Raw genomic sequence first — 144,179 nt, 5'->3', positions numbered from 1 at the left:
TGAGATGGGCCTTTTTTTGAACAGTGTAACTGGTTTCAATACCCCCACGACTTTCTAGTCACGGTGACAACTCTGCCAGACCATCTGCACAACAAGACCCTCAGGGAGAAGTTCTGCTGCTAATTCCACTGCGTCTAGTTTCTGGTAAGTAAGGAGAAGTGAGCTGCAGACACAGGGCTATTTCCCCCTCTTTGTGGTAAGCTGTAGTGACTGAAATTGTTGGATCCCTGAAGAGGCAGGAAACAGGGTCTGTTGGTCCCCAGAGGGCAATTTTATCTCTGTTCCTACCACAGAACATCCTCTCAAGGCATAATCAGGCAGTGTGCCTGTGACTTGCTATGGCTGTCACACACACATACACAAGAGGTTTGACTGGCAACAAGGTTCAGAACAGTGATATGGCCACTAGAATGATTATAACTTCCAAATATTGTGGCACGAGAAGCCCCAACCTAAAAAAAGAGAAAGAAAAGCCAGACATAAGGCTACTTGACTGCTTCTGAATAGTAAATATCTCACCCCCAAAGACAGCACTTATAAAATTACAAAGAGGGAACTTTAAAAACACAAGTGATAGCTTTACATGAGGTGGGGAAATTTTTTCAAGTTGGATAGAAAAAGAAATCTTCATTTTTTTTTTTTTAATGACCCATACTTTTTATCAGTTCAGTTCAGTTGCTCAGTCATGTCCGACTCTTTGTGACCCCATGAGCCGCGCATACTTTTTATAATTTTTATTTAGTTAGGTAGTGACTTATTTTGAGCTGGGCTGGGTCTTCATTGCTATGTGGGCTTTTCTCTCGTGGCAGCGATCAGGGGCCAGGGGGTGGCAGGGAGGCTCCTCCCTAGTTGCGGTGCACAGGCTTCTCTTTGCGGTGGGCTTCTCTTGTGGTCAAGTATGGGCTCTCGAGTGTCCTGGCTTCAGAAGTTGCAGCTCCCAGGCTCTAGAGCACAGCCTCAGTAGCTGTGGTGTATGGGCTTAGTTGCTCCACTGCATGTAGGATCTTCCCCGATCAGGGATCAAACCCACATCTCCTGCATTGGGAGGTGAATGCCTTACCACTGAGCCACCAGGGAAGCCCAGAAATCTTCATTTGAACATTCAACTTGGAAGTTTGCAAAGAAAAGCAGAGAATCCCTCGTTCAGAAAGGGGGATGCTGGGAGGTTAATCAGGAAAGGGATTGCTGGCCCAGATGGCCGTGTTGCACAGGGACAAGGAGGAGGATCAAAACAGTGCTAGCCCCAAGACAGCAGACTTGGCTCCCTCTTCTCGTTCACCCTCTAGCCCAGCTTTCAACCGCTGCTGTTTCACTCTGTATAGGCCTGTCTGTGCCTGCTTTTTCTTTCTTCCTCTTTTTTGGTGAGTGAGGGGCTGCTATTTTTCTCTAGTTCATCTCACTCGCCCTCTAACTGGACATAAGGTAACATGAAAATACATTCACTTTTGTTAAATTTATTTAAAATATACAGGTTTCAGGACTTCCCTGGTGGTCCAGCATTTAGGACTCCAGGCTTGCACTGCAGGAGGAGCAGTTTCGATCCCTGGTCAGGGCTATAAGATCTCTCATGCCCCACAGTGTGGCCAAAAATAAAATATACAGGTTTCCCAATTTTTATTTTAAAAGTCATTGGTTTGATAGACTTCCCTGGTGGTGCAGTTGATGGGAATCCTCCTGTCAATGCAGGAGACACAGGTTCGATCCCTGGTCCAGGAAGATTCCAGATGCCAGGGAGTAACTAAGCCTGTGCACCACAACTTCAGAGCCCAAGAGCTGCAGCTACTGAGCCCATGTGCTGAAACTACCGAAGCCCGCGTGCCTAGAGCCCGTGCTCTGCAACAGGAGGAGCCACTGCAGTGAGAAGCCTGTGCACCACAACGAAAAGTAGCCCAAGATTGCCACAACTAGAGAAAGCCCTCATGCAGCAATAAAGACCCAGTGCAACCAAAAATAAATACATAAAAATCATTGATTTGAATCCAGTAGGTTCTCTTGGAAAAAATTGTGTTTGTTTTGAATTTGCATGATTTGATTTACAGTTTTATTCTCTAGGAGGTCAGTGGTCACTCTCAAGATAAAACAATTCTCTGTGCCCTTGATTTAGGTTAAGAAATTGAGAAAATTCAGTATAAAGCAGACTTAGGGATTGCCTTAGGAGAAAGCAATGGCAACCCACTCCACTGTTCTTGCCTGGAGAATCCCAGGGATGGCGGAGCCTTGTAGGCTGCCGTCTATGGGGTCGCACAGAGTCGGACACACTGAAGCGACTTAGCAGCAGCAGGGATTGCCTTAATTAGTTTTGTGTGGTCTCCACCTGGTGGTTGGAAAGTAGAACACAAGCCCTTCATGGAACTGAAAGAAAAAAAAAATGACTCCTTTTAATTACTCCCTGCAAACATGGAGAAGGCAATGGCACTCCACTCCAGTACTCTTGCCTGGAAAATCCCATGGATGGAGGAGCCTGGTAGGCTGCAGTCCATGGGGTCGCTAAGAGTTGGACACGACTGAGCGACTTCACTTTCACTTTTCACTTTCATGCATTGGAGAAGGAAATGGCAACCCACTCCAGTGTTCTTGCCTGGAGAATCCCAGGGACGGGGGAGCCTGGTGGGCTGCTGTCTATGGGGTCGCACAAAGTCGGACACAACTGAAGTGACTTAGCAGCAAACACAGAATCCACAAACAATGGCCTCTGCCTGTGTTTCTTTGACGTCAGTCTCCCTGCTGAGTTGTAAGCTTCATGAAGGCAGAAACTGTGGTTCTGCTGGTTCACTGCTGTTTCCTCCGGGTACAGTACTGTAGCTATAGTAAATAAAAGAATAGATCAGGACCAAACCAGTAAGTGAAAAGCACTTTATATAGTTTAATTTCCAAAGTCTTTACTTGCCTACCTATTGCTCTTGGTTTTCTATCGTTTTTTAGTCACTCAGTCATGTCTGACTCTTTTGCGACCTCATGGACTGTAGCCCACCAGGCTCCTCTGTCCATGGGATTTTCAGGCAAGAATACTGGAGTGGGTGGCCATTTCCTCCTTTAGGGGATCTTCCTGACCCAGGGATTGAACCCACATCTCCTGCATTGGAAGGCGGATTCTTTACCATTGAGCCACCAAGGAAGCCCTGTTTTGTTTTTAATATACCATAATTATACTTTCCATATATTCTTTCTTCATATTTTAATATTGCAGAGAAATCCAAATAAGGCATGCACCCTAATGGTGTCCCATGTGCACTGTCACCCAGGAGGCCGCTGTGACGTGGTTCTCATCGCCTGTGTGTTCGTGTACTTGGTCATGGCTATGCATGTGATCCTCTCCTCTGTTGAGTTGTGTGCAGTGTCCTATTGGATATGTCCAGCTCTATCGCCCTTTACAATGTCTTCAAAATGTTTACTCTATGATTCAATATTGAAACAGAAAGTCATTGCACACGAAGAAAGCCCTCAGAGCACAGGTGTGGTACTTAGGTTTGATATTTGTAAAGTAAATATATGTTGTTGAAGGAACTCTATGGGTTTTTGTTTCTTTCTGCAAAGCAGCAAACAAGTGTTTTATGAGGCCTAAGAAGCAAGATAGCCAAGAGTAGATGAAGAGGAATTACATTTTGTTAAGGAGATATATGTAAAAAATTGCCTACCACATTGCTACTCAAGAAGTGGTGTGCAACCAGTAGCGTCAGCAGTATCTGGAATTTTATTAGAAATGTAGACCGTTAACACAGAGAACAGACTTGTGGACACAGTTGGGGAAGGAGAGGGTAGGAGGAATTGAGAGAGTAGCATTGAAAAAATATGTATTACCATATGTAAAACAGATAGCAAATGAGAAGTTGCCGTATAACACAGGAAGCCCAGCCTGGTGCTCTGCGACAACATAGAGGGGCAGGAAGGGGTGGGGAGTAGGAGGAAGGTTCAAAAGGGAGGGGGCATATGTATACTTATGGCTGATTCACTTTCTTGTATGGCAGAAACCATCATAACATTTTAAACAATTAATCCTCCAATTAAAAATAAATTTGATATATATATACTGTTTAAAAAAGAAAGAAATGCAGATTGTTAGCCCATCCCAGACCCACTGAATCAGAATCTACATTTTAACAAGGCTCCCAGGTGATTCATATGACAGATCAAGTTTGAAAAGCTCTGCCTGATATATCTCGGAAAAGGCAATGGCAAGCCACTCCAGTGTTCTTGCCTGGAGAATCCCAGGGACGGGGGAGCCTGGTGGGCTGCGTCTATGGGGTCGCACAGAGTCAGACACGACTGAAAGCGACTTAGCAGCAGCAGCAGCAGCAGCCTGATATATCGAAAGCCAAGAAATGCACCTGAATAAATCTGGAGCCCTTGCCGAATCCTTCAGAAGAGATAAAAGACATGAGAGATTAGTGTGACCAACTACCGCCTAAGAACTTCAGCTGAGACACTGTGTCATAGTCAACTGGCAGAATTCTTTTTTTTTTTTTAATGATACATAACATAATAGTTCTTTCCACAATTAGGTGCAGTTGGACTTGAAATAACAGTCATATTCGTTCAAGACCTTTCTTTTGCTCTAAATTACTATGGTCATGGATGTGGAGACCCAAGAGGAGAGAATTTGTCACAATTTATAGTCATTCAAGCAGTAAGCTCTCAATCAATAATGTTTTTCAGTTTCAGCTCTTGGGAAAGCCCAGATTAAAGCATCAGTGGAGCAGAGACAAAGTGCCCTTCTCTGGGAAGAAGAAAAGTAATAACCCACATCTCCACAGGTGATTGAAGTGCATGAAAAAAAAAAATACTACAATGGCTGAAAATTGGTTCAAAAGGAGGCGAGCTAAAAGAGAAATAATATGCAAGAGAACTCTTCATTTTGAGAGGTAAATCTTTTCTACATTTTTCAGTTAAACATTTTTTATATCCCTCATTCTTCATCATTCTGGTCCACAGTGGGGACAGTAAGTAAAAATGAATAGAACTGGGGAGAAATGCAACAACTGGCTCAATATTAACAACACCAATTGTTTTTCTTAAGCATCTCTGAGTTTTTAGAGGTTCACCCATAAGTAAATGCAAAATGTATGCCAATATACTCATTGCAAACTGTTAAATATGTTACTTGATATTATAGAAGTTAATTTAAACCCTTGGGCTCTGAAACTATCAAGGTTCATAGCCCAGCACCAGCACTCACAGTGTGACTTGGGGAAAAGTAGTTAATTTCTCAGTGACTCCTCATTTGAAAACAAGAAAAACAAAAGTTGCTTTAAATACAAAATACGTAAAGCGCTGATAACTGTGAGATGTAGTTCTCATATTAATATTATCATCATTGAGCTTTAATTCTAAAGTGCAGTCCCTAGACCAGAAGCACTGGCATGAGCTGAGAAAATGTTAGAAATGCAAATTCTGAGCCCCACTCAGACCTACTCAATCAGGGGCATGACTGGGAGTCATGCCCGCAATAGTTTGTTTCAATATGCCCTCCAGGTGATCTGACATGGTCTACAATTTGCAGACACCTGCCCTTTGGAAATGGTGATCTAAAGTTTGAGTTCCTGACTCTTTAGCTCTTATGAAAAGAACCAGTGGGAGCACCAAGTTAATGCATAATCTTGTGCAGACCCACTCTGAAGGCTTGTAACACTGTACTTAAATTGGAGCAAGCTATTGATTGATGAGCAGATCATGGTAGGGATCAGACTACACAAAGAAGAGAAACCAAATGAACAGGAAAGCAAAGTCCCAGACAAGATACTCAAAGCACAGCTAGAGGAACAGCTTGGATACAGGACATCTGCTGCAGTGAACAATCAGGAATGAGAAGGCAAAATAAGGCAAAGATGAAAAGGCCAGAGATGGCAGGGTGGCCAAGGTACAAAATACCACACTTCATTTGGGTAGAGTGAGACCCTGGGAGCCACTGTGAATTCTGTTTAGTTGTTCCTTGGGGACAGGTGCCTTTAAAAACCTGGATTACTGAGACTTCCCTGGTAGTCCAGTGGTTGAGCATCTGCCTGCCAATGCAGGGAACACAGGTTCCATCCCTGGTCCGGGAAGATTCCACGTGCCAAGGGGCGTCTAAGCCTGTGAGCCACAACTACTGAGCCTGTGCTCTAGAGCCCCGTGCTCCTGGACAAGAGAGACTGCCACAATGCGAAGCCCATGCACCACAACAAAAAGTGGACACACCTCTCTGCAACTGGAGAAAGCCTATGCACAGCAACAGAGACCCAGCACAGCCAGAAAGAAAGTATATCAATTAAGGAATTTTAAAACTCTAGGTTACTAACCGTCAAGATATTGACAAGGTCTGTGGCTAACTCCTAAGTCTGTTATGTTTGTTACCTGAAAAGTTCCCCTCCTGGATATTTGGAGCTACTTTTCTTGGCCATTTGAGCAGGGATCCCTTAGGCCTTGGCTGCTGCTATTCTTTTGATGCATCTGATTTTTATTTGCTTCTCTTACTGAACTTTAGACATAATTGAGGAGTAGACTTGCCAGTGCAGGAGATGCAGTTTCAATTCCTGGGTGGGGAAGATCCCCTGGAGAAGAAAATATATTCTTGCCTGGGAAATCTCACAGACAGAGGAGCGTGGAGGGCTGCAGTCCATGGGGTCATAGAAGTGTCACATATGATTTAGCAACTGAAAACAATAAGGAGTACATTAGAAACTCAAAGTCACATGTCCAAATACTGCTTTTTCATTTTTTGTAGTCTTAGAGGAAATTTTGCTTTGTAGCATGTCAGTTTCACTAAAAGGAATTGAAAAGTTTCTCTTACCCTTTGCTGTCTTTCCTTCTCACTTCCCCAAGCCACGAGTAACCCTCTTTCCTTATCTCCTGTTAGATCTGAAGATTTCACAGATTAAAACATAAATCACAGAGGACTATTAAAATGCCTATCTGATTAAACTGATCACACAGTATTTTGCAAACATGTAGTCTTTCATAAAGTTTCAACTAGAAAGAAATTTTATCTCTGATTAGTGGCTTTATTTGATGCTACCCTGTAACCCTTTACCCTGTTCTCAGCTGAATTATCCCACACTAGCCAAGTGATTCATGTTGTGTTAGACATTAGGCACCGAAGAACTGGGGACCATACAAGTAGGGTAATGCAGGTGATTAGAGGGTCACAAAATCTAACACAATGTACTAAAGACTTCCTTCTAAAACTGTATAGTCACTTAGAATAAATACACAAATACCAAAAATGGCCCATTATCCCCTTTCTATTTACTTTTCCTCCAAAATATACATTGTCTCCAAGTCACAAATATATTTACTATTCCCTGGTGGCTCAGGTGGTAAAGAATTCGCCTGCAAGACAGGAGACCCAGGTATGATCCCTGGGTCAGGAAGAGACCACTCCAGGACTACCACTCCAGGCTACCCACTCCAGGACTCTTGCCTGGGAAATCCAATAGACAGAAGAACCTGGTGGGCTACAGTTCATGGAATCACAAAGAATCAGACACGACAAAGTGACTAACACACACATATAACAAAAATACTACAAAAGGTTAAAAGGTAGAAGTAGATGAATGGGTAAACAAAATGTAGTATATATATGCAATATAATATTCAGTTTAGTTCAGTTCAATCTCTCAGTCGTGTCTATTTGCGACCCCATGGACCGCAGCACGCCAGGCCTCCCTGTCCATCTAATCCCAGAGTTTACCCAAACTCATGTCCATTGAGTCGGTGATGTCATCCAACCATCTCATCCTCTGCCATCCCCTTCTCCTCCTGCCCTCAATCTTTCCCAGCATCAGGGTCTTTTCCACTGAGTCAGCTCTTCACATCAGGTGGCCAAAGTACACGAGGTTCAGCTTCAACTTCAGTCCTTCCAATGAATATTCAGGACTGATCTCCTTTAGGGTGGACTGGTTGGCTCTCCTTGCAGACCAAGGGACTCTCAAGAGTCTTCTCCAACACCACAGTTCAAAAGTGCTCAGCTTTTCTTTCAATTCTTCAGTGCTCAGCTTTCTTTATAGTACAACTCTCACATCCATACATGACTACTGGAAAAACCATAGCTTGACTAGACAGATCTTTGTTGGCAAAGTAATGTCTCTGCTTTTTATATGCTGTCTAGGTTAGTCATAACTTTCTTGCCAAGGAGTAAGCATCTTTTAATTTCATGGCTGCACTCACCATCTGCAGTGATTTTGGAGCCCAGAAAAATAAAGTCTGCCACTGTTTCCACGTGTTTCTCCATCTATTTGCCGTGAAGGGATGGGACCAGATGCCATGATCTTCGTTTTCTGAATGTTGAGCTTTAAGCAAACTTTTTCACTCTCCTCATTCACTTTCATCAAGAGGCTCTTTAGTTCTTCTTCACTTTCTGCCATAAGGGTGGTGTCATCTGCATATCTGAGGTTATTGATATTTCTCCCAGCAATCTTGATTCCAGCTTGTGCTTCATTCAGCCCAGCATTTCTCTTGATTCGCTCTGCATATAAGTTAAATAAGCAGGGTGACAATATACACCCTAGAAATACTCCTTTCCCGATTTGGAAGCAGTCTGTTGTCCTATGTCCACTTCTAACTGTTGCTTCCTGACCTGCATATAGGTTTCTCAAGAGGCAGGTCAGGTGGTCTGGTATTCCCATCTCTTAAAAAATTTCCAGTTTATTGTGACCCACACAGTCAAAGGCTTTGGCATACTCAGTAAAGCAGAAATAGATGCTTTTCTGGAACTCTCTTGCTTTTCCGATGATCCAGTGGATGTTGGCAATTTGATCTCTGGTTCCTCTGCCTTTTCTAAATCCAGCTTGAACACCTGGAAATTACAGTTCATGTATTGCTGAAGCCTGGCTTGCAGAATTTTGAGAATTACTTTTCTAGCATATGAGATGAGTGCAATTGTGTGGTAGTTTGAGCATTCTTTGTCATTGTCTTTCTTTTGGATTGGAATGAAAACCGACCTTTTGTAGACCTGTGGCCATTGCTGAGTTTTCCAAATTTGCTGGCATATTGAGTGCAGCACTTTCACAGCATCATCTTTTAGGATTTTAAATAGCTCAAGTGGAATTTCATCACCTCCACTAGCTTTGTTCGTAGTGATGCTTCCCAAGGCCCACTTGACTTCACATTCCAGGATGTCTGGCTCTAGGTGAGTGATCACACCATCATGGTTATCTGGGCCATGAAGATCTTTTTTGTATAGTTCTGTGTATTCTTGCCACCTCTTCTTAATATCTTCTGCTTCTGTTAGGTCCATACCATTTCTGTCCTTTATTGAGCCCATCTTTGCATGAAATATTCCCTTGGTATCTCTAATTTTCTTGAAGAGATCTCGAGTCTTTCCCATTTATTGTTTTCCTCTATTTCTTCGCATTGATCGCTGAGGAAGGCTTTCTTATCTCTCCTTGCTATTCTGGAGAACAGCATTCAAACTCTGCATTCAAATGGGTATATCTTTCCTTTTCTCCTTTACTTTTTGCTTCTCTTCTTTTCACAGCTATTTGTAAGGGCCTCCTCAGACAGCCATTTTGCTTTTTTGCATTTCTTTTTCATGGGGATGGTCTTGATCTCTGCCTCCTGTACAAAGTCACAAATTTCTGTCCATAGTTCACCAGGCACTCTGTCTATCAGATCTAGTCCCTTAAATATATTTGTCACTTCCACTGTATAATCATAAGAGATTTGATTTTAGGTCATACCTGAATGGCCTAGTGGTTTTCCCTACTTTCTTCAATTTAAGTCTGAATTTGGCACTAAGGAATTCATGATCTGAGCCACAGTCAGCTCCCGGTCTTGTTTTTGCTGACTGTATAGAGCTTTTCCAAATTTGGCTGCAAAGAGTATAATCAATCTGATTTTGGTATTGACCATCTGGTGATGTCCATGTGTAGAGTCTTCTCTTGTGTTGTTGGAAGAGGGTGTTTGCTATGACCAGGGCATTCTCTTGGCAAAATTCTATTAGCCTTTGCCCTGCTTCATTCTGTACTCCAAGGCCAAATTTGCCTGTTACTCCAGGTGTTTCTTGACTTCCTACTTTTGCATTCCAGTCCCCTATAATGAAATGGACATCTTCTTTGGGTATTAGTTCTAGAAGGTCTTGTAGGTCTTCATAGAACCGTTCAACTTCAGCTTCTTCGGTGTTATTGGTCAGGGCATAGACTTGGATTACCATGATATTGAATGGTTTGCCTTGGAAACAGAGATCATTCTGTCATTTTTGAGACTGCAATCCAAGTACTGCATTTTGGACTCTTTTGTTGACCATGATGGCTACTCCATTTCTTCTAAGGGATTCCTGCCCATGGTAGTAGATATAATGGTCATCTGAGTTAAATTCACCCATTCCAGTCCATTTTAGTTTTCTGATTCCTAAAATGTCGACATTCACTCTTGCCATCTCCTGTTTGACTGTTTCCAATTTGCCTTGATTCATGGACCTAACACTCCAGGTTCCTATGCAATATTGCTCTTTACAGCATCGAACCTTGCTTATATCACCAGTCACATCCACAACTGGTGTTGTTTTTGCTTTGGCTCCATCCCTTCATTCTTTCTGGAGTTGTTTCTCCAGTGATCTCCAGTAGCATATTGGGCACCTACTGACCTGGGGAGTTCATCTTTCAGTATCCTATCATTTTGCCTTTTCATGCTGTTCATGGGGTTCTCAAGGCAAGAATTTGAAGTGGTTTGCCATTCCCTTCTCCAGTGGACCACATTCTGTCAGACCTCTCCACCATGACCCACCTGTATTGGGTGACCCTACGTGGCATGGCTTAGTTTCATTGAGTTTGACAAGGCTGTGGTCCATGTAATCAGATTGACTAGTTTTCTGTGATATCCAAGTACTTCATAGGTGATTAACATTTCAAACACCTGGCTTTAGCTCCCAAGCACTGGGCAGCAGGCTCCGGTTCTTAACTCTCCTTTCTCATTCTTTGCTGGGGTTATCTGCTTTGCAGTATGAATCTCAAGCTATAGACTGGGGTTTATATTAATTTCTATCACCTTAATTTGAACACCCCATCCTCAAGTAGTACAGGGAGACTCTTCTCCATCCTGATGGGCTCTTTTCCCCTCGTAAGCTATGCAGCCTTGGAAGTAGGTATAGATCAGGAAAAGGGGTCTCACTTCTAGTCCCCCAAGACCCCATTGACTCTCTTGGAGTCCTCACTGGCAGTGAGCCTGGTGGGCTTCCAGCCTCCACACCCTACAAGGGATTAGGCAGTCTCCTCCAAAGTTCCCCTCCAGTGCCCACGGGAGTCACTTCCAGCCCCAAGGGACCCACTGTGCTTCTCTGCTTGCTCACCCTCCATGACCCCAGCTTTATCACTTCTCTGGGCTTTTACAAAAGGCTGGGGGAACGTTTGACTTCTGGTTGCTTCTGTGTTTAATCCTGCAAGAATCCCTGAAGGCTCAAAGGCCTAAGGACCTAAAATACAGGGAGAGCAAACACACATTTTAAATTCCGTAAGTTATCTCACCATTGGTATTTTCCAATATCACTTTAGTAATCTGATGTGTATTACTTGTTCCTCTTTAAGGTTATGTATGAGGGTAAAATGAAACATTTGCAATTAACTGGTAATAACAATAAGACAGAGACAGACAGTGCACTAAGCCATGTCCGACTCTTGCGGCCCCATGGACTGTAGCCTGCCAGGCTCCCCTGTCTGTGGGATTCTCCAGGCAAGAATACTGGAGTAAGCAAATGCTTATTCCTTCTTTTGCATTACTGTGCCTTTTAAAATTGCCCAAACCTTAGGGACACAATGATAAAAATAAATTTTTTAAAAATCACACATGACCCTTTAATGGTAAAAATAAAAAATCCACCAAGTTAATATTACCCATATTCCTTTCCCATTTTGGCATCATTATATCAGTATGCCTGTTATTTTATATGCTGCACTTCTTGCTCAGGGCTTCCCAGGTGTTCAGTTCAGTTGCTCAGTCATGTCCGATTCTTTGCGACCCCATGAATTGCAGCACACCAGGCCTCCCTGTCCATCACCAACTCCCGGAGTTCACTCAAACTCATGTCCATTGAGTCGGTGATGCCATCCATTCATCTCATCCTCTGTCGTCCCCTCTTCCTCCTGCCCCCAATCCCTCCCAGCATCAGAGTCTTTTCCAATGAGTCAACTCTTCGCATGAGGTAGCCAAAGTACTGGAGTTTCAGCTTTAGCATCATTCCTTCCAAAGAACACCCAGGGCTGATCTCCTTTAGAATGGATTGGTTGGATCTCCTTGCAGTCCAAGGGACTCTCAAGAGTCTTCTCCAATACCACAGTTCAAAAGCATCAATTCTTTGGCGCTCAGCTTTCTTCACAGTCCAACTCTTACATCCATACATGACCACTGGAAAAACCATAGCCTTGACTAGACGGACCTTTGTTGGCAAAGTAATGTCTCTGCTTTTCAATATGCTATCTAGATTGGTCATAACTTTTCTTCCAAGGTGTTACTAGTGTTAAAAAAAAAAAAAAAATCTGCTTGCCAGTTCAGGAGACACGAGAGACAAGAATTTTGATCACTGGGAAGATCCCTTGGAGTAGGGCATGGCAACCTGTTCCACTATTCTTGCCTGAAAAATTCCATGGACAGAAGAGCCTGGGGGACTATGGTCCATGGGGATGCAAAGAGTTGGACACAACTAAGCAACTTCTTAGTGCGCTTCTTGCTTATTATTAAGGATTTCCATGTTACCACACAACCTTTACTAAATTAATATTTAGGGACCACATAAAGCTGATTAAAATATCTAAATTCTTCAACCTAATAATTCCACTCCTCAAAATTTTACTTAACACAAATGACCAGAGCAAACTTAACAGGTTTTTTCCTTGTCAATTTTTTTCACTCCTCACCACATTTAAAATCATAGAATGCTTACACATTTTACTCCATCCCTTTAATCTCTCCTACATGAAACAGCAACTGCCTCAGTCAAGTGCCTGAAAGACACTGTTGTTGCCTCACAAAGACTTAAAATCAGTGACAACAGAGCCAGCTGTTCCCCCATTGCTGGAGGAAGAGATTATCTTACCTGCCTTTTATCTCAACATAAGCAGGCTTTTGTCTCTATAACTCCCTTAGAGTTCCCAGGGATGGGCATGCAGGGCTGTCCCCAAAGGGCCTTCAGTTCTCTGATAATACCTGGGCAAAATCTGCTAATCTTCCTTCCCAGAAACAAAAGTAATAAGGTACAACCCTGAAAGGTAAAGGCAAATCCTGAATGATCTTCACCTTTCAAACTCCTGCAGTGGTTTTAAAAATATGCTTCAAAGGGAGTGGTTTGGAGTAGTAGATGGATGGAGAATGGATTTTCTGTACCAGGAAATGAAAGCATTTATGCCCTGTGCATCTTTCAGAAATCAATGCCCTCTCCCTCACTAACCAATCACCTACTCTTCCATCAGATCAAAGAAAGAATCTGATAGACTAAGATCCTGTGCAGGACTCGGACCAAATATGCATTTATGGTCCCTTATATTTTCTTTGTGGAAAATTCTGAAAGAGATGGGAATGAATACCAGACCACCTGACCTGCCTCTTGAGAAATCTGTATGCACGTCAGGAAGCAACAGTTAGAACTGGACATGGAACAACAGACTGGTTCCAAATAGGAAAAGGAGTACATCAAGGCTGTATATTGTCAGCCTGCTTATTTAACTTCTATGCAGAGTACATCATGAGAAACGCTGGGCTGGAAGAAGCACAAGCTGGAATCAAGATTGCAGGGAGAAATATCAATAACCTCAGATATGCAGATGACACCACCCTTATGGCAAAAAGTGAAGAGGAACTCAAAAGCCTCTTGATGAAAGTGAAAGCGGAGAGTGAAAAAGTTGGCTTAAAGCTCAACATTCAGAAAACGAAGATCATGGCATCTGGTCCCATCACTTCATGGGAAATAGATAGGGAAATAATGGAAACAGTGAGAGACTTTATTTTGGGGGGCTCCAAAATCACTGCAGATGGTGAGTGCAGCCATGAAATTAAAAGACGCTTACTCCTTGGAAGAAAAGCTATGACCAACCTAGATAGCATATTGAAAAGCAGAGACATTACTTTGCCAACAAAGGTCCGTCTAGTCAAGGCTATGGTTTTTCCAGTGGTCATGTGTGGATGTGAGAGTTGGACTGTGAAGAAAGCTGAGCGCCAAAGAATTGATGCTTTTGAACTGTGGTAATGGAGAAGACTCTTGAGAGTCCCTTGGACTGCAAGGAGATCCAACCAGTCCATTCTGAACCCCTGGGATTTCTTTGGAAGGAATGATGCTAAAGCTGAAAGTACTGACCATCCAGTACTTTGGCCACCTCATGCGAAGAGTTGACTCATTGGAAAAGACTCTGATGCTGGGAGGGATTGAGGGCAGGAGGAGAAGGGGATGACAGAGGATGAGATGGCTGGATGGCATCACTGACTCGATGGACGTGAGTCTGAGTGAACTCCAGGTGTTGGTGATGGGCAGGGAGGCCTGGCATGCTGCGATTCATGGGGTTGCAAAGAGTTGGACACGACTGAGCGACTGAACTGAACTGAACTGATATTTTCTCAAAATTTAAGGAGGAAATGGGAGAAATGATACTAAAGATTCCTTTTCTCTTTATCCCCTGCTCACACCCTCAAATTAGGCTCCATCAACTGAGCAAAAGATAGAAGAGAAAACGATAGGTTTTTTCCATTATGAAGATAAAGACATTAGTAGATCAAATTGCCAACATCCGTTGAATCATCAAAAAGCAAGAGAGTTCCAGAAAAACATTTACTTCTGCTTTATTGACTATGCCAAAGCCTTTGACTATGTGAATCACAACAAACTGTGGAAAATTCTTCAAAAGAAGGGAATACCAGACCACCTGACCTGCCTCTTGAGAAATCTCTATGCAGGTCAAGAAGCAACAGTTAGAACTGGACATGGAAAAACAGACTGGCTCCAAATCAGGAAAGGAGTACATCAAGGCTATATATTGTCACCCTGCTTATTTAACTTATATGCAGAATACATCATGTGAAATGCCAAGCTGGATGAAGCACAAGCTGGAATCAAGATTGCCAGGAGAAACATCAATGACCTCAGATATGCAGATGATACCACCCTTATGGCAGAAAGTGAAGAAGAACTAAAGAGCCTCTTGATGAAAGTGAATGACAGTGAAAAAGTTGGCTTAAAACTCAACATTCAGAAAACTAAGATCATGGCATCTGGTCCCATCACTTCATGGGAAATAGATGGGGAAACAATGGAAACAGTGACAGACTATTTTTTGGTCTCCAAAATCACTGCAGATGGTGACTGCAGCCATGAAATTAAAAGATGCTTGCTCCTTGGAAGAAAAGTCATCACCAACCTAGACAGCATATAAAAAGCAGAGACATTACTTTGCCAATAAAGGTCCATCTAGTCAAAGCTATGGTTTTTCCAGTGGTCATGTATGGATGTGAGAGTTGGACTATAAAGAAAGCTGAGCATAGAAGAATTGATGCTTTTGAACTGTGGTGTTGGAGAAGACTCTTGAGAGTCCCTTGGACTGCAAGGAGGTCCAATCAGTCCATCCTGAAGGAAATCAGTCCTGAACATTCATTGGAAGGACTGATGCTGAAGCTGAAGCTCCAGTACTTTGGCCACCTGACACGAAGAGCTGACTCATTGGAAAAGACCCTGATGCTGGGAAAGATTGAAGATGGAAGAAGGGGAGGATGAGATGGTTGGATGGCATCACCGACTTGATGGCCATGAGTTTGAGTAAGCTCCAGGAGTTGGTGATGGACAGGGAAGGCTGGCATGCTGCAGTTGATGGGGTCGCAAAGCGTCGGACATGACTGAGTGACGAACTGAAACGACTGATCAGAGTAGTCTTCTCTGAAAAAATACTAAAAAATCCAAGGTTGTGTTTTAAAAACATTTTATTTATGATGCTAGTGAAAGAATGGTAAGGCAGACTTCAAAGCTATGTGTACATGTGTACAGAACTCTGCAATGGGGTTTTGCAGCAGGAGAGAGAGATAGGGTTCAACTTCAAATGCAATAAGGAAAAGTGGGGATTTGAAGCCAAGGAACAGGGTGGGAATCAGTGAATAGAAAATACCTAAGAGGGAACATCAGCAGTAAGGGGGACTCTGGCTAAACTGCATTGGCAGGATTCTTGCTGAAGGCAAGTCAGGGTGATCAGATATCATCTGGATGGTGGAGGAAAAGGAACCTGATCAGCTACTGAGGATGGAGTATGGCTAAAGTAACTTGGCAGGATTCTTGCTGAAATCCAACAATGAAAAGGCAAACACCGAAGCCCAAAAGTCAAGGCAGTTGATAAGTTTGAGCTGCTACAATATATAGACTAGGTACCTTAAACAAGACCTTTATTTCCCAAGGTTCTAAAACCTAACAATCCAAGATCAAGGTGCTAACAGATTTGACATCTGGTGAGGGCCCACTCACCACATCTGGTGAGGGCCACTTGTGAGAAGCTCCAGCAAGATGGCAGGTGCTGGAGCGGCAGCTGCGCGGCGCTGGAGCAGCAGCTGTGTGGCGATGGAGCGACTTTGAGAAGATAACCCATGTCCAAGGGCAAAGAAGAAGCCCCAGCAAGATGGTAGGAGGGGTGAAATCACATTTAGAATCAAACCCCATAGCCGCCAGAGACCTTCAGAGGGCTCAAACAAACCCTGTGTGCACCAGGATCCAGAGACCCCACAGAGACTGAGACAAAACTGTGCTCGAGTGTCTCCTGTGGAGGTCCGGGTCAGCAGTGGACTGCTGCAGGGCAGGGGCTCTGGGTGCAGCAGACCTGGGTATGGCAAAAGCCCTCTTGGAGGAGGTCACCATTAACCTCACCACAGAACTTGCACAAGACTGAGGAAACAGACTACTGGGGGCACAAACAAAACCTTGTGTGCACCAGGACCCGGCAGAAAGGAGCAGTGACCCCACAAAAGACTGATCCCGACTCGCTTGTGAATGTCCAGGAGTCTCTGGCAGAGGCATGGGTTGGCAGTGGCCGGCTGCAGGGTTGGGGGCAGCGTGCAGCAGTGCATGCATGGGACCTTTGAAGGAGGTCACCATTATTCATTACTTTCACCATAGTTTGGCCTCAGGTCAAATAACTGGGAGGGAACACAGTCCCACCCATCAACAGAATATTGGATTAAAGATTTATTGAGCATAGCCCCACAAAGCAGAACAAGACCCAGTTTCCCCTCAGTCAGTCTCTCTCATCAGGAAGCTTCCATAAGCCTCTCATCCTTCTTCATCAGAGAGCAGACAGACTGAAAACCACAATCACAGAAAACTAACCAATCTGATCACATGGACCACAGCCTTGTCTAACTCAATGAAACTATGAGCCATACTGTGTAGGGTCACCCAAGAAGGATGGGTCATGGTTGAGAGTTATGACAAAATGTGGTCCACTGGAGAAGGGAATGGCAAACCACTTCAGTATTCTTACCTTGAGAACCCCATGAACAGCATGAAAAGGCAAAATGATAGGATACTGAAAGATGAACTCCCCAGGTCGGTAGGTGCCCAATATGCTACTGGAGATCACTGGAGAAATAATTCCAGAAAGAATGAAGGGATGGAGCCAAAGCAAAAACAACACCAGTTGTGGATGTGACTGGTGAAAGAAGCAAGGTCTGATGCTGTAAAGAGCAATATTGCATAGGAACCTGGAATGTTAGGTCCATGAATCAAGGCAAATTGGAAACAGTCAAACAGGAGATGGGAAGAGTGAACGTCAACATTTTAGGAATCAGAGAACTAAAATGGACTGGAATGGGTGAATTTAACTCAGATGACCATTATATCTACTACTGTGGGCAGGAATCCCTTAGAAGAAATGGAGTAGCCATCGTAGTCAACAAAAGAGTCCAAAATGCAGTACTTGGATGCAGTCTCAAAATGATCTCTGTTTCCAAGGCAAACCATTCAATATCGTGGTAATCCAAGTCTATGCCCCGACCAGTAATGCTGAAGAAGCTGATGTTAAATGGTTCTATGAAGACCTACAAGACCTTCTAGAACTAATACCCAAAGAAGATGTCCATTTCATTATAGGGGACTGGAATGCAAAAGTAGGAAGTCAAGAAACACCTGGAGTAATTTTGGCCTTGGAGTACAGAATGAAGCAGGGCAAAGGCTAATAGAATTTTGCCAAGAGAATGCGCTGGTCATAGCAAACACCCTCTTCCAACAACACAAGAGAAGACTCTACACATGGACATCACCAGATGGTCAATACCGAAATCAGATTGATTATACTCTTTGCAGCCAAATTTGGAAAAGCTCTATACAGTCAGCAAAAACAAGACTGGGAGCTGACTGTGGCTCAGATCATGAACTCCTTATTGCCAAATTCAGACTTAAATTGAAGAAAGTAGGGAAAACCACTAGGCCATTCAGGTATGACCTAAATCAAATCTCTTATAATTATACAGTGGAAGTGACAAATAGATTCAAGGGATTAGATCTGATAGACAGATTGCCTGAAGAACTATGGATGGAGGTGTGACATTGTACAGGAGACAGGGATCAAGACCATCCCCAAGAAAATGAAATGCAAAAAGGCAGAATGATTGTCTGAGGAGGCCTTACACATAGCTGTGAAAAGAAGGGAAGTGAAGGGCAAAGGAGAAAAGGAAGATATACCCACTTGAAAGCAGAGTTCCAAAGAACAGCAAGGAGTAATAAGAAAGCTTTTCTCAGTAATCAGTGCAAAGAAATAGAGGAAAACAATAGAATGGGAAAGACTCGAGATCTCTTCAAGAAAATTAGAGATACCAAGGGAACATTTCATACAAAGATGGGCACAATAAAGGACAGAAATAACATGGACCTAACAGAAGCAGAAGATATTAAGAATAGGTAGCAAGAATACACAGAACTACACAAAAAAGATCTTCATGGCCCAGATAACCATGATGGTGTGATCATTCACCTAAAGCCAGACATCCTGGAATGTGAAGTCAAGTGGGCCTTAGAAAGCATCACTATGAACAAAGCTAGTGGAGGTGATGAAATTCCAGTTGAGCTATTTAAAATCCTAAAAGATGATGCTGTGAAAGTGCTGCACTCAATATGCCAGCAAATTTGGAAAACTCAGCAGTGGCCACAGGACTGCAAAAGGTCAGTTTTCATTCCAATCCCAAAGAAAGGCAATGCCAAAGAATGCTCAAACTACCACACAATTGCACTCATCTCACATGCTAGCAAAGTAATGTTCAAAATTCTCCAAGCCAGGCTTCAGCAGTATGTGAACCGTGAACTTCCAGATATTTAAGCTGGATTTAGAAAAGGCAGAGGAACCAGAGATCAAATTGCCAGCATCTGTTGGATCATCGAAAAAGCAAGAGAGTTCCAGAAAAACATCTACTCCTGCTTTATTGACTATGCCAAAGCCTTTGACTGTGTGGATCACAACAAACTGTGGAAAATTCTTCAAGATATGGGAAGCCCAGACCACCTTACCTGCCTCCTGATAAGTCTGTATGCAGGTCAAGAAGCAACAATTATAAGTGGACATGGAACAACAGACTGGTTCCAAACTGGAAGAGGAGTATGTCAAGGGTGTATATTGTCACCCTGCTTATTTAACTTATATGCAAAATACATCATGAGACACACTGGACTGTTTGAAGCACAAGCTGGAATCAAGATTGCCAGGAGAAATATCAATAACCTCAGATATGCATATAACACCACACTTAAGGCAGAAAGCAAAGAGGAGCAAAAGAGCCTCTTGATGAAAGTGCATGAGGAGAGTGAAAAAGTTGGCTTAAAAGTCAACATTCAGAACATGAAGATCATGGCATCTGGTCCCATCATTTCATGGCAAATAGATGGGGAAACAATGGAAACAGTGGCAGACTTTATTTTTTACCACTCCAACAACACTGCAGATGGTGACTGCAACCATGAAATTAAAAGATGCTTGCTGCTTGGAAGAAAAGTTACGACCAACCTAGACAGCATATTAAAAAGCAGAGACATTACTTTGCCAACAAAGGTCCATCTAGTCAAATCTGTGGTTTTTCCAGCAGTCATGTATGGATGTGAGAGTTGGACTATAAAGAAAGCTGAGTGCTGAAGAATGATGCTTTTGAACTGTGGTGTTGGAGAAGACTCCTAAGAGTCCCTTGGACTGCAAGGAGATCCAACCAGTCCATCCTAAAGGAGATCAGTCCTGAATGTTCGTTGGAAGGACTGATGCTGAAGGTAAAACTCCAGTACTTTGGCCACCTGACGCGAAGAGCCGACTCCTTTGAAAAGACCCTGATGCTGGAAACGATTGAAGGTGGAAGGAGGAGGGAAGGACAGAGGATGAGATGGTTGGATGTCATCACCGACCTGATGGCCAAGCGTTTGATTAAGCTCTGGGAGTTAGTGATGGACAGGGAAGCCTGGCATGCTGCAGTCCATGGGGTCGCAAAGCATCGGACGTGACTGAGTGACTGAACTGAACCAAACTGAGGGCCCTCTTCTTCATTCATAGAAGACTATCTTCTCGCTGTGTCCTCATGGTGGTGAAAGGTGAGGGAGCTCCATGGGGCCTCTTTTAACGGGCACTAATCCCATTTCCAAGAGTTCCACTCTCATGTCCTAATGACCTTCCAAAGACCCACACCTCCGAATACTGTCATGTTGGGGATAAGAATCTCAACACAGGAATTGGAGGAGACACAAACATCTAGTCCATAAGAGAGTTCAGAGGGGCCTCATTAAAGTTTGGTTAAAGAAAGACTCTTAATCAGTTGAAGTATTTGGAAATAGCAAGAAAGATTATTGGGGGAGTTCCATTATGGTCCAGTGGTTAAGAATCCACCTGCCAATGCAAAGGACATGAGTTCAGTCTGTGGTCTAGGAAGATTCCACATGCTATGGGGCAACTAAACCCACTCACTGTAGCTAATGAGCCCACACATCCTAGAGCCTGTGCCTGCAACAAGAGAATCTCCTGCAATGAAAAGCTGGCACACCGCAACTCGAGAGTAGCCCCCGCTAGCTGCAACTAGAGAAAGCCCCTGTACACCAGTGAAGACCCAGTGCAGCCAAAAATAAAATAAAGAAGATTACTAGGAGTCTCCAGTGAAAAACTGGCATATTTAGAGCTTACCTTTTCTGGTTACCTGATTCTAGCCATTCATCGCTTTTTTACCTATTTTACAAGTCTGTAAATTATGGGTGAATGATAGAAATGCAAGGAAGGTCTTGTCTAGAGACATAAATATATTCTGTCTGATGGATGTTTAACTGACTTTTCTCCTCCCCATGGAAAAAGTCAGTTCCCCTATTCATTTGTAAATTCATTTCAACATTTCTTTATTCCATTTAAGTTTGTGTTTCTTGACTTCCTACTTGAAATGGTTAGCGTCTTACATGCCTCTTCATTAATAACAGATTAAATAAATCTTAAACACATATTTATATTCTATCTAAATAAGAGTTATGATTTTAGACTTTTTTGAAAATCATAGTTTGACAATGTCAAACTTCCCAATTCCAATAAGAGTACTAGAAAAATCTAGCCTTCCATCAAAGACCTGCTAAATAAAATATAACAATACTCTCCCTAAGCAAGTGGCTAAACTCGCAGATTATAATGGAGAATTCCTAAGTGCCAATACAAGGAAGGAATGGAAAACCGAGGTAGTAAACACAGGAGATAATTCTCTGGCTCTTCTAGAAGTGACAAAGGGACTAAAGACAAACCCTTGTTTCTTGAGGATTGAGGGAGGAATGCAGTAAATAAATGGAGCCCTTTTAGGGTCTATGCCCTCAGTGACAGAGTGGATCAGAAGGAAATGTGTCCACCAAGCCAGCAAGATGTCAAGGAGGCTTGTCTGTCCCTGCTCTAGACTCTGGTTAAAAGCACATGTGGGAAATTCCCTGGTGGTCCAGTGGTTAAGACTCAGAGCTTCCACTGCAAGGGGCGTGGGTTTGACCCCTGGTCAGGGAACTAAGATCCTGCATACCATGCAGCATAATCAAAAAAAGAGAAAAGGGTTTTTTTTTTTTTTTTTAAGTTTGGATTTTTACTTATTTTTGTTTGTTTGTATAGAATTCTAAAACCCTGGCATTAATACCTCGTTCAGTTTTGATGTAAGAATTTCATGACGCAAGAACTCAATGCCCACTGCCACCCCAGCTGAAAAATTAATATAAAATACTGAGAGATTAATGATATCTCCCAGCTCTGTGAAACATCCAGTGCTCTTCTCTGGAATAATGTTTTTACACCACAGGCCACTCTTTTCACAGAAAACACAACCCCCACTAAAGATGTGAAAGTGAAAGTCACTCAGTCGTATATGACTCTTTGTGACCCCATGGACTCCATGGAATTCTCTAGGCCAGAACACCGGAGTGCGTAGCTGTTTCCTTCTCCAGGGGATCTTCCCAAACTGGGATCAAACCCAGGTCTCCCAAATTGCAGGCGGATTCTTTACCAGCTAAGCCACAAGCGAAGCCCAAGAATACTGCAGTGGGTAGCCCCTTCTCCAGGGGATCTTCCTGACCCAGGAACTGAACTGGGGTCTCCTGCATTACAGGCAGATTCTTCACCAGCTAAGCTATCTGACTCAGCTGGTAAAGAATCCACCTGCAATTTAGGAGACCTGGGTTCTATCCCTGGGTTGGGAAGATCCCCTGGAGAAGGAAATAGCTACCCACTCTAGTATTCTGGCCTAGAGAATTCTGTGGAGTCCATGGGGTCACAAAGAGTCAGACATGACTGAGTGACTTTCGAAGCCCCCACTAAAGATGAGTTAAATCTAAAAACTTTGTTAAAGCATAAGGAAATATTCCACCATAAGTGAGTCTGTGAATACAAGTACCAGAACTGGCTGTAATTAAAAAGATAAGCTAGTGACTTCCCTGGTGGTCCAGTGGTTAAGAATCTGTCTTCTAATGCAGGGGACATGGATTTGATCCCTAGTCAGGGAACTAAGATCCCACAGGCTGTGGGGCAACTGAGCCTGTGCACCACAACGACTAAGCCTGTCTGAAAATCCGAAACTACTGAGCCTTCGAGCTGCCACTACTGAAGCCCTCGCACCCTAGAGCCCTGTGCCCCCCAAGAAGAGAAGTCACTGCAAGGAGAAGCCCTCACACTGCAACTAGAGAAAGCCCATGCACAGCAACAAAGACCCAGCACAGCCATAAATAAATAAACATTAAAAAATAAAATTATTTTAAAATAAATTTTATGACCTGTGATCATCACAGATTATATGTAAATCTCTAGTTTTGATTAGTCTGGGCACTGATCATTAGCTTTTTGTATGCTCCAGCTACTTTGACTCCCTCTCAAGATTTTGATAAAATTCCGGAGAGGCAGAAACCTGCATTTTATCTCACAAAGCATGGCAATTTTTTTCATATTTAATAGATTTGTTTTACTAATTTTGATTAGGTACATTATTTTTATAGTCTTATGGTACCAGCATAAAGAAATCAACAAAAAGCCATTTCCAAATACAGTTAGGAACAGTTGGGTTTAAATTTGTAAGATTAGCAGTTGCAGAAATTGAACACTGGATGGCACCCAATCATCATCAAAAATATAACTATAGTCACTTTTTTTTAATGTGTGGAAATTTTCACACACAAAGAAATTTTCTGTTCAATATTTTGCTGAACATAAAGTTTCATCATTTTTTCCTTTGGAAATAATTTCAAAGTTATAAAATTTTGCAAATATAAAAATAGTACCAAAACAGTCATATAGTCTTTACACTAATTTCCCTAGTGTGAACATTTTACATCATTCACTTGTATCGTTCTCTCTCTCTCGTTCTAATAATTTTTTCTTGTTGTTGTTCCTATTGTTTAGTCACTAAGTCTTGAGATACCATGGCTGTAGCCCACCAGGCTCCTCTGTCCATGGAATTCTCCAGGCACAAATACTGGAGTGAGTTGTTATTTCCTTCTCCAGGGGATCTTCCCAACCCAGGGACTGAACCCATGTCTGTGCATTGCAGGAGGATTCTTTACCGCTAAGCCTCCAGGGAAGCCCTAATAATTTTTTCTACCTAACTATAATTATATTCCTAAACTATTTGCAGAAAAGTTACATACATAAGGAGTCTTTACCCTTGAATATTTTAGTGTGTATTTCCTGATAATAGGGATATTCAAAAGAGTCTCTGTTTTGATGGTATTTAGAAAAATTTTTATAGTACAAAAGATTAAGATAAAAAAATTTCCCAAAAGCTTCACACATTGTAGGTTTTGTGTGCTTTATGTGTACTTAAATTATGGTTTAGAAATTTAAAAAATTTTATACTAACTTCTACAAAAAGCCCTTCTCAAGTATATCCCTAAGCTGGGAGGAAACGAAGAAACTAAACTTAATGGGAAAATGGTCTTCAATTCTGAAGAAAAAAATGACATAGGTAAAAATTATAGCAAAGAAAATGTCATGCTGCTGAGATTAATTTTATTCATAAAAAAGCCCAGAAATTCCAAATCCCAAAAACCCATTAGAAGGCAGAAATAGAAGTTAAATATAAGCAAAATAAAGTAATTTTTAAGTGATTAAAGTTAAAATATATGGTAAAGAGAAAACAATAAATATGACAGTAGAAATAAATCTTAAAATGTCACTAATAATAACAAGTGTAAATGAAACAGGTCTTTTAAAGAACTGCTGCTGCTGCTGCTGCTAAGTCGCTTCAGTTGTGTCTGACACTGTGAGACTCCATAGACGGCAGCCCACCAGGCTCCCCCGTCCCTGGGATTCTCCAGGCAAGAACACGGGAGTGGGTTGCCATTTCCTTCTCCAATGCATGACAGTGAAAAGTGAAAGTGAAGTCACTCAGTCGTGTCTGACTCTTAGCGACTCCATGGACTGCAGCCTACCAGGCTCCTCCGCCCATGGGATTTTCCAGGCAAGAGTACTGGAGTGGGTTGCCATTTTCTTCTCCATTTAAAGAATTACATAAAAACATATTCAAATTTCTGGTATATGCTATTTAAAATAGATACTTTAAACAGAATAACATAGAAAGATTGAAAAAGAGAAATAGACATAGCATAAACAGCACCCAAAAGGAAATGAATATATATATGAATATATGTATTAAAGATATATGTGTGTGCATGCATACCAAGTCATTACACTTGTGTCTGACTCTGTGTGACACTTTGGGCTGCAGCCTGCCAGGCTCCTCTGTCCATGGGATTCCCCAGGCAAGAATACTGGAGTGGGTTGCTGTGCCCTTCCTTCAGGACATCTTCCCCACCCAGCAATCCAACCAGTGTCTCTTACGCCTACCTCTATTAGCAGATGTGTTCTTTAGCATGAGCGCCATCTGGGAAGTACCATTAAATACATATATATATGTACAGTCCAGTCGCTCAGTCACGTCCGACTCTTTGCGACCCCATGAATCGCAGCATGCCAGGCCTCCCTGTCCATCACCAACTCCCAGAGTTTACTCAAACTCATGTCCATCGTGTCAGTGATGCCATCGAGCCATTTCATCCTCCATCGTCCCCTTCTCTTCCTGCCCCCAATCCCTCCCAGTATCAGAGTCTTTTCCAATGAGCCAACTCTTCGCATGAGATGGGCAAAGTATTGGAGTTTCAGCTTTAGCATCAGTCCTTCCAATAAACACTCAGGACTGATCTCCTTTAGAATGGACTGGTTGGATCTCCTTGCAGTCCAAGGGACTCTCAAGAGTCTTCTCCAGCACCACAGTTCAAAACTCTTTGGCACTCAGCTTTCTTCACAGTCCAACTCTCACATCCATACATGTTGGAGAAGACTCTTGAGAGTCCCTTGGACTGCAAGGAGATCAAACCAGTCAATCCTAAAGGAAATAGGTCCTGAATATTCATTGGAAGGGCTGATGATAAAGTTGAAGCTCCATTACTTTGCCCACCTGATGCGAAGAACTGACTCATTGGAAAAGACCCTGATGCTGGGAAAGATTGAAGGCAGAAGGAGAAAGGGACAACAGAGGACGAGATGGTTGGATGGCATCACAAATTGGATGGACATGAGTTTGAGCAAGCTCTGGGAGTTGGTGATGGACAGGATAGCCTGGCATGCTGCAGTCCATGGGGTTGCAAAGAGTCTAATACAACTGAATAACTGAACTGAACTGAATAAACATGGCACATCCTGATTATGCAACTATAAAAAAAAGCGAGGAATATCTGCATACTGATATGGACTGATGCCCAGCATACGAAATTTGTATTTTGTTTTGGAGGGTACATTTTAAGGGAAGAAAGCAAAGAGAAGAAAAAATATATGTGGAGTGTTACCATTTGGCTAAGAAAATGATGATATCTGCATAATATTAATATTCATATCTCTATTCTGTCTTGCAAGAACAAAAACTTTTTTAAAAAGGTTATCTATTATGTAACCCAGCAATTCCTCTTTGACACCCCTCAAAAAGAAGGAAACACATATGTTCATACAGAAACTTCAACATGAATATTCACAGCAGCGCTGTTCCTAACAGTCAAAAAATGGAAACAACCCCAAGGTCCATCAACTGATGAATGAGTAAGCAAATTGTTATATCCAAACAACAGAATGTTATTCAGTCATAAGAAAAGAATAACATATTGATTCATACAACAAAATAAATGAATCTTGACTACATTGTGCTAAGTGAAAGAAGACTGTCACAAAAGGCCATAGATTAAATTATGCCATTGATAACAAAAGTCCCGAGTAGGCAAACACGGAGAGAAAGAAAGTAAATTAGCATTTGCCAGGGTTAGGGGGAAGGTGAATGGGGAATAGGGAGTTACTTTTTCTTTTTGAGAAGATAAAATATTCTTCTCAAAATTAGATAGTGATGATAGTTATCAACTTTGTAAATATACTAAAAACTATGAATTATACATTTTAAAGGGTGAGTGTTATGGTATATTAACTATATCTAAATATTTTAAATGCTTTAACCAAAGCAATAGGAAGAAGTAACAGAATAGAAAAAATACAAAAAGAAACTGGATTTCTCTGAATATATTCATGTTGTTTAATAGATTTTACTTTAGAAACATGTAAATAAGCCACATATAAATAAAATCAAATTGAAAAGCAGGAATTCCCAGCAGTCCAGTGGCTAAGACTCCACCTTCCAATGCAGGGGGCACAGTTTCAATCCCTGGTCAGGAAACCAAGACCACACAAGCCTGTGGTACAGCCAAATAAATAAATAAAATCCTGAAATTCCTCTGTGATTATGCCATTAATTTGTTACACTGTTAGATTCATTTGTTCCATTTGATCTTTATTTTCAGACTTTTCTTTTTTCCTAACAGCTTTACTAATATATAGTTCACATACCAAATAAATCACCGATTTTATTAAAGTGAAAAATTAAGTGGATTTTATGATATTCACAGAGTCCTACAACCATCATCACAGTCACATTTCTAGCACCTCAAAAAGAAACCTAGTACCCTTTAGCAATTACTACTCAATTATTCACTTCATGCTATGCTATGCTAAGTTGCTTCAGTCGTGTTGGACTCTGTGTGACCCCATAGATGGCAGCCCACCAGGCTCCCCCGTCCCTGGGATTCTCCAGGCAAGAACACTGGAGTGGGTTGCCATTTCCTTCTCCAATGCATGAAAGTGAAAAGTGAAAGTGAAGTCGCTCAGTCGTGCCGGACTCTTAGCAACCCCATGGACTGCAGCCTACCAGGCTCCTCCATCCATGGGATTTTTCCAGGCAAGAGTACTGGAGTGGGGTGCCATGGCCTTCTCTGATTCACTTCATAGCCTAAAGCAATCACTAATTTACTTTCTCTTTCTATATATTTGCCAATTATGGACATTTCACATAAATGGAATCATTTGATACATGGTATTTTGTGACTGGCTGCATCCATGCTGTAACCTGTACAAACACTTCATTCCTTTTTATGGCTGAATAACATTCTATTAAATAGATATACCATATTTTGTGAATCCACTCATGAACTGATGGAGATTTGGGTTGTTTTTTACCTTTGACTATTGTGAATGATGCAGCTATAAACATTTGTGTACAAGTTTTTGTGTGAACATGTTTCCATTTCTCTAGCAGTAGAACTGCTCAAGTCCTTAACTTTTTTGAAGAGTGCCAGATTGTTCTCTGAAGCGGCTGCACCACTTCACATCCCCACCAGTATATGAGGGTTCCTGTTTCTCTACATTCTTGTCAGTGTTTATTATTGTCTTTTTGATTCCAACCATCCTAGTAGGAGTGAAGTGGTATCTCATTGTGGTTTAAATTTGCACTTCCCTGATGGCAAATGATTTTCATGTGCTTATTGCCTGGGTGTGTATCTTCTTTGGTGAGATACTTATGCAGACCCTGTGCTGATTTATATTTGACTTTAGTAAGAACATTTTAAAATTGAGGTATAATTGACATAAAACATTAGTTTCAGGTGTGCAACATAATGATTCAATATTTGTATACATCGATATGTTGCAAGATGACCACCACAATAATCGAGACTTCCCTAACAGTCCAGTGGTTAAGACTTCACCTTCTACTGCAGGGGGGGTGCAGGTTTGATCCCTGCTCTGGGAGTTAAGATCCCACATTTTGACATGGACCATTGTGGCCAAAAAAACAAAATATGAAACACAAGCAATATTGTAACAAACTCAATAAAGACTTTAAAAATGGTCCACACCAAAAAAATCATTAAAAAAAAGCAAAACGATGTACTCTTAGCAACTTTCAAATACTCAATACAGTATTATTAACTATAGTCATCATGCTGTGCATTACAGACCATGACTAATTTATTTTATAAGTGGAAGTTTATACCTTTTGACTCCTTTTGACTTACCCACCCCCACCCCCTGACTCTGGTAACCATCAAAGAAAGAATGCTTATATGAGATCTCTTTTGCCCAATAAAAAAGTTATTTGTTTCTTATTATTGATTTGTAAGAGATCTTGATTGGAGAAGGCAATGGCGACCCACTCCAGTACTCTTGCCTGGAAAATCCCATGGAGGGAGGAGGAGCCTGGTAGGCCGCAGTCCATGGGGTCGCTAAGAGTCGGACAGGACTGAGCGACTTCACTTTCACTTTTCACTTTCATGCATTGGAGAAGGAAATGGCAACCCACTCCAGTGTTCTTGCCAGGAGAATCCCAGGGATGGGGGAGCCTGGTGGGCTGCCATCTATGGGGTTGCACAGAGTCAGACACGACTGAAGTGACTTAGCAGGAGCAGCAGCAGCAAGAGATCTTGATATAATTCTAAACAGAAGTTCTTTATTGGATATATGATTTGCAAGTTTTTTCTTCCAGTTTTGGGTTGTCTTTTCAACTTTCTTGAAAGTGTCTTTTGAAGCACAAAAGTTTTAAATTTTGATGGAAGCCCAATTAATCTACTTTTTGTTGTTTGTGCTTTTAGTGTCATACTAAGAATTCATTGCCAAATGCAAGGTAGTAAAGATTTATGCTCATGTTTTCTTCTTTACTTTTCTTTGGCTCTTACATTTAGGTCTTCATCAATTTTGAGTTTATTTTTGTATATGATATAAAGCAAGGGTCCACTTTTATTCCTTTGTCACTATTGTCCCAGCATCATTTGTTGAAAAGACTCTTGTTTTCCTACTGAATTGTCTTGGCATCCTTGTTGAAAACTCCATTGACTAAATATATAAGTATATAAAACATATTGACTCTATCTCCCTCATGAAATATTGCCAAGGACAAAAAGAACAGCAAAGCAATTTGTTTTTCTTTTAAACGTTTTTTTTAAATTTTTTTTTGCAAAGAAAAATTTTAAAATACTGTTTTCAGTAGTCATAAATGTTAATAAAATTGTTACTGTATTTTGAAGCTACTGTATATTTAGTAGGATAAAGTAACTATATAATTACATTAATGTTCTTGGGAGCCAAGGTTTTCAATTTAAGAAAAAAGGATATAAACACAAAATTCAAGAAATATGTGAAAGCCTATAATCTTACATCTGAACTGGAATTATCAATATAAAATCATGTAAATGCATTTATCTTTAAAGTACATATTTTCTATCTTTGTTCACCACAAGTCTTAGCAGCAACAAGAACATAGGGGGTAATGAACACCCATAAACTTCAGGTTGTGATTTCTAAATACCATACATTCATACAAAGAACCAGGGGCTCTTTGAGAAAATTGCCGAATCCATATTTGGGCAGCAAATAGCTCAGGTGACTCTGGGGTAACCTGTTATGCCAGTCTCTTTTCTGTGTGCTTTACATGTGTTGGGCTGCACCCAACACAAGGCCTGTGCTTGCCCAGCTTCAAGACTGAAGAAAAAGTCCGCATCAGCAACAGAGACATCACTGGTTTAATGGATGGGGGGAGCTAATGCGTCTGAAACAAGGTACTGGAGTGACACCCCACCATGTGCAGTGGGCAGGTCTGCGAGCAGGATGTGGTGGCAGTCTCCCCTCCTGGGGCATAGCAGTGGGGCAATACCAGTTATAGGGGAACTGACCTCAGGTGGGCTTACCAGGGAAACCAGTAGAGGGACATGCCTCTCTTTGATAAGCTATCACTTATCACATCTTTGATAAGCTATTACTCAGAATTCCCTGGTGGCTCAGTGGTTAAAATTCTGATAAGCTATCACTAAGATATCATTATATCTACTACTGTGGGCAGGAATCCCTCAGAAGAAATGGAGTGGCCATCATGGTCAACAGAAGAGTCCGAAATGCAGTACTTGGATGCAATCTCAAAAACGACAGAATGATCTCTGTTCATTTCCAAGGCAAACCATTCAATATCACAGTAATCCAAGTCTATGCCCCAACCAGTAACGCTGAAGAAGCTGAACAGTTCTATGAAGACCTACAAGACCTTTTAGAACTAACACCCAAAGAAGATGTCCATTTCATTATAGGGGACTGGAATGCAAAAGTAGGAAGTCAAGAAACACCTGGAGTAACAGGCAAATTTGGCCTTGGAATACAGAATGAAGCAGGGCAAAGACTAATAGAGTTTTGCCAAGAAAATGCACTGGTCATAACAAACACCCTCTTCCAACAACACAAGAGAACACTCTATACATGGACATCACCAGATGGTCAACACCGAAATCAGATTGATTATACTCTTTGCAGCCAAAGATGGAGAAGCTCTATACAGTCAGCAAAAACACCGAAATCAGATTGATTATATTCTTTGCAGCCAAAGATGGAGAAGCTCTATACAGTCAGCAAAAACAAGACCAGGAGCTGACTGTGGCTCAGATCATGAACTCCTTATTGCCAAATTCAGACTTAAATTGAAGAAAGTAGGGAAAACCACCAGATCATTCAGGTATGACCTAAATCAAATCCCTTATGATTATACAGGGGAAGTGAGAAATAGATTTAAGGGCCTAGATCTGATAGATAGAGTGCCTGATGAACTATGGAATGAGGTTCGTGACATTGTACAGGAGACAGGGATCAAGACCATCCCCATGGAAAAGAAATGCAAAAAAGCAAAATGGCTGTCTGGGGAGCCCTTACAAATAGCTGTGAAAAGAAGAGAAGTGAAAAGAAAAGGAGAAAAGGAAAGATATAAACATCTGAATGCAGAGTTCCAAAGAATAGCAAGAAGAGATAAGAAAGCCTTCTTCAGCGATGAATGCAAAGAAATAGAGGAAAACAACAGAATGGGAAAGACTAGGGATCTCTTCAAGAAAATCAGAGATACCAAAGGAACATTTCATGCAAAGATGCACTCGATAAAGGACAGAAATGGTATGGACCTAACAGAAGCAGAAGATATTAAGAAGAGGTGGCAAGAATACACAGAAGAACTGTACAAAAAAGATCTTCACGACCCAGATAATCACGAGATAATCACGATGGTGTGATCACTGACCTAGAGCCAGACATCCTGGAATGTGAAGTCAAGTGGGCCTTAGAAAGCATCACTATAAACAAAGCTAGTGGAGGTGATGGAATTCCAGTTGAGCTATTCCAAATCCTGAAAGATGATGCTGTGAAAGTGCTGCACTCAATATGCCAGCAAATTTGGAAAACTCAGCAGTGGCCACAGGACTGCAAAAGGTCAGTTTTCATTCCAATCCCAAAGAAAGGCAATGTCAAAGAATGCTCAAACTACCGCACAACTGCAGTCATCTCACACGCTAGTAAAGTAATGTTCAAAATTCTCCAAGCCAGGCTTCAGCAATATGTGAACGGTGAACTTCCTGATGTTCAAGCTGCTTTTAGAAAAGGCAGAGGAACCAGAGATCAAATTGCCAACATCTGCTGGATCATGGAAAAAGCAAGAGAGTTCCAGAAAAACATCTATTTCTGCTTTATTGACTATGCCAAAGCCTTTGACTGTGTGAATCACAAGAAACTGTGGAAAATTGTGAAAGAGATGGGAATACCAGACCACCTGATCTGCCTCTTGAGAAATTTGTATGCAGGTCAGGAAGCAACAGTTAGAACTGGACATGGAACAACAGACTGGTTCCAAATAGGAAAAGGAGTTCGTCAAGGCTGTATATTGTCTCCCTGTTTATTTAACTTCTATGCAGAGTACATCATGAGAAACGCTGGACTGGAAGAAACACAAGCTGGAATCAAGATTGCCGGGAGAAATATCAATAACCTCAGATATGCAGATGACACCACCCTTATGGCAGAAAGTGAAGAGGAACTCAAAAGCCTCTTGATGAAAGTGAAAGTGGAGAGTGAAAAAGTTGTCTTAAAACTCAACATTCAGAAAACGAAGATCATGGCATCCAGTCCCATCACTTCATGGGAAATAGATGGGGAAACAGTGGAAACAGTGTCAGACTTTATTTTTCTGGGCTCCAAAATCACAGATGGTGACTGCAGCCATGAAATTAAAAGATGCTTACTCCTTGTAAGGAAAGTTATGACCAACCTAGATAGCATATTGAAAAGCAGAGACATTACTTTGCCAACAAAGGTTCGTCTAGTCAAGGCTATGGTTTTTCCTGTGGTCATGTATGGATGTGAGAGTTGGACTGTGAAGAAGGCTGAGCGCCAAAGAATTGATGCTTTTGAACTGTGGTGTTGGAGAAGACTCATGAGAGTCCCTTGGACTGCAAAGAGATCCAACCAGTCCATTCTGAAGGAGATCAGCCCTGGGATTTCTTTGGGAGGAATGATGCTAAAGCTGAAACTCCAGTACTGTGGCCACCTCATGCGAAGAGTTGACTCCTTGGACAAAACTCTGATGCTGGGAGGGATTGGGGGCAAGAGGAGAAGGGGACGACAGAGGATGAGATGGCTGGATGGCATCACTGACTCGATGGATGTGAGTCTGAGTGAACTCCGGGAGTTGGTGATGGACAGGGAGGCCTGGCGTGCTGCGATTCATGGGGTTGCAAAGAGTCGGACACGACTGAGCGACTGATCTGATCTGATCTGAAGCTATCACTAGCTGGGGCCTGGGGCAAGCACTCAGGAAGATCAGGCTTGTGAGCAGGGTGTACACGAAGCAGGCACTAGTTGGGCAGGGGATGTAGACAGGGCAAGAGACAGCCATCTTGAGCAGCTGGAATATACAACATGCATCAGTTCATTTAATTTTATAATTGACAAAACTGAGACTTAAATAGACTGCCCAAGGTTACACAGAAACAAAGTGACCAAAAAGAGATACAAACCCAGGCTTCAGGGGCAGCATCTGAAAACTTGGTCAACCTTGTTAAGAATCAGAGAAATGCATATTATTGATAAAATCACATTGAGATACTTTATTTTCTTATTAGAACTGCAAAAGTTAAGGTTGAATAAAATGACATTTTAGTGAGCTCTTGAGGATATAAGAACTCTTACACATTGTTTAATTTTTAGAGCCTTTTTTGGATAATGATTTCACCACTCAATACATTTGAAGAGGCACATACCTCACACTCAGAAATTCCACTTCTAGACTAGGGAAATTCTACAATATTTTATCTGAACAAGAAAGCAATGTATAAATATCTACATTTTTTTATAGCCCCACAAGCTTTGAGAAAAAGAAAGCTGGTGACTTCCTGCCAAGTTAAATATGGAGCCTGCTTTCCTTTTTTGTTTTCAATGAGGAAGGCCCCTCACCCTATCAGAGATCTTTTCGTTTTTGCGGTTCACGAAGTAGGGGAATGTTATTTGCATAGAGTATTTTTAACTTTTCGAAGTGCTTTTACCATCGTTAGGTTTCATAACAGTTGCCTGTGACAGGAGTTTCCTTTTCCTTAGGCTAAGAAGCTTAAGGGATTTAAGGTCAAAGATCTAGAATTCAGTTCAGTTCAGTTGCTTAGTCATGTCCTACTCTTTGCGACCCCATGGACTGCAGCACACCAGGTTCCCCGTCCATCACCAACTCACGGAGCTTGCTCAAACTCATTTCTATCGAGTCGGTGATACTATCCAAATATCTCACCCTCTGTCGTCCCCTTCTCCTCCTGCCCTCAATCTCAGCATCAGCGTCTTCTCCAATGAGTGAGTTCTTTGCATCAGGTAGCCAAAGTATTGGAGTTTCAGCTTCAGAATCAGTCCTTCCAATGAATTCAGAACTGCTTTCTTTTAGAACATCTACTTCTAGAACTCAGAGCCCTCTTCAGAAAGTCTCAAAATTTAATTTGCGTACAAATCACTTGGGGATCCAGTAAGAATGCAAATTGTGATTCAGTGGGCCTTGGTGAGGCCTGAGCTGCTGCACTGCTAACAGGTTTCCTTACTGTTGATCTCCAGGCCACACTCTTGAGTAGTGGGAGGTTAACCCTTTGACTCGGTCTAGGTACTAAACTTCACTGGTCTGCTTTCCCTGTGTGTACTTGGCGGTGCAAACGATAACAGGGGAAGAAAGGGCTATCACCTTGAGAAAATCCTGACGTTGTTGTTAAGCAAGCAGATATGACTTAAGCAAGCTGACACGATTTTGTGTACTCATTCTCTGTGGCCACCTTTCTTCTTTGTATATGTAATTAACAGATGGGCCGTGCATGGATAACCAAGACTGGAGTCAGGAGGAAATATGCTTGGGTACTTCAGTGTTTATGATCTAGGCTTTGTCAAAAGTTAAGAGTCTGTAGCAATCCTGGTTGCATTTGCACCTTACAATCTAGTTGTTTATCAGCAGTGCATCAAATAAAACAAACTTGCAGCACCTTTGTGCTTCACCTGGCTCCCCAGCACCCCTGGGTGACAGGAGCTAGGTGCTCTTCAGGAGCCCTGCAGCACAACTGGCATTTACACAGTGGGGCTCTGGCAGCCTCCTCTGCCTCAGCTGTGAGATCTGGTTTGGTAACCACACCACATCCTATTAATAAATGCTAAGCAATGTGGTGTGGCCTTGCTGTAGGAATTCCTCTGTGAGGAGAAGCAGCTATTCTCCCAGGGACTGGACCCAGTTTGGGGGGGTGGGGGTGGGCAGAAACAGCCATTCTGGGTTCCCAGTCTAGGGTGCTGAAGAACGCCCCAGTGTGGCATCCTTGCCCCTTCCTGTGCCCTAGGTTGGGGCTGAGAGGGCAGCAGACAGCCCATAGGCACCTGTTCTAAACAGCAAATGTGCTGGTTTGACTCTTCCCTTATAACTGGACAGACTGGTATAGTGAGGTGTCAGCTTTCTTTGTGAAGCAGGCTTTGGTCTTCTCAATTACAGTTATTATGAACAGTTCTCAAATGTGACTGAAGGGCAAATACAGCTGTTGATATATTTTCAAATATCAAGCCTATCTTGGGAGAAGCTATGTCTAACTAAGGTAGTCTGAATTCTGAGTCCAGCCATTAAGTAGAGGTGGCCAGGATTGGAAGTAGTTGGGACATGTTATTCGGGGGTAGATGATCTTATAAGACATAGTCTTACTTTAAATGTGATTCTGATACAATAGAGCTCTCATTGCTCTTTCACTTTATCATGCAACTGAAATGTCAAGCTCCCCCTGTGAGTGCAAAGTTTCACACCAGCCTTTGTGGTGGTGAAAGTAAATGAAAAAAGATTGAAAACGAAAGATATGAGAAATAAATAATAAAAAGGAAAGATATGGCATCTGTTCTTAAATATTTTCATATACTAGCTGAGAAATTAAGAAACAAAAACTATCAATCAAGGTAACATAATAAATGCTGACTGGTCCAGGGTCATCAGTTCCAAAGAGAGTATTTCTGATTCCAATAGGAAGGGGAAACTTCTCAGAGGAGGTGAAATTTAAGCTAGATTTTGAAGGCTATGTAGTATGATAATATAGGAAAATGAAGAAAAATAGTACAGGTTATCTAGAGAACAAACAGGTGGTTGCCAGAGGGGAGGAGTGGCAGGGGGAGAGGAGAGAAATAGGTGAGGGAGATTAGGAGGTACAAAATTTCAGTTGCAAAATAAATGAGATATAGAGACAGATGTACACTGTAGGGAATACAGTCTATAGTTAGGTAATGTCTTTGTATGATGACAGATCATAACTAGACTTACCAGGATGATCATTTTGAAATGTATTGAATCACCATTTTGGGTGCCAGGAACTAACACAGTGATGGAGGTTAAACATGTTTCAAAAACAAATCAACTAACTCATAGGAAAAACGAGATCAGATTTGAGGCAGTGGTGGGATTAGGGGAAGGGGGAATTGGATGAAGGCAATCAAAAGGTACAATTTCCAGTTATAAGATAAATACGAGGGATGACATGTGCAACATGATAAATATAATCAACACTGCTGCATGTTATATATGAAAGTTGTTAGAGTAAATCCTGAGTCCTCATCCCAAGGAAAAAAAAATTTTTTGTTTAATTTTGTACTGTATGAGATGATAGGTGTTCAATAAACTTATTGTGGTAATCATTTCATGATGTATTTAGGTAAAATCATTATGCTCTACATCTTTTTTGGCCATGCCATGCAGCTTATAAGATCTTAGTTCTCCAACCAGGGATCGAATCTGGGCCCTCAGCAGTGAAAGCACAGAGCCCAGTCACTACATAGGTTCTAGATCTGAAACTTGTTCAGTTCTCAGTGGTGTCCGCCTCTTTGCAATCTCATGGACTGCACCCACTGGACTTCTCTGTCCTTCACTGTCTTACAGAGTTTGCTCAAACCCATTTCCATTGAGTCTGTGATGCTATCCAACCATTGCATCCACTGTCGCCCCCTTTTCCTCCGTCCTCAATCTCTCCCAGCATCAGGGTCTTTTCCAATGAGTCAGCTCTTCGCATCAGTTGGCCAAAGTATTGGAGCTTCAGCATCCTCCCTTCCAATGAATATTCAGGATTGATTTCCTTAAGGATTGGCTGGTTTGATTTCCTTCCTGTTTGAGAGTCTTCTTCAAGCACCAAAGTTCAAATGCATCAATTCTTTGGTGCTCAGCCTTCTTTATGGTCCAATTCTCACATCCATATTGACTATTGAAAAACCATAGCTTTGACTATATGGACCTTTGCTTGCAAGTGATGTCTCTGCTTTTTAATACACTATCTAGGTTTGTCATAGCTTTCCTTCCAAGGAGCAAGCATCTTTTAACTTCATGGCTGCAGTCACCATCAGCAGTGATTTTGGAGCCCAAGAAAATAAAATCTGTCACTGTTTCCACTTCCCTTCTCTTTGCCATGAAGTGATGGGACTAGACACCATGTTCTTACTTTTTTGAATGTTGAGTTTTAAGTCAGCTCTTTCTCTTTCCTCTTTCACCCTCATCAAGAAAGCTCTTTAGTTCCTCTTCCCTTTCTGCAATTACAGTGGTATCATCTGCATATCTAAGGTTGTTGATATTTCTCCTAGCAGTCTTGATTCTAGCTTATGATTCATCCAGCCCAGCATTTCACATGATATACTCTGCATATAAGTTAAATAAAGCAAGGTGACAATATACAGCCTTGACATACTCCTTTCCTAATTTGGAAACAGTTCGTTGTTCCACGTCGGTTCTAACTGTTGCTTCTTGACCTGCATACAGGTATCTCAGGATACAGGTAAGGTGGTCTGGTATTCCCATCTCTTTAAGAATTTTCCAAGGTTTTTTGTGATACACACAGTCTAAGGCTTTAGCATAGTCAATGAAGCAGAAATAGATGTTTTGCTGGAATTCTCTTGCCTTCTCTATGATCCAATGAATGTTGGTCATTTGATCTCTGGTTCCTCTGCTTTTTCTAAATCCAGCTTGTACTTCTCGAAGTTCTGGGTTCATGTACTGCTGAAGCCTAGCCTGAAGAATTTTGAGCATTACCTTGCTAGCATGTGAAAAAGTGCAATTTTATGGTAGTTTGACCATTTGTTGGTATTGCCTTTCTTAGGGACTGGAATGAAAACTGACCTTTTCCAGTCCTGTGGTCACTGCTGAGTTTTCCAAATTTGCTGACATACTGAATGCAGCACTTTAATAGCATCATCTTTAGGATTTTAAATAGCTCACCTGGAATCCCATCACCTCCACTAGCTTTGTTTGTAGTAACGCTTAAGGCCCACTTGATATCACACTCCAAGAGGTCTGGCTCTAGGTAAGTGATCACACCATCATGGTTATCTGGGTCATTAAAAGCTTTTTTGTGTGTGGTTCTTGTATGTATTCTTGCCACCTCTTTTTGTTTCTGTTAGGTCCTTATAATTTCTGTCCTTTTTTGTGCCCATCCTTGCATGAAATGTTGATATCCCCAATTTTCTTGAGATAGCTGTATTTCCCATTCTATTGTTTTCCTCTACTTTTTTGTATTGTTCACTTAAGAAGGCTTTCTTATCTCTCCTTGCTATTGTCTGGAACTCTGCATTCAGTTGGGTATATTTCCCTTTCTCCATTGCTTTTTCTTCTCTTTTCTCATCTAATTGTAAAACATCCTCAGGCAACCATTGCTTTCTTGCACTTCTTTTTTTGGGATAGTTTTGGTTACTCCCTTCTGTACAAAGTTCCAAACCTCCGTCCATAATTCTTCAGGCACTCTGTCTACCAGATCTAATCCTTCAAATCTATTCATCACCTCCACTGTATAATCATAAAGGATTTGATTTAGGTCATATCTAAATGGCCTAGTGGTTTTCCCACTAGGAAATTAAAATTTCAATTTAAGCCTGAATTTTGCAATAAGAAGCTCACGATCTGAACCATAGTGAGCTCCCATTCTTGTTTTTGCTGACAGTACAGAGCTTCTCCATTCGGCTGCAAAGAATAAAATCAATTCGATTTCTGTATTGACCATCTGGTGATGTCCATATATAGTTGTCGTTTGTGTTGTTGGAAAAGGGTGTTTTCTATGACCAGTGTGTTCTCTTGACAAAACTGTTAGCCTTTGCCCTGTTCATTTTGTACTTCAAAGCCAAAACTGCCTGTTACTTTAGGTATCTCAACTTCCTACTTTTACATTCCAATCCCCTAAGATGAAAAGGACATATTTGGTGTTAGTTCTAGAAGGTCTTATAAGGTCTTCATAGAACCAGTCATCTTCAGCTTCTTCAGCATTAGTAGTTGAGGCATAGACTTTATTACTGTGATGCTGAATGGTTTGTCTTGGAAACGAACCAAGATCATTCCATTGTTTACACAAGCCTCTTTAACATAACAAGGCTGTGATCCATTAAGGGGATCTTAAATCAAACTTACACAATGCTTTATGCCAATTTAATATGCCTGGAAGAAAAATTATTTAGTAAAGTGAGCAAATGCTGTTGGAAAATGGTGCTTACGGTCAACACGGGTTGCTTCAACCTTTATTTAAAAATGCAGTATCTGGAGGAAGGGCAATAGAGTATAGAAAGTCTAGGCAGATAGTGCTTTTTTTAAAACTAATTGAGGGTTTGTGACAACCCTGCATTGTCAGATGATAGCATTTTTCAGCAATATTTTTTAAATTAAGGTATATTCATTGTTTTTCAGACACACTACTACTTTACACAACAGACTATAGTGTAGTATAAACATAACTTTTATATGTACTGGGAAATCAAAAAGTTCCTGTGACTTGCTTTATTGCAATATTCACTTTATTGTGGTAGCCACGAAGTGTACCACAGTATCTCTGAGGTATGCTTGTATATAGGGATTAGTTTTCTCTCAGAGTTCATCCTTCTTTCTAGAAGAAAAAAATGATTTTAATCCAATTACCCCAGTCAAAATAAAAGTCATACAATAGAACTCATGTACACTGAACCTGGATAATATAATGAGCCTTACATGTACATACAATCTTAACAGGACTCCAGGGAGAAGACGGTACTCAAAATGATAAAAATTGTGAGCCAAAAACCAGGAGTTAAAGAATACTTTTTGTTTTTGCTTTTGTAACCTCCCTCAGGTCAAAGTGTGTAAGCAAATGGCCATTTTATATCTGTATTTAAGATCAATTCTGTTTGTTCTTTTTCCACATAAAGGAAAATAATTCATTGCCATGTCTGGAATGCTGAATCTGAAAAACTATGGTACAAGAATCTTAATGAATTATATAAATAAAAGAAGGAAGCATTAAAAAAAAATAGCACAAGGTATCTGAAAAATGAAAGTACTCATGGAGCAAGAACAAGTCTCTGAAAGGAAGATTATGTGTCACAAGGCTGAAAAGGAAGGTTGGGCCATGTTATGAACTGGCCTAAAAATCATAGTTAAAGAGTTAGTTCATTCCAATGGCAGTAGGAAGCCATTGAAGTTTAGTTAATCCCCAGATCTTACCTTTATCACTCACTCAAGGGGGTTCATGAAATTAACATATAATCTTCTAAGGTAAAAGGAGAGATTCCTAAAGAATTATAATTTCTTGGCATTCAGCATAATAAAGAGCCAGTTTGGTCACCCCAAGTCCAGTTTTCTAATCCTTGCTCTGCTCCTGGTTTGTTGATGATGAGAAAGATAACTTCTCTAGGCCATAATTTCCTCAAGTGTAAATAAAGGGGGATAATAAAGATCATTTGAAGAGTTCCTTTTAGCTCCAAAATAAATTATTCTCATTCTCCTGTTTGACTTTCTCCCTAAGTAAGAAAAAAAGAAAAACCTGTTACTAACCCATTTGAGCATACTGAAATCATAGCTTTAATTATTAAAATGTGCAGATTAAGTTCTATCTTCATCCCAAAGTGGAAATTTGTATATAGGAAAGTAAGTCACACACGCATTGTTCACTGAACCTTGTATCTGTGGAGAGCATGTATCTTTTTTGACTATTGGGCTAACAAAAAAATTTTTTCAACATCACAGATTAAAAAATTTAAACAAAGTGTTAGCAAAACTACTTTAAAAAAAATGTACCCTTAAATATGTTATAGTGAATAACATTACTGATTTCATCTTTGTTAATTTCATGAGGTACAGGAAACACTAATAGTAAATTTGTCACAAATTCATTTTCAAAAGAAATTGCATCCATAAAAGGACAAATTCTCTTTTTCTTTCAATTGGCAAGAGGAAAAAAAAATTTAGGGGCTTCCCAGATGACTCAGTGGTAAAGAATCTGCCTGCCCAGTGCAGGAGACACAGGTTCAATCCCGAAGATCCTACATGCCATGGAGCAACTAAGCCCATGCACCGCAACTACTGAGCCTGTGCTCTGAAGCCAGGAGCTGCAACTACTGACGTCTGGGTGCCCTATAGCCTGTGCTCCACAAGAGAAGCCATGGCAACGACAAGCCCAAGCACAACAACTGGAGAGTAGCCCCTGCTTCCCACAACTAGAAAAAAGCATGCATAGCAATGACGACCCAGCATAGCCAAAAAAAAAAAAAAATTGAGCTTTTCTAAAAGCAGAAGCAAAAAGTTCATGAAAACAGAAGTGTCCTGTGTGGATGTATTGCAATCAGTCCTATGGTTTCTAGATGGCTTAGTGAGCCAGGAAACCTTGGCTCTAGTTTCTATTCTACCTCAACTGGCCCCATGAGGGCAAAGACTCCATTTATCTGGTTTTACTTTTCTTTTGAAATACCTATCACAATTACGGTTGTTTTCATTGCATTTTTTCCTTACTACTGGCTTCTCTGGTGGCTGAGATAGTAAATAATCTACCTGCGAAGTGAGCAGCCCAGGTTCAATCCCTGAGTCAGGAAGATCCCCGGAGAAGGAAATAGCAACCCACTCCAGTATTCTTGCCTGGAGAATCCCATGGACAGCTACAGTTTATGGGGTCACAAAGAGTTGGACATGACTGAGTGACTCACACACTTGACTGGAAGACATCTGAGTGCTGGGACTCTGTATTCACAGCTCTATTTCCAGAGCTGGCACCTAAGTTACCTCTGAATAAATGAATTTTCTTATCTGTAAATTGAGGCAGTTGTGCTAAATTTCCCATGTTATTTCTATCTTTAAGATTCTGTGATATATATGAATTTACTTTGAATTATGTAAGTTCAGACAGTGGAATTTTTCCCTTCAAGTTAATTTCTAGCCTTTTATTGCTCATTAGAACTCTGTCCAAATTCAGACATTTCTGTTCTAACTCAACTTGAAGATATAGTAATACAAGCAGAGTGGGACTGTTCAGACAGGAAAGGATTCTCTGAGGGAGTGTCGTAATATTTGCTACTGAACTGAACTCCTATCTCTTAAAAGTTGTGGTTTGCATCTAAAATGACAAGAAACTAAAAAGGTAGGTAAAGTTAAACCAAACTTCAAGACAATTTCCACGTGGAAAATTTGATGATATCCTAAGTTTTAGAGATGTTAAAGCATAATAAAATTTTGTTGTGGAATCTCCCATGTGCCAAAACTCCAGGAACCTCAGTGAGAAGAGCCATGGCCTTGCGGTTGAATATATACACTTCTTTAATGTAAATAAAAGTCTATTACAATGCATCCTGTTACAATGAAAATCTTCACTTATTTTGGAAACCCACTTAATTACTTTGAGCAACATTATATACAATCCAACAGATAAAATGAAGTCATTGACAACTCCTTGATATGTTATAGCTAAATTACAAAAGAGTAATTGGATAATGCAGACCACCCCAATAAAGTATTTATTCTCTACATTGTACTCAACATTAGGTGACATATAAAATTCAACTGGGAAAGGGAGATCAAAAAAACTGTGCTTTTTCCTTGTACCAGACTCAAATAATGAGGTGAAGGTAAATTCCACGTGGGAAAGTATTTAACTCATTGTGCTTTTATATATTTTTCTTAGTACCTATTACCAGTTATTAACCTTAAAATTTGTGCCTCTGGGTACTATTTCTTCTAACTCAAGTACAACATACCAGGCGTTCCTTAAAATCATCTTCTATTAACTATAAAAAGTATACTCAGATTAAGAACTCTACAAAATCATTTCCTTTTAGAAAACATCAACTATTCAGGGATCTTTATTTTTAAAGGGTAAATCAAATAAGACATAGCTTTCATTGACCCAAACATGCATAATCCATCCTTAATATAAAATGCACCCAATTGGTAATTACATATGAAATACAAAGGGAATGCAACTTTACATATGTAAAATGATTGCTCACTATGGCAATTTAACAATCAAATTAATAGACATTGTTAAAAAAAAAAACTCAAATGTTTTAAAGCCAACTATCTATAGTAAACCAAAGGGAAATTCTGATATGGAGATATGGAATAGTTTGACTCAAAAGCAAAGACTAAGGCACCTGCTATGAATTTAGAACAATAAATTTCATTTTTAAAGGTACAATAAAATAGAATTAGTTAACCAAGAGGGAAACAAACACAGGGGTTGATTTCCTGGGTGAGAAAGGCAGGTTAACAATGCAGATAAAAACGTGCTGGACCAAGGTCAGCGGATTCCTTTCCTATTCCAGAGCAGTCAAGGACCATCCTAACCACTCCTCTCGCTCACTCTCCCCCATACTTAGGGCTATCAGAAGCTTTGAGGTTCTTACTGTATAGACTAGGTAGTAGATTTCCCTTCTGCTCCTCTTAAAACAGCTTATTTTAAAGAGATATCCTGAGGCAATCAACAAAGCAAACAAGCAGCTTTCTCTCCAATTCATTAACACACAGACACCTCTCAGGCTTTTTTCATCAACCTTAGGGCTAAGTATTTAAATAGCCAATACTTGAAATTTTCAACAGTACCAGTAAACCTCAAACCTGCCTTATCACTCACCCTTACCATTAGTAAAAACAAAGTCTGATCAATCATAACCTGTAAAACCATATAACAAAGGGAAGACTAAGGACTGATTCTTATCAGTAAATCCATTTAATTCCCAATGACACTTGAGTCTGATATATCTAGTATCCTAACAGAATTTTAACCATAAATCAAGAAAAGCATTTCCAAACTAAGTGTAACTTTTCAGTTGATGTGCCTTTTTGGTATTAAAAGTGCTATCAACATGCTAAGATGTCTTATGGCACACTGGACTCAATAGTATGTCCTGGTGAGGCATCCATTTTTAGTAGTATTTTCCCCTAAAATGTTGTTCACCATAATAGACCCCTTTGATATATTAAAGTAATTCTGGTGAAATCAACAGTGATATTAAAAAACCTTCCCTGACTTTACTCCACCATGGCTACTTTTAGTGAAACTGAAGTGATTAAGTTATAAAATGCTCAACCAAGTTGTTTTCTTAGGGCATCCTCGGTTAGTATATTCACTCATGCACAATCCAAGGTAGTGTAATAGAAATAATAATGTTAAAATAGACATTGTGGGTGTAAGCATCTCCCTTTATATCGGGCATTTAGAAGCTTTTAAAAAATTTTAGGTGCTAAAAGATTGTGGGAAAACTAGGCTAGCCGTGTAGTTGTTCCATTTGTAAGTACCTTATTACAGGACAGTTACACGACCCTCTGTGGGAGTGTGCTTTCAATTCAAGAAATAGTAATAAAGTGCCTAGCTATATAAAAACTGTAGGATTCCAAATTTTAAATTAAGCTAACTGCATTTACACATTTGGGCTAACAAAATCTAGACCCTGTCTACATAGATTTGATCTAATTTTCTATTCTATATCTTGTTCTAATAACCACATTTAAAAAAAACCAAAAACTTACTCTTTACTGACTGAATAAGTAGGGTCCACTACTGTAGCTTAACAATCAAATTTTATTGCTTTATTCATGTGGTGCTTTTGCAAGGCACTGTGGTATGGACTAGAAAACTCGGAATGACTTGTGAAGAAACCTTGGAATGACACATGAAGGATGATATGAACAGTCATTCTGAGGCAGGATGCTTTACTGAATTGTTTTTAACCAGGATACCAAACATCAGGAATGAGTTCAAGTTAAAATTCACAGGAGAATGGAAACATCTTAAGGTCAGTCACTTCACATGCCCATCCTGATACTTTGAATAATCTGGAAAATTGCTGTAAAAAGAAAGAGCAAAAATTAAAACATGCTTTGAATAAAACAGGCCTGGCAACTGACAAGTGTTAAAGTAGTTCAAGAATCCAAGAACACCCTGACAATTACTTGCAAATACTATGTAACTTGAAGTATTATGAAGACAAGCCTACTGTGATAATACAATTACTTTTCTATGCCTTAGCTTTCCTGAATTTTATGTCTAAATGTCTAAGAGTTATCATATAAGGAGTGATTTTTAAGAAAGAAATTAAAGTACCAAAGTGAACAGGTTTTTCTAGCATACAAGTATTTTGGTTTAACCCTAAATATCAGGTGTACTTGACCTGTAATATATGCATATTTCCTCATTCTTAGGAAGCTGAAATTCAATTATCTTTACGTTACATAAACTGCTTGGCTCTTGGCCATTTATCAGGAAAGCTTCGCCAACGTCCAGGAGACAGACAAAGGGAAATGGTTAAAAGAAACCTCCAGTGACTTTAAAATGTCAGGACAAGGAAAGCAGAAACACGTTATTTCCATATTAAGAGCCTGCATACTAAGATAATAAATGAAGAGAGGAAAGACATTCTATAATCCATTCGCAGAGACAAGAGTCTACCACTCGAACAGCAGTCTGCCCTGACAACTAATTCTTCCTACCATATGCCAAACATTTCTTTCATTAAACTAAAAACATTTGTCTCACACATTAAATTGACAATCAGGTACAAATTCCTCTACAGTGGATTAATTCCTTGTACTAGCTTTACTTTATAAAACATAACCAATTTTGACTTAAAGACATTAGATTTTGGAACACGTTAGATTAAGTTCGAATAATTCCATGAACGTGAAATTCACAAGCTTCTCTTTCGCAAAAGTTGCTTAACATTCTACATTCTCATTCTGGGAGGTGTATTTTTTGTTTTGATCTAATGTTTTTCAACTCGATAATTACTAAGGACCTGACCCCCTTTTCTGTTCTCCTGTGAGCGCAAATCAAACGGGGAGAAGTTTCTAGAGCACCACCCTCTGTACATATGTGGGGCAAGTAATTTGGTTCGGACGAAAGAAAATTATATGGATCTCCCGGCAGGTGGGTTGAGAACTACGCGGGTAGGACTCACCACTCATGGGTCACCACGTCATCCCCAAACCCGTCATCCAACACCCAACCCGACGGTCGACCCCAAAACACTTACCAGAACCACAAACAACAAAAATGAAGAGAGCCAATAACCAGGGTCCTACAGACGCCTTCTCTTCAGGAGCATTTCTCTGCAAAATGGAAAATCCGCGGTTTGCAATGCAAAAAACCCGCCCTGAGCCCGGGCTCTCACCGCCCGCACCCCGGGCCAGGTGGCCGGGTCCCCGCACGTCACAGGTCTCTCCCGCGTTCCCGAGTTGACCAGATCCCGCACCCATCTTTTAAGCTCCCAACTTAGGTCCAGCTCGCGGCCTCGGGCCGGAGCCTGGGGAAGAGAGCTCGACGCGGCCCTGGCTCCCGGGCCTCAGAACCGGCTGCGGAACGGAGAGAGGCGCCCGCTCTTCCCTTACCGAGGTCTTGGCGACGTTGCCGCGCTGGGTGATATTCTTGCTGTGCTTCTCGTTGGCCATACGGATCCGCTGCTTGGCAACCATCTTCGCGGCGCCACCACCTGCCCCGGCCACCCCCTCGGTCTCGCTCGCTCGCTTCTTCTCGGGCCGCTGCGACCGACGCTCCGCTCCCGGTGGCCGCGCCGCCAGAGCGAGGGGGCTCTCAGGCGGGGCGCTAGCTCCGACCACTGGGCCTGGGCGAGGCGGGCTCCGGGTCTGAACCCTAGCGGGGCGCGGGCCGACTGACGACGCCGGACTGTCCGGCCGAGCGAGGCGGGCGCGCGGGAGGTGCAGAGCAGGCCGCCAGAATACTCTCGCGCTGCCGCTCTGGCCGCCGCCGGGAGCGTGGAATGTAAGAGGAAGGAAACGAACACAACGCAACAACGAGACAGTGCAGCAGCCCGTCGCCTCAAACTGCTTCGGGATCCGCTGCCAACGTCAGCACTGGACTGGCCCCGCCCCGCGGAAGTGCAGGCTCCGCCTGCTGAGGAAGACGGAGAGGGAGGGTGAAGTCCGGCGCACCGACCCTAGCCCTGCCCCTCCACGCACCGTAAAGCGCGGCCCCAAAGTTGCGCGTGCGCGCGTTCGAGGTCTTTTTAGCGTCTCGCTCCGACCGGAAGTGAATTTGTCCCGAGGCTCATGACCTAGGAAACACAAGTTCGCCGTCTCCACGCCGGAGGAGACGTGTTGGGGCCGGGTTCGGCCCTCGTGAACTCTGACCCAAGTATCTGAGTTTCTCTTTCCGGGACAAGATGGCGCCGTCCACGCCACTCCTGACAGGTGAGTTCTGAACGAGCGAGGGACTATTTCTTTAGAGCAGAGTTTTTTCTGTCTTTGACCTTGGGCACCACACGAGAAGCCTTGGCGTCAGATCCGCCTTTTTTTGTGGATTGCGGTAGAGCCGGAGGGCCTTTTGGATTTCTTGATGTAGCGTGGCAATCGGAAGTTAGGCCCTAGCATCGAGGGTCCAGCATCCCGCCCCCCGCTTTTGCCCATCCATCATTCTTTCCTAACACTTCAGGTTCTACGGGAATAGCGAAAGGGGCGTAAGAACAGAGTGCCAGTGGAATTTGTTAACCTGGGTCTGCAATACCGGTGGTACTCTAACGCTTACCAGGTGACAGGCCCTGTTGACAGTGTGAAGTCATTTAACTCTGTAAAAGGAAAGTCTGTTAATACTAGAGTAACCGCGCATGTTAAATACACCGAAATTTAACTAATGACAAATCCTATTCTCTTTGCTTTAATGCAGTTTGTGGGACTGAGTGGAGCTGTGCTAGTGTAAGTTTTAAGTAGATGAGAGTGTGGTCTAGAGGAGTAGCAATGAGCATTACAAAGTAGCAACATTAGAACATTATGTGATTCCTGAGGTTTTGAAGCCGAGGCATAGTTTATAATGTTACAGAAGATAATAAACTTTCTCTTAGATAATATCGGCGATGACTCTGGATTAGAGTAGTGGCTGGAGTCTCATATATGAGCTTCTAGTAAGGAGAGGGGAGGTGGGAGAGAAAAGAAGGCTTAAATTAAGTTACCAATAACTTAACATGTAGAGGAAAAAGAAGCCATTGAGGAAAGGGGTTACTTCCCCCTGAGACTTGAAAGGAACCTTAAAAAACTTTTGCACCTTTTGCCATTCTGCATTTGGAGATCTTTGTTGTCAGTGTTAAGCACCAGGCTCATTCATATTCAGTGTGGCTACCACAGTTCTTTCATCAAACGTTTGTCAAATACTGACTGATTTGTTAGATACCTTGCCAGGCAGGTACTGCCTAAAAGCATAATTACCTAACTAAATGAATTTATTTCTCTAATTTCACAAAGGTAGCCTGTATGTTACTTACAATTTAGGAATGCTGAATGCTTTTTTGAACTTTAAAAATTAATACATTTTTGTATGTAATCATTTTATCTTTTCCCTTTTAAAATCCTTATAGTAACTGCTTACAGGGTAAATTCTTTGCTGTTGAGCACAGCATGTGGAACCCTTTATAATCTTTTGAATAGCTCTTGTCATTCATTTTACTCCTTGCAACCTCATCCTATTTTGTTCTTCATCAATATTGAACTTTAAAACCCTTGAGCCACGTGTTTCCTTAGTCTAACACTATCCTCTTTCTCTTGATTTGGCTGACTTCTTTTTATCTTTTTAATTTTATTTTAGACGTCATTACTTTATGAAGGCTTTCCTTAATCTTCCCAGATAGTCAATCTTTCCTCAGACTGTTTTTGTACCTTGTATATACTTTTTTTTTTTCTTTTCATTCATCACATAGGATGATTATCTACTTGTTCAGATGCTTTTCTCCCCTGGTAGACTGTGAACTCCTTAATGGCAGAGACAGAGTCTTATTCATCCCTGTCTTCTCAATACCAGATACAATGCCTGGTATACAAGAGACACTAAATATTTAATGGAAAAATAAAGTAATGAAAGATAACCCCTTTATTTGTACTCAGACTAACCAAGAGTGACAGTTTTCTTACAATGCTTAAAATCAAGGACTTAAGTTAAAATCAAGAGCTTAAGAGTTATCAGTCAGTCTTCTCATTATATTCTCATATTTATAGCAGCTCAGAGAAATTAAGTGGTGAGATTCACATTACAAATTGGCAAAGTCAGAATTATATTCAATCATTCAACCCCATGTTTCATTTTTTCTTGCATTGGAACATACTGATTAATCTTTTAAACATTCTGAGAATAGGTATTTCAGTCAACAATGGATCCTTTTACTTCCAAAATCTTGTTTAAATTTATGGGATTTAGGAGTTGTTAATGGTTTTAACTTAAGATTACCTAGTAAATTGTATTAGTTATTATTTTTCACTGGAAATGACAGAAAGCTAAAACAAGTGAAAGGATTAAAAAAAAAAACTCATGTACCTGAAAGCTTTTACTGTTACATTCGGGTATTCTCATGACTCCAAAAATCTGTTTTTCTTCATCCCTAAGCTCTTGCTTTCTTTCAGGTTAAATTTATTCTCAGGCTAATGTTTGAACTGGGATCTCCAGGTTTACATTCAGCCAGCTCAGCAGCCCCTAAGGAAAGTGCACATCTGTGCCTGTGTTAAGGTTGGCTGTCTTTGAGTTGACTTGGCTCTTGTTCGCCATTTAATTAGTCAGATTTATTTATTTTTTTTTTTAAGAGTCTTTTTTTTCCCCCATGTATTTATTTATTTTTGGATGCGCTGGGTCGTGGCTTTTCACAGGCTTTGTCTGGTTGCGGTGGCTTCTCTTGTTGCAGAGCACAGGCTCTAGGTGCCTGGGCTTCAGTAGTTGTGGCACACAGGCTTAGTTGCTCCAGGACATGTGGAATCTTCCTGAACCAGGGATTGAACCCATGTCCCATGTATTGGTCAGATCAGATCAGATCAGTCGCTCAGTCGTGTCCGACTCTTTGCGACCCCATGAATCGCAGCACGCCAGGCCTCCCTGTCCATCACCAATTCCTGGAGTTCACTCAGACTCACATCCATCAAGTCAGTGATGCCATCCAGCCATCTCATCCTCTGTCGTCCCCTTCTCCTCCTGCCCCCAATCCCTCCCAGCATCAGAGTCTTTTCCAATGAGTCAGTTCTTCGCATGAGGTGGCCAAAGTACTGGAGTTTCAGCTTTAGCGTCATTCCTCCCAAAGAAATCCCAGGGCTGATCTCCTTCAGAATGGACTGGTTGGATCTCCTTGCAGTCCAAGGGACTCTCAAGAGTCTTCTCCAACACCACAGTTCAAAAGCATCAATTCTTCGGCGCTCAGCCTTCTTCACAGTCCAACTCTCACATCCATACATGACCACAGGAAAAACCATAGCCTTGACTAGACGAACCTTTGTTGGCAAAGTAATGTCTCTGCTTTTGAATATGCTATCTAGGTTGGTCATAACTTTCCTTCCAAGGAGTAAGCGTCTTTTAATTTCATGGCTGCAGTCACCATCTGCAGTGATTTTGGAGCCCAGAAAAATAAAGTCTGACACTGTTTCCACTGTTTCCCCATCTATTTCCCATGAAGTGATGGGACCGGATGCCATGATCTTAGTTTTCTGAATGTTGAGCTTTAAGCCAGCTTTTTCACTCTCCGCTTTCACTTTCACTTTCATCAAGAGGCTTTTGAGTTCCTCTTCACTTTCTGCCATAAGGGTGGTGTCATCTGCATATCTGAGGTTATTGATATTTCTCCCGGCAATCTTGATTCCAGCTTGTGTTTCTTCCAGCCCAGCATTTCTCATGATGTACTCTGCATAGAAGTTAAATAAACAGGGAGACAATATACAGCCTTGACGAACTCCTTTTCCTATTTGGAACCAGTCTGTTGTTCCATGTCCAGTTCTAACTGTTGCTTCCTGACCTGCATACAAATTTCTCAAGAGGCAGATCAGGTGGTCTGGTATTCCCATCTCTTTCACAATTTTCCACAGTTTATTGTGATCCACACAGTCAAAGGCTTTGGCATAGTCAATAAAGCAGAAATAGATGTTTTTCTGGAACTCTCTTGCTTTTTCCATGATCCAGCAGATGTTGGCAATTTGATCTCTGGTTCCTCTGCCTTTTCTAAAACCAGCTTGAACATCAGGAAGTTCATGTATTGGTAGGTGGATTCTTTTTGTTGTTCTCCCAGTTTTATTGAGAGAGAATTGACAGACAGCACATATAAGGTTAAGGTGTATAGCATAATGATTTGACTTCTTTCAATAAATAATTATCACAATAAGTTTCTCATATGCAATTTAAGGAAATGAAAATTTTTTCTCTTGTGATGAGAACTCTCAGGATTTTTTTTTCTGTTTGGTTTTTTAATTAATTAATTTTTAATTGAAGGATGACTGCTTTATAATATTGTGTTGGTTTCTGCCATACATCAGCATGAATCAGCCGTAGGTATACATGTGTCCCCTCCCTCCAGAACCTCCCTCCCATCTCCCACTCCATCCCACCCCTCTAGTTTGTCACAGAGCCCTGATTTGAGTTCCCCGAGTCATACAGCAAAGCCCCCCTGCTGTCTGTTTTACATATGGTAGTGTATATGTCTCCATGCTACTCTCGCCATTGGTCCCACCCCTCCCACACCTGTGACCACACATCTCTTCTCTGTCTCCATTGCTGTGGCAGGTGGATTCTTATTCACTGTGCCACCAGGGAAGTCCTAAATTAGTCAGTTTTTAATCGGATCACCAGAACCAAATTATTCTCACCCCTGGATATTTCTCAAAGGAAAACTAAGGTCTCCTGTAAAGGGGGTCCAGGATGCTTGGCCATAAAAGAACAATAACCCTTACATGAAGCTCATGTTGTTCAGTCAGCTTGCCTACTTGAGGCCATTGAGATAATCAAGATTGAGTCATTTTCCTAAATTGATATATACTTCCGTGGGTACAAGGATTGGAAATAATATGATATCACTGTATCCCAGACCTAGGGCCAATTTTCGTTGAGCCTCATAGTCTTCGCTTATTAACTCAGGCCTAGAGCAATGAATGGTACGTATCTAGAAAGGCTAGTAAGTTTTTAAAATATACTATATAGGCACAGTATTTAACATAATTATTGTTTTTAAACAGTAATTTTTTGTGGAACTTTGTTGTTTATTTGTTGCTTTAATGAAAAGAACCATTTGTATTCTTGATTTTTCTTTTTTTATAGAACATGTTGATCCTTTTTTGATTAAAGGGAAAAATCATTAAAAATAAGGAATCATGTCAATACACTATATTAAGCTATCCCCACACTTTACTCATTGTTTTACATTTAGTCACTTCCAATTAAAATGAATTCCTCATTAGAAAGTCATGTAGAAAAAGATTGTTTCAGTTATTGAAAAGAGTTTGTTTTGAGTCCATATTTATTTTTGCTTTTATTAATTTATAATGCAGTTTATGTTCTGTTATGAACCTGATTTTGCATTTCATCTGATAAACTTTGTATATCTGTGTATTCAAATTTGTGGAAGTTGTTCAAACTGATAATACAGTTTAATATCAGTAGTATATCTTAGTGGTTCCAAAATTTTTTACAGCACTTTCTTATAGTTGTATTTCTGTGTAGGGAAATATATAATAAAATATTTGTTTTAAATAGTGGTTTACATGTATGAACAAAGCTATAATGACTCATTATGATTTTTATGATGAATATAATTGATATTTACTTCCCCTAGAATAGACATATCTACTGTAAAGCATCATGTATAAAGAAGTTGTCTAATTTAATGGGAACCAACTGTATCATTAGTGCATAAAGTAGCTTTCAGTTCGGTTCAGTCGCTCAGTCATGTCCGACTCTTTGCGACCCCATAAATCGCAACACGCCAGGCCTACCTGTCCATCACCAACTCCCGGAATTCACCCAAACTCATGTGCATCGAGTCGATGATGCCATTCAGACATCTCATCCTCTGTCGTCTCCTTCTCCTCCTGCCCCCAATCTCTCCCACCGTCAGGGTCTTTTCCAATGAGTCACTCCTCGCATGAGGTGGCCAAATTACTGGAGTTTCAGCTTCAGCATCAGTCCTTCCAATGAACACCCAGGACTGGTCTCCTTTAGGATGGACTGGTTGGATCTCCTGCAGTCCAAGGGGCCCGCAAGAGTCTTCTCTAACACCACAGTTCAAAAGCATCAATTCTTCGGCACTCAGCTTTCTTCATAGTCCAACTCTCACATCCATACATGACCACGGGAAAAAACATAGCCTTGACTAGACGGACCTTTGTTAGCAAAGTAATATCTCTGCTTTTGAATATGCTATCTAGGTTGGACATAACTTTCCTTCCAAGGAGTAAGCGTCTTTTAATTTCATGGCTGCAATCACCATCTGCAATAATTTTTATATGTACTTTTATCTTGCAGAATATGTTTTTATCTTAGTACAGAAATTCTTGGTCAATGTGATTTTTAATTTAACACTTTTGTTCGGTATTCCCAAGCAAATCCATTCTTGCAGAATGTTGGCAGACTTTTGATTGGTTTCATTTCTTAGAATATTGTAAACGAAATATTACTGAAAAATGATGGGCTTTTAAAAAGCCTTTTTATTTTGAAGTAAATTAAGACAGGAAGTTGCAAAAAGAGTCAAGAGAGTTCCTGTGTATCCCTCACCTAACTTTCCTCAATGATAATATCTTATATAACTATAGTGTATTGTCAGAACCAGGAAATTGATACTGGTATGGTAGTATTCACTAAACTGCTGTCCTATTTGGATTTTACTTGTTTGTGCATGCATGTATTTTACCACATGTGCAGATTCATGTCACCACCACTATCAGAATATAGAACTGCTCCATCACCACAAAGGACTACTCTGTCACCCTTTTCTGGTTGGAGCCTCCATCCACCTGTAACCCTTGGCATCCACTGATCTGTTCTCTATCATGATACTTTGTCATTTCAAGAGTGTTGTATAAACGGGATCATAGACCACTGTGGATTTTTGTTTTTAAAGTGTTCTTTATTTAGAATGAGAACATATGCATGTTGAAAAGGAGTTGATTAATTTGACTCAGATTTTGCTTCTCCAGAATCATATTAAAACCAGTAATTGAAAATCACGAAAGTGAATGCTACTTGAGAAAGAAAGACATGGCACTTTTCACAGTGACTTTTCTGTCAGTGTTGCTTCCTGAGATTTTGGGTTAATCTGCGTGAAAGAGTGAGGGTTAAGTGGGAGTTTTGCTCCCTGTCTTAGTCCATTCTGGCTCCTGTAACACAAATAGCATAGATTGGGTGCACGCTCAGTTCTCAGTGGTGTTCAGCTCCTTGTGATCCCATGGACTGCAGCCGCCAGGCTCTTCTGTCCATGGAATCATCCAGGCAGGAATACTGGAGTGGTTGCCATTTCCTACTCCAAGACTGGGTGGTAGCCAACGGAAATTTATTTATTACAGTTCTGGAGGCTGGCAATTCCAAGATCAAGGCACCAGCAGATTCAGTGTCTGGTGAGCACCAGCTTCCTGGTTTATAGACAGTCATTCTACACCATGTCCTCACATGGCAAAAGAGACAGGGGAGCTCTGGGGGGCTTATTTCATGAGGGCACTAATCCCATTCATAAAGGCTCTGCCTTCTTGACCTAATTACCTCCCCAAAGCCACTCCAAATACCATTAAGAAGTAAGTTTCAGTGTATGAATTTGGGGTCGGGGTACACAGACATTCAGTCTATAGCAACTCTTTTGGGATCTTCTACTTATCTTAGTTTGGAATATAAGTATGACAGGAATTTTGTAAGAGGAAAATCTTATACTTGTAATGATTGCCCTGAATACCCTGAAAGTTCCACTGCTGTGGCAGAAGGCTACCTTCTTGGGTTCTGAGGTACAGCTGCCAGTTTAGTATAACATACAAAACCTTTGAATTTTCATCAGGTCAACATTGGGTTGGTAATAACAGCAGAATCAACAGATACAGAGGACCGAGGTCACTAGGTACAAATTCCATGAGAGCATAAGAAGTTGAGACGAGCCGGGGATGGCTTTTTTCTTTTTTGCCAATCATTTTGGGTAGAACGTGGTTTGATTGCATTCAGCATATGGCACATTTTAAAAAGTATTTGTGGCTTCATTGGGTCTGTGCTGACAATGTACCATTTTGTTTTTCTAGATGAGTGTGAGAATTCTGAGAGAGAGTGCTTAGTGAGTTAAACTGTCACTGCAGTTTGTGAGAGGGACTTCGTTAGGCTGATGGAATATTATGTAACCTAGCTATAACATGTAATCTGATAACTGTACATGCCCTAGTTTGGGAAATTCATTTTTTATTAATCCTTCAAATATTTATTAAAACCGTAATTGTAGTATTAAGAATGGTGTCTTTTCTTCTAAATCAGGGTATCATACATTGTATTGCAGCAGGTGATTGACTTGGTGACAGGAAAGAGGACAGCTTTGCCTGTGTAGTAAGAGAATTTTGACGGAATACTTGATTTTAGTCAAAGGCCAAGAATGGGACTTCTCTGGCTGTCCAGTGGTTAAGACTTCGCCTTCCAGTGCAACAGGGTGCAGATTTTATCCATCCTTTGTCGGGGAGCTAAGATCCCACATGCCTTATGGCCAAAAAACCAAGACATAAAACAGAAGCAATATTATAACAAGTTCAATAAAGATTTTAAAAATGGTCCACATCCAGAAATCTTAGGAAAAAAAACAAGAAACAGTTGAGAATTTCTGATGTTAAGAATTAAACTTCATAGTTTTCAAGTCATCTAAGATAACATTTTTTGGCAGAAAATGTTTACCAAATATTAGAGATTTTTAGGATAGGTATTCATCAGTGTTTCATTCAAGGTGTAGCAATGGACTGAGCCCATTTGAAACCGTTATCTTGAGTGCGGTGATGGACTCATTTTTTAAGATCCCTAGTACAATGCATGGGTTTGGATTTATGGCAGGCCCATCCCCCTGGGCCTCTCATAGTGTCCCATGCCAGAAAAAACTGGCCCCGAACCATTGCCCAGCCTCTGCCCGTAGGCTGCAGGCACTGAAGTGGGTTGCACAGTGAAAAAAAAAACCAAAAACCCCTAATGCGTAGCACATGAAGCTGTGCAGGGGCCAGATAGAGAGCCTTGTGGGCAGTCCTATGAGGAGTTTAGGTTTTGATATGTGTAGAACTGCAGATGGTGACTGCAGCCATGAAATGAAAAGACGCTTACTCCTTGGAAGGAAAGTTATGACCAACCTAGACAGCATATTCAAAAGCAGAGACATTACTTTGCCAACAAAGGTCCGCTTAGTCAAGGCTATGGTTTTTCCTGTGGTCATGTATGGATGTGAGAGTTGGACTATAAAGAGAGCTGAGCTTTTGATGCTTTTGAACTGTGGTGTTGAAGAAGACTCTTGAGAGTCCCTTGGACTGCAAGGAGATCCAACCAGTCCATCCTAAAGGAGGTCAGTCCTGGGTGTTCATTGGAAGGACTGATGTTGAAGCTGAAACTCCAATGTTTTGGCCACCCGTTGTAAAGAGCTGACTCATTGGAAAAGACCCTGATGCTGGGAAAGATTGAGGGCAGGAGAAGAAGGGGACGACAGAGGATGAGATGGTTGGATGGCATCACGGACTCAATGGACATGGGTTTGGGTGAACTCCGGGAGTTGGTGATGGACAGGGAGGCCTGGTGTGCTGCAGTTCATAGGGTCACAAAGAGTCGAACACACTGAGCGACTGAACTGAACTGAACTGATATGTAGAACACTTTGCTAGACTCCATTCTGTTCAAGGGCAAGTTAGCCACAACAGTTTGGCAATTCAGTTTAGTATATGAGGAAACATGGTATCCAGTTGTATACTTGTGAATGTAGACAAGAAACTTATCATTCAGGTATGTGTTTACTCAACTTTTTTCTCATTTTTCCACTAGAATGAAAGCTCCGTTGAGTACATGGATTGTTTGTCACTGGTTCTTTTACTTTCATTCTAACTTCAAAGCATTTACTTTGAAAAGTAAATAGCAATTCTCAATATCTGAAAATTGAGCTAGTTAATCTATAGGCAGAAAATCAGTGTTATGAGAACTGTCCCTTGGGAAGGGAGAAGAAATGGGGATCAGATTTGGAGCCCGAGTGGCCCTTGGGTACCAGCTTTGCTGCTGAAGAGTGGGAGATTTGGAAATAGCTGGTAGAAAAGGAAGCAGGTGCACTTCAGTAAAACCTTTTCTTCAGGTGTGTACTGATGCTGCTAGCAAGAATTCTAGCTGATACAATAGTAACTCATCACCAAGTTCTGTCAGTTTTCTGTCTTGAATATTGAATGCTGATTCTCCACTTTGCATTTCTACTGCCTGGCCCTAGTCCAAGGTTTTTGTCTTGTTTTTGCCATGCTGCACAGCTTGCAGGATCATAGTTCCCTGACCAAGGATCAAACCCGGGCCCATAGCAGTAGAAACACAAGCGTCCGTAACCACTGGACCACCAGAGAATCACCCGGTTTCTGTATCTCTCTTGCGGGGCTCCTGCAAACCATCTTGAGCAGTCTCTTCACGCTCTGTCAGTCTCTTCACGCCCTCTCACTGCCTTCTGGGTCTCTGTCTACACTGTGTCAGGTTGACCTTTTCAAATTGCAAATCTGGTTTTAAAAATCTGCCTAAAACTTCTTTGAATTTTCCCGTGGTTCTTCGGCTCCAGTCCAGTGTTGCCTAACCTAGTCCCCGGGATCCTGTTTGGTCCGAGCTCTGTTTTCTTCTCTAGATCCATCTCCTTCCAGCCACACAGGCCTTCTTTTCGTTCCTGCGATGCTGTCATCTCTCCTGCCATGGAGCGTCTGTATCTGTTACTGTTACTCCTTGCTTGTTAACTGCTATTTTATCTTTCATATCAGCACACAAATCACTAGTCAAGGATGCTTTTCCTATCCTTCGATTTTTAGATTGAAACTCCGAATTATTCACTGTAGTAGCCTCTTCTGTCTTTCCTTTGTAGCACCAAATGCAGTTATAGATTTCCATCTATTTGACTAATTATTTGATCAGTGAGGTCAGGGACAAGAGTGATTTTCCTCCCTATTGTATCTGTAGTACTCAACATGAGAGGTAGTTTTTTTTTTTTTTTCCTCTGTAAACATTTGTTGAATGAATGGATCATTTTGTTTGGTTCAGCTTTATAAGCTTCTAATTCAGCCATTTAAAACAAAGTAGAATCTAGTCCTGTAGATGGTTTTGCTTATTTAATCTTGAACTTTGTTCCCACCTAATTTTTTAGGACATTAGTGTTGTTGAGGGTGTCAGTGTCTCATGCTACTTATTCTCTTAGTTTAAGAAATTGTGACTATATTAATAGTGCTTTGTTATTGTTTTTTTTTAAATAACTTTGCATGAATTTATACTGTATTTTCATGTTATTATTTTACATAAAGTACACAGTGTTCTAAAGTTTTCATTTTGTTGAGTAGGGCACAGACTTGAGGTAGTAATGAATCTAAGGTTCCACAGCCAGGTAGGAACTGAGGTCTGCCTTTGAGTTCATGTCCTCTCTGTTACAGTACAACTACTTTTCACAGGTGACAGTCACAATTTTGAGCTTTTATTTATAAAACTTAATTGAAATAGTAAGCTGATACAAAGATTTAATTTAGACTCAGCTTCTAGTTCTGTTTCCAGCAGCTATACATTTTGAAAATGTGATTACAGAATAATGTGAAAACATAATACTAAGATCACTTTTTTCCCATTTGAATGAAAGGATGTAAGTATGAATGTTATATTTCAATGTGCATGCATAGATTTCTTGTAAAATAGATAAAAGTGGGTTTATTGAAGTAATCTCCTCAGAGACTAAATGAGTATGCTCTGCAGAAAAAAAAAAAAGAATAATATTGATTGTCTTAGTCAGTTTGCATGTGTGCCCACTAAATAATTCATTCGTGTCCGGTTCTGTGCAACACTATGGACTGCAGCCTGCCAGATTCCTCTGTCCATGGGATTCTCAGGCAGGAATACTAGAATGGGTTGCCATGCCCTCCTCCAGGGGATCTTTCTGATCCAGGGATCGAACCTGCATGTCTTATGTCTCCTGCATTGTCAGGCAGGTTCTTTGCTACTAGCGCCAACTGGGAAGCCCCTTGGTCAGTTTAGGCTGTTATAACAAAGCGCCGCATACTAGGTAACTTGTAAACAACAGGAGATAGAATTCTAGAGGCTGGAAGTCTGAGCCCGGGGTGCAGCATGGTCAGGTGCTGGTAAGAACCCTCTTCTTGTTTGTTGTCTGCCAGTGTATTGTAGCCTCACATATCCTCTGTGTTTTTCTTAAAAGGGTACTAATCCTATTCATGAGGAATCCACTTTTGTGATCTAATAACCCTCTGAAAGGCTCCACGATCAAGTACCATCACATTGGAGTTAGGGTTTCAACATGAGCCTTTTGTGGTTACACAAACATTCAACTCATTGCATTACCTATTTATTTCCCAGCAGTTAAATGATCTTATGCAGAAGAGCAAGAAAAATGTACCCATTTAATGCTGATGTTAATAGTTCTATGAAATATTTAGTGATTTTCTTAGTATTTTGATTGGAAACTTTTCGCTTTTTTAAACATTTGTGAAGACTGAATATTTATTAACAAAGTAATGGTGATTCTTTCCCTTTTTTTCCTTTAGTCCGAGGATCAGAAGGGCTGTACATGGTAAATGGACCACCACATTTTACAGAAAGCACAGTGTTCCCAAGGTATGGTTTTATTTTGTTGAGTAATGTTATAGAGAACAAAAAAAAGAACAGATAAGCTAGTTTCTTGGGACATATCACATAATGTTAACAGAAGATGGGAAGAATGCATATTCTCTATCAAAAAAAATGACCTTTAGATTTGAAAACAGTAGCTTGAGTACATTTAAAAGGTCTAGACAACAGTGTAATTTAGTTCATGCCTGAGGCTTAGAGGAATGGGGAGAAACTTGTGAATGTGATAGCCAGACCACTGCCTATCATCTCCATTAAATTACAGCCTGAGGGGGTTTTGCTAAACTGTGATAGGAGTCAACCTGAAAGAGTTCCTGCCAACCTTAGAGAAAACAATTTGAGGATTAAGGAGAATAATGACCAAAAATTAAGGCATGTCAAGTATATAAATATTCCCTCCAAAATCTTTCTCCTTCCAAATATTTTTGGTCAGTGTTAGACATTGATGGGATCCTATTCATTACTTTGAAAACTGATAAAAAAAAATCAAGCATTTATGTTACTTCCTGTACAAACTTTTTCAGAGAAACCAAACTGTTGATGAAGAAAACTTCTCTATAGAGCAGTAGTAAACCCAGAAGGAAGATTGGGCTTAGATAATCACTATTTCTTTATCGTAAAGAAGTCATGTATCAGTGGTTCTCAAGCTTTTGCATGCCTCAGAATCATCTGAAGAGCTTGTTAAAAAAAACACACACAGGATACTGTTGCCTCTTTAGGTTTTCTGATTCAGTAAATCTGGGGCAGGACCCCAAGAATAAGAATTTTTAAGTTCTCAGTTAATGCTGATGCTTCAAGTCTAGAGACAACACTTTGAGAACAGCTGATATAGGCAAATGATCATCGAAAGATGCTGAAACTGTTAGATGAACTGTTGATAGGGAACTTTATAATCAGACTGTCATCGTCTGACTCTATTGATGATTTTTTTTATGAGCTCCAGTTCTCTAAAACTTTGTTACAGAAAATACGGGCCAAAGGTCAACTGTATTAGCAACACCTTGAGTCAGTGCAGAAATGTAACATCTCAGGCCCTACTCAGTTTACTGAATCAAAATCTGTAGTTTAACCAGGTCCTCAGTAATTTGTATGCAAATTAATATTTGAAAAGTACCACTTTAGAAAATGAGTCTGGATTAAAGCTTTTGTGCTGCACTTCACTGGGATGTGCAGTCCCAAGGCAGCAGGACTGAGGGAGAAATGGAAATGAGAAAAGGAAGTGAAAGGAAACATAGAATAGGATACACTGATCTGACCACCAGTTCACAAAATCCACCCGGGTTGCTTGGTCATGCAAATCTCTCCAGTGAGGTTGTATAAAACCACTGTGCCTTCGAACAACCTATTGTTAAGAGGATGGGTACAGAATTGACTGCAGCCAGAGTCTCTTTTGATCTGTTTGGGCTGAATCTGAGTGCCAGTGCTCCTCTTCCTGCTACTGCAGTAGGTGTAATGGAAGCCATGCTGAAATGTGGCCCTCATTCCTGAAGAGTCTGAGACAACCAGTGGTGTTAAGGAGATGAGGTGGCCATGTCTTCCTTGAATGGCTGGCGCCTGGGAGCAGGAAGGATTCACTGGATCTGAGGAGGCGCATAGTGAGTCCAGTACAATCTCAGCATCACTAAGAGTAGAACAAGGAGACAGTGCATGTCTCTTGGTGAGTTGCAATAGGAACAATGTAGTATTTACCTTCTATGAAGATTTTTAAAAACCTGCTTCTAGTCAGGCTTTTAGATCTGGGCATTGTGTGATTACAGAAACACAAATGTCATCATCAGATGAATTAATGCAAAGATAGTGCCCTGTTTAGAAGGGGTGTACTGGTGAGTTCTCAGTGTGTTGTTATTTGACAATTCAAATATTTATTAGCTACAAAATTCTGATCTGATGTTGTGACTACATGTATGGACATTACTGAACACACACACACAAACACACACACACATTTCTTTATGGGTCTTCATTATCTCTGGGAGATGTGCTCACAGTGGCCATCTCCTTTTGAGAGATACAGTGCTTAAAGTTTTCATCATTTGATAGAAGATTGCCAAGAAGTCCAAGTTCCACAGGTTAGTTTTTGTACAGAATCCTGCATCCATATTTATTTAATGTGAATATCCTCTTCTGGTTGTTAATACTTTCTCTGCACAGGAGAAATTGATGGAAGATCTTTGTCTTTTAAATCCAGGGGCACTTGTTGGCTACTTGAGGATATTGTACCCACCATTGTTTTGTTACGCTGGTAGTTTGGGAAATTCTTTACAAAGCTGTGTTGAAATCCTTCAGCTGTCTCAGGATAAGGACTGACAGCTGGTAACTTCCACATTGTTGTTTGTTTTTAGTTGCTAAATCCTGTCCGACTCCTTTGTGACTACATGGAATAGCCCCACCAGGCTCCTCTGTCCATGGGATTTCCCAGGCAAGGATACTGAAGTGGGTTGCCATTTCCTTCTCCAGGGGATCTTCCTGACCCAGGGGTCAGACCCAGGTCTCCTGCATTGCAGACGGATTCTTTACCACTAAACCACCTGGGAACTCCTAGTTTCCACATATACTTACTTTTTTGGGTTTTCAGACAAACTAGTTATTCACCCCAAAGGGCTCTATTTCTTACTTAAGATTGATCTGTTGGTATAAAAATTGATTTCCAGTTTACTTTATAGTGGTGGTCAATGCTACATTTTAAGAGGGAAAGTATTTTGGACAAACTAAAGCATGTTAGAATTATTTTCTAAAATTTATGTAAGTTCTTAGTCACTAAATTAGTAAGATTGTGGATTTTTGATAAGATTTTTTTAATAATGTTTATTAATTTAAGCTTTTTTTTTCCTTGTCATTTTTCAGAGAATCTGGGAAAAATTGCAAAGCCTATACCTTTAGTAAGGATGGGACCTTGTTTGCCTGGGGCAATGGAGAAAAGTTAGTGTTTATTTATATAACTTTTTTTGTATATGTCATGAATATAAAACGTAATTGTTTTATTTGAATAACATGTATTTGGATGTCATTTATAAACTCCATCTTTATAGTCTTGGTACAATTAGGTATTATCTCCAGTATAACATTCACAGAACATCTCCAAAGTTGTTAGTTTCTATTTATGTGTCAAACTTGTTTGAGTTCTCTAGTTTCTTAGAATTAAAAAGGAACATATGAAAAGGGGCTATTAATTTAATGCCAGCAGTTTGTTTTAAGTGGTGCTCCAAGTTACTGGTTAGGGTTTCTTGAGTTCTGCATTAATACTTAGAGAGTAGTTCTCTTTGCTGCTTTATCTTAGATACTTTATATTTTTGCTGTTAAACTACTTAACAGCTGTATTTATTGCTATTTTGTTGTAGATAACAGCGTGTCATTAAGTATAAGTTATTCAGAAATATGTTTGGTATAGTCTATATTACATAAAATAATCAGATTATAAAATTGGTTTTAAGAAAAATAAGTATTTAGATTTCAGTGTCATAATTTCACTCAGAAAACTAATCCTTTTCCATTTTCCATAGTCACTGTATTTTAATTACTAGAACCAGGAAAAATGCCCGAGTATTTGTTGCTTGATTTAAAGTTATTTTAGTGTTGTTGTGTTTAGCCAGATACAATAGCTTAGATTTTTAAGGGGGAAAAACGATTACATGAGTTTGAAAAGTGCATTTTAAATGTTTCTTACACCATGGTAATATATTCTCGGGTCTTTCGACTATCAGGTCAAGTTGGATTAAACATATGATTTTTAAAAGTGCTAGAAAGATTGTGTTGAGTTAGTTGATTCACTTCTACAACTATAAGTAGCTGGTAGGATTCACTTTTATAATTAAAAATGTTCATTAGTATTTTTTTGTAAGTTACTAAATACAATCAACAAACTACTACTCTCAAATTATTAATAATGTAATTATATTGGGTCTTATTCACAATGTTAACAGTCTTAGTCTCAAAAGAAAGGATGCACTTTCAACTTATTTCTTTAGGTATAACCTGTTGGGTTGTATTGTTTTTAAATCCATATTTTAGTTTGTACTATTTGGGTAATAAGTTGATAGAAATTTACTATCTGATAGGATATACCATATATCTTTTCATTGCCTATTATCTTTTTGATGTATCCTTTATTCTGATAACTTAGAGTTTATTAAGTAAATTTATTTTCACTTTGGCAATTATCATTAATTATTTTATATGTCATATCTCCTCTTTGCTTTCTGTTGAGTTCAACTCAGTTCTTTTACTATGTCCCCACATGTTGTGTCCATTCATCTTTTTAATATATTTTTTCATACCTTGCTCTAGTATTTATTTCCTTAAGGTGCTACAGCCACAGCAATACATATTGTTCCTGGGTCGAGAGAAACAGATGTAGAGTATTGATTGTAGTCTTTGCTGAGTCCATGGTTAATTAAGTCAGAAGCTATAGCTGATTTTTCCTTAAATATATGCATATAAAATATACACCCTTCATTAAACTAAGAATAACTTCAAAGTTTATTAACAACAACAGAAAACTTCATGTAATTCTAAAATATGTAATTTACAGTAAATTGTAAAGAATCTACCGTTGTAAGCATGTATATCTGTGTGTTTAAGCAGTTTTTGCTTATCCTAACCCAGTGTTCTCAAACTTGAGTTGAATAAAATAACTTAAGGAATTTCTGCAGTGAGAAGGAATATCTTTTTTTTTTTTTTTTTAATCCTAAGGACTACACAAGAGCAAGTCAGGCCAAACAGGTTTCAAAGCCTTGATCTGGCATTTATTAGTAGTATGATCTTGGGCAAATCATCAAATCATATCACTTTTTTTTTCCCTAACCTTCAGTTTTACCATTTGTAAAATGGAGATGTTAATATCTATTTTATGAGATTGTTGTGAAGATTAAATGAGAAAATGTACATAAAGTGGTTAAAACAGAACATAGTACGTAGAAAATATTCCAAAAAAAAGGAAACTGCTTTTTTAATATACGGTTATTGTCATTTTTGTCTTTATTGTATCATGATAATTCTTATAGTAGTGTCTTTTGGAGAATGCTTCTGAGATTTTAATAGACATCAAAACTCTCCTTGATGATTTCCCCAGATGCTCAGTTTCCATTTACTCAAATTAAAAAATACACTTTTTGTTTTCTCTTGAATTTGATATTCCTTTGCTTGTCTGGGTTTGCACTGTGTTCACTCAAAGGCCTGTTATTTGTTTTTGGCTAAAGGTGGTATCATCTATTGTGTCTTCCTGGAAATTCTATTTTAATTCCCAGCTGCTGCTGCTGCTGCTACTAAGTCGCTTCAGTCGTGTCCGACTCTGTGCGACCCCATAGACGGCAGCCCACCAGGCTCCCCCGTCCATGGGATTCTCCAGGCAAGAACACTGGAGTGGGTTGCCGTTTCCTTCTCCAATGCATGAAAGTGAAAAGTGAAAGTAAAGTCGCTCAGTCGTGTCTGACTCTTAGTAATTCCCAGCACCAGCCTTTAATAGGGGCCTTTTGGTAAAACATATTCTTTTTTATGTTAGAGTATTTATTGGATATTTTCTAGAACTAACTGAAAATTGATCTTTATGAAAAATGAACACTTCAGAGTGATCTGTATTTAAAAAGAAGTATGAATGTTTTGGATAGTGCTGACTATTGTGAAACAGTATTTCATTGCTGAAGTAATTTCTTTTGAAACCAGAATAAATGTTATCAGTGTCACTAAAAAGGGACTGCTGCACTCCTTCGACCTTCCAAAGGCAGTTTGCCTTGAGTTCTCACCAAAAAACACTGTCCTGGCAACATGGCAGCCTTACACTGGTAAGTATATTCCAATTGTAAAAATATTCTGATAGGACCAATGCAATTCAGTGGGGGAAGAAAGAGAAGGTTATAACCTTATAGGAAAATAATTAATCTTTATAATACTAAGCAGTGTTTAAGAATATTTTTAATCAACAATGAATCTTGCATTCCCCAAATACAGTGTACTTTAAATGATTTCAAGTTAGAAGATTTGTCATGAGATAGAGGAAAAGAAAAAGCTCAAGGGAAAATTTATAAAGTAAATAATTACTGGATAAAGAAGATCTCAAAATTAAGAAGAATAATGAACTTTAAGATGAAATGTTTTATATAAGCATAAAGAGGAAGTACAGTAGACACATCATCTAAGAAATGTGGATGGTATGACAGAGTAGGAAATGGTGTGCCATTTTCTGGAACAAGTAAAGATCTAATATACTTTATATGAGCATTTTATGTAACTGCTTTGTAGATGAGTGATAAAATATTGGGCACTGGTATAGAGCTTATTTTTAAAAGCATTTTGTAATAATGTGAATATTGTTGAATAAATATATGTTAAGTTCAGTTTAGTTCAGTTCAGTCGCTCAGTCGTGTCCGACTCTTTGTGACCCCATGAACCGCAGCATGCCAGGCCTCCCTGTCCATCACCAACTCCCGGAGTTCACTCAGACTCACGTCCATCGAGTCGGTGATGCCATCCAGCCATCTCATCCTCTGTTGTCCCCTTCTCCTCCTGCCCCCAATCCCTCCCAGCATCAGTTAGTAGTTCATTATAGGGTTATAAACCTTCTGAGTTTGTTCTTCCAAGAGGCATAGACTGTAATGAATCTTAGTTTTCCAAGTAAGTAAACAAGAATTGGAGAATCAGTTGAGAACTATGAGTGGTTTTATGTAACTTTTTTCATGCGTGTGACTTATAGACACAGCTTTCATAAGACAGTTTAATCTGTTTAACAGCAAACCACATCAGACTTAACAAACAAGAAATCTCGTAAGTATTTTTAAAAACTGTAGTAACTGACTCATTTCAGAAATACTGAACTTCTCAAACAGCTGTCATATCGTCATGGCTTTAGGAATGGGCGATTAAATCTATAACTTAAGTTAGAGGGGAAAATTGATTTAAAGCATCTCTTACCTGATCTTTATAATCTTGTTGAAATTTTTTCTAAGAATGAAATCTTTTTACTGGTGTTAGGAGACAGTTAACTGCAAAAAAAATTTATTTTTATGGCAGCTTCTAAAGATGATACAGCTGGGATACCCAATCTGCAACTTTATGATGTGAAAACTGGAACATGTTTGAAGTCCTTCATTCAGAAAAAAATGCAAAATTGGTAAATAAGTGCTTTAAAATATTAGTTATTTTTAAATATTTTAAATATATTTTTTGCATATTGTTTGTTTTTCTGGTATAATTTAGAATATAACTTGTCAGATCAAAATCCAGATCTTTAAGGATTTTGTATGTGGAAATATAATAGAGTAAGATCTTGATCTTTGTTTATAAGTATTCTTCCTTAAATGGTAAACAGTATCATAAACTTTAACATGCTATAGTTATATTCTTGCTCTTCATTGTAGGTGTCCTTCCTGGTCAGAAGATGAAACGCTTTGTGCCCGAAATGTTAACAATGAAGTTCACTTTTTTGAAAACAACAACTTTAGTATGGAAAGATTTATGAAATAATTTTATTATTTACTATAAATGTGTACAGTTTTTATTGCCTTATATGGCATCATATGGTTCTCCTAAATCCTGTTTTTATGTTAACAACAGTTGCTGTTACAGGAATTCATTTGAGTAACTCAAGTCTAAATGCTAGTAAAATGTTATAACACAAATATACTATTTTATAATAAGTTTTTACCATCTAATTACTACTAAATTAATATATTTGAATAGCTCTTACTGAGTTTAGTTGCTATTGAAATTCTGTGATATGAATTTTTAAAATATTGTGTAGAATTTCAAACACGAAAGTAGACACCTAGTCCCAGTAATCATCAGCCTGTTGCCAGTCCTTCTTCATCCAGGCATCTATTCACCTATCATCTCTCTTACTCTGCTTAAGCAAATCATAAACATCATATAATTTTACCTGTAAATATTTCAGTAAGGTAGTCATAATACTGTTATCACAGATTATAAAATATCTGGTCAGTTTCAAATTTCTAATAATTGCAAAATGTAATTTTTTTAATACTTAAGATCTAGATAATGTCTTTCATATTACAGTTGATATATATATATAAGTTTCTTTAAATATAGATTTCCTCTCTATTCTTTTTTCCCCTTGCAGTTTATTATTTTAGAAACAAGGTTACTTGTATTATATATCTTCCCATAATTTAAGTTTTGCTCTTGTATCCTATTCTGTAATTTACCATATTCATCTATTTCCTGTAAATAACTATTTGAATCTAGAGTTGGTCAGTTTCAAGTTCTTTTTGGGAGATATGAGGGCAAGACTACATCATCATAAGGCAGTATTTTTTTTTTTATCAAGAAGCACCTAATGTCTCATTGTCTTTAATTTTGTACAGTTAATTGGCATTAATATTCAGTGCCTTGATCCATTATTTTATGAGTGGTTAGAAATTGCTGATATTAAAGTTTCCCTCCTCATCTCATTTGTTAGTTTATACTACCACTATAAAGAGAATTCCCTTTTCTACTATTTGGTTACCTAGTGTTACTTTTTATATCGGAAAGGCAAGATAAATATTCTTTTCGTTTATCACTTTTAACGAAATGAATTCTTTCACTAGCAACTAGATCCCTTAGACAAGTTAGCCTCCCCCCAACCTAATAAACATATATGATTAATCCATTTTAAAAATTATTTTTATTAATGCTTAAATTGTCCTGTCATTGGTCTTTAATGACTTCTTTGCTGTATGGTGGGACAAGTCATTCTAGGGTTATCTTGTTTATTTCTTGCTATATACCTATAATCAGCCAATTCTGTAGTACACTCTGCTCTCTTTTGGTGGAAAATGGTATTTAGAGACTACAGTCTGGGTGTAGAGGATTTTCTTTGCTACTGTGTTGATTGATCATTGTTTCTACTCCTTTTTTTCTTCTTTCTTAGCTTTCATCTGTATTGTTTTTTTGCTAACACTGAGAATCTGGTTCTCTGGGCTACCAGGGGAGATAGTTTGAGAATAGTACATCCATATAATTATTTATTTGCTTTGTTCTACTGGACCACATAGTGTTTTAAGAATAGCAGTACCAGCAATATAACACCAATAACATGATTACTGAAAAATACTTTAAAGAAGAAATTTTGTAGCTCCTTTTGTCCTTAGAGCATTCTGTTGGTGACTGAACACTTTTCAGTACAGACAGTCCCCAACTTGGATAGTTTGGCTTATCTTTTTTGACTTTATACTAAAATGAAAGCGATATATATTCAGTAGAAATTGTACTTTGAGTGTTGATCTTTCCCTGGGCTAGAGATACGTGGTATGATACATGATGTTGGGCAGCAGCAGTGAGCCACAGCTCCCAGTCAGCCACCTGATCACAAGGGTCAACAACTGATACACTTACAGCTATTCTGGACTCTTACAGCCATTATGTTATTCATTTTTAGTTCAGTATTCAATGGATTACATGAGAGATCCAACATTTTATTATAAAATCAGCATTGTGTTTAATGATTTTGCTCAACTATAGACTAACGTTAAGTGTTCTGAGCACATTTAGGGTAGTCTAACATAAGCGATGCATCAGGTGTGCATTTTCAGCTTATGATATTTTCAACTTAAAATGGGTTTATCAGGACATAACCATGTTGTAAGTTGAGAAAGTAAAATGGGAATTAGAAACTGTTCACATGTACCAGAGATGGTGTGCAGGCTGATTTTGATAGCATCCACACAATCATTTAGCTGTACCCTTCAATTTCCTGCTTTTGAGACTTAACCTGTTCCCGCTGATTTGGGGTTAGCTTGCTTATTTATCTTACTTGCCACTTCATGAGCATGCTGAAAGGAGGGGGCTGCCAGTTTAGCAGCTGGATATGCTACTTTTGAACAGCTGTTGATCTCATATTTGAACAAAGGGCGAGTAATAGCTCTTGATCCCATTGACCATGAGAGCAGTAGTGTTGATAACATGGTTTCTTACTGCCTGGCACAGAGTAATCATTCAACAAATATCTAGCCATTGTTATTGTTACTATTGTTGTGATTAACATTGTTATGGATCTGTGTATCATGTTAGTTACGGAATTTTCATATCCACATTCTACAGTAGCAAGCTAGAGTCATCTTTCCCATCAGATGGGCTCTAAGACAACATTAGTTCAGAGGTTTAAGGGAAGAGAATAGATACCTATTTAATACCTACTTTGTGCCTGGCACTGTGTACTAGGAATTAAGTATGTGATTCTCTTACTTGGCGAAGGTCATACAGTTAGTAGTGTCTGAGTAAGAATTCAAGCATAGGTCCATCTGGCTCTCACCCCATGCTTTTTCTACTGTGTAGCTCTGCCTGGCCTACATGAGACTACATTTTGTGTATAGTTACATTAACCTTTTATGATGTATTCAGAATTTGACACATATCAATTACCTTTCGCTCATTAACCTAACACCATTTACTTTTTTTTTTAGACACAATTGCAAATAAATTGCATTTGAAAAAAATTAATGATTTTGTGTTATCACCTGGACCCCAACCGTACAAGGTAATTGCTAATGTTTTTGTTTGTTCATGTGGAATGGTATGAGATTAAGCCTTTTCCTAGTTTTTGGTGACTTTAAAGACATGTCCATCTTAGTTTATATGCTTCAAAAAATTAAGTGTTTACTTATGTCTGTGTATCTTAGGTGGCTGTCTATGTTCCAGGAAGTAAGGGTGCACCTTCATTTGTTAGATTATATCAGTACCCCAACTTTGATGAGCCTCATGCAGCTTTAGCCAATAAAAGTTTCTTTAAGGCTGATAAGGTCACAATGCTATGGAATAAAAAAGGTATGAGAAATATCTTTTTATCTCCCATTTTGTTTATCAAGCATTAATTTAGACTTATATTCCTGTGTGTATAGAAAAAGGAAAAATTACCAGTGTTTATTTATTGAAAATTTACATATGGCCTGTTACACTTTTTAATGCTTTTCTTATCAACATTAGGTTAATTTATGTTTTAAACCTAATTAAAGTTTTTATCCTTTTAGCTACTGCTGTGTTGGTAATAGCTAGTACAGATGTTGACAAGACAGGAGCTTCCTACTATGGGGAACAGACGCTGCACTACATTGCAACAAATGGAGAAAGTGCTGTGGTGCAATTACGTGAGTGCTCCAGTAGTCTCCCTTTGGGAGAATCGATGATAGTCAAAAATACTGTGCCATAAAAATGTTATCATCTAAGTTCTTTTTTTTTTTTTTTTTTAGTTGTGTCAGGTCTTAGCTGTGGCACACAGACTCTCTAATTGTGGCTCACAGGCTCAGTAGGCTTAGTTGCTCCACAGCATGTGTGATCTTAGTTCCTTGACCAGGGATTGAACCCACTTTCCTGCATTGCAAGGCAAATTCTTAACCACCAGACCACCAGGGAAGTCCACATCTAAGTTGTTGATCAAGTGATAGAACTCACATATTTTAACAACCTTTAAGATAAAATTTATCTTCATTAAGTAATTTAACTCATCCCCAAACATACCTATTTTGAAAGAATCCAATTAGTTAATTTAGTTTTGCTGTAAGTTGAGTAGGGAACTTGCTGAGTGAGGTAATTCCACTGTATTAGCTCTTTGGGAGCTTATTTAACTATGACATCAAGTTGATCTAGTGGGTTTAGCATCATCTTCAGAACTGAAGAGTGTTAACCACTTCATACTTTGTTTCAAGGAGTTAAGGTAACTTAATAGTTTTAAAATTCCTGCAACTCAGTAATCTTCTTTATTTTGAATTGAACATGTAAGGGTAAGGTAAACTTTCTTTTAAAACAGTATGTATTCCCATTGAAGTCAGGAACCAAACAAGGATGACTCCCCCCACGCACTTTCTACTATTATAGAACATTCTGAAAGACCTAGTGAGTGTTCTGATCAAAAGAATAAGTATACAGTTTTGAAAGGTGAAAAGCAAATCACCTCAGCTCATACAGATTGTCACAGTATAAACAGCATCCTCTTATAAAACATAATGGAAGGAAAGATTCCATATATGGCAACAAAAAAACAAGAAATATATAGGGCTGATGGGAAGAAAACTAAAACTAATGAAGGGCAAACTAACCTTTCGTGAGAATTTTACAAAGATGTCATTTCTCTCCAAACTGATCTAAAAATTAAATTAGAATGCCAGTGGATTTTCTTTTTTTACAACTAGATAAGCTCATTCCAAAGTTGCTATCAAAAAGTAAACATGCAAGAATGGTTTGAAAACTATGTAAAAAAAGAGGAAGGAAAGAGGGATTCTGATACTATTAAGATATAAAGCAATTGTAATGAAGACAGTTTCGTTCTGTGTTATGGTTAGGCAGATAATCAGTAGAAAACAACAGGATTCAGAAATAGATCCATACTTCTGTAGCCATTGACTTATAATAAAGTCAGCATTTAAATCATGGGTAAAAATGCTGCTCTTTTAATACATGCTTTGGGGACAGTTGGCTATTTGTAACAAAAAGATTTTGCTACTACTTGTTTACCAAAATAAATTCTGGCTGGGCCAAAAAATTATATCTAAAACTATAGAACTAGAAGAAAATGCGGGAGAATTTTCTTCTAATCTTAAAGTAGAATAAGACTTTCTAAACACGACAGAAGTCATATGGGGCAAGTGGTAAGTTTGAGTATATGAAATTATACATTTCTACATTGGGGGAAGAAAAAAGTCCATAAACTAAGCAAAACAAACAATAAATTAGGGAAAAATATTTTTAGAAAAGGGATGATTATGAGAAAAGATGAATTTTGATAGTATATTAAGTATAACAAAGACCAATAATAGTAAATAAAAATAGGTATAAGACAGTAAAAAATAGTCCACAGGACTATTATAGGACACTAAAAAAAGAAATAAGATTATGTATAAGTGTATTAAAAGGTGCTTAGCTTATAATAAAGGAAACCAGACACAGTTTTCCACTTAGTAGGTTGGCAAAGATAAAAATATGAAACAGTGAGTGAGAATGAGGGGAAAGTCTTTGCTATCAAAAATTATTGGTAGTGTAAATTGGTGCAACTTCTTTAAAGGGCATTTCAGTGTACATTATCAAGTAAATTTATGTGTCCTTTGACCAGGCAGTTTCTCTCTTACAGGTGTTATTTGTGTAAATTTACACAAATGAAAAGTAAATAGCAGGGTTTGTAATGGAACACAGTGCAGCTGAATGAGGCAAAGCTCAATGTGCCTTTATGGAAGAATTTCCAAGATAGGAGTATTAAATGAAACAAGAAAGGTTTAAAACTTTTTTTTGTGTATGTGCATTTATGTATTTAAGAGAGAGAAGCTTAATTTCAACAAAAATATTCTGAAATAATATGCAGGAAATATGATAGAGGATTGGTTGTCCTTGTGTCATGGTTGTTTAGTCTCTAAGTTGTGTCTGACTCTTTTGCAACCCCATGCTGTAGCATGCTAGGCTCCTCTGTCAATGGGATTTTCTAGGCAAGTATACTGGAGTGGGTTGCCACTTCCTTCTCCAGGGGCTCTTCCTGACCCAGGGATGGAACCCACATCTCCTGAATTGGCAGGCAAGTTCTTTACCACTGAACCACCAGAGAGGCTTATTTTTGTGCCATGTCTTTTTTGTGTTTTTATTGTTATATACGTATATTGCCTCTCTCAAGGAAAACTATCAATAGTTTAATAATAATAATAGCTGATGCTTCTATGAGTCCAAATTGCCAAAATGTTTAAAAGAAATATACATTAATTCCCACAGTATGTCATGTAAAAAATCTTAATTTTATCATACTGTGAAAGTTTTGGATTTTTCTTGTTTGACTTGTTTACGAATATTGTATGATTTTAACTTGTACTACTAAATATTATATTCCTGTATAGAATTCTTTATCTCTAACAGATTTTATCTTCTTATTCCAGCGAAAAACGGCCCCATCTATGATGTGGTTTGGAATTCTAGTTCTACTGAGTTTTGTGCCGTGTATGGGTTCATGCCTGCCAAAGCGACAGTTTTCAACCTGAAGTGTGATCCCGTGTTTGACTTTGGAACTGGCCCTCGTAATGCAGCCTACTACAGCCCTCATGGACATATATTAGTACTAGCTGGATTTGGGAATCTGAGGGGACAAATGGAAGTGTGGGATGTTAAAAAGTACAAACTTATCTCTAAACCAGTGGCCTCTGATTCTACATATTTTGCTTGGTGCCCAGATGGTGAGCATATTTTAACAGCCACATGTGCCCCACGGTTACGTGTTAATAATGGGTACAAGATTTGGCATTATACAGGCTCTGTCTTGCACAAGTATGATGTACCATCAAATGCAGAATTATGGCAGGTTTCTTGGCAGCCATTCTTAGATGGAATATTTCCAGAAAAAGCAATAACTTACCAAGTAGTTCCAAGTGATGTGCCTAGTGAAGAACCTAAAGTTGCAACAGCTTATAGACCCCCAGCTTTAAGAAATAAACCAGTCACCAATTCCAAACTGGTAAGTAGAGTTTTACTGCTTTGGTAGGAAAAGGTTTTTCAATGCAGAGTTTCCTAGATCTTTTCTTTTTTTTAATTTATTTATTAATTTTTATTGGAGTATAATTGCTTTACAATGTTGTGTGTGTTTTTGCTGTTCAGCAAAGTGAATCAGCTATATGTATATATATATTCCCTTTTTTTTAGGCTTCGTTCCCATTTAGGTCACCGCAAAGCACTGAGTAGAGTTCCCTGTGCTTTACAGTAGGTTCTCATTTGTTATCTATTTAATACATATTATCAGTAGTGTATATGTCAAACCCAATCTCCCAATTCATCCCTCCCCTTCTTCCCCGCTCTGGTATCCATACATCCATTCTTTATGCCCTAGATCTTTTTCTCATGCATGTTTTTGTGTTACTTGGTATCTGATTAGAAGATATAAACTCTAGGGTAGAAATTGTGGAGGACCTGCTGCTGAAGATGGTGAAAGGTTGTTAGCTTGGCAAAGTAATTAATGTAAAATCTTGGGAAAGATGAGTGGGTGTGACTTAACTGGCTGTAGAGTGTGGGCTCAAATTCAAATGCCTGTCAAGCTAGGCTGGTAGTGTGAGACAGTGGTGAGTGGTGGGGAGGGGTGAAGAGAGAGAACATTCCCTCTTTAAAGGCCATAGCAACTGCACAACACTAGCCTTTTGTTTCCACAGGAGATTTTTAGGCCCAGTTTGCCAAAATGTTTGATTTTTCAAGACAAAACAAGTCTGGATGCTTGTATGAAATGCCTCAGTTTTTTTAAGACACTGCTGATCAAACAAAACGCACTTGTCCTTGGACCATTAGATCCTTACCTCTGATGCAAAATTGCGGTTCAAGTATTCGTCAGATTCTGATCTACTATAAGATGTTTCGGAGCTCAGGAGAGAGCATTTATTAATGACATGAGTTTCTGTGATGATGTTGAGGAATAAAGTTACTCTAAGAATGAACAACAACAAAAAATAAAAAAAGAATGAACAACAAAATTACTGGTATTAATAGAAAGGTACTTCCCAGGTGGCTCAGTGGTAGAGAATCTGCCTGCCAATGCAGGAGACACAGGTTCTATCTCTGAGTTGGGAAGATCCCCTGGAGGAAGAAATAGCGACCTACAGCAGTATTCTTGCCTGGGAAATCCCATGGACAGAGGAGCCTGGCAGGTTGCAGTCTATAGGGTCAAAAAGAGTTGGTCACCATGTAGTGACTGAGCACAAGCCCAAGACCATACATTAGGTGTACTGTCCTAATATACACCTAGTGCATGGTCTTGGGCTTGTGCTCAGTCGCTAAGTCGTGTCCAACTATATAGTCACTAAATGATTAGGCACTCAGGGAAGTAGATACTTTTTCAAAGGATAAATATTTCTGTGCTTCACTTATGCCACTTATGTGCTGTGCTGTGCTTAGTATTTAAACATTTTTGTTGCATTGTTATTTAGTAAAAATATATAACGAATTAAGCCCTATTTACTATTTTTGTCTTTAGATTTTTAAAAAGGATATATTAGTCTTAAAATTTGTTCTCTCAATTGAAATTTTTCTTACACAAGATTAAAAAAAAGAAGTGACCTCAACCCATCCTGCTTTCTGAATCTGTGCAAGTTAGCACAAGAGAAAGAAATTCTGAATTATTAATAGTATATATTTTTGTTCTCTGACTCATAAAACTAATTTGTTTTGGTCAGTGGGGGGAGAAAAAATAAAATGGAAAGAATATACTTTGAAAAAAGTGGGAGAAAACTATGTGAGAGCTTCTTAAAACTAAACTTTTTTGACAGTCAAGATTTCCACTAAATTTTTGCTTTTATATATAACCTGGGGATTATGTGACCCTGTCACATCATTTTAGTTGAAGGAGCTACATGCCTATAAATGAGAAATTTTTGTATTTAATTCCAGAAAAGAGCTAAATGGCAAAGAAAATATTGTCAAGAAATTACTAGAAACAAAGATAGCCTGGTTGATAATTTCACAAAGAAAGGGTTACATAGAAGAAGGAGGAAAAAATGTGTTTGGATTCTTCCCCCTGAAGAAAAAAGGTTACTTTTTTTATAAGTAAAAAGTTTATATATTAATTAAAGAAGTATTTCTTGGCTTTCAGAAAAGCTTCACTTTTATATAATGTGTTCATCAAAACAGTGTTAGAGTTAATGTTACTGAAGAAACAAGTTTTATTAGTAAGAATGAAATTGCTGAGTATGGATAGTTTAAAGACAGCATTCAGATTATAGCAAAGTTGAGTAGACACATACTAAAGCCAGAAAAGCCTGTGATCCATAATAACTGTGTGGATTTTTTTCATCTAAAATAAAAGTCTGTCAGTGGCTACATGATGGTTATAGAGTGGAAGAGACTTCATCCTTTCTTATTGCATCTTTCTTAATTGCTTTGTCTGTTTTTGAAGTTCTCATGAGTGAAACTTTTCAACTAAAGCAAGATACTATATAGAAGAGCTCACAATTGAAAGAATGTTGATGTATAACACAAATGTTCAATAAATATTAGTATATCTTAACTATCATTATGAGCAGTGGATATAAAAAAAAGTGAAAGGCTTGCTCTGCAAATTTGTCTCTTCTACAAATATGGATTCTCATATATTCAGTTACTTCAAGTAGGGTATATTCACACATAGAACTTTGATGCTTTCTATAGTTAGTGCAGCTGCTAAGATAAAAATCACCTTATGATTTTTTGCTGTTACTCTGTATCTTAAATGTTTGATCCCTGCCCATTTGATTATGGCACTTGTTAAGTACAACACAGCTCTGAGATCTAGTACTCAGAAAACTTCATGGAGATCTGGTCCTTTTGATGTGCTGAGTATGGATAGTTTAAGAGACAGCATTCAGATTATAGCAAAGTTGAGAGAAATCAATAAGTAGATAAATCTGATAAGAAGTTGAGTACTGTTATTTATACTACATGTTGCCTGAAATTACTCTGGTGTTCCTTTTTTTCCCCCCAGCTTCATTGGAACATAATTTACCTATAAAATTGTAAGATATTTAGAGGGTACATCATGGTGATTTGATATACATTGAAAAGGTTTCCTCTCACCTGGGGATTAACACATCCATCACCTTATTTATTTATTTATTGAGAACATTTGAATTTTTCTCTCAAGGAATTTGAGCTGTACAGTTATGCAATACAGTGTTATCAAGTATAGTCATCATGTTTTACATTAAATCCTTCTTGATCCTACCTGTAATTCACCCTCTTATTGAATGTAGTTAATAATTATAGAAATACCTGATGATGAAAATTTGCTTGTTTTCATTGTACAGTCTGACAAGTTGCTTAGTTTTTTAAAGACTTCTTCATTATGTTAGCTGGATTTATAATTATGTAATTTATTTACTCCTTCCTATTCAATTTGTTTTCTTACTGTCGGTTTTTTTTTCCATTTATCTTCTAATCTCTGATTTTGCAAGTAAAGATGTATCAATTGACTATTTGTGCAAAGGAAATAATTGAGGCAACTGAATTTCTTTTGGCAGTAGTCAGATCCAAAAGGACCACAGAAGAAGCTATTGTTAGTATCTAATTTTATAAAAATCATGTGTCAGTGGTAGTACTAGGAAAAATGCCATTGTTTAAATAAAAATAAAGTGAATTTTCCTGGCTCTTATATAATTGAAAGATATCATATATCAACTAATAGGAAGATCTTTATTAAATCCATCCTGACCATTGAAGTAAACCTGCCACGAGAGTTTTGAAATATTCTTTGTCAGTGAACTTAAGATAAATTTGATAAAATAAATTTGTCATGTACTAGCAAAATTGTATAATTTGTTGTATATGTTTTTAAAAACATGGACTCCATTTCAGAATCATTTATTTGTATTTTCCATAGCACGAAGAAGAACCACCTCAGAATATGAAACCACAACCAGGAAATGAGAAGCCATTATCAAAAACAGCCCTTAAAAATCAAAGGAAGCATGAGGCTAAGAAAGCTGCAAAGCAGGTACTTGGGACACTTATCTTTTCAAACCAAAACAGACCAAACCAGTTAAATTAGCTCTATGCCTTAAAGTTTAAAGAATTGTAGTCCTAAAAACTTGATTGTTAGATTATAAAATGTAGTTGGAGTTAGACATAAGTAGCCAAAATGTCTCTTTTGTGTTTACCTATGAATTTCTCAGTAGTCCTGTATGTGTAACGTGGGACTGAGGGAACTGGGACTGACCTTAAGACCTGAAACCCTGGTGGGATTATGTAGTGTGTTACTTGCAGCAGACTGTTTTGGAGGAGCCTGGGTGACGTAGTATAGTTTGCTTTCTTAAACCATGTGTTTAGGAGAGACCAGAAATTACATGATTATAAAGCCATTTTGTCACTCAGTAGATTGCTACAGGAAATTGTTCAACTAGAAATCTAAATACCAGAAGTATCCAAACAGTGAAATTGTTCTAAAAGAATTTTTTTATATACTTCGTAGTTGAAAAACAACAATTGACAAGTAAATAGTGATGGCTTGTGGCTTATGGTGGTAGTGAGACCAGCTGCTAGAAACATGTGGTTAGTAAAGTCGTGGTAATCACATTTTTGAGGTTCAGACAATTTGGTCTTGCCTATTAATGCTTAGATTTTGACAGTTCTAGGTTACTTGGGTGTTTTGGTAGACAGTTACTATTTTAAGGTACAGAATTTCTTTCATCTTCAGTCACTCAGTCGTGTCCAACTCTTTGTGACCCCAGGGACTGTAGCCTGCCAGGCTCTTCTGTCCTTGGGATTCTCCAGGCAAAAATACTGGAGTGGTTGCCATTTCCTTCTCCAGTACAATTTCATTGTGTAACCATATTCTGCTAAAATCTGGGCTTAAAATATTGGCGTGTTCTTTTGTACACACCAATGATAATGATTTGATATATTTTTATCTCCAGAAATATCTGTAAATAACCCAGGCTTTGGTGATTACAAGTAAAATAATCTAGTCCACGTATTAGACTTGTGTAAAAGCAGGACTTAGCCTCTCATCAGAGTGGGTAGGGACCTCTGCTGGTGCCTGATGTTACAGACTAGTAGCTAAGATTCCTTTTTTGTTGTCATTGGTTTTCCAGCTAATGATTATAGGTGTAATTGACAAATAAAAATCTTAAAGTGTCCAATATGATGATATGATATAGGTATACATGGTAATAGGGTTCCTGCAGTCAAGTTAATTAACACATATATAACACATATATTCTGAGGGATGGAGCATTTAAATTCTGCTTTCTTAACAAATTTCAATCACTGTGTTCAGTATAATAAAATATTATCAACTGTAGTCACCGTATTCTACATGATATCCTCAAACCTTATTCATCCTATAACTGAAAGTTTGTACCCTTTCACTAGCCCCTTCCCATTTCTCCCATTCCCCATTTCCTCTAGCTCCCGACAGCCACCATTTCTACTCTCTATTTATGTGATTTTGACTTCTCTCTTTTTTAGATTCCACTTATAAGTCGTGCAGTATTTAACTGTTTATCTTTCTCTTTCTGGCTTTTTGCACTTAGCATAATGTCCTCCAGGTTCATACATGTTGTTGCAAATGGTAGGATTTCCTTTTTATTTATTTTTTTATGGCTGGATACTATTCTACTCTATATATGTTTGATGTTTATATATTACATTTTCTATATTCATTCTTTTGTTGATGGACTCTTGGCTTGTTTCCATACCCTGGCTATTATAAATAATATTGCAACAAACCTGGGAGTACAGATACATCTTTGGGATAATGATTTTGTTTCCTTTGGATGTATACCCAGAAGAGAGATTGCTGGATCATATGGTAGCTCTATTTTTTAATTTCTTGAGGAACTGCCATCCTGTTTTTTACAATGACTGTATAAGATTCCTTCTAATTGAGATTTAAGGGTCTTCAGAAATCTTTTCAACACAGAATCCTATTTTTATGTGATATTTCTTCCTCTTTATCAAAAGATACTTTTAATATGACCATTGCTGGTACTGAGCTAAGTAAATTCCCTTTGTAATAAAATATTAGTCGTTTATTTTTGTGTGTTTTTCTGATTCTTGAGTACATGAAATTTTGGGAAGAGGGTTATAGACTCAGTTTTCTAATTTAGAAAAACTAATATTAAAATAGTGACTTTCTTAATGATAGTCCTGTGGCTCTTTTGAAAAAACAATGCGTGCTTTTACTGTAAAACGTAATAATTACAGAAACATTCTCCCACACCCCACTGCATACAGCCATATAATCACCGACACATGTTATTTACTAAAGGTGATACTACTAACCCATCATTGTAGAGTTGCTTTTTGCATGTTTTCTCAGTGAGAGCAAAATGTTTTCTACTTTCAAGATAATTCTATCAATATGCAAAGCATTATTATTTTTTTTCAAACAACTGGTTGAAGTTAGTAAAAGTTATGATTGTGAGGTAGAATGAAGGTAAACAATCTATGATAGGACCTCACCTTAACCAGACCATCTTTCTTATGCCTGACTGTGAATTAAGGAACCAGAAAGGAGTCAGATGTATATAATCTAACCAAGTACTTTTATAAATTTATGGTGATTCTATGAACTTATCATCTTTATCTAAAATAAGTGAAACAAAGAGTTTCATCTTATCATATGCATAGCCTTTCCAGAGAGTGACCAGAATTTAAATACAGTAACATAGACATTTTGACTTACTCTTTGTTTTTTAAAATACGGAGAAATTGTGTCATATTTCACTTAACTTTAATAATTTTTTACATGATATTAATCTTCAAGAAAATTAGAGATACCAAGGGACCATTTCATGCAAAGATGGGCTTGATAAAGGACAGAAATGATATGGACCTAACAGAAGCAGAAGATATTAAGAAGAGGTGGCAAGAATACACAGAAGAACTGTACAAAAAAAGATCTTCACGACCCAGATAATCACAATGGTGTGATCCCTCACCTAGAGCCAGACAATGTGAAGTCAAGTGGGCCTTAGAAAGCATCACTACAAACAAAGCTAGTGGAGGTGATGGAATTCCAGTTGAGCTATTTCAAATCCTGAAAGATAATGCTGTGAAAGTGCTGCACTCAATATGCCAGCAAATTTGGACAACTCAGCAGTGGCCACAGGACTGGAAAAGGTCAGTTTTCATTCCAATCCCAAAGAAAGGCAATGCCAAAGAATGCTCAAACTACCGCACAGTTGCACTCATCTCACATGCTAGTAAAGTAATGCTCAAAATTCTCCAAGCCAGGCTTCAGCAATACATGAACCATAAACTTCCAGATGTTCAAGCTGGTTTTAGATAAGGCAGAGGAACCAGAGATCAAATTGCCAACATCTGCTGGATCATGGAAAAAGCAAGAGAGTTCCAGAAAAACATCTATTTCTGCTTTATTGACTAGGCCAAAGCCTTTGACTGTGTGGATCACAATAAATTGTGGAAAATTCTGAAAGAGATGGGAATACCAGACCACCTGACCTGCCTCTTGAGAAACCTGTATGTAGGTCAGGAAGCAACAGTTAGAACTGGACATGGAACAACAGACTGGTTCCAAATTGGAAGAGGAGTATGTCAAGGCTGTATATTGTCACCCTGTTTGTTTAACTTCTATGCAGAGTACATCATGAGAAACGCTGGGCTGGAAGAAACACAAGCTGGAATCAAGATTGCCGGGAAAAATATCAATAACCTCAGATACGCAGATGACACCACCCTTATGGTAGAAAGTGAAGAGGAACTAAAAGACCTCTTGATGAAAGTGAAAGAGGAGAGTGAAAAAGTTGGCTTAAAACTCAACATTCAGAAAATGAAGATCATGGCATCCGATCCCATCACTTCATGGGAAATAGAGGGGGAAACAGTGGAAACAGTGTCAGACTTTATTTTTGGGGGCTCCAAAATCACTGCAGATGGTGATTGCAGCCATGAAATTAAAACATGCTTACTCCTTGGAAGGAAAGTTATGACCAACCTAGATAGCATATTCAAAAGCAGAGGCATTACTTTGCCAATAGAGGTCCGTCTAGTCAAGGCTATGGTTTTTCCAGTAGTCATGCATGGATGTGAGAGTTGGACTGTGAAAAAAGATGAGCGCCGAAGAATTGATGCTTTTGAACTGTGGTGTTGGAGAAGACTCTTGAGAGTCCCTTGGACTGCAGGGAGATCCGACCAGTCCATTCTAAAGGAGATCAGTCCCGGGTGTTCTTTGGAAGGACTGATGCTAAAGCTGAAACTCCAGTACTTTGGCCACCTCATGCGAAGAGTTGACTTATTGGAAAAGACCCTGATGCTGGGAGGGATTGGGGGCAGGAGGAGAAGGGGATGACAGAGGATGAGATGGCTGGATGGCATCACTGACTCGATGGACGTGAGTTTGAGTGAACTCCAGGAGTTGGTGATGGACAGGGAGGCCTGGTGTGCTCTAGTTCATGGGGTCGCAAAGAGTTGGACATGACTGAGCGACTGAACTGAACTGAATCTTCCTAGAAAATTAGTATTCTCACCTGATTACAAACAACTACATTTTTGTTTTTTTGGACATGCCACCCAGCTTACAGGCTCTTAGTTCTGCCACCAAGGATGGAACCCAGGCTCTCAGCTGTGAAAGTGGACTGCCAGGATATTCCCCCAAACAACTAAATTGAAAAAATTGAGGGGACTTCCCTGGTGTTCCAGTGGCTAAGACTGCGTTTCCAGTGCAAAGGACCCGAGTTCGATTGCTGGTCAGGGGACTAGATCCCACATGCCACACCTAAACGATTCTGCATGCTGCGGTGAAGATCGGACCCAGTATGATTTGACCCAGTACAGCCCAAAAATAAATAAAAATAAATAATTTTAAAAAGTTTTTTTTTATGAGATTTCAAAAGTAAATTTTGGTAGGCAAAGTATGTCTCTTCTCCTTTTATCCACTCCTCTCCTTTTTTATTATGAAAAATACCAAACTACACCATATTATCAGAACTTATAGGCTCCTTAAGAGTCAAAACTAAATAATTTCTTTCTAAATACTCTTAAATGCTCAGTAATATTTTCACATAGAAGGTTAGGAATTAACATTTGTGGATTGTAGTGTACGAATTAGAACCAACATGACTCTAAAAAAGAAAAAAATGCTCGAATTCTGCACTGTCTAAAAACTCTCCGGCAGACATTTTTAGATTTGGAGATCTACAAGTGATAGATACCCTGTCCCATGTTCCCCTAGGATGCTTTGGGAGTTTGGAGTATTCCACCCAGAACTCTAAGAGATTCTAGAGTCTTGCAGAATCTGTGTATTCTACTGGGAACTCTGTAAGGAAGAAGTAGAAGCCCTACTTAAAAAGTTTTCCATGGCACAGTATTGCCGAGCTGAATTGATCTGATTGTAAATAAATCTCTATGGGACTTACCCTGTAACATCATCTGTTATATGTACTTGAGTTTATATACTCATAGTTTTGGAGGATATCCAAGAGTGAAACTTCACACACATGCCTTAGTTAGATAAACCCTCTCACATTTCCAAATCATCCATATAATGGCACATCCCCAAATAACCAAAAATCTAGAATGTTTATTGGCTGAAACAGTAATCTCCTCTTTTACTAAGGTCATTTCATTTCTTTCCATTTGTTATTATATAACTAATTATATTTTACATTAATAACATTTTTATTACATTTTGCTAATATTACTAAAATCCTTTTTTTTTTTTTTTTGGCTGCATCACGTGTCTTGAGGGATCTTTAGTTACTGGATCAGGGGTTGAACCTGTGTGCCCTGCAGTAGAAGCACAGGAACCTAAAACCACTAGGCCACCATGGAATTCCCCAATATGCTATTTTTTATTTTATTATTATGTTACTTTAAGTTACAGATCTAGCCTTTTGGATATCTCTTGTACTGAAATATTTTTTTAAGCTTCATTATATCTATTATGGGACGATATAACATACTTGAGGCCAGCAGTTCAGTTGCTTTCTTTATATAAAGTGTGTAAAAGGCTATGTTTTCTAAATCATATTTTGTTTTCTAAAAGGCTCTATTTGTTGAAATACTAAAGTGATTTCATTTTTGAAAACTGAATTCTTGAAAATATTTCCTGCAGGAAGCGAGAATTGACAAGAGTCCAGATATGCCGCCCGCTCCTGCCCAGCAAAGCACACCACGAAGTACTATTTCTCAGTCAACTTCCGGGGACCCTGAGACAGACAGAAAAATCAAGAACCTAAAGAAGGTGGGAGGCTTCAGTGAAAAGCACATGTGTTTATTGAAAGAACACATGAGAATTATATAAAGGAAATAGTGTTTAGATGCCTAAAGACAGGCATCTGAGAGGTTTGTAGCAATCCTTGTTGTTGCTTTCTCACCATGAAATACTGTAACTTAGGAATGGTACTGATTTTAGTTTTATTCACAGATGTCTAAGGGATATTAGTTCTTTATTATTGATTTTTAGAGTAATAAGAAATAATGGACATTTGAACATTTTTATACTCACTGCTTCATTATACCCTTGTGAGACAGGTAGGACAGATATTCATCCCATTTTTAAAGATGAAGAAAGAGGCACAAAAGGAAGTTTATTAATTGTCAAATTGCAACCACTGTGTGATGGTGGCCTTGGAGGTAAAATCAGGTTTCTAGAGCGCTTCCCAGGCCACATTACTGAGTTTCTCTTAAAGCTAAAGATGTGGTCCAAGTACCATGAGGTACTGAAATAAATGGTGAAATTAGACATATATTTACATACATGTACATATACATAGATGTACATATATAGTAATATTAAATTTTTGAAAAATACCAAATTTCATGTTCTTAATGTACACAGTTTTATGTTTAATTTTGAAAGTAGTTTGTGCATTCTGAATTACTTATTCTTTCTTCCTTTTGACTCCTGTTTGGTGTTTACAGAAACTGAGAGCAATTGAACAGCTGAAAGAACAAGCAGCAGCTGGAAAACAGCTAGAAAAAAATCAGGTCTTTTCTGCATTTTTCATTTGGGCTCATAGTTACTACCACCCTTCCCCTTTTTATTACAAGCAACTATTTAATCAGATTAAAGAGTATATAGATTTTAAAACTTCTTTTGAAATACGCAAGGATAGGGGAATACGTGGATCATGGTGAATGAGGGAGTCCCTATTTCCTGTGAGACATACTAATGCTGTAGCTGCTGCTTATTATGTTAGACAAATAGAAAATTCTCTTCTTTTCTGTATCTCAGGTCACACTGTCCTGTTTCCCCTTTTCCTTCCTCCTGTCCTCCACACTTTGAAGCCCAAGTGTAGAATGGAAGATTTATTAGACTTAGAGAATGCAGTAAGACAGCTCTGTCTTTTGTCTCCTTAATTCATCAGTTCAGTCGCTCAGTTGTGTCCGACTCTTTATGACCCCATGGACTGCAGCACACAAGGCTTCCCTGTCCATCACCATCACCAACTCCTAGAGCTTGCTCAAACTCATGTCCATTGAGTCAGTGATGCTATCCATCCATCTCATCTTCTCTTGTCCCCTTCTCCTTCCTTCAGTCTTTCCCAGCATCAGGGTCTTTCAAGTGAGTCAGTTCTTCACATCAGATAGCCATAGTATTGGAGCTTCAAGTTCAGCATGTCCTTCCAGTCAGTATTCAGGACTGGTTTCATTTAGGATTGTCTGGTTTGATCTCCTTGCAGTCCAAGGGATTCTCAAGAGTCTTCTCCAACACCACAGTTAGATAGAAAGCATCAATTCTTCGGCGCTCAGCTTTCTTGACAGTCCAACTCTCACATCCATACGTGACTACTGGAAAAACCATAGCTTTGACAAGGACCTTTGTTGGTAGTGTCTCTGCTTTTTAATATGCTAAGTTGGTCATAGCTTTTCTTCCATGGAGCAAGCATCTTTTAATTTCATGGCTGCACTCACCATCTGCAGTGATTTTGGAGCCCCCAAAAATAAAGTCTCTCACCGTTTCCATTATTTCCCTATCTATTTGCCATGAAGTGATGGGACTGGATGCCATGATCTTCGTCTTTTGAATGTTGAGTTTTAAGCCAGCTTTTTCACTTTCCTCTTTCACTTTCATCAAGAGGCTTTTTAGCTTCTCTTCACTTTGTGCCATAAGGATGGTGTCATCTGCATATCTGAGGTTACTGATATTTCTCCTGGCACTCCTGATTCCAACTTGTGCTTCATCCAGTCTGGCATTTCGCATGATGTACTCTGCATAGAAGTTAAATAACAGGGTGACAATATACAGCCTTGATGTATTCGTTTCCAAATGTGGAACCAGTCTGTTGTTCCATGTTGGGTTCTAACTGTTGGCTTGACCTGCGTACAGATTTCTCAGGAGGCAGGTCAGGTGGTCTGGTATTCCCATCTCCTTCAGAATTTTCCACAGTTTGTTGTGATCCATACAGTCAAAAGCTTTAGTGTAGTCAATGAAGCAGCAGTAGATTTTTTTCTGGAATTCTCTTGCTTTTTCTATGATGCAGTGGATGCTGCAAGTTTGATCTCTGGTTCCTCTGCCTTTTCTAAATCCAGCCTGCACGTCTGGAACTTCAAGGTTCACATACTGTTGAAGCCTGGCTTGGAGAATTTTGAGCATTACTTTACTAGCATGTGAGATGAGTGCAATTGTGTGGTAGTTTGAGCGTTCTTTGGTATTGCCTTTCTTTGGGATTAGAGTGAAAACTGACCTTTTCCCAGTCCTGTGGCCACTGTTGAGGTTTCCAAATTTGCTGGCATAACGAGTGTAGTACATTCACAGCATCATCTTTCAGGATTTGAAATAGCTCAACTGGAATTCCATCACCTCCACAAGCTTTTTTCATGTGATGCTTCCTAAGGACCACTTGACTTTGCATTCCAGAATGTCTGGTTCTAGGTGAGTGATCACACCATTGTGATTTTCTGGGTCATTAAGATCTTTTTTGTATAGTTCTTCTGTGTATACTTGCCACCTCTTCTTAATATCTTCTGCTTTTAGGTCCATACCGTTTCTGTCCTTTATTGTGCCCATCTTTGCATGAAAAGTTCCTTTGTATCTCATAATTTTCTTGAAGAGATCTCTAGTCTTTCCCATTCTATTGTTTTCCTCTATTTCTTTTCATTGATTACTGAGGAGGACTTTCTTATGTCTCCTTGCTATTCTTTGGAATTCTGCATTAAGATGCATGTATCTTTCCTTTTCTCCTTTGCCTTTTGCTTCTCTTCTTTTTCAGCTATTTGTAAGGCCTCCTTAGACAACCATTTTGCCTGTTTACATTTCTTTTTCTTGGGGATGGCCTTGATCACTGCCTCCTATACAATGTCACAAACCTCTGTCCATAGTTCTTCAGGCACTCTATCAGATCTAATCCCTTGAATCTGTCACTTCCATTGTATAATCGTAAGGGATTTGATTTAGGTCATGCCCAAATGATCTAGTGGTTTTCCCTACTTTTCTTCAATTTAAGTCTGAATTTGGCAATAAGGAATTCATGATCTGAGCCACTGTCAGCTCCCAGTCTTGTTTTTGCTGACTGTAGAGAGCTTCTCCAGCTGCAAAGAACAGAATCGGTCTGATTTCTGTCTGATTGACCATCTGATGATATCCACGTGTAGAGTCATTTCTTGTGTTGTTGGAAGAGGATGTTTGCTATGACCAGTGCGTTCTCTTGGCAACTCTATTAGCCTTTGCCCTGCTTCATTCTGTACTCCAAGGCCAAAGTTGTCTGTTACTCCAGGTATCTCTTGACTTCCTACTTTTGCATTCCAGTCCCCTATGATGAAAGAGACATCTTTTTTTGCTGTTAGTTCTAGAATGTCTTATAGGTCATCATAGAAACCGTTCCAGCTTCTTTAGCATTAGTGGTTGGAGCATAGATCTGGGTTACTGTGATATTGAATGGTTTTCCTTGGAAATGAACAGAGATCATTCTGTCATTTTTGAGATTGCCCCCAAGTACCTTATTCATATCAAACAACAAATTAGACCTTGTCTCTAATCTGTGTTTTTTAAATCTGTGGTGACCAAAAAATCTGGTAAAGTCTCAGGTATATTCTTTCTCTAAATTTTTTCTCTTTCGCTATGTGCCTATTGATCTAATAATTATTTCATTTCCTGTTTAATAACTTTATTGTTTTAAACTTTTCTAGTTGGAGAAAATTCAGAAAGAGAAAGCCCTTCTCCAAGAGCTGGAAGATTTGGAACTGGGTATTTAAAGATTCACAGAAAGCAAGCTGGTTACCAGAAATCATTGCAAACGTATTTTCTGTTAAACCCATCAGTGTACATAGATATATCCATGTGCCCACATTTAACGTTCACTTATAATTTTGATCATTTATCTAAGATTCTACATATCTATACAATTACTTAATATGTCTGTTAAATTGATTTTTACATCCTGCATTCTGTATCATGTCAACATATGATATCAAAAATAGACATATGATTTTCTGTTTAGCTAAGCTTGACAGATTGAAAGACTAATGTCATTGTTTTTTAGTAGGAGACAGTATTTACCATATAAATGAATAAAAATATTTTAATTTTAGCCTTTGTTGACTCTAAGTTCTTCAATTAACAATTTCTTTATTAATTTACAAAGACAAGTTTGGGAAATTTTTCCTTTGAATATATAACATAACTATCTTGATCCTAAAAGATTATATGGTTGAACATTAAAGAAAAGCCTTAAAATCAGGTTGTACTAAATATATTAAATTGTTTATATTATTGGTAGTATTTGAAGTAAAGTTTTTCTGATTAGTTTTAAAATATCAACTTTAAAAAAAGAAAATAATAAAACGTGATATTTCAGATAATAAACCTGGCCATTTAATGATAAGGTAATATTTTCTAAATGTGAACTATGATTATTTTGCTGTAGTTGTCTTGATTGTTGTGGTTGTTCACTTATATGATGAATAAAAGTTGTTCACTTATATGATGAATAAAAGATGTACTGGTAACCCAAGACATTTAGCTATCAAAACTGATTTATATTTGGTTTTGGAGTCTGTTACAGCTACTTTTTTTTAATCTGATTTACATTTGAAGTTATTTTTATTACATTTACATTGATACAGGTTTTAATTATCCAGAGCTAATATTTAAGCTAAGTAAAAGAAAAGAATCTAGGAATACTCTGAGAGAGATATACAGGTAACTGAGCTTCCTGATGTCCCAAAGCTACAAATAAGATTTGGTACAGATCTAATGAATTAAAGTTGTAGTGTTTTGGGTTGTTTTTTTTTTTTTTTTGCAGTGGAAGCACAGAGTCTTAACCACTGGACTGTTGTCAAAGTCCCTTGAGTGGTATTTTAAATGTTTTATGTGCAGAGTGAATGTGGACATATACACACTCGTGTACATATAATTTCTTTCAACATTAATTCATTTTTGATAGTAAAAACATAAGCTTTTTTAAAGTAATATATTGAAAAACAATGTAATTTTCTAATAAAATGTTAGGTAATTCACCTTAAGCCAGTATAATGTTTTTTGACCAAGCAGCCTGACAGTTTTCTTAATTTTAAATTTTTTAATTACCAATTTATACAGTTTACAGCAAGTATATTAATCATTTTAAAAATGTTCATCTTAAGGGAATTCCCTGGTGTTCCAGTGATTAGGACTCTGTGTTCTCACTGCCGAGGGCCTGAGTTCAATCCCTAGTTGGCAGACTAAGATCCCACACACTATGTGGCATGACAGTGAATAAATCAGTAATCAATAAATTTTATCAATCAATCTATGGGAATTTCCTGGTGATTCAGTGGTTAGGATTCCGTACTTCAACTGTAGAGGGTACGTATTCGATCTCTGGTCAGGGAACTAAGATCCTGCATGCCATGTGGCCCCCCCCAAATTTTTTTTAATGAAATGTTCATCTTAGAAGTATTACCATTGAACCTTTTGCTTTAGTCAGATGCTTTTTAATTGCTCTAAGGTGACTGTTCCTATTAAAATTAGATTGTTTGGACTCGGTTTTTAGATTGTCTTTATTTCTGTAATCAATCTATTTAATTTTTTCCAAAGAAATGTTTTATTTCTGCGTGCTAAATTGCTTCATTCGTATCCGACTGTTTGCGACCCTATGGACAGTAGCTCGTTAGGCTCCTCTATCCATGCGATTCTCCAGGCAATATACTGGAGTAGTTCCCTTGACCTTTTCCAGGGGATCTTCCCAACCCAGGGATCAAACCCGAGTCTCTTATGTCTCCTGCATTGGCAGGTGGTTTCTTTTAACACTAGCATCATGTTTATTTCTGAGCACATATCAATGTAAAAATCACTGAGATGTTTTTGGACTACATATTTTATTTTTATTTTAAATATATTATCTTCTGGCAGTTATAGAAAAGTGTGTAAAGTGATGAAAGTGTGCTTGAAATTTTAAATATGCTGTTGTGTATTCATTATAAAGGAAAAAATGTAATTCCTGGATTCTCATAAAATTTTTTTATTAATCCTCTCAGAAATGTATTTGGAGGACTTTTCCTGGCAATCCAGTAGTTAAAACTGCATTTCAATGCAGGGGACATGGGTTTGTTCCCTTGTAGGGTAACTAAGATCCCACATGCTGCACAGCATGGCTGGGGGGAAAAATTATTTGGCATTTACCATAAGCATCTGTGAAGAACATAAGCTTGTGGGGAAGTCCTTCAGTAGCACAAAGGCTCTTTAGTTACACAAGTTTCCCAGAGAGGGAGGAGAAAAAGGAGCAAAACTCAACTTTTATAGCCAAAAAAAAGAATTCTCTTAGAAAAGAAATAGAGCTACAATGTCAAGACATACTTACGTATGTTGCCAAATAATAACAAAATTTTTCAAAACAATACATTTTTTGATGGTTACATTTAAGTATGTAAACTAACAGAAAAAGGTTTGCTAAGGATATGCACTAAATTGATGACATTGACTACTAGAGTGGAGGGTGGTCAAAAGGAACTTTATCTGTAATGTGTAATTTTTTATACATAAAGGAAAATATAATTTTGTACAATTTTAAAATCATAACCAACTGAGACTAGGCTTCAAACTAGAAAATTGTCTTCCAGTTCGATTTTATGACTTCTATACACCATAGTATCTAAGGTAAGGACTCAATGTTATAGGTATTATGTGCAATTCATTTGCTCTTTGGAATATGGCACCTAATAACTGAGGCAGCATGAGAGTAAGATAAATGTTTGCAAAAATGCTTCTCATTTTTTTTTCCCCTAGGAAATTTTAGCAAGTAAATATGGAAAATCTGCTGTATTCTCTTATAAATGCCTATTAAATTGGGATTCCATCTTTATCCTGGTCTGTTATCTAATATTTAAAAAATGAGTTTGACTCCTACTTCACATACTGATTCACATGTAATTATTTTTATTATTAATGGATACCTACATGATCTTTCTGTAATGTATATGACCCTGCTGCTGCTAAGTCGCTTCAGTCATGTCTGACTCTGTGCAACCCCATAGACGGCAGCCCACCAGGCTCCCCCATCCCTGGGATTCTCCAGGCAAGAACACTGGAGTGGGTTGCCATTTCCTTCTCCAATGCATGAAAGTGAAAAGTGAAAGTGAAGTCACTCAGTCGTGTCCAACTCATAGCGACCCCATGGACTGCAGCCTTCAGGCTCCTTGGTCCATGGGATTTTCCAGGCAAGAGTACTGGAGTGGGTTGCCATTGCCTTCTCTGGTATATGACCCTATGGCTGTAGAATTAAGAAATTTGCCAATATCACCAAGCTAGGATGTGGGATTTAAACCCAGGCAGTCTGATGACAGTCCTTGTGCTCTAGGTCACTATGATAATACTGCCTCTGTATCCTAAGGTAATATATCCTTCTACACTTGATTTAGTGTAATTATAGATTGTATAAGCATGACTGCTGGACTGTGCACATTTCAGTTTTTATGGATACTGCCAAATTGCCTTCTTTAAAAGTTTAACTTCTACCAATGAAAGTTTCCCATATTCTTATCAGATCTATAAGGCTTTTGAATTTTTACCAAATCAAGAGAGGAGAAATGATACTTTTTGCTTTTGTTACTTCTTTTTATTAGTAATGGGTTATGTATTTTTCCACATTTGATGGTGGTTTATTTTTTTTTAGTGAATTGCTTTTCATTGGCCCATTTCCCTATTTGAGTATTTAGCTTTCATCTTACTGATTTATAAGCATGTCCTATATAGTAACATGTAAAATACTTTTAAAATTTTAAGTGGGAAAAGCATGCACAGGATTTTTTTTTTAATTCAAGCAGAACAAAGGCCATACAATGAAAGGTACTTCTGTTCTAAATATAGTGATTACCAGTTCCTTAGGTATCTTTCTAAAGATACTTTGCATATTTATATTCAAGTGTACATACACTTCCTTCAAAATAAATAAATATATATATACACACACAGAGTTCTGTATTTTTTCCCTTAACATATTTTGGAAGTCATTTCATATCAGGACATTGCCCTTTTAAAATTTGTACGTATACCTTTATAATGACCACATTCTTTGGAGGTAAGACAGTTTAACCAGCTCACACCAATGTACATTTAGGTTATAAAATGTCAGTTAAATACACATATACACGTGCTTTAAAGTATAGATGTTTATTCTGGGATTAACTTGGGTGTCTTTTTTTTTTTTTCTTTAAATAGGTTTGCTGCACTGGGTCTTCATTGCTGGGCACAGGCTTTCTCTAGTTATGAACAGGGGCTACTCCAGTTACAGTGCTTAGGCTTGTTGCAATGGCTTCTCTTGTTGCAGAGCATGGGCTCTGGGCAGGCGGGCTTCAGTAGTTGCGGCACATGGATTCCAGAGCTTAGGCTCAGTGGTTGTGGCACATGGGCTTGGTTGCCCCTTGGCATGTGGGATCTTCCGAGACCAGGAATCAAACCGGCATACCCTTCATTGCAAGGCAAGTTCTTAACCCCTGGACCACCAGGGAAGCCCCAAGTTGAGTGTCTCAAAAAATTAAATTAGGTCTTTGGATACTCAGTTTAACTGGTGATCAGTTTTGTAGTGTATTTCTTTAAGTTAGTGAAATATGAGAAAAGATAACTAGGAATATTAAAATTTTTTATTAAAATGAGGTTTCAAAGCAGTTCTTGGGTTCATCCACTTCTGAAAATAATATATTAATGTCCAGAGCAGGGGAAAAGTATGAGTTTATAAGTACTAAAATGACAAACTACTGTGACTGCCTTGCTGTTCCAATCTTGCCAAAGTTAAGTGTTTTTTTGTTTTTCGTTTTAAATTTCTGAAAGGCAGGAGGAATAATAGAATAAGCAAACACCAAGTGCCTAACTCTGCAGGTCATCTTTGGCTCCAAAAGTAATAGAATCAAATCAGATTTAGAAGGAATAACTTTCATGCTTTTTTTTTTTAAGCTACATAGATCAGTTGTTTACAGTGTAAAGTGCAGGTTACAAAGGAAATACAGTGTATTTAGAAGTTTTAAGATTGACATTGAATTGAAGTAAAATATACTTGAAGATTCCTGCCAAAAGATGTGGCCAGGTGTGGCTACTATAACAAAATATCATCGTCTGGGTTGGTTATAAATAACCAAAATTTCTTTCTGACAAATGTGGAAGTGGGTGAGAGTCTGCTTCCTCATTCTGTCTTCTTACTGTGTCCTCACATGGTGGAAGGTGTAAGGGAGCTCTAGGGGCTGCTTTTATGAGGCTGCTAGACCCCTTTATGAGGGCTATGCCGAGTCCTCACTTCCAAACACCATGATGCTGGGAACTAGGTTCAACGTATGAATTTTGAAAGGACACAAACATTCAGTCTGTATCAGTTCGCTTCAGTTGCTCAGTCGTGTCTGACTCTGTGACCCCAAAGACTGCAGCATGCCAGGCCTCCTTGTTCATCACCAACTCCCAGAGTTTACTCCAACTCATGTCCATTGAGTCAGTGATGCCATCCAACCATCTCATCCTCTGTCATCTGCTTCTCCCACCTTCAATCTTTCCCAGCATCAGGGTCTTTTCAAATGAGTCAGTTTTTTGCATTAGGTGACCAAAGTATTGGAGTTTTCAGCTTCAGCATTAGTCCTTCCAATGAATATTCAGGACTGATTTCTTTTAGGATGGACTGGTTGGATGTCCTTGCAGTCCAAGGGACTCTCAATCTCCAACACCACAGTTCAAAAGCATCGATTCGGCTCTCAGCTTTCTTTATAGTCCAACTCTCACATCCATACGTGACCACTGGAAAAACCATAGCCTTGACTAGATGGATGTTTGTCGGCAATGTCTCTGCTTTTTAATATGCTCTCTAGGTTGGTCATAAGTTTTCTTCCAGGAGCAAGCATCTTTTAATTTCATGGCTGCTCCCCATCTGCAGTAATTTTGGAGCCCAAAATATTAGTCTCTCACTGTTTCCACTGTTTCCCCATCTATTTACCATGAAGTGATGGGACCAGATGCCATGATCTTCGTTTTTTGAATGTTGAGTTTTAAGCCAAGTTTTTCACTCTCCTCTTTCATGTTCATTAAGAGGCTTTTTTCTTTGCTTTCTGCCATAAGGGTGGTATCCTCTGTGTATGTGAGGTTATTGATATTTCTCCCGGCAATCTTGATTCCCACTTGTGCTTCATCCAGCCCAGCATTTCTCATGATGTTCTCTGCTTATAAGTCAAAGAAGCAGGGTGACAATATACAGCCTTGATGTACTCCTTTCCCTATTTGGAACCAGTCTATTGTTCCATGTCCACTTCTAACTGTTGCTTCCTGACCTGCATACAGATTTCTCATGAGGTGGGTAAGGTGGTCTGATATTCCCATCCTTTGAGGAATTTTCCACAGTTTATTGTAATCCATACAGTGAAAGGATTTGACATAGTCAATAAAGCAGAAGTAGATGTTTTTTTGGAACTCACTAGCTTTTTTGATATCCAATGGATGTTGGCAATTTGATCTCTGGTTCCTCTGCCTTTTCTAAACCCAGCCTGAACTACTGGAAGTTCATGGTTCACGTACTGTTGAAGCCTGGCTTGGAGAATTTTGAGCATTACTTTACTAGCGTGTGCTGCTGCTGCTGCTAAGTCGCTTCAGTCGTGTCCGACGCTGTGCGACCTCATAGATGGCAGCCCACCAGGCTCCTCCGTCCCTGGGATTCTCCAGGCAAGAACACTGGAGTGGGTTGCCATTTCCTTCTCCAATGCATGAAAGTGAAAAGTGAAAGGGAAGTCGCTCAGTTGTGTCCGACTCTTCGCAACCCCATGGACCGCAGCCTACCAGGCTCTGCCATCCATGGGATTTTCCAGGCAAGAATACTGGAGTGGGGTGCCATCACCTTCTCCTACTAGTGTGTGAGATGAAGGCAATTGTGCGGTAGTTTGAGCATTCTTTGGTATTGCCTTTCTTTGGGATTGGAGTGAAAACTGACCTTTTCCAGTCCTGTGGCCACTACTGAGTTTTCCAAATTTGCTGGCATATCGAGTGTAGTACATTCACAGCATTATCTTTCAGGATTTGAAACAGCTCAACTGGAATTCCATCCCCTCCATAAACTTTGTTCATAGTGATGCTTCCTAAGGACCACTTGACTTTGCATTCCAGAATGTCTGGTTCTAGGTGAGTGATCACACCATCGTGATTATCTGGGTTGTGAAGATCTTTTTTGTATAGTTCTGTGTATTCTTGCCACCCTTCTTAATATCTTCTGCTTTTAGGTCCATACCATTTCTATCCTTTATTGTGCCCATCTTTGCATGAGATGTTTCCTTGGTATCTCTAATTTTCTTGAAGAGATCTCTCAGTTCAGTTCAGTCGCTCAGTCATGTCCAACTCTTTGCAACCCCATGGACCACAGCACTCCAGGCCTCCCTGTCCATCACCAACTCCTGGAGTCTACTCATACTCATCTCCATTGAGTTGGTGATGCCATCCAGCCATCACATCCTCTGTCATCCCCTTCTCTTCCTGCCTTCAGTCTTTCTCAGCATCAGGCTCTTTTCAAATGAGTCAGCTCTTTGCATCAGGTGGTCAAAGTATTGGAGTTTCAGCTTCACCATCAGTCCTTCCAATGAACACCCAGGACTGATCTCCTTTAGGATGGACTGTTTGGATCTCCTTGCAGTCCAAGGGACTCTCAAGGGTCTTCTCCAACACCACAGTTCAAAACCATCAATCCTTCGGCGCTCAGCTTTCTTTACAGTCCAACTCTCACATCCATACATGACTTCTGGAAAAACCATAGCCTTGATGAGACAGACCTTTGTTGGTGAAGTAATGTCTCTGCTTTTTAATATGCTGTCTAGGTTGGTCATAACTTTCCTTCCAAGGAGTAAGTGTCTTTTAATTTCATGGCTGCAATCACCATCTGCAGTGATTTTGGAGCCCAAAAAAATAAAGTCTGACACTGTTTCCACTGTTTCCCCATCTATTTCCCATGAAGTGATGGGACCGGATGCCATGATCTTCGTTTTTTGAATGTTGAGCTTTAAGCCAACTTTTTCACTCTCCTCTTTCACTTTCATCAAGAAGGCTCTTCAGTTCTTCACTTTCTGCCATGAGGGTGGTGCCATCTGCATATCTGAGGTTATTGATATTTCTCCCGGGTATCTTGATTCCAGCTTGTGCTTCATCTAGCCCAGCATTTCTCATGATGGACTCTTCATATAAGTTAAATAAGCAGGGTGACAATATACAGCCTTGATGTACTCCTTTTCCTATTTGGAACCAGTCTGTTATTCCATGTCCAGTTCTAACTGTTGCTTCCTGACCTGCATATAGATTTCTCAAGAGGCAGAACAGGCGATCTTGATGGGAATCAGGTATTCCCATCTCCTTCAGAATTTTCCACAGTTTCTTGTGATCCACACAGTCAAAGGCTTTGGCATAGTCAATAAAGCAGAAATAGATGTTTTTCTGGAACTCTCTTGCTTTTTCGATAATCTGGCAGATACTGGCAATTTGATCTCTGGTTCCTTTGCCTTTTCTAAATCCAGCCTGAACATCTGGAAGTTCATGGTTCATATACAGTTGAAGCTTGCTTGGAGAATTTTGAGCATTATTTTACTAGCATGTGAGATGAATTCAGTTGTGCAGTAGTTTGAACATTCTTTGGCATTGCCTTTCTTCAGGAGTGGAATGAAAACTGACCTTTTCCAGTCCTGTGGCCACTGCTGAGTTTTCCAAATTTGCTGGCATATTGAGTGCAGCACTTTCACGGCATCATCTTTTTGGATTTGAAATAGCTCAATTGGAATTTCATCACCTCCAGTAGCTTTTCATAGTGATGCTTCCTAAGGCCCACTTGACTTCACATTTCAGGATGTCTGGCTCTAGGTGAGTGATCACACCATCGTGATTCTCTGGGTCGTGAAGCTCTTTTTTGTACAGTTCTTCTGTGTATTCTTGCCACCTCGTCTTAATATCTTCTGCTTCTGTTAGGTCCACACCGTTTTTGTTCTTTATTGAGCCCATCTTTGCATGAATGTCCCCTTGGTATCTCTAATTTTCTTGAAGAGATCGCTAATCTTTCCCATTCTGTTGTTTTCCTCTTTCTTTGCACTGATCACTGAGGAAGGCTTTCTTATCGCTCCTTGCTATTCTTTGGAACTCTGCACTCAAATGGGTATATCTTTCTTTTTCTCCTTTGCCTTTAGCTTCTCTTCTTTTCACAGCTGTTCGTAAGGCCTCCTCAGACAACCATTTTGCTTTTTTGCATTTTTTTTCTTGGAGATGGTCTTGACCTCTGCCTCCTGTACAATGTCACGAACCTCCATCTATAGTTCTTCAGGCATTCTGTATATCAGATCTAATCCCTTGAATATATTTCTCACTTTAGCACATAGTGAAAAAAAGTCAGAAAACAAGGAACATATGCTGATGCAGGTTTCCCCCAAAACGCAATTCCTGTTATGGCCACTAGAGGGTTTCAAAGATCAGAATATTGGAAAATTAAGGAATTAGAAATCGTAGAACATACCTGGAAAATATGTTCACTCACTTAAAAGGTGCGAATGTAGGGATTTCCCTGGTGCTCCAGTGGTTAAGAATCCGCCTTCCAATGCAGGAGACACGGGTTCGATTCCTTGTCGTGGGACTGAGATACCATATGCCACAGGGTAAATAAGCCTACACCCTGCAACTTGCAAATATAATCACCTGTATTGCTGCTCTTTGCTTTTATATTGCCAAACTCCTTGAATTAACCCTTGTTAGCTCCTTGCCATCAGACTTATTCCTACCTTATCCCTGAGTTCTGTCAGGAACTATTGGCTGCAAATGAATCATGTCTCAAGAATTTGTTTGTAGGTCAAATGTTCACAAATGAAAATTTGCATGTTTTCCCACAGAGGTAATAAGTGCTTATTGGTGCTGAGATTATCCCACGAAAACCTTACATGGAAGAACTGGGTATTAATTAAAACAAAAATGCTATTTACAAGTTAATTTTTAAAAATTAATGCCAATATAAGAAAACAGAATGAGAATTCTTTTTGTAAGTTTGAATGCTAACTTTTTTTTTTTAAGCAGACTTAAGTAATGGAAAAAGAAGAAAATAATTTTAAGGAGATTCCTAAATGCTTTTGGTTATTTTTCTGCACTTTAGATACTGGTTCTGTGTTCCACACACATAAACTTATCTTCTCTTTCTCAATTAAATTATTACTATTCTCAAATTCTACCACAGTTGAGGTCACTGAGTGTTTATCAATGAAACAGAGAAGGAAAGAAAGGAGATTTTTCCTAAGATCACTAAGCAAAAACTGGATGCAGGAGGGAATGAGAAAAAGACCATTTCAGAGAAAAAGACATGAGATGGACAGAGAAAGAGAGAAAAGGGGAAGTGAAGCAAAGAGAGCCTGGAATTGGATCGGAGCCATCACAATCAGGGTGCCATCTCGGGTTGGTTTTTTTTTTTGACCTGGGGAGGGATGGCACCCTTGGAAAAGGAAATCAGTGTGCAACCCAGAAATAGTTGCAAATGAGGCACTATGTGACTTGGGAATGCCTCCCCAATTCTCTTAGGAACTAAGTTCCCTTTAGAAGAAAATTCAGCTGCATTTTTGAAGTCTTAAAAGCTCTGGCAAAGCAGAGCTGTTTGCATTCACATTCTCAGGCAAAATTACTTCTGGGCAGTTTGGTTTATTTGTTTATGTTCAGTTGAAACTAAACAGGTCAAATCCTAAAATTGTGGTATCACCAGAGACATTTTTATTGTGTCCAGTCTGCTTTGCTTTTGTGTCCCTTCCCCTCTTCTTTCCAGCAGGGGTGAATAGTACCCTCTTAAGGAGTTCAGAATCTCGGGCTTGTTCCTCCTCTTCCAAGCCCACAGTCATATAATGGAGACAATTCAGGCATACTTATTGGTTGAAAAAAATACCTTTGGACAACAAAACTCAAGCATGCGTTGGCATTTAAACACTGGCAATGAAAGACTTGAGAATTTTGTTTTTGATAGTATTGACTGGAGCAGAGAAGTGATTAGCCTTAGACATAGAAGTGGGTGGGTGTGGGGGGGTGGGGAGTGCAAAATGAAAATAGGGAGTTCTTGTTCAAAAAATAAGAATTTCAAAGTGGTAACAGCAAAGCATTAAACCAAGTACACGGGGTCTTTACATGCTGGACCCTGTACACCTGCACAGGTTGTGCAGCCATGATGCCAACCCTGCATAGAAGCTGTAAGAAACCGAATTCCCTCTGACCTAAAAGAAGTGACTTTACTTTGTTTCTGGACATCCCCCTGTTGCCTGGAGGAGAAAGAGGTGGTGGCTGACTCTAACAAGACTGCTGCAGAGGAAGGGAAGATTTTTTTTTAGATGAGTTTTGGGTTCACAGCAAAATTGAGGTGATCTTCCACCATAGTAGTACATTTGTTACAACTGGTGAATGCCTTGACACATAATCACTCAAAGTCCATAATTTACATTAGGTTTCACTCTTGGTGTTGAACATTCTATGGGTTTGGTCACAGGTGCAATAACATATATCCACCATTACAGAATCATACAGAACAGTTTCTCTGACTGGAAAATCCTCTGTTCTCCACCTATTCATCCCACTCTCTCCCTGGCAGCCACTGACCTTACTGTCTCCATAGTTTTGCCCTTTCCAGAATGTCATAGAGTTGGAATCATACTGTATGCCGCCTTTTCAGACTGGCTTCTTGCACTTCGTAATAATGCATTTCAGGTTTCTCCTTTTCCTTATGCCTGCCACTCCCACCCCACTTCCAGGTATGTCTAGGAGGCTTTGGGGGATGTCTGCTGTATGGTCAGTAAATGAATTCACTCTTATCAAGTGTTGTCACTGCCTCCACTTGCCCCGTAAGTCTTCTGATGAGTGCTACCTTTGCTGAAGACCCCAACCCCTGCTGGCACCTGTTGCTGCTCCACCAGGCCCTGAGGTTGCTTTCAACATTTGTGCATATTTAGCATATCACAATCCTAAGATGCTAGAGCTTCATCATACTATACGTAGTAACCCTGGTGAGATGGAGAATATCTCTCCTTTTTATATTATATTCTTTTGGGAGAGAGTTGTTAAAAACTGTCTGAGCCACCAGTGCTTCTGGGGTTCCAATGTAGTGCTGCATTCTTAGACTTTTAGACCTATTAACTTATTTTTGAATCGAGTTAGGCTGGCTTGGGGATGCAATCTGAGTGACAGTATTCCTGAGCTGGAGTTGGAACCATCTTTCCTCCAGAGACCTGTGCTCTGTTGCTGCCTGTGCTCTATGTTGTTTGGCTCGTTCTCTCTCTCTCTTTTTAAATTTATTTATTTTTGGCTGTGCTGGGTCTTCCTTCCTGCACTAGTTTTTCTCTAGTTGCAGAGAGTGGGAGCTACTGTCTAGCTGAGGTGCTACGGCTTCTCATTGCAGTACCGTCTCTTGTTGTGGAGCATGGGCTCTAGAGCACAGGCTCAGTAGTTGTGGCACATGGGCTTAGTTGCTGCACAGCATGTGGATCTTTCTGGATCAGGGATCAAACCTGTGTCTTCTGCACTGGCAGGCAGATTCTTCCACTGAGCCACCAGGGAAGCCCTGGTTCATTCTCTTGAAATGCTTTATTTCCCAGGATTCACTCAATGTCCCCCCAACCCCCACCTACAATCCACATGTGTTTACTTGCCAGCCACACCCCACATGTCTGAGCCCTAGCAGTGAAAAATGAGATTTCCCATTAGCCTACTTTTGCACATCTTATTGTTTCCACTTGGAATATTTTTGTATCCTATAGCGATCCTTTGTTAAGAAGTCTTTCCTCAAGAACCCACAAGTCTAGTTATTCCTTGTGCCCTGTTCTTTTTAAAAATATTTATCTATTTGGCTGCCTCGGGTCTTAGCTGCTGCACGTGAGATCTTTTGTTGCAGCGCTTGGAATTAGTTGCCCTGTGGCATGTGGGATCTTAGTTCTCTGACCAGGAATCGAGTTTGTGTCCCCTACATTGCAAGGATGAAGATGAGATGGTTGGATAGCATCAGCGATTCAATGGACATGAACTTGGGCAAACTCTGGGAGATAGTGAGGGACAGGAAGGCCTGGCATGCTGCAGTCCATGGGGTCACAAAGAGTTGGACATGATTTAACAACTGAACAACAGCAACATTGCAAGGGGGATTCTCAACCATTGAACCACCAGGGAAGTCCCCCTTGTGCCCTGTTTCTGTGCTATGTCAAAGTTGTTTATAATGATTGTCTGCATCTTCATGTTGTATGTGACTTCCTACCTTTAGACACTTCTTTCTTCAGGCATGCACACGGTTACTACGTCAGTCTTCCTTAGTGCTTTGATAATGCTGCCAACCTTCAGTAGCTCCCATTTTTTTATAGGAAAAATATTTAAACTGCTTAGCCTGGCATTCAAGAACTTCCACAATCCCCCCCACCTACATTTCCATTCTGGTTTCCCATTCATCCCCTAATGAAGCCCTCTCCAGCACGGTAGTCATGCAACCACCCTGCTCCTGGCTTTTATTTACATTCTCTTTTCTTCCTCACTATTTAAAATCTTTACCATCCATGACATACACACATTCAAACATTATTTGCTGTGTCAGTAATGAATTAATAAATAAAAAATAATAAAGGTAAAGCCCCAGGCACTCAATAGATAGTAGTTGATATTATTTGTTCTCATTTTATTCTCACTGTTACTATTTCAAGAAGTCCATAGTTACCTGGACTACAAGGACTGATGACAGTTCTTGCCTTTGCCAATCCCGGCTAAAAACAGAAGAGTCTGACAGAGTAATAACTGATTACAATGATGCATAATGACTAGGTAGGAGGTCAGAGCTGCGTGCCTCAGGGGTATAGTGCAGGAAGGGTTAAGGGCAAACGTCACTGAACAGTGAATTGGCCTTGAAGAGTAAATAGAAAGTTTTTTATTTTTCTTTGTAAAAGTTTTGCACATTTCATTTTAGATTTATTCTAGGAAGTATTTGTAAAAGATACCTTTTTAAAATTTTTGTTGCTGTTTAGTCACTAAGTTGTGACCCTTTTGCGACCCCATGGACTGTAGCCCAGCAGTATTCCCTGTCTATGTGATTTCCCAGGGAAGATTGCTGGAGTGTGTTGCTATTTCCTTCTCCAAGGGGTCTTCTTGACCCAGGATTGAACTCACATCTCCTGCATTGGCTGGTGGATCCTTACCACTGAGCCACCAGGGAATTTTTTTTTTAATTATATTTTAAAATTGTTGATGAAAGATTGTGCCCTGCCCTCTTCCTGTCTCACTAAGATGTATGACTTGTTTTAGTCAGAGTGAACTGAAATAACTATTCAGAAATGTTTTCAGACTTTCACTACATTCTTAAAAAACAATTTTTAATCATGTGTTTCATTCAAACTGTTGGATATGAGAAACTGTTGTTGTTCAGTCACTAGGTCGTGTCTGACTATTTGCAACCCCTGAACTGAGGCACACCAGGTTTCCTTTGTCCTTCACTATCTCCCAGAGTTTTTTCAAACTCATGTCCATTGAGTCAGTGATGCCATCCAGCCATCTCATCCTCTGTCACCTCCTTCTCCTCCTGCCCTCAATCTTTTCCAGCATCAGGATCTTTTCCAATGAGTCAGCTCTTTGCATCAGGTGGCCAAAGTATTGGAGTTTCAGCTTCAACATCAGTCCCTCCAATGAACACCCAGGACTGACCTCCTTTAGGATGTACTGGTTGGATCTCCTTGCAGTCCAAGGGAGTCTTAAGAGTCTTATCCAACACCACAGTTTAAAACTATCAATCCTTCGGTGCTCAGCTTTCTTTATAGTCCAACTCTCACATCCATTCATGACTACTGGACAAACCATAGCCTTGACTAGATGGACCTTTGTTGGCAAAATAATGTCTCTGCTTTTTAATATGCTGTCTAGGTTGGTTATAATTTTCCTGCCAAGGAGTAAGTATCTTTTAATTTCATGGCTGCAATCACCATCCACAGTGATTTTGGAGCCCAAGAAAAGAAAATCATTGTTTCCACTTTTTCCCCATCTATTTGCCATAAAGTGATGGGACCAGATGCCATGATCTTAGATTTTTGAATGTTGAGTTTTAAGCCAGCTTTTTCACTCTCACCCTTATCAAGAGGTTCTTTAGGTTCCTCTTTGCTTTCTGCCATTCAAGTGGTATAATTTGCATATCTGAGATTGTTGATTGGAAATCTTGATTCCAGCTTGTGAGTCATCCAGCCCAGCATTTTGCATTATGCACTCTGCATAGAAGTCAAATAAGCAGGGTGACGATATGTAGCCTTGACATACTCCTTTCTTGATTTTGAATCGGTCCATTGTACCATGTCTGGTTCTAACTGTTGCTTCTTTTCCTGCATACTGGCTTCTCAGGAGACAGGTAAGGTGGTCTGGTATTCCCATCTCTTTAAGAATTTTCTCTACTCTATTGTGATCCACACAGTCAAAGGCTTTAGCATAGGTAATGAAGAAGCTATTTTTTGGAATTCCCTTGCTTTTTCTACAGTCCAACAGATGTTGCCAATTTGATCTCTGGTTCCTCTGTGTTTTCTAAATCCAGCTTGGACATCTGACTCATGGACGTACACATTTATTGAGAACTAGAAAGGCAGAGGAACCAGAGATCAAATTGCCAATATCCGCTGGATCATAGAAAGAGCAAGAGAGTTCCAGAAAAACATCTATTTCTGCTTTATTGACTATGCCAAAGCCTTTGACTGTGTGGATCACAATAAATTGTGGAAAATTCTGAAAGAGATGGGAATACCAGACCACCTGATCTGCCTCTTGAGAAATCTGTATGCAGGTCAGGAAGCAACAGTTAGAACTGGACATGGAACAACAGACCGGTTCCAAATAGGAAAAGGAGTACGTCAAGGCTGTATATTGTCACCCTGTTTATTTAACTTCTATGCAGAGTACATCATGAGAAACGCTGGGCTGGAAGAAGCCCAAGCTGGAATCAAGATTGCCAAGAGAAATATCAATAACCTCAGATATGCAGATGACACCACCCTTATGGCAGAAAGTGAAGAGGAACTAAAAGGCCTCTTGATGAAAGTGAAAGAGGAGGGTGAAAATGTTGGCTTAAAGCTCAACATTCAGAAAACGAAGATCATGGCATCCGGTCCCATCACTTCATGGGAAATAGATGGGGAAACAGTGGAAACAGTGTCAGACTTTATTTTTGGGGGCTCCAAAATCACTGCAGATGGTGACTGCAGCCATGAAATTAAAAGATGCTTCCTTCTTGGAAGGAAAGTTATGACCAACCTAGATAGCATATTCAAAAGCAGAGACATTACTTTGCCAACAAAGGTCCGTCTAGTCAAGGTTGTGATTTTTCCAGTGGTCAGTATGGATGTGAGAGTTGGACTGTGAAGAAGGCTGAGCGCTGAAGAATTGATGCTTTTGAACTGTGGTGTTGGAGAAGACTCTTGAGAGTCCCTTGGACTGCAAGGAGATCCAACCAGTCCATTCTGAAGGAGATCAGCCCTGGGATTTCTTTGGAAGGAATGATGCTGAGGCTGAAACTCCAGTACTTTGGCCACCTCATGGGAAGAGTTGACTCATTGGAAAAGCCTCTGATGCTGGGAGGGATTGGGGGCAGGAGGAGAAGGGGATGACAGAGGATGAGATGGCTGGATGGCATCACTGATTCGATGGACGTGAGTCTGGGTGAACTCCGGGAGTTGGTGATGGACAGGGAGGCCTGGCGTGCTGCGATTCATGGGGTCGCAAAGAGTCGGACACGACTGAGCGACTGAACTGAACTGAGAACTCATACCTGATGCATTTCATTAATTATGATATCTGGGCTAAATGATTCAAAATGACTAAAATTTATTAATTCTGAGGCTTTATTTTTTCAAAAATATGGCCAAATTTTCCATTGGTATTCCCAATACTCTTCTCCAAATCATCTGAAGCCCAGATACTATAATAATTTTCCTAAAACCCTCTTACTGAGACTCTCCTTGATTTCCTGCAGTGTGTGCTGCATTGAATAATAAATGAAACTTTACAAATTCCTGGTGTAATCTTGACCTTAAGGTTTTCTGTGACGGGACCTAAAACAGATATCAACCAATGGCAATGGATTATTTTTTATTTTGCTTTTGATTTTAGTCCTTTTTGTGTCCCCAACTTCTTGGTTGCAGAAAGTAGGCTTCATTTAGCCTCTTTGACATTCCCTGAGTTCCAAAGAGCAGATTCAAAAGGTTGCTGTCAGGGAAGTTAGAGAATGCAGAAACCAGAGAAGTGCAGTCAAGAAATAATGCAGGGTGGTGGTCCAGTGGTTAAGAATGCACCTTGCAATGCAGAGAACTATGATCCTGCATGCCTTAGGCCAGCTATACTAGAACGCCACAATTGCTGAGCTGTTGTGTGACGACTGGAGAGTCCTTGAGATGCATTGAAAGATCCTACACGACGCAGTGAAGATCCAAGTGCCAGCACTAAGACTGGACGCAGCCAAGAAAAAAAAAGAAAAGAATCTGTGCAGCCACAACTGTGTGGTCTTGGGAAATAGGCAGAGACTACAAGGCCCCTACTCAGGTGGAGGATGGTAATTTAAGCCTGAGCCCAAGATTCCTGGTACACCACCCTGTTACCTCACCACCAACCAATCAAAAGAAAGCCACCCACCCTGAGGTTTCACCCCAAATTTTGCCTATAAAGCTATCCCCCACAACCATCGAAGATTTCAAGATTTTAGGCACAAAGCACTCATCCCCCTTGTATTGGCCCGTTTATAGTAAATGCTGCGTTTTCCTTCACTACAGTCCACTGTTAGTAGCTTGGAGTGAGCAGACCCATTTGGTTCAGTAACAATTTGAAAAATTAACAATAAAAATAAATACTAAGACAGGAGAAATGTGAACAGTGGATATTTTGTCAAAGTGAAAGTGAAGTCGCTCAGTCATGCTGACTCTTTGCAACCCCATGGACACTACCTTACCAGGCTCCTCTGTCCATGGGATTCTCCAGGCAAGAATACTGGAATGGGTTGCCATTTCCTTCTCCAGGGGATCTTCCCGACCCAGAGATCGAACCCAGATCTCCTGCATTGCAGGCAGACGCTTTAACCTGTGAGCCACCAGGGAAGCTCTTGGGATATTTTGTTATTAAGCAATAATTCATTTTTTACAGTGGGATAATGGTATCGTGATCAGTTCCTGCTCCCCTCTCCCCCAGCTGGTTATTTTTTAGATATACACCCTTAAAAATCTATAGATGAAGTTATTTGTCTCCGACTATCTTCCCTTTGGGAAAAGCAGTTAGAGCTGTACTACAGACAGTTAAGATTGTCAAAATGCCAGTAATTGTTAACGGTCGTTAATGAGTAAGGTAATTATTCTGTTCTTCTATATGATTTTGGGAATTCCCTGGTAGCTCACTTGGTAAAGAACCCCTGCCTGCAAGAGACCAGGGTTCAATCCCTGGATTGGGAAGATCCCCTGGAGAAGAAAATGGCAACCCACTCCAGTATTCTTGCCTAGGAAATCGCATGGACAGAGAAGCCTGTTGAGCTACAGTCCATGGGATCACAAGAGTGGGACACGACTTAGCAACTAAAACCACTATATGATTTAAGTTTTCCAAAGGTCTTTTTTTTTCTTTTTGAAAGATTCCTTTAGGAAAGAGCAATATTGCAAGGAAATTCAAACAAAAGGCCATAGCACGCGGCCAGAAGGAGTGAAGCATTCTTGTTCGGAAGGCAGCTGCTACTGCTAAGTTGCTTCAGTAGTGTCCGACTATGTGCGACCCCATAGATGGAAGCCCACCAGGCTCCTCCGTCCACAGGATTCTCCAGGCAAGAATACTGGACAGAGTTGCCATTTCCTTCTCCGTTCGGAAGGCAGGGGCTTTCTCTTTTAGCTCCCACACCTGAATCAAGACTGTTAAACACGTGTTTTTAAACGTCTCGGGGAGATAAATGTCTGAATTAAATTGTATGCAGAATTCAGTTGTGTCACGAGCTTTCATTAACAGGCTCCTCTGACGTCCCACCGGCAGTAGGTCTCTCCCTACTCCTCTCATTCCATCCCAGAGTCTCCCGCGCACCCAACATGGTGGGTCAGGACAGTAAAATGGGTCAGCTCTCCCTCTCACAGCCTGCGCGGGCGCCGGGATGCGCATGCGCATTGCTGCTTCCCTCGTCGACCTTGGCGGATCGCGTTTGCGCGGTGGGGATCAGTTCCCAGCACCGGCTCCGTTTCGGGCTGCCTGCGGTCTCAGTGTGAGGGCGGTCGAAGGGGCTGGCTCGTTTAAGATGAGGCTTCTGCTACTTCTGCTGGTGGCGGCGTCGGCCGTGGTCCGGAGCGATGCCTCGGCCAACTTGGGCGGCGTGCCTGGCAAGAGATTAAAGATGCAGTACGCCACGGGGCCTCTGCTCAAGTTCCAGATTTGGTGAGTAGGAACGCCGGCTCCCGGCCGCACCTCTGCTCGGCCCCTCTGGACTACGCGAGGCCCCGGATCCGCGGCCTAGAGGGCTGAACCTTCCCCGGCCCGGAAGAACGGCGCCAGCAGCCTTCCGCCGCCTGTCTCCTCCCGGTCTCTTCCCGGGGATGGCCTGTCCGCCCTCCTTGCCTCCAAGCACAGCCGCTCACTTTATTATGATTTTTTTTTGTTCCTCGAATGAATGGGATGGAGATGGAGGGTCGGGGAATGGTAAATACTGAAAGGCGAAGGCTTGGGGACACTTGTCAGTACGGAGAACCGGTCGGCGGCGTCACGCCACGGCCATCCGGCTGCCTTGCGGAGGTGGGTTATGTATGAGTCGGCGCTGTGTCAGCGCGGGAGCTCCAGCGTTTGCCACTGGGTTCACTTTTCCTCTCGCCTTTCGTGGGTTACGCCTGGCGGCCTCGCTGCCCGGCTAGACGAAGGTTAACTTGAGTCATTGGAGGGATCCCGCGAGGGACAGACGTCTTTTTCTCCAGCATCCGCCAACGTGACTGTTGGATGAGGGAGTAGGGATTCTGATAGCTGATGGGCTTGGATAGGGAAGCTGATCTCCGTTTGCAATTTCCAAAATGTTTTTGAAAAGGAGCACGTTGCCCTTCTGACATACGTTCACTTCCAGACAACTGCATCTTCTCCAATCCCCTTACTCCCTGGAGTTTCTTGCTCTGGCATCTCTCTCCACCTTTCAGATCTCTTCGGCCTTAACAGAAGTAGTAAAAACAATCCCTCATCCCCCCAAACCCGGCAGTTTTTGACAGTTTTCTGTAAGTTTGTTGTTACCTAGTTAAGTGTTAGAAGCAGAATAGCAATGCATGTGATAAGGTAAGTGGTGTTGGGAAACGTTTGAAAGGCTCCGATGAAAAACAAAAACCAAAATTGTAAAATTAGAATCCTGTATCTCAAAAGATGTTTTTTTTTTTCTTCCCTCAGAATAGGGTGGTCAGATTAGTAAATCTGAAGAATCCTGTTATTTTTGAATACTGGTGTTGGCCTTAATACATTTAAAATCAGTTTTTTCAAGCTTCATGTATTAATATAAGTGTACTAAAATTTAGATTTTCTGCTTATCCAATTAGCTTTTTGCTCAATCTTAAAGACTAAGCAATTCTTTAAAATTAAATCAATTTAAGTGACATTTAAAGAAAGTCAGAAAATAAGATTTTTGAAGTGAAAACTAAAACCTTGCTTCCTCTTTCTGATTGAAAAAAAGCTTCCTGTAGTGTTTACTGTGTGCCTGGCATATATCATTGTATTTCATCTTTCATATGTGATACTGTAAATGGGAATTTTGGCTTGACTCCCCCCCTCCCCGTCCCTTTTTTTTTTTCATTTGAAAGTGGCAGTCTTCTTACTAACTTATAAATATTATTAAGGATTAAGTGTGATACTTTTGGATTTAAGTAGTTAAAAAAAAGACTGCATTTTCCAAGTTAAGTAATTTTTCTATTTGTTATCTCTGGGTTTCATTTGTGCTCTTCAAAAATATTCTTTTACAGTTGCTTATATTGGTTTACTTGTCACAGTAATTTAACAAATGTACCTTCCTCTTAGGTACACAGCAAAATTTTGAAAATGTATAAGTAAATGTAGGGAAAGACATTCCGTTCTTAAAATTAAGCTTCAAAAAAGTCATAAGTACTTCAGTTGAACTTCTTTTTAAAAGATTATTTATTTAATTGTATTTGGCTGTGCTGGTTCTTAATTGCTGCACGGGCTTTGCCTTAGTTGTGATGAGTAGTGGCTGCTGTCTATTTGCGGCGTACGGTGTCTCGTTGCGGTGGCTTTTCCTGTTGCAGAGCACAACAAGAGAAGAGCACTGGGCCTTCCGTAGTTGCAGCTCCCAGGCTCTAGAGCACAGGCTCGGTAGTTGTGGCGGGCTTCGTTGCTCCTTGGCCTGTGGGATCTTCCTGGATCAGGGATGGAACCAGTGTCTCCTGAATTGGGAAGCAGCTTCTTTACCACTAAGCCACCAGGAAAAGCCCTCAGTTGAACTTTGTTACTTAGTTTTTGTTTCCTTTTGTTCTTTAAGTAGAGAAGTACAGACTTGTCCTAAATTCTTTTGCAGTGATCCTAAGCATGTTACATACAAAAATACTTCACTCTAAAAAAAAATCTGTATATGGCAGAAAAACCTGTCAATATGCCCTGTGCCCTTTTGTGACCCAGCAATCCCACTGCTGGGCATACACACCGAGGAAACCAGAATTGAAAGAGACGTATATACCGCAATGTTCATTTCAGCATTGTTTACAATATCTAAGACACAGAAGCAACCTAGATGTCCATCGGCAGACAAATGAATAAGGAAGTTGTGGTACATATACACAATGGAATTACTCAGCTATTAAAAAAAAACAGAACACATTTGAATCAGTTCTAATGAGGTGGATGAAAACTGGAGCCTATTATACAGAGTGAAGTAAGTCAGAAAGAGAAGCACCAATAGTATATTAATGCATATACATGGAATTTAGAAAGACGGTAATGATGATCCTATATGCAGGACAGCAAAAGACACACAGATGTAAAGAGCAGACTTTTGGACTATGCGGGAGAAGGTGAGGATGGGGTGATTTGAGAGAATAGCATTGAAACATGTATGTTACCATATGTGAAATAGAGGACCAGTGCAAGTTCAATGCATGAAGCAGGGCACTCAGGCCAGTGCACTGGGACAACCCAGAGGGATGGGGTGGGAGAGAGGGGGAGGGGACGGTTCAGGATGGGGGGACACATGCACCTGTGGCTGATTCATGGCGATGTATGGCAAAAACCACCACGATATTGTAAAGTAATTATCCTCCAAATAAATAAATAAATTAAAATATGCCCTATGCCCTACCAAATACAGGTAAATTTAGCTTGTTTGTTACTTTTTCCCCCTGAGACTAATCTGTATATAGTAAAGTGAATCTTTGGTTTCTGATTTTGATAGAATCTCTTGGGCATTTATTTGCAAGTTTGTTTGGGAAAAGAAGGAAGCTAAGACAAGGATAAATCTGTGAAGACTCTTTTAATTCCATTTAAAATCAAAGTGCTGTAAAGTGCAACTTTTCATTAATTACCAGTTTTAACAGAGAACTCTTTTTTCCAAAACTTTAAACTTTTGTTTTTTCAAACTTTAAACTTTTATTTTGTATTGGTGTGTAACCGATTAACAACGCTGTGGTAGTTTCAGGTGAACAGCAAAGGGACTCAGTCATGCATATACATGTATCCATTCTCCCCCAAACCGCCCAGGCTGGCACATAACATTGAGCAGAGTTCCATGGCTATACAGTAGGTCCTTGTTGGTTATCCATTTTAAATATAGCAGTGTGCACATGAGCTGTTTTCCCCTTCCTTTCCATTTCTTTTGCCTTTTAGTATTTTATATTCCTTATGAGTACTCTTTCTTTAACTCAATATATCATCTGTTAATTGTGGCACTTTTGTAATTGCTAATAGAACAAGATAATGCATAATGGAATTGAAGAGAGAGAGAGATCAAGCATTCAGAGTAGCTTCAACAAACTTCCTATTCTGTTTTCATGTATTTTTTCAGTAAATCTTCATTCAAGACCCGCTTGTGCCAAAGGCTAAAGATAACTTGGTGAACAGGGCAGATGTGGCTCCTCTCAAAGCCTACTGAGAAGCACAATATAACTGAATGTTTGGTTTATTACATCAGTTGATCAAGCAGTTGAAGAAGATGCATGTAAGGATGTTGCATATTCGGAGGAAAGTTTATACTGTTTACTTGGACGTTTAGGCATTAAGCATAGAAAAGGAAGTTTTCTGATCCAACCTTAAGATTCCCTTATCACATTTTTTTTTCCTGTGATTTTTGTGTAAATGTATTCTGACAGGTACTGTTTGGCATGTTCGTATGCATGCTTTTTTCCTCCCATATATGTGAATTAACATGTAATCATACTTCCAGCATAGTATCAGTTGTTGCAGTTTAAAGAGATTACTATCTGCAGCTCTTCGTGGTTAATACTTAGTCAACATTTGACAATTGATTTTCTAAGAATAGTAGATTAAAGTTAAGATTTCAAAACATAAGCAGAATGCATCAGAATTTTCCAATTTTTGTTAAAGAACACACTGCTATAATTTTAGGACAACCAATTTCTAAATGGAGTTTTAAGAAGTAAATGGAACAATTACTAGAAGACATTTTAAATGAAATTTATGCCAATTTTTAGCCTTTGCTTTCATAGTATAGAGGCAAGAAAGTAAAGACCAAACACTGATTTGGATGTTAATATTGATCAAGATTAGTAAAATGCTGAATGGAGGAAATCTGAGAAATTTTGAGTTATAGTTTTTTAGACAAATATTTGTATGTTTAACAAATAGTTGAGCCCCAGGTCTATGCAGGTGCTTTGTTTGGTGCTGGGAGTTCAGTTCAGTGCTCTCATAGATGTTAAAGGCAAGAATAGAAGGCAGTCATTAATCCATGACAACACATAAAATTATCGTTGTGTTAATTGCAATCAGATCAGATCAGTCACTCAGTCGTGTCTGACTCTTTTTGACCCCATGAATCACAGCACGCCAGGCCTCCCTGTCCATCACCAACTCCCAGAGTTCACTCAGACTCACGTCCATAGAGTCAGTGATGCCATCCAGCCATCTCATCCTCTGTTGTCCCCTTCTGCTCTTGCCCCTAATCCCTCCCAGCGTCAGAGTCTTTTCCAATGAGTCAACTCTTCCCATGAGGTGGCCAAAGTACTGGAGTTTCAGCTTTAGCATCATTCCTTCCAAAGAAATCCCAGGGCTGATCTCCTTTAGAATGGACTGGTTGGATCTCCTTGCAGTCCAAGGGACTCTCAAGAGTCTTCTCCAACACCACAGTTCAAAAGCATCAATTCTTCGGCGCCCAGCCTTCTTCACAGTCCAACTCTCACATCCATACATGACCACTGGAAAAACCATAGCCTTGACTAGACGGACCTTTGTTGGCAAAGTAATGTCTCTGCTTTTGAATATGCTATCTAGGTTGGTCATAACTTTCCTTCCAAGGAGCAAGCGTCTTTTAATTTCATGGCTGTAGTCACCATCTGCAGTGATTTTGGAGCCCCCAAAAATAAAGTCTGACACTGTTTCCACTGTTTCCCCATCTATTTCCCATGAAGTGATGGGACCAGATGCCATGATCTTCGTTTTCTGAGTGTTGAGCTTTAAGCCAACTTTTTCACTCTCCTCTTTCACTTTCATCAAGAGGCTTTTTAGTTTCTCTTCACTGTCTGCCATAAGGGTGGTGTCATCTGCATATCTGAGGTTATTGATATTTCTCCCAGCAATCTTGATTCCAGCTTGTGTTTCTTCCAGCCCAGCATTTCTCATGATGTACTCTGCATAGAAGTTAAATAAACAGGGTGACAATATACAGTCTTGACGAACTCCTTTTCCTATTTGGAACCAGTCTGTTGTTCCATGTCCAGTTCTAACTGTTGCTTCCTGATCTGCATACAGATTTCTCAAGAGCAGATCAGGTGGTCTGGTATTCCCATCTCTTTCAGAATTTTCCACAGTTTATTGTGGCATAGTAAATAAAGCAGAAATAGATGTTTTTCTGGAACTCTATTGCTTTTTCCATGATCCTGCGGATGTTGACAATTTGATCTCTGGTTCCTCTGCCTTTTCTAAAACCAACTTGAACATCAGGAAGTTCACAGAAGTTAATTGCAATAGGAAAGTAATGTAGTATGAGAGAGACCTAGTCACAGGATCAGGGAAGGTTTCCATGAGAAAATGTACTTTGAACAGAGATTTGAAGGTTAAAATATATTTAGAGAGCACTTTTGAGCAATAACATGTTCGGTGGCCTTATGATAGGAGAGAACATAATTTCTTGAGGCCAAGGCTCTTGACCTCAAAGACTAGATAGAAGGTGGCACAGACCTTGGAAGGTCTGGAGGGCCATGTTAAGGAAAAATCAGTAGGTATCACTGTGGGAAAGACATTATGTGTGTTAGTCGCTCAGTCAGATCTGACTCTTTGAGACCCCATGAACTGTAGCCTACCAGGCTGCTCTGTCCAGGGATTCTCCAGGCAAGAATACTGGAGTGGGTTGCCGTTTCCTTCTCCAGGGGATCTTCCTGACCCAGGAATCGAACCTGGGTCTCCTGCATTGCAGGCGGACGCTTTACCGTCTGAGCTACTAGGGAAGCCCCTTACAGGGGACAAAAAATAGATACAGGGAGACCATTTAGGGGGACTCTTGAAATTGCCCAGGCAAGAGACAGTGGAGCTTGGAATAGAAAGGTGGTGGCAGAAGTAAAGGGATAGGTCTAAGAGATCTTTCTGAGATTAAGTTAGTTCCTAGTGATTATATATTTGAGGGGCTGGAGAGGTGGCATGGAATGAGAGGTGTCAAAGGTGGCTTCTCAGTTCTGGAGCAATGTCTAATGATAAATGGTATAAGGAAATAATAGTTTTTTGCAGATTTGTGTGTGTGTAGTGGGAGAATGAAAGGGGAGGAATCCTGAATTTTTTTTTTAACTGAAGTGTTAGGTTACAATGTTGTGTTTAAAGTGTACAGTAAAGTGATAGATATATATATATATTATATATATTTTCTTTTTCAGATTCTTCCCCATTATAGGTTGTTATAAGATATTGAGTGTAGTTTCCTGTGCTATACCTGTTTTATATTTAGTGGTACATATATGTTAATCCTAAACTCTTAATTTACCACCTCCCCATCCCCTTTGGTAACCACAAGTTTGTTTTGTTTGTTCAGTTTTAAAACTAAAAACAGAGTCGCCAGGGCAAAATCCTACAAAGAAAGTTTCACTTCTCCCAAACAGTCACAGTAACTGAAACTAAAAACTTAAAATAGCAGGGATTATATTTCTCCAAAGTTAAGATATGATAGATTGTAAGATACACCATTATTTTATGCAGCACTCAGAAGGGAAAAAATATGGCCATTTAAACTGTGACACACTAATGATTATGAGATAAATTTTGGTTTTTAGAAAGATGCTGAAAGGGAAGAATGAACTACTTGGAAGCAGTGAAATAAAGGAGTAATAGGAAGTTGATCCAGATAGTAGAGTAGTGGTAGAGTGCTACAGAGGGAAGTAAAATGGTAGCGGTTGCACCTGCCACTGTGGTATATGTTTAAAGTTGTATAGAATTTAGTCATCATTTTGTTTTGACCATTTTGAAAATAAATAGCAGGAGCTAACTGAGTGCTGCGCGTATAATAGTTGTTTCTTCTTAATAATGAATGAAGTACTTTAGTTCAAAGCATTTAAATGTAAGTAAAATATGAATGGTTTTAAGATTTTATCTCCTTACAGAAAATTAGAGCATTGTTTCCTTACAGTTTGCCATTAAGGTAAGTGGTAGCCAAAATCAAATTTAATATATCATTTAGAAACCTCATAAATTTTGAATGGTGTAGTTACTGGGAAACTGAGCATTTACTGGACCAGCAGTTTGGAGGTCTAAAAAGGTCTGCCTTTTTATCTTCTGCATCACTTAGGGGAAATTATATATCTCTTTAGCTCTCAACTTTTTCTTCTGTACAATAAGGATGTTGGTTGTATTCTAGTTACTTCTTTTTTATTTATTTTTATTTTTTAAAATTAATTTATTTTCATTGGAGGCTAATTACTTTACAATACTGTAGTGGTTTTTGTCATACATTGACATGAATCAGCCACGGGTGTACCTGTGTCCTGAACACATCCTGAACCCCCTTCCCACCTCCCTCCCATCCCATCCCTCAGGGTCATCCCAGTGCACCAGCCCTGAGCACCCTGTCTCATGCATCGAACCTGGACTGGCGATCTATTTCACATGTGATAATATACTTCAATGCTATTCTCTCAAATCATCCCACCCTCGCCTTCTCCCACAGAGTCCAAAAGTCTGTTCTTTACATCTGTGCCTCTTTTGCTGTCTCACATATAGGGTCATCATTACCATCTTTCTAAATTCCATATATATGCATTAATATACTGTATTGGTGTTTCTCTTTCTGACTTACTTCACTTTGTATAATAGGCTCCAGTTTCATACACCACATTAGAACTGATTCAAATGCATTCTTTTTAGTAGCTGAGTAATACTCCATTGCGTGTATGTACCACAACTTCCTTATCCATTCATCTGCTGATGGGCATCTATATGTACCACAACTTGCTTATTCATTCATCTGCCAATAGACATCTAGGTTGCTTCCATGTCCTGGCTATTGTAAGCAGTGCTGTGATGAACATTGGGGTACATGTGTCTCTTTCAATTCTGGTTTCCTTGGTGTGTATGCCCAGCAGTGGGATTGCTGGGTCGTATGGCAGTTCTATTTCCAGTTTTTTAAGGAATCTCTACACTGTTACTTCTAATATTCTATTAAGTACTGTTAAGAAACTTAAAGGAAAAAAGTGAAAGCATGTATGTATGTCTCCTTTACATCTTTGTCATGTAAGAGTGTAGTTGGAGTCCTCTAGTTCATCTCATTGATATTCCCTGCTTTCCAAAAAGGAAAATCATGTTTTCAAATACTTTATCTTGATTGAGATGCAGCCTGAAATTGATCAGAAATCGTGGCCACGTAGATTTTAGCAAGAACTGATAATCAATCCCTTAGTTTTTTTTAATTTGTTTTTTGATTGAAGGACAATTGCTTTACAGAATTTTGTTGTTTTCTGTCAAACCTCAACAAAGTCCTTGGTTTTTAATGCCCCCTTTTTCATACCACTTGTTTTCTTTTTCTGTTCAGTTTTTAGGAAGACATGATTTTTTTTTTTAAACTGCAACATTTAAAAACCAGTTGTCTGGTAGGAGAGACAGACATATAAACAATATTACAGTCAAATATTCTGTTCTGAGTGTTCTAAAAGAAGTCTTAAAAACCCAGAGGGAAGAAAGATTACCTATTCAGGAGGTTGGAAGGCTTTGCAGAGAAGGAAATGAAATCTTGAAGGGTATGCAGAAGTCTATCAGGAGATACAGAAGATGAGCTTTACTAGCTAGAGGAAGAACACATGCAAATAAAGCCTGACTCAGCATGCAGGCAGAGTACACAGGAAATAAGGAGAGCTGGGGTCAGATAATCTGTTAAAAACACCCAGCACAGTATATCTGCTACTGCCGTTTATCAAGTGCTCATTATGTAATTTATTGTTTGTATTCTTGTTAATGTTATAATGGTAACTTCAGTAAATAAACCTTTGAAAGCTTTACTTACTGGCTTTCACCTTTAAAAAAATTAAGATAGATTACTGACAGTTGATGCTGAAAGCTTAGCTTCTCTGTACACTGCTGCTGAATTGAATCTCAAAGACAGAGTTTTGGGTGAAGTAGAAAAGGATCTGCCTACCAAATAGGAAATGTGGGTTTGATCCCTGGGTCAGGAAGACCCCCTGGAGAAGGAAATGGCAACCTTCTCCAGTATTCTTGGTGGGAAATCCCATGGAAGAGGAGCCTGATGGGCTAGAGTGCATGGGGTCGAAATAGAGTCAGACACAGCTTGGCAACTGAACACATCAGTTTTATTGGTTTGCCAGGCAAAGGAAGGCAGAGCAGACTCCTGCTTTGTGTCCCAACCCAGGGGGATTTCATGAGTTTTATACAGTAGTTCTGGATGGGGTTGCTGACAGGATTAGGGTGTGTGCAGGGCTCCAGGTGGTCTGGTTGAGCTTCTGTGGTCTCTTAAATCTCACCTCGGGTGGTTTCCTTTCCTTATAAGCAAGCACCAGAGTGCTTGCTTTAGAACTGGTGCCCTTTGGAACTCAGGGAGTGTCCTGGAGGGTGGAGTCTTGGCTACAAGAAACAAGGGACAAAAAGGCTTCTGTGCCCAGAAGCCCCACAGGTTCCTTCTCAGTTTCACTATGAAAATAACTTGTTTGTTGTAAAAATAATAAAAAAAGAAAGTATATAGAAGAAAATGAAAAACACTTGTAGCTCTTTGATAACATTTTGAAGAATCTTCCTTCAAGCTGACTCTTCACAGACACCTGCTATATTTTATATTAATGAGTTCATAGTTCATAGTTGTATGGTTTTATGAAATTTGCCTTCCCCTCCATCACTTATCTGTTCATATCAGTAAATACTGTTCTGTATCAACAGGCATGCTATGCTATACTAAGTCGCTTCAGTTGTGTCCGACTCTGTGTGACCCCATAGACGGCAACCACCAGGCTCCCCCGTCCCTGGGATTCTCCAGGCAAGAACACTGGAGTGGGTTGCCATTTCCTTCTCCAATGCAGGAAAGTGAAAAGTGAAAGTGAAGTCTCTCAGTCGTGTCCGACTCTTAGCAACCCCATGGACTGCAGCCTACCAGGCTCCTCCATCCATGGGATTTTCCAGGCAAGAGTATCAACAGGCATAGTATTCCATAAGATAGGTATTCTTTTTGTGTTACTCACGTAGTCGTGTCAGACTCTTTGTGACCCTATGGACTGTAGCCAGCCAGGCCCCTCCGTCCATGGAATTCTCCAGGCAAGAATACTGGAGTGGGTTGCCATTTCCTTCTCCAGGGGATCTTCCTGACCCAAGGATGAAACCTGGATCTCCTGCATTGCAGGCAGATTCTTTACCATCTGAGCTATAGGAAGTCCACAGCTATTCTTTAATTTATTTAAGCTACTCAGTCTTTTGTTTAACATTTATGTTTGACCTAATTATTCTTTTTTTAGAATGTATTTATTTTTGGCTGTACTGGGTCTTCATTGCTGCCACAGGCTTTCTCTAGTTTCGGTGCACAGGCTTCTGGTTGCAGTGGCTTCTCTTGTTGCGGAGCATGGGCTCTAGGGCACGTGGGCTTCAGTAGTTGTGGTGCCTGGGCTTTGGAATCTTCTTAGACCAGGAATTGAACCTGTGTCCCCTGCATTGGCAAGTGGATTCTTAACCACCGGTCCACCAGAGAAGTCCTATGTTGGTCCTAATTTTTCATAAAATTACTTTGTTAAGGTGACTGTCAGTTATCTAGTGTACTTGTCCAATCATTTCCATAAACTAAATCCATATAAGTAAAATATTATGGTTACATTAATGGGTATCACATTTAAAATTTTGACATAGTTAAACTAGGTAATTCTCTTACTAGAAGATCTTACAGTGGGTTGGGTTTTTTAGAATTCTCTAGTTTATTTCTCTGTAATCAGAGAACGTGACATTTGCTGTCATGTTTTATTCCATGGACGTACTGAGGACTTAGCCCTTGGAGACAGCCTCTCATCAACAAGGGACTATTACGAAGAGGTAGGGGAGGAACCAGGAGTTTTTGCAGGAAAAAAAAAAAATTGGTTATCAGAGTGTCAGATTACTGGAAGAAATGAAAGAATGAACGAAAGAAAAACCTCTCAGGTTAATGAATTTAGCGCTTTTCTATATGTGGGAAGTTGCAAGAGTCTGGGCTTACTGAAATTTCTTTGATATGTACTTTAACTGTCTAGGTCCAGTATCCTGTTTTTCTCCGTCCCTAATCCCCTCAGGGCGCGCAGCTGGGGGTGTCTTCTGTGGCTGATGGCTTAATGGTTGCAGCATGCTTTGCTGACTGAGATAGCTGATGACATTCTTCATCCACATACTTATTGGGCTTTCTTTGTGACCAATTGTGATCAATTGTTGTAAATATTCTGTGGTCTCTCAGGGTGTTTTCTATAGGAAAGAGACCTGGTTTATCAATAAACCCCCTCTATTGATGATACTACTCAGATCTGTAATTTTTGTGTATTATTCACCTATTACTGATTCAGTTTTTCACCCATCAGTTTACTTCTTTTAGGGCCTCAAATATATATATATTTTTCTTCTGCTTTTTGGTTTCACGGTTTCTTACAGTCCTTCCTTATCTCTTTTTATCATTCTTTTTTTCTTCTTGCAGAATGTTTTTGGATGTAGGCTTTTATTTTGAATCTTTTTTTTTTTTTGCTGTTTCTACTCTGAAGTTGTGACAGTTTTTGCATAGTCCCTCAGGTGTTTCATTTTTTTCATTCCTGTTTCTCAAGCAAGACAAGGAAAACAGCTTCAGATATTATCAATTGATGAATTGTATCCTCTCCATTAGACTGTTACCAGCTTACTCTCTTTTCTTCATTAGAATGTTGCCAGCATCACAACAGCATAGATCTTTGTCTATTTTGCTTGCTGCTGAATATCTAGAACCTAAAACAGTACCTGCCATCAGGCAATATTTATCGAAAAAATGAATACAATCCCGTGGTAGGCCACTCAGGTCATGACATAATCTGTCTTCTCCCCCTGACCCCCATTTAAAAATTTCTAACTGGAGTGTTGAGCAGTGCTAATATTGTTCCTTTCAGTTGGATTTTTACCTGGTTGGCCTCTACTTCAGTTTGGTAGCTTTTAGGCGTAGAATGTGATACATGTAAAACATCAGTTTTGAATGTACTCCATACTCAGTAACCTTTTTTACCTGGCTGCCATCTTTACGGGTGGGGCTAACCTTCCAAAATTCATTGTGTTATTGTCTGTCATCTTTCTGCTGCTCTCATTTCTGAGATACCCCTACTACTTATCCTGTTGGTGGTTTTCTTTCTAAGGTTCCTGTTTGTGGTTTTCTTTCTAAGGTTCCTGGCCTTATGGTAAATAGATGGGGAAACAGTGGAAACAGTGTCAGACTTTATTTTTCTGGGCTCCAAAATCACTACAGATGGTGACTGCAGCCATGAAATTAAAAGACGCTTACTCCTTGGAAGGAAAGTTATGACCAACCTAGATAGCATATTCAAAAGCAGAGACATTACTTTGCCAACAAAGGTTCGTCTAGTCAAGGCTCTGGCTTTTCCTGTGGTCATGTATGGATGTGAGAGTTGGACTGTGAAGAAGGCTGAGCGCCGAAGAATTGATGCTTTTGAACCGTGGTGTTGGAGAAGACTCTTGAGAGTCCCTTGGACTGCAAGGAGATCCAACCAGTCCATTCTAAAGGAGATCAGCCCTGGGATTTCTTTGGAAGGAATGGTGCTAAAGCTGAAACTCCAGTACTTTGGCCACCTCATGGGAAGAGTTGACTCATTGGAAAAGACTCTGATGCTGGGAGGGATTGGGGGCAGGAGAAGGGGACGACAGAGGATGAGATGGCTGGATGGCATCACTGACTCGATGGACGTGAGTCTGAGTGAACTCCGGGAGTTGGTGATGGACAGGGAGGCCTGGCGTTCTGCGATTCATGGGGTCGAAAAGAATCGGACACAACTGAGCGACTGATCTGATCTGATCTGATCTGATTCTAATATCTGAAATCAGTCTACAGCATGCTGGTAAAAGCATAGGAGTAACAGGAAAGCAGTAAAGCAGCCTGGAGACATCTCTAGTTTGGCCAATGAATTAGCATAGAACACAGTGTTGTTTTTTTCCTAATCATTCTGACAACTTATAAAAATGCATTGAGGATGAACTTTATGGCATGTGAATTATACCTCAGTTTAAAACAATGTATTGAAAAGAATAAAAGCATGAAATTATGTGAAATATTTTAAGTTGAGACAAAAATTCTTGCAAAATGCAGGTGAGTTGCCATTTATTGAATGCTTTCATCTAATCCCTTTTACTGAATGGCTATATATCTTATAAATCTGTTGATGAGAAATGCTTTCCAGATTAAAGAGATAAAATCCCTTCCCCACAAAGAGCTGAGGAACTTATACAATTTATTAGTTCTTTATGGAATAGTCTGCAGCAAAAGATTTCCTGAAATGTTATGCCAAAGGTATAGGGAAACTAGAAACTAGTCACCTCAAGAATAAGACACAAAGACTAGAGAGAATAAAAACAGATCTTTTATTGAATTTTATGTTTGTCAAATCTTTGGAATAAACTCAAGAAACCTGGAATCTTAGAAGCTTTGTTAGGTGTATTTTGTAATCCTAGGTGTTTTTACTGTGGTGGCCATTGCAGTGTTCTGAGAGTTAGGCAAGTGGAATGGATATCATTTGGTTTCATATAATACCGTTCTTAAAACCTGGTAAGCTCATACCTGTTTAAAAGTTTTGCAACTTTTAAAAATGCTGAGCAAATTCTGGTCTCTATTTTGATCTTCAGTCAGAGTGTGTATGCACTCTTTTTTAATTGAAATACAGTGTAGTTAATTTATAGTATTTTGGGTGTACAGCATAGTGGTTCAATTTTTTTTTAGATTCTTTTCCATTAGAGGTATTACAAGATAATGAATATAATTCCCTGTACTATACAGTAAGTCCTTGTTGTTTTATCTGTTTTATACATAGTAGTGTTTATCTGTTAATCTCAAATTCCTAATTTATCTCTCTCCTGCTTTTTGTCTTTGGTAGCCATAGGTTTGTTTTGTATGTCTGTGAGTCTTACTTTTGTTTTTTGCATCATTAATTTGCATCTTTTTTTAGATTCTTCCTGTAAGTGGTATCATATACTTGTCTTTGTCTGAGTTAACTTCACTTAGTATGATAATTACTGGGTACATTCATGTTGCTGCAAATGAAATTGTTTTATTCTTTTTCCTGGTTGAGTAATATTCCATTGTATACAGGTACTACATTTTCTTTATCCATTCATCTGTCAGTGGACATTTAGGTTGCTTTCATGTCCTCACTATTATAAATAGTGCTGCTATGAACACTGTGTAAGCATTCTTGTTTGTAGTTTTTCTTAAAAAGCATTTATCAGGTTTGTCTATTCACCCCAAATATCTTGTTTCTTATATGGTTTATAGAACCCCTTGTTCAGATTTCATTGCTTAAAGCAGTTAGCGCATAGCAGGGGATGCACTAGACAAATGTCTATTACTAGTTTGTCTACTAAAACAGAACAAGGAGAAATAAAGATTACTTGTAAAAATGCAGTTTTCAATGATCAGTGAACTGTTGGACTGGTCAGTGCTGTTGATAGTTATAAGACGTGGTATTTACCAAATACCTTCCTGATTTTCTGGGTTCAGCACAGGGGAAATATTAGTTGGAATTCCTAGAATGCAAGAAGAGAAACCTAATTTAAACTGGTTTAAACAACATAGTTGGAAATCCATTTAAAATGACTAAAAGAAGAGTACAGAATCCAAAGGCAGGAAAGCCACTGTGCCTCAGGATGGAGCTAAATGTAAGGCTGAACCGTCTGAGGGGACTTTGCTCACTCGTCCCCTGGCTCACACTTGTACTTTTCTCAGTAAAATATTTTATTTTTTTTCTCTTTGAAGATTGATTTATCTCCTCTCCCTAGTCCTTTTAAAAGATTACCCCTCTCTACCCACAACAGCTCTGATTAAATGTTCACCTGTCTGGAGAGAGTTCCCTTTTAAAAAAATATTTTTTATTTATTTGGCTGTTTTGGGTCTTCAGTCTTCATTGGTGCATGTGAACTCTTAGCTAGTGGCATTTAGTTCCCTGAGCAGGGGTCAAACCTGGGCCCCCCTGCGTTGGGAGCACAGATTCTCAGCCACTGAACCACTAGGGAAGTCCTGATAGTTACTTTTTAAAATCCTGGTTCTTCATTTTTAGAGAGGGCACTCAGGTCTTCCTGGGACAGGTTTGCATTTCTGGAACATCAGATATTGGGAGGAAGTTGAGTTTTATTGTAGAAACAGGAGCCAATCCTATGTGTGGGTAGTTGATGATTGGAGGGGAGATTATTCTGAATAAAAGAGGGGGAGGGTGGTAAGTTCAAGAGATGCAAAAAAGAGAAAGAACTCACAAGGTTTTATTTTATAACAACAAATAGCTGAGATTTTGCCCTGTTTTCCTTTAGTAAGGAAATAGGAGGGGTAGGTTTTGATGTAAGCAGGCATTTGACTACAGTTACGGGCAGATGTTGGTATAGAAAAGGAAAAGTGGGATGATTGGTACCATGAATTAGACTGAAACACGATGGACTGAAAAAAGCACAGAATGTATTTGAAACAGCATGCTGCTGCTGCTGCTGCTAAGTCGCTTCAGTCGTGTCTGACTCTGTGCGACCCCATAGATGGCAGCCCACCAGGCTCCCCCGTCCCTGGCACCCGACTCCAGTACTCTTGCCTGGAAAATCCCAAGGACGGAGGAGCCTGGTAGGCTGCAGTCTATGGGGTTGCGAAGAGTCGGACACGACCCAGAGACTTCACTTTCACTTTTCACTTTCATGCTTTGGAGAAGGAAATGGCAACCTACTCCAGTGTTCTTGCCTGGAGCATGACCATTCCTAAATTTCCTTTCTGTTCATTACAGAAAGGATCATCTAGTTTGTATGCAGGTTCTTTCTTTTACAAAATTAATCTTTGAGAAGTACTATGTGAAATATTTTAAATTTAGCAGTTGCAAAAGTTGCTTCTTATTGTAAGGTATTTTTGTATCACAAGGAAGAGATTTCAAAGTGATTATATGTTTAGTTGCTAAGTCGTGTCCAACTCTTTTACGACCCCATGGATTGTAGTCTTCCGGGCTCCTCTGTCCATGGGATTTTCCAGGCAAGAATACTGGAGTGGGTTGTAATTTCCTTCTCCAGGGGATCTTCCCAACCTAGGAATCAAACCTTTGTCTCCTGTGCTTCCTGCACTGCAGGTGGATTAATATTCCCTTCCTGCACTGCAGGTGGATTAATTTACTTCTTAAGAACTTTGGTTCAGGGGCCGAAGGAATAGGCAGCAGCTACAACATGTTTTTAGTATGTTCACATACTTATTTTGTTGAAGGTATTCTATGAGTTATATAGTTTTACTCACTGACCCAGAAAGAGTGGAAAAGTCGAAAGAGCTGGGTGTAGTGGTAGATGTGAAATGATTACTGATTCCTTACCATGTGTGCCTTTAATTTAACATCTTTCATACCTCGATAAACACTAGATATGTTTTATTTTGGAAAACATCTGTCAGCAATAATGATTGCTATTTCAAAACAATTTTAACATTTTGGGGAAATCATTATATAGGAAAAAAGTTACTTGTTTTTTCTTCACACATCTGAAGGCAAATATAGGGAGGAATGTTTACTTATGTATGAGAAAACTTGTCTAAGAATATGTTGTCAGTCTTGTAAATTGCTTCATTTTTCAGAAATAAATATACAGTTGTTTGTTTTGAGATATAACAGTTTCAGGTGTACAGTGTAGTGACTTGATATTTGTATATATTACAAAATAATCACACAATAAGTCCAGTTAACATCTGTCATTATGCACATAGTTACATTGTTGGGGTTTTTTTCCGTGATGAAAACTTGATTTCAAGAGCTACATTCATATATGAAATACAGTATTATTAGTTTATAGTCAACCATGTTGTACATTATACATCCCCTTGACTTATTCATTTTATAACTGGAAATTTGAAGAAAGTTACAGATTTAAAGTCCTTTTTAGATGTCAAGATTATGGGTTGATTCAAGAATATGGTGTGGAGTTTGATACAAAGATCTGAGATTTAACTGAGGGGTTGGGACCAGGAGAACTGATTTCTGAGCACAGTAGCCAGGGAGGAATCTAACCTGTGTGTTGCCTGTACTTAGACATTCCTCTCTAGCTGGGCCTCTTGGGGCTTCCCTTGAAGAAGGGTTGGAACTCCTAGAGCAAAGACGAGGATTGTGGGACCCACAGGCTTAGTTCTCCCAGAGGGAGAATCTGTATCTTCATCAGAAGAACCTCAAGAGTTCTCTGCTACTTTATGGATACTTGATTGTAGCCTTAAAGTAGCAGAGATTTGTGGACACAGGAAAAGTTAGCTCTTACATCATCTAACTGTCTTGTTGAGGTTTAATGGAAAGGGCCTAGGATCTGAAATCATAAAGTCTGTGTTCCAGTCTCAGCCCTGACTAAGGGGGACCATATCTGAAGTCACTTGATCTCTCTGGGATTCAGTTTTTCCTCTTTGTCTATAAAAAAGGAAATTTCAGCTCAAGTCTCCAGCTCTCAAATACTGCATTAAAAGTTACATATTATCATTTTAGATCATCAACTCCATTGTAAATACTGATGCAAACTTAGGCATTGAAATTATGTGGCATTTCTTGGTTTCAAGGTAGTTAGGTATGTAAGTTGTTGCTGTTCAGTCACTCAGTCATGTCTGATTCTTTGTGATCAGGTTTCTCTGTCCTTCACTATCTCCTGGAGTTTGCTCCAATTCATGTCCGTTGAGTTGGTGATGCTATCTAACATCTCATCTGCTGCCCTCTTTGCCTTTTGCCTTCAATCTTTCCCAGCATCATGGTCTTTTCCAATGATTTGGCTCTTCGTATCAGGTGGCCAAAGTATTGGAGCTTCAGCTTTCGCATCAGCCCTTCCAATGAATACTGAGGGTTGATTTTCTTTAGGATTGTCTGGTTTGATTCCCACATTGACTGGTTTGAACCCCATGTGCAGTATAAAAAGGTAATGTAAAGCACATAAGTGCTTTACATTATTTTTGTAATATCTTCAAAACAAAAGCAACATTAAAATTCTCTTATATAGAAAGCAGTTGTGGCAAAAAGACCAATACTTGGTGAATCTAACAATAGTAATGATAAAATGTTGGATAAAGTAAATGTTTATTCGTAAACATAAAGTATCTGGAGAGTCTTAAGTTATTTTGTTTAGTTAATAGAGACATGTCTCCTTTTGCAAAAATTTCGTACTTATCTTTTGTGAAATTTTCATTCTCAGTGTAGAAGAAGTATTATTTGTAAAGAAAGAGTGGTGAATTTCTCTTTTTTTTTTAGTGAGTTTTCTTATATTGAGATCTACTAACATTTGGACTTATTCTCCCTGTCAGATATAAATTTGATGCTGTTAGTTTGGGCTGGTGCGGAGAAGGCAATGGCAACCCACTCCAGTACTCTTGCCTGGAAAATCCCTTGGATGGAGGAGCCTGGTAGGTTACAGTCCATGGGGTCACAGAGTCAGACATGACTGAGCGACTTCACTTTCACTTTTCACTTTCACGCATTGGAGAAGGAAATGGCAACCCACTCCAGTGTTCTTGCCTGGAGAATCCCAGGGACGGGGGAGCCTGGTTGGCTGCTGTCTATGGGGTTGCACAGAGTCGGACACGACTGAAGTGACTTAGTAGCAGCAGCAGTTTGGGCTGGTGATGGTGGTGGTTGATATTTTTTTTTTCCTGGATGATTGTATGATTGACAAAGCTTGCATCTCAGGTTTCGTCCTGCTATCAATTACTGATACTATTTCTTCCTACCAAGTGGAACCTTCATTGCTTTATATTGTAGTTTTGATGATAGACATCCTAACAGGTATGAGGTGATAACTCATTGTGGTTTTGATTTGCATTTCCCTGTTGATTAATGATGTTGAGCATTTTTTCAAGTGTTCCTGGGCCATATTTATGTCTTTTTTGGAAAAATGTCTATTCAGGTTCCTTTGCCCATGTTTTCTTCTTTTTTTGGCCACATTGCAGCTTGTAGGATCTTAGTTTCTGGACCAGGGATTGAACCCAGTCTCCCACAGTGAAATCACTGAGTTCTAACCACTGGATGACTAGAGAATTCCCCTGTTGCCCATTTTTGAAGTGGATTATTGATTTTTTGGCTATTGAATTATATGAATTTCTTATATATTTTGGATATTAACCCCTTATTGGAAGTTATATATGCAAGTATTTTGTCCCATTCTGTAGATTGCCCTTTCATTTTGTTTATTGATGGGTTTCTTTGCTGTGCAGAAGCTTTTTAGTTTGTTGTAGCTCCACTTACTAATTTTTGCTTTTGATGTCAAGTTCAAAAAATTCATCATGAAGACCAATGTCAAAGAGCTTAGCCCTGTGTTTTCTTCTAGGAGTTTAATGATTTCAGATCTTCTGTTCAACTTCCGTTTTGAGTTGATTTTTGTGTATGATGTAAGACAGTGGTCTCCTTTCATTCTTTGCATGTCCACTTTTCCCAACACCATTTATTAAAGAGACTATCCTTTTCCCATTTTATATTCCTGGCTCCTGTGTTATAAATTACTTGAGCATATGTATGTGTGGGTTTATTTCTGGATTCTGTCTCCTTGATCTCTGTGCCTTTATACATCTGCCATACATACTGTAGCTTTGTAACATAGTTTGAAGTAAGGAAGCATGGTGCCTCCAGCTTTATTCTTCTTTCTAAAGATTTCTTTGGCTTCTTGGGGTCTTTTCTGGTTTTATACAAGTACTAGAATTGTTTGTTCTATTTCTGTGAAAAATGTCATTGGAGTTTTGTTAGGCATTGCATTAAATCTATAAATTGCTTTGAAAAGTATGGACATTTTAACAATTTAAATTTTTCTAATCCATGGACATGAAATGTTTTCATTTATTTGTGTCTTCAGTTTATTTAGTCAGTGTCTTACTAGTAAGTTTTCAATGCACTTTTGTCCCCCTGTATATGCATTCTGGTGGCATATCTTCCTTTTCTTCCTGGAGCAACATATAGATCCACAGTTTAGTTATTCAGAGATTTTAATGGAGATGATTGGATGCTGTTGACTTAATTTCTGGAGTAATGACATGGATTACTGTCATTGCTGAAAAGTATCTTCTCAGTCTGTTTTTATTTGTAAAGTAGAGAGTCAGAAGGGATCTAAGAAATTTTAAAGTTTCTTTTATTGTGATTGAGCAGGCAATTAAGGGTAGAGTTGGAATAAGAAACAATATGTTGTGTCTAACGCCTTAGCATTTTTTTAAGATTCCTGTGCCCAGACTTTTTAAAAAATTATATTTATTTATTATTGGCTTCACTGGGTCTTCATTTCTGTGCACATGCTTTCTCTAGTTATGGCAAGGGGGGACTACTCTTCATTGCTGTTCATGGGCCTCGTTGTGGTGGCTTCTCTTGCTGCAGGGCATGGGCTCTAGAGCTCCATAGTTGCGGTGCATGGACTTACTTGCTCTGTGGTACGTGGAATCTTCCTGGACTAAGGATCAGACCCATGTCCCCTGTATTGGCAGGCGGATTCTTAACCACTGGACCACCAGGAAAGTCCCCTGTGTCCAGATTTTGAATGTCTCTAATTCAGATAAATGAGTTGTTTTCATTTCATTGTTTATACAGTTGTTGATAAACAAAAAAACAGAAAAACGGTATTTGGAAGTTGAGGATATGGTGACTTCTGTAAATAGGCATTTGCTTCTTCAACAATAACCCACATCTGTAAAGATTAATGTTCTAATAGAAGGATTTACTTGAAGGTAAGATAACTCATTTGTGAGAAAAGTCCATTTATACACCGTCAGTCATTACTAATATATGACTGTTTTGAGAAAGATTTTTAATCTTGGTAATAATTTTTAAGTTTTATATAATTACAAAATGTTGTTGTTTAGTCAGTAAGTCATATCTGACTCTTTTGTGATCCCATGGACTGTAGCCTGCCAGGCTCCTCTGTCCACGGGATTTTCCAGGCCAGAATACTGGAGTGGATTGCCATTGGCTTCTCCAGGGGATCTTCCTGACCCAGGGATCTAATCTGTGTCTCCTGCATTGGCAGGCAGATTTTTTTTTTTTTTTTACCACTAAGTCACCAAGGAAGTCCTGTAACTACAAAATAAATCTAGTCATATTCTAAACCACTTAATGAAAACACTTTTATTTTTTGCAGTGTTTCCTGAGGTTACAGGCGGGTGTTTGAGGAGTACATGCGGGTTATTAGCCAGCGGTACCCTGACATCCGCATAGAAGGAGAGAATTACCTCCCTCAACCAATATATAGGTAAGTAAATGTTGGCTTATTAAGGAGTTTTTAAATGAATTTTTTTCTCATTTGTCAATAAACTTTTATGAATTGGTTGAATTAACTATCCTTTGTTATTATAATTTCTTAGTTGGTTATACTTTACAGAGAACAGTTTTGTAAATAGCAAGTTTATTTGAGCCAAATACCAAAGAATTTTTCTGTAAGAAGGAAAAGAAGATCATTTCAGAGATGGCAACCCTTCTAAAGATGTGTTTTCTTAATTTTTATTGTGGCAATAAATCAAGTCAATGGTACAAAGTTGTGTACTGTTAAAATAATAGTATCTTTACCGATCAGTGCTATATATAATTTTATAAATTAAGTTTTGATTGATTCCAGGATCTTAAACATTTTTGTTTTATGCTGCACAGTAAAATTTAGTTACGGGAGTTTGGGATGGACAGGTACACACTGCTATATTTAAAATGGATAAACAACAAGGACTTCCTGAAGAGAAAAAAATTAGTTACTAGCTTTTTCCTGGTATATTTAGCAATTTTTAGATTTAGTGTTGTCTATACACATAGACTTGACTTATGAAATTTTGAAATAGATGAGAAATTGCAGCTTCTGACTAATTTATTTCTTTTCTTTTGATAGACACATAGCATCTTTCCTGTCAGTCTTCAAGCTAGTATTAATAGGCTTAATAATTGTTGGCAAGGATCCTTTTGCTTTCTTTGGCATGCAAGCTCCTAGCATCTGGCAGTGGGGCCAAGAAAATAAGGTATGTATATAATAGGTTTGATACCTTTAGGTTTTTAGGTTGTCAATGAAATAGTCTAGTGGGTTTTTCTTTTTTTAAGTACTTTTTGCCATTTACATGTGCTATTTCAACTTAAACCAGTTTGGTTTTTTTTTCCCTCTTGGCAAAGCACTTAACTTCCTTTGGCTGTAGTCTCCATATTTATATATTAAGAATGATTAGGTCTTATGTTTTATTGTTTGAAAGATAGAGAAGTGTTACTTTAGTAGAACCTGGGCACAAAATAATTTCATACCTGATTTTGATTGTATAACTTGGGCCAGGTCATACAGCAAAACAATGTATACACAATGTAGGCCTTTTATCAATGGCGACCCACTCCAGTACTCTTGCCTGGAAAATCCCATGGACGGAGGAGCCTGGTGGGCTGCAGTCCATGGGGTCGCTAAGAGTCGGGCACGACTGAGCGATTTCACTTTCACTTTTCACTTTCATGCATTGGAGAAGGAAATGGCAACCCACTCCAGTATTCTTGCCTGGAGAATCCCAGGGACAGAGGAGCCTAGTGGGCTGCTGTCTATGGGGTCGCACAGAGTTGGACACAACTGAAGCGACTTAGCAGTAGCAGCAATGAGTATTAATAGGTTTATTCACATTAAAAATGAGATTTCCACCAATTTACTCTTATCCAACTCTCTGTTTTTATTATTTGTTCTTCGACGTTTCTGTCCATGAGGAATCTAAAGCAAATTAACTGGAAAAAATCAGTATAAATATACGTAAGGATCTTGTGCTGCTTTCTTCTTTGTAGGGTCTTGTTGCAGCGTACTGTTTTCTAGAGCTCTCATCTGTTTTACTTAAAATCATTTTTCTGCAGGGTCTACCTTTCTTCTATGAGAAATAGGACTAATTTTTGTTTCTCTCTTGAATTATATTGCTTAGATTTCCTTCTAAGAATTACTGTCTTTTGGAGTTCTCTGTCTTATCCATTAGTTCTGTGCTGAGACAACCTTTAGCCAGCTCATAACAAAGCTGTTCTTTTTCTTACAGAATCACTTAATTTCCAGTAGCAGGCAAGACTTCTTAACATAAACATCCTCAGGTGCTACTTCTAATTGAGATGTGTATCTACTCTTATTAACAAAATGTTTTTTTACGTAGGATTAAGAGTACTTACGACAATGTTTTGTGCCATGTTTGTTAATTCTGTTGATTCTACATTATCTTTAGTGCAGTTTACTTGTATAGACTTAACACATTGTTTATCTACTGTGGAAGAGAATACCTGAAAGCTGTAGCTTTCGTGACACTTCCTTGTGTATTGTTCTCATGAAAGCAAACTTTGTCTCTAAATGCCTGGATAACTTCTATGAAATCAGAGCCCAGCTAGCTCAAGTGGGACTAGGGGAAAGCTCCTTCTCATCTGCTGTAGGCATTTTAATTTATTTTTCTGAAGCAGCTTGCTGTGAATTGACATCCTTACTACATCCTACTTTTGATTGGGTGATTTTGTTAAAATTAAAACCTTTCTGTCCAGCAGGAGCTTTTAATTTCTTGGGAGGGTATGGATTTGCCTTCAGAAAGTGAATGAGTGTAACTTAATATGCTAGTGCTTTCTAACCTACTTTTTTCCAGTTTGACTTCACATGACTTATTTGGAACATGGACGGGTTGTATTGAATACATGGAATTGCTGATGATTGCATCACTAGTCTCCTGGGAATTCATACATTAGATCATAAAAATGCTAAAATGAATCCATCTTAAGCTGGTGTTCTTATGTTTAACTTATTAAGGCTATTATGAGATTTTTAGAAATTTTATCTTTTTTTTTTTTTTTTCTATTTTTTGGCCACATGTGGAATCTTAGTTTCCCAACCAGGGATCAAACCCATGCCCCCTGAAGTGGGAGTGTGGAGTCTTAACCACTGGACCACCAGGGAAGTCCCCAGAAATTTTATCTTTACATTAGGAATAACATATATAGATTCTAAAGAATATATAGAGCTGCAAATTAGTATTGCAGTTTGCTGTGTACATTATCTGAATATATGGAAAGGGAGTAGTTGTATATAATCTTCAGGTAGATTTAAAAAGAACAGTTACCAAATAAAAATGAGACTGTATTTAAAAGTTTACTTGTCATGTTGTTTTGATTTGAGACTGACTTAACCTGTTGTGTTTTATTGTATTTTCTTTTAGGTCTATGCATGTATGATGGTATTCTTCTTGAGCAACATGATTGAAAACCAGTGTATGTCAACAGGTGCATTTGAGATAACTTTGAATGGTAGGTTCTGATTCAGTTTGCATTTTGTAATAAATTTTAAATGATTTATACTAAGCATTAGGCTTTTCTATTTTTTATACTATGCTAAATTATATCCTTGTATGGTCCTCAGCTACTCCCATGGCTTTAGAATAACATCTGTGTGATGACCCTTGAATGTATAGTCTGGAGAGTTCTAGACTGCTCTTCTATGTTCTGTATGTAGCCAGGAATCCTAAACATTGCTTACTCCCAAATGGTTGATTGCCTCAGCTTCCTGCAGTTCTTTTATACTCCATTTGCTCCTTTCCTGGCATTTCTCCCTTATTTAATGGCATCGTTATCATTCTACCCAGTTGCTCATGTCAGAAACCTAGGATAACATCACTTGCTCTCCATATCTAATGGATTACCAATTTTTCTCAATTCTACTTTTTACAATTTTCAAAGATCAGCTTCTGTTTATCTTCTTTGCTAGCCACCCTAATCCAAGCCACATTTATCTTGTTACCCTTTAACATATTGTCTGAACCAGAGGTTGGCAAGTATAGTGTGGCCTATGAGCTAACAATGGCTTTTACAGTTTTAAAATTTATTTACTTATTTTTATTAAAAGTTTTTTTTTTTAATTGAAGTATAGTTGATTTACGATGGCATGTAGTTTTCAAATATACAGTACAGTGATTCCTCTCTCTCTATGTATATATATATTCTTTTTTGGATTCTTTTCCCTTATGGGTTATTAATATTGAGTACATTTTCCTGTGCTATACAGTAGGTCCTTATTTATTTATTTTATGGGAAGCAACATATACATGTTAATCCCAGCCTCCTAAGTTATCCTTCTCCCTAATCCTTTTCCTCTTTCGTAGCCGTAAGTTTGTTTTCTGTGTCTGTGAGTCTTTCTGTTTTGTGAATAAGCTCATTTGTATCTTTTTTTTTTTAAGATTCCACATATAAGTGATATCATATATTTGTCTTTGTCTGGCTTGCTTCACTTAGTTTGATAATCTCTAGGTCCTTCCATTGTTGCTAGGTGGTGCTTACGTTTTGTTGGGTTTTTTTGGCTTGGTTTTTTTTATGTGGTTTTGTTGGGGTTTTTTGGGCTTACTTTTTTTTATGTGATTTTGTTGGTTTTTTTAATGTGGTTTGCAGGGTCTTAGTTCCCTGACCAGGGATTGAATCCAGGCCTTTGCAGTGATAATGCTAAATCCTAACCACTGTACCACTAGAGAATTTCTTTTTACATTTTTTAATGGATAAATAATCAAAAGAATATTTTGTGACATAGAAATTATATGAAATTCAAATTTCAGTACTCATACCTAGAGTCTTGTGTTTCATCGATGAAAAATTTATATAAGTACCTATATAATATCCTTGATTTTGCCTCTTGGTTTGTAAAGTCTAAAATATTTACTGTCTGGCTTTATACAGAAAAATTTGCTGACACCTGCTCCAAACAGTTGAGTTATTTAAAAGAAGATTTTTTTTAAATGCACCTTTCATCTTGTTGCTTCACTGCCTCAAATTTATTAAATGGCTTTATTTTGTTCTCAAGATAAAGACCAGAACATTTAACATGGACAAAAGGCCGTGCATGATGTAACATAGGCACGGACAAACCATGGCCCTGTGTACCATATCTTCTGCTTCCTGCTTTGTAAATAAAGTTTTATTGGAACACAGCCATGCCCATTCATTTATCTGTTGCCTGGTACTGCTTTGGGGCTATAATGGATCTTAAGTAGCTGGGACAGACTATATATCTTCTTGAACTAAACATGCTTGCTCTCTCACCCTTTATAGTTTTTTGATCCCTGATGTAATCCCTGCTTACCTCTCCAGCCTCCTTTGTACCATTCTTCTATATTTTAGCTTTTATGTTTAATAATAATATCTCTCAATTTTAATAGTATCTCTGTTTTAATAACAGTAAGTACAAAGGCTCCTTCCCAGCCTCATATATCCCTCTTGTAGCATCTTCTGGTTTTAATTTTTAGTGTACAAGGGTAACTTTGTAGCTATTTGTATAGTTCTTTTTATATTTCCTCTACTAGAATGTAAATTTCATAAAAGCAAAAAGCTTAATTCTGTCTCCAGCTGTGTGCATAGAGTACAGTACATATTTGTAGAATGAATGTCTATTATAGAATCATCTTTAATTTGGAGAGGGCGGTACCATTTATTTTTGTAGATGTACCTGTGTGGTCTAAGTTGGAATCTGGTCACCTTCCATCCATGCAACAGCTGGTTCAAATTCTTGACAATGAAATGAAGCTCAACGTGCATATGGATTCAATCCCACACCATCGATCATAGCCCCAACTATCAGCACTGAAAACTCTTTTGTAAGTAGTTTAAAAATGCAATAACTATAGGTATCAGTTAATTCTCATGAATCGGTAAGATATTACATATATATTAGTATACTAGATATACATATATAATAATAGATATTACATTTATTGTCAGTTGAGTTTCCAACTTAAGATTTAACAAATGAATGTCTTTTTCATTAAAACTTATAAGTGTCCAAGAGAGTTTGGACCATAAAGTAAGGTTGTGCTATTAGTTTTATGTTTAAAGCTTAATAACTGGGCCGGGTAATAGCATTTTTTTGACTATGAACTCCTAATGACTAGAATTCATGTACTATATCTGTATTGTACATATAAACCCTCTCTTTACCGTCAAATAACTAGTTCTTAGGCCTATGCAATTTCTTTTCACATGATCACGATAGAAAATTTAGAAGCAAATGTGCATGAACATGGAGGGGTGAAAGTTAATTTTGTTTAGCAGTGCTGTTTTCAGTTCTTTTCTGATCAGCAAGTTAATTTTATAAGAGTGAATTTTTAAAATAAAATTCTCTTTTTTTTTTCTTTGTATCTTTCAGACATTAAGGGATTTTTGCAAGAGCAGCGTGACTGACATTATGAAGGCCTGTACTGAAGACAGCAAGCTGTTAGTACAGACCAGATGCTTTCTTGGCAGGCTCGTTGTACCTCTTGGAAAACCTCAATGCAAGGCAGTTTTTCAGTGCTGGCACATTTTGGAATTCTGCACATTCGTGGAGTGCAATAATACTGTATAGCTTTTTTTGTTCCCCAGATCCACTCAGTTAATAGTTTTAAAAAATGCAGACATACTCCTTGTACTTTTTTTTTCTTGGTCATATTTTCAAAAGTAGAAAATTGCGTTACAATTTTTTTTTTTTTTTCAAAGATTTCTGTTAAATCTGTTGTGATTTTATATAAATTTTCCTTTTTTATAGTTTAAAATTGATCTTTTGGGGACTAGAGCTGAAGTTCCCAAATACTTTATAAGAGTTTATCAGACATCTCTAATTTGGTCGTGTCCAATTTATATAGTTTTCAAAATACTGCAGATTGTGAACAGCATATTATATAAGATTATGGGGGGGAAATCCTATATCCAGAGTACTCTACCAATTGTGTATGTGTGTGTGTGTGCGTGTGTGATTACCAGAGAACTACTAAAAGACCAACTGCTTTTTAAATCCTGTTATGTAGTTCAAGTGTTCTGCCTTGACCAATTGAATGAGTTGATTAACTGGGCCTTTATACTTAACTCAATAAAAAACTAAACAGATATAAAGTTAAATAAAAAGTTCAAGTTCATTGCCCAGCGTACCTATTAACATTATATTTAACAATTGTCTACCTAAATTTTTGTCCTTTGACTCACTGATAATTTCCTAGGCGACACACTTTAGATTCACACATTAGTAATAGGTCACTCACCATTGTTAGGATAATTGAAACTTGCTTCACTAAAGAAAGTTTAGTTAAACCTCTTTACAACATTAATGTTAGGTACATGGAGATCACTTGTCTAATAATTTAACTTGACATCATATATCAGAATTGTATTATATTTGAAGAACAAAATTGAAGTTTTTTTATTTGGTGAATTTAATGTCTTTCCAGAGTTCTAAAAAGATAGGTTTTTTGTTTTTTTTTTAATTTAAATTGATAAAGACTATAATTTAGCAGAAATAGGGCCATAAAGTAGAAAAATAGTCATATAGCTACAGTCATACCATACTTCAGCTTCCATGTAGGAATAGAAGTGGTAGGTCCAGTTTTGTTAGTGGAAGAAAAGGGATTTATGGAAAAGTTATGAGATGTTTCAATATTGAGTCCACCAAACACTTTGCACAATGTTATACTTCATTTGTCAGTGAATATTTGTTAAAATGTATGTCTGGTTATCATGATTGCGACAGCCTCAAGGTAGAACACACTGCAGTCCCTAGCTGAACAGAAGTTAGCCTAATAATTCATGACAGAAAATTGATTAAATGCCTTATCCTTTTAATTAAGGCTGCAGAACTGTTAACCTAAGATCACACTGTGGCAAGAGTCAATATAATTTAAGCTAGAGGTTACTTGGAGGTTATTACTCAGGTGTAATAACATTTCGCTGTCTTTGACTAGGGTTTAAAGCCCTGTTAACTTGGTTTGTACTAGCCCAGACTTTTTCCCTCTTACAAGTTGAACACACTGTTGAGTTTGTGCAGGGTCTTTCTTCAGCACCAGACATTCCACTAGTGATGGTTAGCCTTTTGACATTTAGAACTTCCAAACTTGAATCTTAGATAGTCCCATGTGTCTGACAGGCCAGCCATGAAGAATTTAAGATTTAATTCTAACTTTTTCCATGTTGGCCTTGGGTGAATGACTCGTCTTTTGAAGAATAGCTTTAAGTGACTTGGTCACTGATAAAACTCAACTATTTTGTTGACACCCTTCAATATTATTTTATGTTTAGCCATATTTAAATTTAAGATTTAATAGAGTCTAGTGAAGAAATTAGTGGAATGTGTGAATATAAAAAAATACAAAAAAAGAGAAAGCTATTTAAAATGTGGCTTTATTATATTCCTAACAGTTCAAAATTTATTACATAGTTGCTTATAAATTGCTGTGGCTGTATAGTTTATAAATGTTTATGTACTGTGTTAATTAGGAGACCATAGAACGTGACACCTTGGGGTCTTTACGTAGTTGCTTTGTGGAAGAGATTATATATTAGATTAATAAAGAAAAGTTGGTAAAACCTGGCTTTATACCTCAGCAACAAAATGTACAAAAAACATAGGCTTTCAGGATATATGTGCATTATTAACTCATGGCACTGAGATTAATGATAGCAGTTGATCAAACATGACTATCAAAATATAACAGGATCCTAATCATTCTTATTTTGAATTTTATTAGTTTGGGACTTTGATTGGTTGGCATTTTATCATTGTCACAATTTTAATTAATTTTGATTTTTAAAAATAGCCTACAGAACCTTAAAGCATGATTTGATATTTAATACTAAGACTTAAAATCTTTTTTGAGAGAAACATGAGGAATTGAAGTTCAGGGGCTTACCTCTATAGCATTGTGAAAATAAACTTTTATTAAGCTGATGTGAAAGGAATCCCTCCTTTCTGAAGCTGACTCTGTGGTTAGAACACTTGATAACTGTATTTAGGAAATTTTACGTCGTTGTAAAAGTTGTTATCAAGTGATGCTTTCTAATGGCTTCCTAACCCACCCAGTGCTAACACACCCCCGTTCCCACGCAGCAGCCCCGCCCGCAGTTTGGCACTCTAGTCTTAATACTCTTGGACCTTAAACTGCTTCCTGAACCTGATGGGCCAGTTGTGTGTACTTCAGTGTGTGCTTTTCAGCAGCTCTGTGGTATGTTCTGTGCTGAGGTGGAGCAAAGAGCAGCAGTTGAGATTATTGTCCTTCACCCCTAACTTCCAGAATCCCTGTGAAAGTCATGCTAACATCCCCAAATCTGGAGAGAAATAAAATGAGGGTTTCTGTCTTGACTGATACAGACCGTTTAACAGTCTCAGAAGAGAAAGCAAAGTTGTTTTTCCTTAAATCCAGCTGAGCCTTTTCCTTCAAAGTCCCTGGCTCCTTTCCTCTAGGCTTAAAAACAAATAGAAGCAGATACAGATCTGAACTGAAGAAAAATAGAAGTTGGTCTCAGGAACAGTGGGAAGAGTGTTAAATCACCCATTCTCTGTCGAGGCTTGTGGAATGTCTTTTGTTGCCTTTGTTAAGCATGAGCAAAATAAAAGGAAACATGATATCTAGGCAAAGGTGTAGCAGCAGTGGTTTTACAACTTGAGAGAACAATTAAGGCGAATTCCTGGATCCTGTCCCTAGAGATTCTGATTCATTTGGTCTGAGAGAGGTTCCAGTAATTTGTACTTTAGCCCAGCTTCCAGATAATGCTAATGCCCTCAGTTTGAGGTCCACACTGAAGAGCACAGTCGCAGAGGTACCAGAGGTCAGAGTGCGGAGAGCTCAGGACAGATGTAGCTTGTGGAACAGATTTTCCACATTCACTTCACATTTGTAGAATGACTTACTAAGAACAAGACAGTCAGTAAAATGAGAACCTCGAAGAAGAAACGGAACGAGATGAGATTGTTTTAAAGGAAATAAATTGAGGGTTTAATTGTCCCAATTAATCTGTTTTATCAATACAGTATATTTGTTATCCTTGGGGTTAATAAGACTTTTGGGGGTGGGTATTTTAAAATGAAATGTTAAATCTTTGAGTATAAAATAACGCATTTGAATTGTCAGATTTTCTCAAGGCAGAGTATTTAAATTTTTACCATTCTGAGTAGGCAAAATGTATACTTTTAGTTTTATTGTAGTAACCACAGTAGAGTTCTTAAATCACTAGGGAAACCCACTCTAAACTTAAGCCTCCCAAAAGGAAAAGATTAATTTTCATGTAATAGAAAAATCCAATGTAAAGTTAGTCTCATTTTCTATGCGCCTCCACCGTAATTTGGGAGATTTTGTGGGGGCCTGGGGAGAATGGGAAAGGAATATGAAATGTTGATAAAGTCTCAAATCACTTCGTTGAAACTTGAGTTACATTCTTTGGATTCTTTTTCTCAAATAATATCCACTCTAATAATTCTGACATGTTAAGTCTACTTTTCTCTAATTATTGACTTTATTCCCTGCACACAACCTTCTTCCTATTCAGGATCATAACTGTGTAAGACAGGTTTATGGCTTTGTGGTTATAAGCTGCTGAGATCAAGTGCTTAGGTACCTGGGAATTATCTGGAATATATGGAACCAGTGTTGGATCGCTTGGCTTGGCTAGTAAAGTGTTAGAACCTGGCTGGCAGGTTGCTGCCAGTATTCCCTGGGGCCACTGGCTATACTCATTTACTTTGTGTACTAGCAACTCTTACTAGAGAAAAAAACAATTACCACTCTTGTTTATGCCTATTCTTGAGTTGCTAAGAACAGGTCTGTTTGCAGGGAAGTATGCTGATGATATTTCCACCTAAATACTTTTTTAATGTATTAGAAAATGCTACTGCATTTCATCTCTTAATAGTCCAAATGATCTAGAAATGAGACACTGTTTTTAAGGTATTAATACATATAGTGTATTTAAATAATACATGAACCATGAATTTCCAGATGCTCAAGCTGGTTTTAGATAAGGCAGAGGAACCAGATCAAATTGCCAGTATTTGCTGGATCATCAAAAAAGTAAGAGTTCCAGAAAAACATCTATTTCTGCTTTATGTACTATGCCAAAGCCTTTGACTGTGTGGATCACAATAAACTGGAAAATTCTGAAAGAGATGGGAATACCAGACCACTTGACCTGCCTCTTGAGAAACCTGTATGCAGGTCAGGAAGCAACAGTTAGAACAGGATATGGAAAATCAGACTGGTTCCAAATAGGAAAAGGAGTATGTCAAGGCTGTATATTGTCACCCTGCTTATTTAACTTATATGCAGGGTACATCATGAGAAACGTTGGGCTGGAGGAAGCAAAAGCTGGAAGCAAAATTGCCAGGAGAAATATCAATAACCTCAGATAGCAGATGACACCACCCTTATGGCAGAAAGTGAAGAAGAACTGAAGAGCCTCTTGAAAGTGAAAGAGGAGAGTGAAAAAGTTGGCTTAAAGCTCAACACTCAGAAAACGAAGATCATGGCATCCAGTCCCATCACTTCATGGCAAGTAGATGGGAAAACTGTGGCTGACTTTATATTTTTGGGCTCCAAAATCACTGCAGATGGTGATTGCAGCCATGAAATTAAAAGATGCTTACTCCTTGGCAGGAAAGTTATGACCAACCTAGATAGCATATTAAAAAGCAGAGACATTACTTTGTCAACAAAGGTCCATCTAGTCAAGGCTATGGTTTTTCGAGTAGTCATGTATGGATGTGAGAGTTGGACTATAAGGAAGGCTGAGCACCGAAGAATTGATGCTTTTAAACTGTGGTGTTGGAGAAGACTCTTGAGAGTCCCTTGGACTGCAAGGAGATCCAACCAGTCCATCCTAGAGGAGATCAGTCCTGGGTGTTCATTGGAAGGACTGATGTTGAAGTTGAAACTCCAATATTTTGGCCACCTCATGCGAAGAGCTGACTCATTTGAAAAGACCCTGATGTTGGGAAAGATTGAAGGCAGGAGGAGAAGGGGACAACAGAGGATGAGATGGTTGGATGGCATCACTGACTCAATGGACATGAGTTTGGGTAAACCCTGGGAGTTGGTGATGGATAGGGAGGCCTGGTGTGCTGCTGTTCATGGGGTCACAAAGAGTTGGACATGACTGAGCGACTGAATCTGAACTGAAATAATAGGTTGATTATTAGTGTGATTGTGCCAATAAAATTTATAATAAACATGTGGAAATTTGGTGATATGAAAGATTTTGAGATTTGCTTCAGAATTCTGGAGAAAAGACTAAGAGTTAAGAATCTTGCCCTGATTGTTTAGCTTGTGGGAATGCTAAACCGAAAGGAAAACAAAATCGTATACGCTTGGTGAGGCTTGAGGAAGGAGGAGAAAAGTAAAGAGAGCAAATAAGGAATTACCGCTTGTGGGAAGAGAAGAGACCACTAACAAAGCCAACTTAAAATTTTAATCTCAGTTTCACTTCACAACTGTTTATTTGCTTTAGCTATGATGTGGAATTTTTCAACTAAACTGAAAAGGCAGGATACACCAGAAGAGAAGGCAAGTTTACATGACAGTTTTCTTGTCCTGACATAACTGAAGTCAGGCTACAGATGGACTCAGACCTGGAAGGACCCTTCCCCCAGAAGGGATTTAGGAATCAGTTTTCCTGACCACTTTCCCTCCTTGCTTTACATGATGAGAATTGCGAAAGAAGGAGGGTACCAGTCCTAGGGAAGGCAAAGCTCATCTGTAAGATGGATTTGAAAATACTGCACCTGTGTCTGAACTGGAGTTTGGATCATAGGTTTTCTTGAAGTTCTTGTAATTTTAATTCAAAGAAGGTCCTCCAACCCATTAAAGTAGGGCCTCTCAACCTTTGTGCTGAAGCACATGTCTGCCTGGGATTGGCTTGATGTGACTTTGCAAAAAAATTTTGCCAAAGACCTATTTCAAAATCCGTGCAAGAAATGCACTCCAAATTGTTCATGTTGCTTTTAACAAAACTTTTTATTGTTTTTAATAACTCCCTAAGTCTTAAAATTTGCATTCTAGGAAGCCATTTCTCCTGAGACATGTATGTAACCCCTGCTGCACTGCTTATTTTTCTTGGGGTGGGGTGTGTGTGTGCACCTGTTTGTACCCATTATCTTAGGAAACATGGAGTCATTTGCTTTAAAATGTACATAATGTACACATTATAGTCACTTGCTTTAAATGTACATAAAGTTTATGCACAATCTGCACTACAGCATTATACTTAAAGATTATTACAGTAACTGAAGAGGATGTGTTCCAGGAAATTTGCATCCAGAAGAGGCATGTGAAAGATCATGCGAGAAGTGTAGCTGTGAGTTTGAAAATGTTAAAGAGAGTTACAATGCCAAGAAACCAATTAAATACTGTCCAGAGTAAAGTAATGACAAACATGCTGGAAACCTAAGCCTCTGAAAGTCTTGAGGAAGGCTAAAATGCTGGTTTTATAAATGTTGCCTGTGAATGAATGGCTGGATGGAGGAATGGATTTGGTTAAGGCAGTGGTTCTCAGCTGGAGGTTTTGTCCGGGAGACACTGGTGATGAGACATTTTTGATTGTCACTCTTGGGAGGGTGCGGTGTGTAACTCATGGTCTATAGCTGGTAGAGCCAGAAATGTTATGAAACATATCCTACAGTGGCCAAGACACATTCCCACAACAAAGAATAATCTTGGATCAAAATGTTAGTAGGGCAGCTGTTAGGAGTGTTGGAGGAGGGTGCTGGGAAAGGCGAAGAAAAAGATTGAGAGACAGAGACCAGTGGACCAGCATATGCTTGCTTAGAGGATACTGGAATGGATCCTGGGAACCATATCCTTTACCTGGGACCTGGGGTTGGTGGTGGGGTAGAGTGAAGAGGGCAGTTATTTTCTAGCCAAGACTGAAAGGATTTCCTATTAAGGAGGCCTGGTATAGTTTCAAGAGTCTCCTTTGCGTCCCTGTAGTTTTTGCGTATTTAAAATTGCTTCGACAGAGGAAGACTTTCATTCCAAAAATAAAGAGCTAAATTGAAGGTGACAAACATGTTTGTGGGAAAAGACTGTCAAGCCAACAAAGAGAAATGGCTGTTAGTAAATAATGTCTGGTTTTGATTAGGAACAGAGGAGAAGGACTTTGAGGGCTTGAGGTTGGTAGTGGGCCACTGCAGGGCACGGAAGGGGACACAGAAAGAGGCTTCACGTTGTTTCCTGGGGAAGTCCCTATTCCTTGGAACTTGCGTGAGCAAGTGAACCATGACCAGAAGCAGCTTTGAGGTCAGTAAGTTTAAAAACAGCCTAGCATTGGTGTAGGAGTATGCCGGGGTCCAGCCCTGGCTGATCCAGGGTATTCGAAGGGGAGATGGCGTCGGCGACTTATTTAAATATTCATCAAAGATATAAAGAGTGATAGAATGAGGATAGCTCAGTAGGAAAATTCAGTGGAGAAAAGAGGCTGAGTAGCTTGGTTTACGCGGAAAATCAATATAACCTGTGACACCAGGTTAGCTCTGACCACGGAGGCCGCAGGCGCCCTCTCGAATAGCGGAAGGTGCCCCACCTTAGACACCTCGAGTGGGTCTTAGAAGCCCAGGCAAATAAATGGTCACAGAGGACCTCCGTGCTCCAGATGGAGACTCAGCTGGAAATTGAGGAAAAAAATGACATGGGGAGACCAAGCTTTGGTGAACAAGGCCCGTAGCTTTATTTTCAACAGGGGCTTTTATACCCTAAGTTGCACATAAAGGATAATAGGGGATGTGAAATCATGCAAAGTCAGCAGTCTTTGATCCTTATCAAAACCAGGGTTTCTTTCCTGCAAATTTATCTTATACAAAAAAATGGTTTAGGTGATTTACATCATCTTCTGGCCAGAAGGCCTATTAACATTTTATGACTCTTGACAAAGGTTTGTCAACCGTAAGACTTATTTTCTCTAAGAGTAATTATTTTAAGGTTTGGCGCCATCCTCCGAAGGCATTAGATAAAGTTGCATTCCT

At 39.2% G+C, this 144,179-nt stretch overlaps 3 protein-coding genes and 1 non-coding gene across 5 annotated transcripts; 3 read left to right on the top strand and 1 right to left on the bottom strand.

Moving 5' to 3' along the window:
• Positions 1 to 44,849: 44,849 nt before the first annotated feature.
• Positions 44,850 to 47,134, bottom strand: SERP1 (stress associated endoplasmic reticulum protein 1). Its single transcript, NM_001114083.2, has 3 exons — positions 46,675 to 47,134; positions 46,320 to 46,395; positions 44,850 to 45,134 (listed from the first exon to the last, which is right to left on the bottom strand). The coding sequence occupies exons 1-3, from the start codon at positions 46,756 to 46,758 to the stop codon at positions 45,094 to 45,096; spliced, it is 201 nt and encodes a 66-aa protein (NP_001107555.1). The 5' UTR covers positions 46,759 to 47,134; the 3' UTR covers positions 44,850 to 45,093.
• Positions 47,135 to 47,452: 318 nt separating this feature from the next.
• EIF2A (eukaryotic translation initiation factor 2A) lies at positions 47,453 to 89,187 on the top strand. The gene is given in 14 exon segments (NM_001102283.1): positions 47,453 to 47,493; positions 59,788 to 59,857; positions 62,714 to 62,788; positions 65,528 to 65,646; positions 66,872 to 66,971; positions 67,219 to 67,301; positions 70,261 to 70,334; positions 70,477 to 70,621; positions 70,825 to 70,941; positions 73,705 to 74,276; positions 78,153 to 78,266; positions 84,348 to 84,476; positions 85,157 to 85,222; positions 88,364 to 89,187. Coding segments are annotated over 14 exon segments (1,758 nt in total). The 5' UTR covers positions 47,453 to 47,465; the 3' UTR covers positions 88,430 to 89,187.
• LOC112448318 (small nucleolar RNA SNORA42/SNORA80 family) lies at positions 56,067 to 56,198 on the top strand. Its single transcript, XR_003036685.1, has one exon. It is a non-coding gene; the product is annotated as a small nucleolar RNA SNORA42/SNORA80 family (small nucleolar RNA).
• Positions 89,188 to 107,799: 18,612 nt separating the features above from the next.
• Positions 107,800 to 138,122, top strand: SELENOT (selenoprotein T). Of its 2 annotated transcripts, NR_146805.1 has the most exons (7): positions 107,800 to 108,050; positions 126,760 to 126,858; positions 129,567 to 129,677; positions 130,302 to 130,428; positions 132,610 to 132,697; positions 134,874 to 135,027; positions 135,576 to 138,122. NR_146805.1 is itself a non-coding variant. In NM_001103103.2 (6 exons), exons 1-5 carry the CDS (start codon positions 107,914 to 107,916, stop codon positions 134,996 to 134,998), a joined length of 588 nt encoding a protein of 195 aa, NP_001096573.2. In that variant the 5' UTR covers positions 107,800 to 107,913; the 3' UTR covers positions 134,999 to 135,027; positions 135,576 to 138,122. The 2 variants fall into 2 exon arrangements, 1 of the variants encoding a protein (NP_001096573.2); NM_001103103.2 differs by lacking the exon at positions 126,760 to 126,858.
• The last annotated feature ends 6,057 nt before the right edge of the window (positions 138,123 to 144,179 follow it).

This window comes from Bos taurus, chromosome 1, assembly GCF_002263795.3.
Source record: "Bos taurus isolate L1 Dominette 01449 registration number 42190680 breed Hereford chromosome 1, ARS-UCD2.0, whole genome shotgun sequence".
Taxonomy (NCBI): Eukaryota; Metazoa; Chordata; class Mammalia; order Artiodactyla; family Bovidae; genus Bos; species Bos taurus.
Note: the sequence above shows the minus strand (reverse complement) of the source record. Positions and strands in the feature narration are given on the sequence as shown.

Coding starts and splice junctions, on each gene's coding strand:
- SERP1 (NM_001114083.2), bottom strand. CDS start 46,758: ATGGTTGCCAAGCAGCGGATCCGTATGGCCAACGAGAAGCACAGCAAG. Junction 46,396..46,674: donor GCAACGTCGCCAAGACCTCG/GTAAGGGAAGAG, acceptor TCCATTTTGCAG/AGAAATGCTCCTGAAGAGAA. Junction 45,135..46,319: donor TTTTGTTGTTTGTGGTTCTG/GTAAGTGTTTTG, acceptor TTCTTTTTACAG/CAATTTTCCAGATTATTCAA.